The sequence below is a fragment of the Ambystoma mexicanum genome, chromosome 3p (assembly GCF_040938575.1).
Source record: "Ambystoma mexicanum isolate Mex_15411 chromosome 3p, UKY_AmexF1_1, whole genome shotgun sequence".
NCBI classification, from domain to species: Eukaryota; Metazoa; Chordata; class Amphibia; order Caudata; family Ambystomatidae; genus Ambystoma; species Ambystoma mexicanum.
Window position 1 is genome coordinate 585,979,594 of NC_090925.1, and position 144,179 is coordinate 586,123,772.

The 144,179-nt window shown below is 45.5% G+C and overlaps 1 protein-coding gene across 2 annotated transcripts; it reads left to right on the forward strand.

Annotated features, from left to right (window-relative positions):
* Positions 1-1,518: 1,518 nt before the first annotated feature.
* Positions 1,519-73,730, forward strand: R3HDML (R3H domain containing like). 2 transcript variants are annotated; one of them, XM_069651321.1, is made up of 6 exons: positions 1,519-1,647; positions 2,841-3,151; positions 33,640-33,758; positions 36,805-36,937; positions 57,694-57,809; positions 73,463-73,730. In XM_069651321.1, exons 2-6 carry the CDS (start codon positions 2,891-2,893, stop codon positions 73,593-73,595), a joined length of 762 nt encoding a protein of 253 aa, XP_069507422.1. In that variant the 5' UTR covers positions 1,519-1,647; positions 2,841-2,890; the 3' UTR covers positions 73,596-73,730. The 2 variants fall into 2 exon arrangements, with proteins under 2 accessions (XP_069507422.1, XP_069507423.1); XM_069651322.1 differs by lacking the exon at positions 1,519-1,647 and adding an exon at positions 1,705-1,723.
* The last annotated feature ends 70,449 nt before the right edge of the window (positions 73,731-144,179 follow it).

Consider the following 144,179-nt stretch of genomic DNA (forward strand, 5'->3'; position numbering starts at 1 on the left):
TCTCATTGCACCGCTCACTGTTTTCCCTCTCCTAAATAGGTTCTCTCTCTCTGCAACTTCTTACATGTTTCTCTTCCGAACCTCTTTTGCCCTGTTCCTCTCTCTCCTGTGTACACCTTTCCATTAGCTGCTCTGAGCTTGCTCCCTCCTTAACCTTTCTTTCTCCTTGACCTATCTCTCTTTTGTGCTCACTTCTCCGGTGCCCCCCACTTTTGTCTTCAGCTAGCTCTTTGCAGCCCCTTTTCCCTTGTATGCTTCTCCTCTGCACTCCTTTTTCCCCAGGCCCCCTTGCTCTGTGCGCTCCCTTATTCACTGCACTCATCTCAGGGACTCCCTTGTTGGCACATTTCTTCCTTTCACCTCTCTCTCCTATGCACTTTCACACTTGCCTGTACCCCTCAAAGCCTATAGAAATACCTTCTACGCTTGTTGTACTGTACCCCTTTGCCCATACTCACATTTCCCCATAACCTCTCTTGGGTTCGCTCCTCCCATGCACCTTTTCTCTTGCACCTCTCCCTACTGTGCACTAGCCTGCCTGCACCCTATCTCCTGCAGAACCCTCATTCCTCTATACTCCTGTGTGCCTGCACCCTATTTTCTCAAAGTCTTCTCTCTAATCTATGAGGCACCCTCCTCTGCCACACTTTTGCCCCTCCCCTTTGTCGCCTTCCCTTATGGACAGCCCTGTATCCCGTCCTGTGCACTTTCTCCTATGTAACCCTGCCCTAAGGCTCTGTTCTTTCACTTGCACCTTTTCCTCCTCTGTGCATCATTTATTCTCCCATGATGCACTGTAAACCTCCCTCCCTTCTGCTTTCTGTGACATATGTGTTGCTCACCCCAACCTCCCACAAGACTCCAAGAACTCTTGCTCTCAGCTGAAAAAGTGGTGTGCATGCAAGACCAAAGCATTGTAAGGGGCCATTGTAGAGGGGAAACAAACAATGCACACAATTTTTGCCCTGGTGCTTGTACCATGCCAAACTGTGTGTCATTGATCATTGGTTTTCTAATATGTCCCAGTGTTTTTACAAATAGGGCAAGCTTTGCCCTAGTGCTAATACCGTGCAAACTTGCGCACCAGCGCAAAGTTTCTGAAATCTGGCGCCAGAAATAATCACAAGTAATTATGCATTTTGTGAAGCTGCTTGGCTTTTTTCATTATTCCTGTTTCTTTCGACCTTTCCCAAAAGCCTCAGGCTATATTTGGGTCAATAAGAACCCATTATAAGATGATCATTGCAAAATAATGCCTTCCCTAACTACTCCAACACATGCCTTCGCATTTCATATTAGTGAATTTCTGTTTGAGGTGCTGAAGTCTCCGGAACACACTAAACACTGCTCGCAACAAGCAGAGAACTCGGCGGTCCTGTGGTGTGTCAACACACAGCCGACAGTAAATCACCTATCAGGCGCCCCTCCAGCTGCAGCTCCTTCCCTTGTGTAGGAGACGGGAACGGGAGGGCGGGGGCGGAGTCGAGATGCACGTTGTGCGTCAGATGCTCAGAAAGGCTCTGAAAGGCTGACTGGGGCTGGCTTGGGTAAACGCCTCTGCCACATGTGGCTGGTCAGGTTGTATGCTAAGGTCAGTCTCCCACTCCGCAAGCAGCACAACCCTGCTGTTCTTGGCTCGCTCACAAGGTACGTGCAGTCGCGGGAATATGCTCTCAGGGAACTTTTCACTGCTGCATTGACCGTTTTCCTGCAGAATATTTAAGTAAGCTGCTGAAAGCGAGCAGGGTTTCTGTAGCAGGACTTTATTTCAAGGGTATTCGTTAATTAATGATTTCAATTATTTTATTGTCCATACGTGTAGATCAAAAAAATGATTTCAATTATTTTATTGTCCATACGTGTAGATCAAAAATGTTAGCTATTACTTCAGCATGCCTTTTGACTAATATATGTGTTTATGTATGCAGTGCTCCAGATAAGATTTTGAACTGCTAGTATTTTATTACTTATTTTTTTTTTATTGGGATTAAAATGACTTTTTAGGGAGTAAAAATGTAAGTCTCATTCACAATGGTAGTATTTTATAAGTGAGTAAAAATAGGATCTAACTGTAAAATAGAAATGTTTTGTAATGAATATTTCTTTGCACAAAGTTATTCCTGCACACTAAGAAGGCACAGTTTTACCTCTTCAGATCGGGCAGTTCTAACATTAGAGTTGCTTCCTGGGGCACTGCATGTTCTACTGGCCCAAACAGTTTCATGGAGCTGTGTGTATGAAAGCAGGGACCAGGCTCCCACGTGGCCTTTCCTATTTTTTTGGGGAGTATTTGTACTCCCTGTTTTTATTTGTTTGTATATGCCTTTTTTTTTGGGGAGTAAAAGTGGCCGATACACCCCTTATCTATAGGGCTTTATGGGATTTTTAAAGTGTGAACCTAGCTGCCAATTAACAGAGTACATATGGGACACACCTGGGAGTTAGAAGTTGGATGCAGGGCAGCAGCGAAGTTAGTATGTGCAGGTCGAGCCGGATGATCCTTCAGAGGGGAGGGGGGCATGGAGTTGAGAGAAGGGATCAGAAATTGGTGAGATGCTCTTTGGAGAGCAGTGTCTTTAGCTTCTTCCTGAATAGGATCTAGGGGACCAGTCTTGATATATTATATGCGATACCAGATTTTCTACTCAGCTAACATTCTAAAAAAATGTACTCGGACCAAATACCTTGTAAAAATTGTTGAAAAGTTTAAACATTTAAAAAAAGTATTTTCCCAGTATTGGATTCAGACTTGAAGGGGTTAATATATGTTGCAGTTGCCTCAAGGCACTTCAGAAGTACTGACAGAAATGTAATATGTCTTTGTTCTTGATCCATTGCAGGGAAAAGCAGAGCAAAACTCCATCACAGAGGCGACAAAAATATATAAAAAATGGCTTTACTGCACATCCATCTTTACTTGGGTGGTTTAGGGTTCTGGCTCACACAGAAGTCCAGTGCATTGGTACTGCCCAGTGCCAGTGAACTGCTTTATCCACCCAACAGCACTGAGACTGACCTCGCGTATCGCAGCGGGCTTTCAAGAATTAGAAGAAAGCGTTACATTTCTCCGCGAGACATGAGGGCATTATTGGACTACCATAACCAAGTGAGATCCCAAGTCTTTCCACCGGCGGCGAACATGGAGTACATGGTGAGTGCAAAGAAAAATATGTACTAATGATAACTAGTTATAGAGCACACAGCAGCAAATGAATTGCCACTAGGCGCTTGAATTATATTGGCGATTACTCCTCGGGGGCAGGTATATTCTCGACCCTGGATCGATGAATTTGCTTGGTGCATTTCATTTTTCAGACCTTTAGAGCTCCAGGGATGTTACTCAGCACAGAGTAATTTTTCTAGCGTAAATTATAGCCTGAGCATGTGCAAATGGGTACCCTGAGCTGATCAGTCGATTATTATACTTGCTCAAATAGTAACTTGCTGGTAGTAACTCTGACTTAATAATGCCTTACTCCTCTAGAGGAATTAGTTTATTCTCAAAGATGCTACTATGAGTAACTCTGCTTTATTCCTGACAAACGCCGTACAAAAGAATTAAGCCAGGAGTAAATCGGAGATACTATCAGTAACTTCTTGTGATCTGTATAGTCTCTCTCCAGGAGTAACCAAGTATTACCCCTGGAAACTTCTTTGTGAATTTGTTCATCAATATTTTTGGGGTGCTTCCCACCACAGGCAAGTTCCCTAACAAACCTGCCATCTGTAATTCAATCCAAAAGTTTCAAATGGCCGCATAGTCAACTGTGCTGCTGCCTTTGGAATGCTTCCTGATGACTCTGAGTCGCAGGTCTGCAGTATCGTTGCGCAACTTGCTAACATTCACAGCCAGCTACATGGGTGAGGATGTGATTGGTTGGGTGCTACGAGTTGGGGGGGGGGGGGCAGTTGAACATGCTTCATATGGATGTTGCAGGGTGTGTGCTTGTGTCTGTGTTTGTGTGTTTTTCTTGGTGCAGGTGTGGTTATGGAATGAGCTGTGTCCTGCTGCAGGTCCTGCAAACAAACAGCCAGCTACATGGGTGAGGATGTGATTGGTTGGGTGCTACGAGTTAGGGGGGGGGGGGCAGTTGAACATGCTTCATATGGTTGCAGGGTGTGTGCTTGTGTCTGTGTTTGTGTATGTTTCTTGGTGCAGGTGTGGTTATGGAATGAGCTGTGTGCTGCTGCAGGTCCTGCAAACAAACAGCCAGCTACATGGGTGAGGATGTGATTGGTTGGGTGCTACGAGTTGGGGGGGTGGGGGAGTTGAACATGCTTCATATGGATGTTGCAGAGTGTGTGCTTGTGTCTGTGTATGTGTTTCTTGGTGCAGGTGTGGTTATGGAATGAGCTGTGTCCTGCTGCAGGTCCTGCAAACAAACAGCCAATCAGAGCAGCATTCGTCCTCCACGGCTGTAGTTTGCTTTGATATAATGGATTGAAACAGACAGCGCATGCAACAGATCTCGTCTCTGGTTTGTGCATAACTTGGGACAGCTAGGAAATGACACTTTCTGTCCATGTATTGTGTCAGTTTCCTAAAGAAGCACGTTTTATTTACATAAAACCAATGGACTCTCAAAATATTTTGTGCAACGAAATATCCTCCTAGGAGAACCCCTAAAAGCACAGTCCCCACGACGTGTTGTGTGGAATCCCTTATGTAGGAACACAGTAACAGTAACCCACTAACCCCATGTGTACGGAACTGCATGCATTTTATTGTATATAGTGCAAACTTACTGTGGAAGCAACAGAACACTGTACATGAAGGTTGATTGAACAGCGTGGGTACAATAACTATTCAGGGTGGAAGGACAAAGAGATGGGACACAGATGATTGCAAGCCGGTTAGGCAGGGATAGGCGGTCGTGGAAGCTATGCAGATGCCTCCCAATAGGATGTATATTTTTGTAAGTCAACTATCTGACCGTCTAACATTTACTGTTAAGAGCCTTGGGGCCTGATTTACAAAGTCTTTTCGAATCGGGGTTTCATATTCAAAAGTTTTGTAAATCGGGACCAGCTCAACTGCACCAAAGTCCCCCGAAATCCGTTAGACTATCAGTCTTCAAGCTCTGAGATGCAGTTATTGCAATCATTGTATTCATTTATTCGTGATCAATAATGCACCAGACACAGTGAGATTGGATTCTCACTGACAAATAACGTCTAAATGTCCTTACCCAGTTACTCACTCAATTGTCTATCGATGGAATGAAGTCCAGCTTCAGGGCACAGGAATGCAACATTTCAGTCAGAAGCAATCCCTTTCAATTAATATAAGGCACGTTTCTTCTGCTAACGCCTCGAAGCCCTTAACGTTTAACTTGTGTATTGAGTACCATTTGTGTGAATAGAAATATGTGTAACCAAGTAACAATAACATCATTGTTCTACTGTTCTTTATGCAGATTATATACAGAATATATTACCTACACAATGAAATCTGGGGATATTTAAAATTGCATGATTGTACTACAAAAGGCAGGAGTTTCAACCTGCCACTCTCTATATGGTTTCGGTAGGAGTCCCATGATCCATCACCATTGATTCTGCTGGATAGGGCTGATGGGAATTGTAGTTCAAAACATCTGGGAAGCCAAAGGTTGCAGACGCCTGGCATAGAGGGATTAGTCTGAAGGCTGCAAGGTGACTCCATTACAAGGTGCATTTTCTGGTGTTGGATGGCTGCTGCCAAAGAGGCTTGAAAGCAAAAGGAAAATGACCCAGGGAGAGAATACACCAGCGCCATGTCATGGGCAAAAAGTGACGTCGCAATCAAGTAAACGTTCGGGTGCAGTTTTGTTGATGGAGGCCACACATGGGTGAGCGGAGGCAGGGATGGCAAAGGCAGCAAGTGAGTGTTAAGTGGCCATGGTGCACAGAATGGGAGGGTATCAATGGGAACCCCTGAAAAAAGCACAAAGGGAAACATTGCAGTGACCAACAAACCTTCCTACGGATGGACCTGGGAAGAGGGTCGAAGATAATAGAGCGGCTTAAATGCACCAACATTTCCACACCAGCGAACATTCTGCAATGCCAGAAGTACATGGCGATGTTTCCACTGGTTTAAGTACTTTTATGTCATACTTTCTCTGATGGCAAACATGGAGAATGTATTGTTGCAATACATATGATGAGCGGTGGCCTGGGAATCAAGAGGCCCTGGAAATAATTTTCAAAGGCTCGGGAGGATAGCTGAGCGGCAACGTGCTTGCCTTGGAAGAAAGACGATGCGAATAAACAGGTTCGATCCCCAGGTCCGCGCTTAGAAACCTCTGGGTATCGCATCATAAAGTGGCCCCATATTACACATTTTCAGCAAGCCCAGCGCTTTTCCTATAAGAACATTTGGAAATGGAATAGGTTAACGCACAAAATTCGCCTAAGGTGCAGAGGAGTTCCCTATAGGTCAGTCCACCCCTGCGTGTGATCAATATGCATCCTGAACTTCGTCTCAATAATGTGGTCGGAACGCGATCTAGGTTAGTTTCACAACTGGATATGTGATTCAAAATGTAAGGTTTTCCTTGCTCTGAGATTCAGCAAATCAACAAAACAAAGGCAGAACCAATTAAGTGTTTGCTTAGCAGCTTGGACAGTGAAATGTCAAAGACATGTCACATGAATGGAATTTCCCCCCCCCCCTCCACAAAAAAGTCCTCCCTTTCAATGGATGATTGAGTGGCAGGTGCCGTTGTTCTCATGGAGGTGCTATCAGCACTCTCTCCTTCTGGCCAACGTGATTAAGGGCATGGGCTCAGTATTTATAATGCATTGCAGGCCCCATCTGATGTCAGCTGGTATTAGGAGATAGTGGCCATGTACTATAGTCACTCTTCAACAGTTTCATGTGTGTGCCATCGAACAATCCATGGTAGGAGAATAGTAGAAGGGAGAGGAGGGTCATGTTATCTGGTCGCGGGTTTTACTCTGCCACTCATTCCTCGACTGGAGATTAGAATGCACGCAGAGAACAGAATCACAAAGACACAAGGGGTAGCAATCTTCTCATGTCATGCGTGTTAATAAAACAATTATTTTGATTTATAACGAATTGCCAAAATGGTCTAGTAAACCTAGACACCATGGGACTGCTGTGAATAATTACAGTAAAACCTTATTTAAGAAGAGATAATGTCTTCTCAGGAAATGCTTAAAGGAGAGTTCCGGGACTTTTTTTTTATTGTCCCTACGGGTCGGCCATGTGTTTGTAAGCATAAATCGGTAGATCGTAGGAAACTTTCCTATGGACCTTACCCGACTTTTCGCCCCTTATCGCACTCGAAATCAGCCTCCATTTTGTGATAATCCTATCATTCCGCCGCATCGACCTGGCTCACCTGCCTTTGCGGCACTAAATCAAATCCCCCGCCCCTGAAACAGACTTTATCAAAACATTCATATTCCCCGCCTCTATCCGTGACGTGACTGTGCTGCGTAGGCAAACGCGCCCAGGCGTCTTCTACGCGACTCCACACAGACCCCGGAAATCAACACAGATCAGCTCACAATACAGCGCACCACAATTCGGAATATGAAACTGTACTTTGAAATCAAACCGCAAGATTGTAAATGTGGTAAAGTACATTTATTTGACATCAAATGTTTAGAGAATATTCAGCGATTTGCATTTTTATTTGCTCATGTTCCAAAAAGTTCGTATTGAGGAACGCGATGGTCCTTTGCTGTACACAGGGTCTTAGAGCATCTCACAATACAGCACCACAATTCGGAATGTGAAACCGTGGTTTAAAAGCAAACGGCAAGATTGTACATTTGGCAAAGTACGTTTATTGGACATCAAATGTTTAGAGAATATTCAGCGATTTGCATTTTTCTTTGCTCTCGATCCAAATTAGTTCGTCTTGAGGGAAGCGATGTTCGTGTGCAGTACACAGGGTGTTGGTTTACGATAAAAATAAGCTCTTCTGTCGCACTGATAATCGCATGGCTGTTCCAACAACGAGGCACTAGGCCACCACAATGGTAGGTATGTTGCATCTAACCGTTAGTACCGCGTAAGGGCATACTTGTACTTGGCGATCGTCCCATAAAATGGTCAGGGTGGTAACGTTGTTCACGCGGAGAAGCAACTGGCGGCTGTAGAAGCCGTCCGCCGGTGTCTGGTACTCGTGACACAGACAGTAGTGAATGATGTACCTAAAAACATAAAAAATGAAATTAGTCTCACCATCAGATCCTTATTAAAATTATTCATTTCATAGCGAGGACAGCGCTACTGGGTGTACACAAGTGTTTAAAGGCGTGGCGAGGCATGGAGGGGGGGGGGAGTGCAGGTGGAGAGTGGAAGGGCCCAGGACTGAGGTCGCAGACAGTGGACCAGTTGTAGCAGGGGAGAGGGAGAGAGAAAGCAGAAGCAAAGAGGAAGGTTTTGAGGTGCTTCAGTAAAAGCAGATGTTTCTCCTCAAGATAGTGCGCGGTAGAAAACAATATGCCACATAGAACGAACAAGTACAACTGAACCCGTCTTTAAAGCCACTGTATAGTAATGAAATTGCGGTATAAACTCATCAAAAGTTACTTACATTATATTTGCATTTTCCATTGTGTCTCTGTGTAGGGCAGACCCGAAACACCACTCCTTCTTTGCCGACGTTACTTCTTCTAATGAACGTGGCTCATCGTTTCGTTTCTGAAATTTTATTCATTATCTTTTCTTAGTCTTTCAGGATGGTCCCGGCCTGTCAAGGTCAAATCACAATAGAACCTTATATTGGGTCGTGGGCCGTTCCGCCACCCGAGCAAAACATCAAAGCAGCTGACCTTCACTTTGAGCGAGCACACATTTCTAGTTAGCTGCAGTTAGTTTTAGGGACATCTTGTCTGCGTGCCTTTTTTTTTATTGTCCCTATGGGTCGGCCATGTTTTTGCAATACGGAAACATTCTATAATTTTTGTAAAAATGATTTATATTACTGTTTGGTTTAATTGCAATGGGCCTGCAACATGAGGAGACTCGAGAGAACAGACAATCAAATTACAATCATTTAAACCGTGATGTGTATTTCTCAATGAGCTCTGCTTTAGGTGGACATGGAACAGAGGCAATGTTGGGTGGCAATGCAGTTGTCCCCTGCATAGGTTCGTTCACCACTCCATGTATGTGCCTATCGAGGACATCTACGATAAGTCTCTCAATAAACTCATATTGCATATCCTCAAACACTGGTTTGATCACCCATTGTTTACTTCTTTTAGTGAAGGCCTTATTGTAGCGAAGCGTCCCTAAAGTTCCGGTCGTCCTACTTTGTTGACGGCCAACATTATGGTTATGTGCCAAGACCGCTAAAAGAGTCCGATTTATCATGCCTTCCATGCCAAAATGCAATCTTTTGGGCCTGTACTTGAGGCACATATTGTGGAACACCTCCAAATCTCCTGTGTGGCAGAATTCCGTGAGTCCCCTCAAAGCTTTTGTTATAGTTTTATCAAATACAATCTTTTCAATGGCTTTGTGAGTGGGTGATGAAGGAATCAACCACTTCTTCTTCCGTGCCTCCTCTGTGGACAAATGGCCATGTTCACATTTGTGGAAATGCTCATTTGTCGACCATCGATGTACGTTGCTACAGTGCAACATTACTGACCGCCATTTTTCCAGTAGAATTTCCAACGACCCTTCACATGTTTTTGAGCTCCACCAAAGATGGTTGCTGATTGACTTGGACCACTGTGAAATACCTTGCAATTCTTTTTTTTTACCTGCAGCAGACAATTTTTTATTGATTGATTTTGCAAGATGCCAAACGTCAAATTGGTGATTTATATTTTTGTACTGTTCTCTCATTGTCTTGGCAATTGAAACGTGTCTGTCCGTGGCTATCAGGTCGATCACCATTCCCCGCGATTGTAGTTCTTGCAATGATGCTACAAAGCCAACTTTCTCCATGGCCACTGAGGATGTACTTTGTGACACCTGCACGACCACCGAACTCACAATTTTCTTACTTTCCATGTCCTGAAAGTGGTAGGTGCAGTACTTGGCTGAAAATCCTGGGCTGTCGCACTGTCCATCACCGGCTAGCCTGAAGCGTTTGCCCGCGAATGTACTTTCCATTGACATTTTTTCCATTCTCCAAGCTTCGCTGATGGCTGGAAATAGATAATCGGTTTGGTATTTGTAGAACTGACTTTTCGCAATGAAATGGATTCCCACAAACTGAAAGAAATACTGTAACTTTTTAAAACTTGAACCACTAAAAAGTGCGGCCGCTGCACAAAGTAGATTGCCTGCTGGCAGTTGCCCCAGCATGGGTTGTGCAGACCATGCGAACGGATGATATTGTGTACAGGTGGCATGTATTTTAAGGTTAGTGCCTCGAATTGCACGAGTCACATTAATCAATGGCTCCCCACATACTTCCCCACCAACCGAATGCCCACATTTCATCATCATAATAATATCCATCAAACAGCTATCGAATACAATGAATTTGGCCTCTTTCCTTATACTTTCACTCTGCATCCCAGCTGGTTCGGCCTGTAACGTTGAGGACATGTCACTCGCATGAAAGGTACAATCTCTGATATCGTCTTCCGCTATGCTGAGTGATATTGATGGTGTTTCATTGTCGTCCACGTCATTCTCTTCCATTGCAACATCTGTTCCTTGTCCGGAGATGGGAGAAAAAAACAATGTCTTCAACTTTCGCGCGCTCTTATTTTTTGCGGGTGTGGATTCTGTGAATTGATCTCCGACTGCATCCAAACTACCAGGAGGACATTCACTATCAATGGCTGGTGGTGGTATAGCTCCGTTGTCAATCACTTCATATTCTTCCCATTGGCACGATGCATCTCCAGTCTCAAGTCCCTGCCAAAAGGTTTGACAAGCAACATCTCTCGTTCGCTTCACTGTCTGTGTAGATTTAGTTCTTACACCCACTCGCAACTAGAGGACAGATTAGAAAAGGGATGTTCAGTTTAAACACAACTTACAGTATTGAACTATTGACAGTGAAAGACAACATAATATAGTGAACAGGACACTAACCTTCTTTTGCTTTCTTTTCTTTGAAACTTTCTTGCCTCGAACTTCAACATCTGGACGCTGTTGCTCCGACTCGTGTGTGCATGTCTCCACTTCCTCTCGCGCTGCAACGACTATATTTTCATGATAAGCACATCCATCACTCACTGAGGCTCCATCGACTCCCTGAAACATAGAACTTTCATTAGTATGTATAATAATATTGAAAACACAAAATGTACTTGGGGACCAATACCCATACGTACATCTCAATAGCAAAACACGAATGAACGCATTGTGTAGAACATTCAAACGACAATAGTTCACGCATTGTTGATCTAGTTAGATTGAACTGTCAAGATCCATACCTCGGGCTCCGCATAGACTTCCATTGATGATATTATTGAAGATGACGCTTCAGCAACTCCCTGAAACACAGTAATTGCATTAGTATGCTTTTCTATTTTGTTAAAAAGAACATAAACTTTGAGCAGGCGTCAACGGCTCATCTAAATAGACCTGCACAAATGATCAGTTGTCTAAAATAAATAATGGATATGTAAATATGATTCGATTTGCTCGATCGTTGGAAGTGTCACCACCCAGAGATCTGCATCAACTACTAGGGGTGATGTTCTTGTAGAAGAAGCTCCGTCATCTCCCTGAAACATAGTACTTGCGTTAATAAAGAAGGAAGTATAGCGGATGTAATCACGTCATATGATTTCGCTTGATCGAACTGTCAGTATCCATACCTCGAAATGCATAAGAACATCAAGGGACGATGTAACTGCGGTGCACACTTCTGCAAGCTGTTGCGCCGACCCGTAACTGCATGCTCCCCCTTCTACTTGGACTAATGCTCCATCGACTCCCTGAAACATAGGACTTTCATTAGTAATGAACACAATATTGAAAAAAGAAGACAAATAGGAGGGCGACGACAGAAGGACATATCAATGGCTAAAAACGAAAGAAACATTGTGTGTAACAATCACGCTACAAGAATGCAAGATCTGATGATCTCCATCGATGGAACTGTCCGGAAACGTACCTCGAGCATCTGAGTGACATCTACGGTTGTCGTCAATGCGTTGGACTCCTCAGCATCTCCCTGAAAGACAGTACTTGCATTATTTTGGATAACAATAATTATAACTGAAAACAAAGACTAGAGGACGAGTACAAGGGTGTACCATTAGGTAAAATAATTACACGATCAATTAAAACTATTGATTTACATGCCTAAAACAAGTCAGTGGCAGAATAGCTAAGTAAGATTACCCGATAGGCGCTTGAAGTGGCTGATGACTGCAATAACGACACGGATGGAGAATCTTCAGCCTTCATATTGAGTGGATACATAAATGGGGAAATTATTGTTAGCTAATGCTACACACTACCGCAAGGCCGAGAGATAAATACGTAAACTTGACTCACCAGTGGAGGGATGTGGACGAATAGAGTGGGAATAGCGGTTGAGAGCAATTTTCGCCTCGCTCGCGGTGTTTTCTTCTTTATTAGCAATGATGTGGAGTACATGTCTGGGCTAAAGTGCCTGCTGCAGATGCGGTATCGATCACCCCTCTTGTCCGCAAAGACTTCTAGGACTCTACTTTCTAGCTCAGAGGCTGGATATCCGCAATATCGGACCCATTCTCTTATCTGATCTATTGTCTTAGGGAAAACATGCATTATAGTACCTTCAGATTTGTTATGGGTCTTCGAAGGGCAACCGCCAATGGAACAGGCAGGCATTATGGAAAGTTCTGAAAAGTAAAGATCAACAATTCTCTATGAATACCAATGTGTTAAAACAGTAAATGACACATAAAAGGTTCAATGCAAGGTCCGTTTTGGTTCTTGGAACTATACACGTTATTCACATGCGGATAAGTATTTCAATAACTTTCAAAAAATAGAAAAAGTAATTTGACTAAACTCAGAACATGTGACTAGTTCCTTGCATGTACTGTCGTGAACGAAAAGAAAACATGGATGCAATTTGATGACTACTAGCAAATAGATATAAATTAAAAAATTGGACGCAAAATGATTATGGTACATGGACTTACCTTGACGAACAAACAGTTAGATGCAGGGATCAGAGTAGTTTCTTGTCGTAGAACAGGGAGCAGTTCACAGGTTGCAAACCGACGAGTTTGCTCAAAGTGGTCACGGAAGTTCACAGAGACGAAGAGCAGATAACCAGCACCTTCACGGGTTGACTAGCAAAGCGCAAAGAAGTTCTCATTAGAAATATGAGGTGGGTTATAAAGAATTCGAACCAGGGGTGTGTTTGTGAATGAATGACGTGTATATGTCGTGGCATTATGTGGATTGCAGGGGGCCGTCCAGCGTGAGGGGGATGCTTGGCAGGAGACACGGGGTCTGGAGGTAGACATGGGAACAACAAACCCATGCTCTATAGACCACTTTGAAGTGTACATGGTCTTTGGCACCTCTTGGCCTTTATCGCTCCCTGACAGCTCCACTTGCCAGCAGCTCAAGTACCCCGGTGCGAACTGCCTTTGATAGGGCGGGGGGTGGATCGGGGCGGTGGTCGTGCAGACAAGACACAGGAAGACTCGTGAATGGAGACACACTTATGTGGATTGCAGGGGGCCGTCCAGCGTGAGGGGGATGCTTGGCAGGAGACACGGGGTCTGGAGGTAGACATGGGAACAACAAACCCATGCTCTATAGACCACTTTGAAGTGTACATGGTCTTTGGCACCTCTTGGCCTTTATCGCTCCCTGACAGCTCCACTTGCCAGCAGCTCAAGTACCCCGGTGCGAACTGCCTTTGATAGGGCGGGGGGTGGATCGGGGCGGTGGTCGTGCAGACAAGACACAGGAAGACTCGTGAATGGAGACACACTTATGTGGATTGCAGGGGGCCGTCCAGCGTGAGGGGGATGCTTGGCAGGAGACACGGGGTCTGGAGGTAGACATGGGAACAACAAACCCATGCTCTATAGACCACTTTGAAGTGTACATGGTCTTTGGCACCTCTTGGCCTTTATCGCTCCCTGACAGCTCCACTTGCCAGCAGCTCAAGTACCCCGGTGCGAACTGCCTTTGATAGGGCGGGGGGTGGATCGGGGCGGTGGTCGTGCAGACAAGACACAGGAAGACTCGTGAATGGAGACACACTTATGTGGATTGCAGGGGGCCGTCCAGCGTGAGGGGGATGCTTGGCAGGAGACACGGGGTCTGGAGGTAGACATGGGAACAACAAACCCATGCTCTATAGACCACTTTGAAGTGTACATGGTCTTTGGCACCTCTTGGCCTTTATCGCTCCCTGACAGCTCCACTTGCCAGCAGCTCAAGTACCCCGGTGCGAACTGCCTTTGATAAGGCGGGGGGTGGATCGGGGCGGTGGTCGTGCAGACAAGACCCGTTTGCCGCAGGGCCTCACCAAGGAGAGGCCATCTAACTGAATGTAAGAGGATGGCTGCAGGATCTACTACATGGAAGGCAGGGGGGTGAGTTTATAAATACCTCACCCTCCCAGGAGAATATACACTAGATTCATTTAAAAAATCAAAACAACCATTGTTAAAATATATGTTGGGCTTTATTTTAGATTTTAATTAAACATAAATAATAAACATTACACATTGTAAAGTTGAGGTTGCAGCACATCGAGGGAAAATCCGCGGTATTGTCCACTGTCACTGGGGAAATGTTGTCTAATGGCAAGTACCGCACAGGCAGGTATTACTCTCCGAACGCGGTGTCCGAGCCTCCCGTGAAGCCACCAAGTGAAGCAACGATAGGCCACCAGCCTGTACCACCTGTGAAAAAAAAAGATGCAAACTGTATTAAACTGACCAAACTTTCTTATCAATGTCGATTCAGGTAACACATGTCATTTTTCTTAGAAAAAAATTATATCTAGAAAATGCACTATATGGAACCAATTTACATGCGTTCCAATGATATGTAAATGTAATTTTATATGTGGGAGACGACCATGAAATAGTGGTGGCATCACTGACATCACAAACAGAGTATACTTACTCGTTACTCGGATTACGCGGACGAACAGTGCCACGAAGTTCGTGCATAAGCACCATCATCATCCTCAACACTGTCCGTGAGAGGCAGGCTTCCCTGAACTCTGGCAGCTCGGTGATGCATTGCGGACTTTGCTCGCCTTCCTGCTGACTTTGCTCGCTTTCCGAAATGTAGGCCAAGCACCCGGAATTTTCACGGCAGCAGCAGTTCTCCTCCTCAGTTGGCATTAGCTCGCACCGATTGCACGTGCACCAGGTGGAGACGCCGTCCATGCGACATGGTCCAGGCTCTTCATCCGTTGACTGGTCCTCCCAACTGCCGTCCGAATCCCCATCGTTTTCGCGTGCTTGCCTTTCCAGTAGTTCTTCCTCGGTGTACTCGGGCTCGTACATATACGGCATTATTGTGGCCATTGTGCGGTAAAGATAGTAAAATAATTTACAGAGATGGTACAGGTGTTCACAAGGCCTAGAAGCGGCGAAGGTAGCTGACCAGAGCACTGAAACGAGTCACAGAATACTCAAAGTAACACAGAGAGAGGAATGGAATCGAAAATCTGCTGCTGTATGTTGTGAAACGGTCTGTTTATACTTATTGGGGAAAGAGGCGTCCTGCCATTTCCATGGCAACACGTCAATAGCTGAGGCGCAGCGATTGTTGACACGAGACGTGCTTGAAATGGGCAGTACGCGTCTGCTGATGTCAGGCTCAGGGGCGGGGGATTTGATTTAGTGCCGCAAAGGCAGGTGAGCCAGGTCGATGCGGCGGAATGATAGGATTATCACAAAATGGAGGCTGATTTCGAGTGCGATAAGGGGCGAAAAGTCGGGTAAGGTCCATAGGAAAGTTTCCTACGATCTACCGATTTATGCTTACAAACACATGGCCGACCCGTAGGGACAATAAAAAAAAAGTCCCGGAACTCTCCTTTAAGCAGCATGCCCGACTTTAGGTCTCGGTCAGAGCTCACGTGTCAAGTTCCCAGGTGCAGAGAATGTAGACCCATTACTTTGCTTTTTTGTACTTCATCTCGCCCCATTATGCACCCAATGCGGCGTCTACCAGAATGCACTGGCACGTCAATAGCTCTGACGGATGCTTGGGCATGGTTTAGGCATTTCTTAGCCTTTGGCATTACTTGTAATCATCGTTCTTAGTGGATATTCGTAAACCCGAGGATGTTTCCCGGGCTCCAACAGGTGGCAGGATCTTAACTCGCCTATTTCAATCATCACAATTTTATTGCAGAGTAAATCATACCTTCTTTAAATCTTATAATGACTCTTACCTTCTAAATCATACATTTTCCAAACGAAAGACGAATGCACACTCTGGGAGGTGTTAAGGAAACTGCCTTCAACCGGTTGGCCAGTGCCCTGCTGCAGCCATATTCCAGTTAAACCCAACCTGAAATAATAAACCTCAGGACGAGTGGGAGAAGGGATGGGCCAGTCATGAGCATGGCACAGATAGCCAAGATAGACCAGTAGCGGAACATAACCTTTCCTCATCTGTTGCCACCAATTATAACTGTTGGTCTTTAATAGCTTTCAGTAAAATGAGACGAAACTAAAAGCATGCCAAGCGACATGAAACATCTTTTGCCGTTCTGTCATTTGCAAGTTCCAGGTGGGTGATTGGACTCGGAGGTCTTGCACTTTAAGTTCCTCCATTGGAATCAATTGATGGCTTTGTAACCGTAGACAATAGACAACATTGAAACAGAGAAACCATTTCCCATGGATCATTGAGACGTGGGAAGGGAATGGAACCCATGCTTACCACTAGCGCGCCCACATATCAGTAGCCATGTTGGGTGTACTGAAAGCAAGCTGCCAATCCCACAGGTGGTGGATACAACATTGCCAATGCCATTGGTCAGCTGGTTACAAGTTAGTGTTGTGTCCTACCTTTTTAAAGACCTGTATTTGTAGTTTTGCACAATTCTAGTAGAAACGAGAACCATTCTTAAACGACAATCTCAAGGTAAAATAGTAGTTTGTTTGATTTAGGTATTTCGGCTGAAATGAGATGTCAACAGAAACATGTTGATGACCGGATGTGAGACTCTGCTAACGTCAACAGAAGTGTTGGAGATTTCTAAGAATGAGCCTGTATTCCAAAAAGAGTTAATTAATCTAAAGTGACTTGGGGCCTAGTCGGAAACTCCCATTGGAAAGCGCTTTGTAAATCAGGCCCTTCACCTTTCTGGAGGGGGAGAGGTGGGGCAAAGGGCCAGCCCTGCTTTCCAAACAGAGCCCTTCTCTGGTCCTTCTCCTTCTTTCTAACTAGCATTGGTCTTGATAGCAGGGCTGGCCAGACATGGGATTGTCTTATGCAAATGGGACTGGTCAGGGAAGGAGCAAAGTGCTGGTATGGCCCTGGGAAGTTGAAACCAGACCGGATTTCATGTTATTATAGACAGAGAGCTGGGAGAGAAGAAGTTAGGGGTGCTAAGGGCATGATGGGAACGGAACGGGTGGCCTTTCATGTGTAGAACTGTGCAGCGGCTGAAAGACGGAACCATGGGTGCTACTGATATGAATATGGAAGGAGTGCACCAGTCGGGTGAGCAGGGAAGCTGCCCCGCTCTCCTAATGGTACCAGTGAGAGGTGGGCATTGCTGTCCATGCTCGTCCCCTGCCTCACTAATCGGCAGTGCCTGCTGTAGCGTTGATCTAGGAAGTGCGCAGGCCAATGCTACAACATCCAACACTGATAGGATGAACGCACAACATGAAGGACACACCATGACAAACTCTGGCCTCCTTAAACGGGTGCATAAAGCTTGTCGGTATCTGGATTTTGCCACCTCTCAACAAAAACTAAAAACCGGACTGGACAAACTACTCACACCTGACATGGGAGAGCCTGAGAGCTCTGCTATACTAGGTAAATCAATATGGACTGACAGTTTAAGATCACCTCAGACACTGACACCTATTGGTCCGCAGGTCCAGTCCTCATGAGCTAAGTCTACTCCATGTTTTCTGGATAACTAGAAAAATGCATTTCAATGGGAGTTATTTACAAAGTCTGGTTAAGTTGGGACTTGAGTGCCCTGGGTTACATGGACCCCAGTGCAGGGGGATATTGATCTTACACACTCAATAACCCTTAAAAGTGAGAGCCGGTTATGAAATGACAAAAGTGCTATTCACTTCAACAACTGTTTGGACGCCCGTGTACCATCGTTTACTGTCATTGGAAAGTCTCCTCCTTCTTCTGGCCATCTCTCCTCTTGTTTATAGCTTCCAAGTACGTTGTGTCTTCTTGATTCTTTACAATTTGAGGCCCAGTAGTAAGCTTGCAGGATTTCACTAGAATTGCACATTTTACTTGGCAATTTGCCAACGTCAAGATGGAAACCCAAGTCTTCGGGTTGGTAAGTCTGCCGCTAAACCACTGTGCTCCTCCCCTCCCGCCTCCCTGAAATGTACCAGTTCTTTAGTTCCGGGTTAAATCGTGCTGCTCTTTTGTCAGGGACTCAGTACATGGGGTTGTTTTTAAGACACTTTAAATTCATATTTATCCCCCAAGATATGCAGTCTCAGTTGGAACATGTGGTAAGGGTTTTGGGGAAGTATTACTGTAGGAATGCTCGCTCTGCGCTGAGCAAACACGCCCTGTCCCGGGGTCTCCACCCCGATGCCTTCGTTCCTTGGTAATGTTGCGTGGTTACGTGCGAAGTCTCTGTCCCAGTGCTATTTAAACAGCACTGAACAGCTGCTTCCCCCTCCAGCTTTTTCTCATAAACTGTTCTCTTCTCCCCGGGCATTTTAAGAGGACAGTCGAGTGAGTGCTTTATAGGGAGATAAACTGTCGAAGAAATGCATGCTCCGTTTAGCAGTTACTGGCTTGTCAGATGCCTTAAAAACATATGAGCTTGCATCTACCTGTGAAACAAAACATTATGAAAACGTTTTGTGGTACAATGATAGAGCTGGCCCCATAGACAAACTACCCATGCACTCCATCCTCAAAACTAATATGTTTTCTTAACACCATTTAGAGATGGGAATTACAAAGATGCGCAAATCGGCTTTCTTTCAGGTCTGTTGCAGAGTCTAGTCGTGTCCTAGGGCAAGGCTCTCTGGATGTCTTGACTGCAAACCCCATCACCCCTGTCCAGCCCAGTCCATGGTAAGGAATATTGGGAGTAATAGCCATAGGAGGCAGACCTGTGTCTTGGAGTATCCCTTGATAAGTGGCCTAGAAGTGATGCCAAGCGCTGTATAACACAGCAGAATAGTTCTCCAAGTGGCCGGGCCAATGCCAACAGTCCACCCGGATCAGTTCACGGTTAGCTTGCCACCTTGGCATTTGCTGGATTCAGACTGGCTTCTGGGCCTGTATCCTTATCACATGATTCTGTTCTGTCTCTCAGCCGCTGGAAGGCTTGACTACACTCATTACCATGTTGCCAGTCTATTCTGCATTCAGGAAGGCCAGGCCTTTGCCTGGAAAATATGACTTTACAAACGTTCAAGAAGGGAATCCCAGTAAAGACAAGAACATAAAGAAAACCTAAAATGGAATACAAATGGGGCAAGAGGAGTCGGTAGGGGTTAGCTAGCACCACGAACAGTCAGTAAGGGAAGCTAGCACTGCGAAACAGGTCATAAGTGCTCCTTAACCAATGAAGATCCCAGGCATGCTGGCAGTATTTGCCATGCTCTCTCACCTGTGATCTACATCCTGGGAACTGTGGGAAGTAGAAGCATTGGGATGTTGAAGATGCATTGTCTCGGAAGGATAGCTCTAGGGCAACCTGCTCGGCATCGACACGGAGTAACACAGGTTCGATCCCTGGGTCCGCGCTTAGAAACCTGAGTATTAAGCTCGTTATAAATAACCTATCATATCATACATGAGTCTAGAACTTCAAAGGCTCTTGTGCGAGATGTCTTAAGGTGGGCATGTCCTGTCCACCTTTGTCAATAGAGTAGTCTATACCATACATACAATAGGACAACTGCACACCAAAGCTAGAAATGCCAATACTAAATGTCAGTGTTGTGGGTAAAAGTAGAAATAGACAGTGTGAGCTTGCGTTAACATGAGTTACTGGAAGGCAATGGCGTTATAAATAATCCCATAGAGGAAAGCAGCACGCTTGGACAGGTATGTCCATGGTAAGGCACAGGTAGGCATAGGCTGGTACAGATGACCACAGGTTGACTTTTGGACACAGTTGAGACCAGCATATTAGAAATATAAATCATGCCCATATACACTGCAACTGGGAGAAATGACCCTCTGGCAATGGTGTATAAGGCCTGGTTTTTATGCTTTTTTAAATGTTTCAGGTGATTACATCTCTGAAAGGGTGGTCTGCTAATCAAATCCTCCTTTCAGAAAAGCTCCATGCCAAAACATAGTGACAAATGTGCCCTGCTTCATCACTCTCCAGATCTGCAGCTCCTGCTCCTAAGTGGCACATACCGGGTTAAGAGGTCACAGATGCCCTGTTGTGACAGCAGCACCACTGCAGACACAGGTTGTATTTACATCTGCACCTCTGACCCAAAACCATAAAAAACATGATAAACTATCACCTGGTGGCAGGGTAATCCTGAAATATAAGCTGTGCCTAGAATTTGGTATGGTGGTTGGAAGTTCACATAAAGCCACATGTGTTGTAGCAAACACATTTCAACACTGTGAGCCTAGGTTACCCAGGAAAGGATTGTATGTATTCTAGTCAGACTGCCTGACTTTGCTCAGCCAGCAGAACAATGGACAGGAACAATGTGCCTCTCTTTGATCCTATGTGAGATCCAGTGACACTCTCCATCATGGCATCTCCTAGTACCACCCCCCCCCCCCATAAAACAAGCTTCATGGGGCACACCCTAAACTAAAGGGGCAGCCTAACACCAGGGTGTTGCATACCGGTGGACCTTTGAAGTGCAGGGATTGGATCACTTAAAGTGGGCTTGTTTTTGTTTAATCCTGAGTGACTTTTTGCCTTTGTAAGAAACGGGTCTCTCACTCATCTTGGATTCACATTTAGACTTCAGCAGAATTTGTCTGGACGCTGATGGGAGAGCAGTCCTCTCCAAAGCTCACTGCCAGAGGTGAAGACATGTGCTCCAAGGCAGCGCCCTCCCAGGGCACATTGTAGGTGAACTGTTGTTGTACCTTACCTGCCTCACCAGCCAGCTGCACTGGCACCCAGGCCCCTCGCTGGAGGTGAAGGACTCCTGCAGGTGCTAGCTCGCCTCTCCTGGGTTGGGAGTAAAGAGGACAAGGACCAGTCTTGTCCCTGCCCCCCTGGACTGGGACTTAAAGCACAAGAAGATGAAAAGCAGCTGACTACAGCTTTGAACCATGATTCAACTGCGTTTGAATACCTTTGAACCATCAGGACCCACGTTGCGGCCTTTGGCACGCCTTCAAACCGCTTTTAACCGCTTTTGCTGCATTAATTGAACTAGTTAATCCACTGCATGCGTACCCACAGACCAGGTCACCTGCCTGGCTTGAACACCAGCGACTGAACTGCCACATCTTTGAACCTCGCATCAGACCTGCCACATCTTTGAACCTCGCATCAGACCATCAACATCACAGCTTCGAACTTCCCAGGCATCGACCGAAACCTCTGGAAGCATTCTGTCACTTGTCGACCGGATCTGGCGGTTACCAACATCAAACCAGCTCATCCCTATAACTCGCCTTGATAAGCCATCCAAAATGTTTCATTTAATGCCTCCTTCAAACCACATGGAGCTCTGCTTTGTACCGACTCAACACCCGTCTCGCCATCGTGACTTGCTGCATTTAAACTTCTCTTGAACCACATCTACAGCATCCAGAAGCCTGATTTGAGAAAGGTCCTGTTGAGCTACCACATCCCCTATGGTCCACGTTTTGGACATTAGGCCACCCATTTGAACCTTTACAACCAGACCTATCCATTTTGGTAACATTGTTGTTGATGTATTGCTTTTCACCACTGGACATTACCCGGAGTGTTTGCATTCTACATATTGTGTGTTCTTTCCACAGGGAGGGTGTTTTGTCAGTGTTATAGTGCAGTTATTGCATTTGGTGTTTTTAATTAAGTATATATATTTTTATAGAACCTTGATTGCACATTCCTTTATTTTGGACTGTGGTATTATTGCTGTTTGGGTTGCTGCTGTATTCACGTTCGCACCCCTCTTAAGGGTACAGCCTGCCTTCAGCCCATGCTACCACAAAAGGTGAAGGAGGTTTACCAATTGACTGTCTGTTTCAACTCTATGATTAGGGTCTGTAGTAGTGTGAGGGCTGAGTGTGCGTTTTAGCCTCTACTCATCCTTGTACTCCTACAGGGCAGTTTTCCTTTCATCACAGCAATTAATTGAGTAGTCATGCCAATAAAGTCCTCAAGCGGGCAGCTGCACAAATCTCTGCCAGTGTTAGATTGGATTGTTCCTCCACCAAGATACACAGTTTATGTGGTGCTCCTGGGAAATTGTGTGGTGCTCCTGAGGCATTGTTACATGTCGTATCAGCAGTCTCGGCAGAGATCAGGGCAGCAAATCTGGGACTTTTCTTTTTCACTCAATTATGATCCCTACAGGGTACTTTCATGCGCCCATTGTTTGTTGGGTGGCAGTCTAACTACCACAGTGCACAGGGGATATATAGGAGTTCTGCAACAAAGTGCTCACTGATGTAGGAGGGGACTGAGATACATATCGGAACAAACACGCACATTTGTATGGGTGAAATGTCCATGCACAGGCTACTTGAATGTGCCCTCATTCTTTTAGGGGATCAAGGGTTTTGAGAAGTAGAAGTACATTTGCTACTAAAGCCTACTTAATTCATCTTTTCAGTTATAAACAATCTGGCCAAAGCTCAAGTATTATGTTTAGTTATTATATTTAGATGAATTTCTTACAAGTAAACTAAGACATGTCTACTAAATTATCTGTTGGTTGTCTCCATGACCACCAGGCTGGCTTCAGAGCAGCCAGAAGCACAGAAACTGCTCTCCTGAACACCCGTGATGACTTGCTCTCCAATCTTGATTCTAACCTCCCTTTTGTCCTCATTCTCCTTGATCTATCCTCTGCTTTCGACAGTCAACCACACCATCCTGTTCAATCGTCTCTGTGACAACCTGGGTATCTCTGGTCAGGCCCTTGCCTGGCTGACCTCCTTTCTCAACGATCCACCCTCCCAACTCCAACTTGGGTCTTTTTTCTCTCTCTCTCTCTCTCTCTCTCTCTCTCTCTCTCTCTCCTTATGGTGTTCCCCAGGGATCTTACCTCTATCCCTGGATCTGTAACCACTACCTGGCACCTCTGGCCCACCACATCTCTACCTTCTTCTCTAACTTTCAGTGTTATGCGGATGACACCTTACTGTCCTTGAGGCTCCCCTCAGCCTCTACTGCTCCTTCCCTCATACTAGACTGTCTATCCGCAATTCAGGAATGATGTACCTCCAACGATCTCTGCCTTAATGCCATTCAGACTGAGATCCTCCTCATTGGGACACATGCTCCCACCTTCCCCTTCTCACTCTGGCCGCCCACACTGGGCCCTCTACCTGCTCCTTCCTGTGAGGCTAAGAACCTTGGTGTCATCTTCGACTCCACCCTCTACTTCTCTCCTTGCATCTGACATCTCTAAGAAGTCACCATCAGCTGCACCTCCTCATAGGTTTTCTTCCTTTTCTCACTTTCCCGCAGAAACTCACTGTCTCCAGAACCCCGGCCCCCTCTAGGCTGGACTAATGCAACGGCCTTTTTCTAAATCTGCCTGCATCTACTCTTTGCCCTTCACAACTAATCCAGAACAGGACTTGTCCTTGGCCTCAAGCCCAGGGATCGTATCTCTCCAGCCCTCAAATATCTCCACTGGATCCCTGTGGCTATGAGGATCAAGTTCAAGACCCTCTGTGTCGTCCACAAGGCTTTCTGGGGCCAAGGACCACACTAAATCCAACATTATCTTCCTAAGCATCTTCCTTGTCGATTCCTTCACTCATCCACTTGCAACTCTGAGGGTCAAACGCTTATCCAGGCAGTGAGTGGGGGGTAGATCTCTGTCCTCGGCTGGGGCCTCCCTCTGGAACAGCCTTCCCGTCTCTCTGAAACTTGAGCAGGACCATCTAAGGTTCCGGAAGCAACTCAAGACCTTCCTTTTCACTTCCGCTTTCTCTCTCCCTTGCTGATGTCCTTGTCTGCTGCACATACTGGTTACCTGGCCGCCCACTGAATTTACAGGACCAGGCTCCTGCATGACCAGTTGCCCTTCCACTGCCTCCAGGCCTCCCAACCACTTAAGGGACAGTATCTGCAACCCTACAGTCCCTTGAATCCCTGCAATTATGAGCCACCTGCCGGCAGCACCTACGAGTTACTTTGCACTCTTCTCCTCCCCTGGCACTTCTCCCCTCTCTCCCCCCCCCCCGCACTTGCGCAATCCGAATGACACAAGACCTAGTAAGATCGTTGTTTTGTCCTCCTGTCCTCCCTCCCTTGTCTTGTCGTGCTTAAACACTTGTGTACAGGTGCGTTATAAATGACTTATCATATCATATATCCTATCTCTCTCACTTGTGGGATATATGCCTTTCACCAGCAAACTAATCTCTCACATTGAGTATGTTTATTATTAATGAACCTTAAACGAAAGGAGACAGAGAGCTAATGTCAATTGTCAATTACTTATTGTTGCAGGTCACTTATATCAGACAGCAGTGTAAAGAATACAATTCCCTCAATCATTATAAATCTCAATAAAAATTATTTAATTTTAAATCACAAATATACTAATACAAATAATAAACTTAAGAATACATTGTGCAATACCGAAACTTAGGCACAGCTAATTGAGTATTTTAAAGTGTCACCGTACTCTAGACAAAAATGCATTTTCCACAATTATATTTATTCTAAGTCAAATACACCACTTCACCTAAAGGACAAAATATCTGCATATAAAAAGATAGAACAAAGAATATGAAACCTAAGTTGTGTCCTTACTTCACAAATCATTCAAAAAACTTAGTACAATGCATACATTACCTCATTACAACTCATTCAGCATTCACTCTCACAAAACCCAACATGTTTCTTTCCTATAGGTTATTTAATTCTGGGGAAATTCATTCATCAGGGGTATACTGGTGATCTTGTGGATGGAGAAATTGTTTCATCAAGGTCCACTTCCTGGGTAGGACTTGGTCAGTGAAGAATTGAACACTTTTGTTAAAGGTAGTGTTCTGCATCACAAAAAGACACACAATGACATAAAACAGCTCTTATTAATGCTGTCACTAGTCAAACATCTTGATTAATCAATGTCAAGTATATGTGATCATAGTGATCTAGTTGTCATATACGTGTACCTCAGACCATGTTAATTGAATGTCTGATGGCAGTATAGAAGGGGAACCTTCTTTAAAAAAAGTGTCTTGTAGAGATACAAAAAGGCCATAAACTTGTCCGCACTCCATACAATAGGTTGTATATTCGGTGGTAGAAAAACAATATAAGTCAAATGTGTTGACTCTAAGGCACGATTTACACACTGTTGTAATAAGTGGAAATGCATTGTTCACATAATAAGACCGGTATAGTCTGCATAATGCGCTGCAAAATTTGTCTGATGGTACTGAAATAGTAGTCGTTCAAGTCACACTATAGAAGCTGTATCATTCAGCTACAGTGGGAACAAAAGAAGTGACCCAACATATATTATACATTGTTAGTCTTTATGGATCTGTAAAACTTCAGATCAGAATAATTGAAATTCAACTAGATATTGACATCATCGGTTAGTTTACAAGCAAGTTATATCGACACATGGTTTGGCACTCCCGTGTATCCTGCAACATATCTAATATAATGACTCGAGGGCTAGTTAATCTACCAACAGTTGATAGACTCTGCTATCGAAACACACTGTTTTTCACTAACATTAGATGCACCTTTGATGTACTATAATTGCACAATGGCTTACTGTTATTCATTTATCAGGCATTCCAGGTGTCTCACGTGACTATGTTTACACTATCTAAGCGTATCATGCATATTCAAGTCCTCTATGGCTTAGGGACTGTATTATCTTAAAACTCAATGGTAGTAGTAGAATGGAAAATCGGCCATCTTGAACAAGTAAATCATGCTCAGGGACATGAAATAGGTGCATTAGATACTAATGAAAGTATCTTAGATCTCAATCTTGATGTCATAAATTAGACTATAGGTGTGTACCGATACCGTGGTATTATTAATGAAACCATAACATTTGAATAGAACATATTTCCAAACATCTAAATTGAACTTAACTTGTTTGATACTGTTTTCGTCTCATTAATTTATTTATAGAACAGGCTTGCAGAAGTAAATTGTGCTAAATTCTCATGAGAGATTGTTTTCTCAATACTCCAGATGGCTAGTTTACATTATATCCACAGTAGTCAGTCTATCCAACTGCATTTACTGATAGGATTCTAGCACTTTGAGTTTCACCAGTTAGGAAAGTATTACTGCAAATGTAGATAAGTGGATGCAGAGCTGTAGACGACTTTCTAGCTAGTATATTGAATAATGTTTGAACTGGGTTGCCGCTAATAGTGTGGGGCAGCCTTTGACTCTATGGTTCCTGCAAATAGACAGAGATGAGTCTAATTGAAGTATGTGTCTCAATGGAGGCTGATGAGAGTAAGGCTGGAAACAGATACTCACTAGACACTTATATATTAATGCTTAGTTACTAGTCCTGAAGAAGTAGCAACAAGCATGAAACCTGCAACAATAAGTGATTTGAGAAGCTAATTATATCATTCTTGCATTACAACTCAGTTTGCATCTTATGATAAAAACACCACTGAATAAAGAAATTGACAAAACCAAACAAAGGGAGCAATGCAGGAGTAGAAAGATGGTGGCTAACTGAGCTGCCATATTTAGGCTGCCTGTCTCGCTGTGCACCAAAAGGACAGATATTGAAGTGCTGCACAGTCGCATGTGCAACTATTCATTAAAATGGCTTGAAATGCCTGCATCTGAGGGCCAACATAGATACCGGGAGCATTGTGCAGTAAAGATAGCACTACCCAAACTCCAGTAATTGTCAGCATCCTTGCTGCAACAACCCTGGCACTTTCCCCTCCCCCCTCCCCTGCACTTGCAGAATCTCAATGTCACTTGGCCTTGTTGTCTCCGTTCCCCTTTCCTTGCCTCATCGCACCTTGAAGCACTTGTGTACAGGCGTGTTACAAATGCCATATCATAAAATTTCATAGCAAAGAAGCTACGGAGGGGTGTAGATTGATGGGCTATGGTCTGATACCTTTACAAGCGTATCTGTATTAGTGCATCTCATAATAGTAATTCGCAATGAAAAAAGGGGGAGATCGGAGAGGAATTAATAAGGGAGGAACTGGGAGAGACCATTGGGTGCTGGGAACTGCAGGGGAGGCTGTGATGTTCTAGTATTATTTTGACGAACGCACCCAGAGGTGGAATAGGATGAATGGGTGAAGTGAAACAAACAGTTCGAGGTGGCACCTGGAGATTTTATTGAACGGTGTGGTAAAGCAATTTTATATTTGCTATTGTAGCCTCATAGGTACTGAACTGGTCAAAGACCAGAGCATACCCAAGTATAAACCTCCAATTACGTATGTTCTGGTAATCCAAAGAACATAATCAAGCAGTTGTCACAAAACATACAATACAGACCACATTACTGGAGAGAAAAGGGGGTTGGTTGGAGTTGGCTACACCCTCGAATCTGTTCTATCATAAAGACCTCATCGGCTGTCTCCTGTGATAAGGTATCACTTTAGAGATCTTTAATCCACCTTGTCCCATCTTGTTGCTTAAGTGTGAAAGTAACTTGTTCGGTGTGCCTATTGTGAGAAACCTGAAGGTGTCTCACATACTAGTCCCTGGGGATCTGCCATCCAGGTGGCCAGGACACGGCCATCGCTATTGGATCCAGTTCCTGGGGGTAGATCAGTGGGGGAGGATCACCTGGATGAGGGGGTCTTCGGGGCAGTTAAAGTGGGGACACCAATGGGCGAGGCCCGCTACCCCATTCCCTGTAACACCTTTTCCACATCCTACCCTGTAGGATATTTAGAAGATCTATCCCCCCTTTTTCGACACAAACACTTTCTTACACAGAGAAAGACAACGGACTAAGACCATAGCCGTTTACCTGATATGTCCCGATACAAGGGTGAGTCAGGGTCAACCAATTGACAGTTACCACGCACACCTGACGGCCCTTTACCTTCCCCACCGAGCTAAAAGGCAGAGCACACTACGAGCAAGGTCGAACGCACAAGGAAACGGCTATACCAGACCGGCAGTTCAAGCGGAGGAGAAAGGCGGCAAGACGTGAAAGGACGACAAGAAGGGGATTGCCCTTGCCCTTTTCAACTCAGACCCGCAAAGCTTCTGAAAGAGAAATAAAGACCGGGAGTTACAGCTGGCATGTGGAAGAACAAATGTACACGGTGCAGGGGGGGCCTCTCGCATTGATAGCACAGTTGGTGAGGCTTTCTGGCTCCTGTGGTACCATCCTTGACTCCAGAAGCAAGACAATCCAACAGGTTCAACACAGACGGTGAGTCGGAGGAAGCAGATAGCAGACCGAACTGTGTTGAGCCGAAGGTTACAGGTGGCGACCTTGTTGACCACAAGGAACCTGCGAAAAAAGAATGTGTGTGTGTTTGAACTTTTGGGAAAGCCCAGACAAGGGCCAGCTGCAGAGAGTCAGGCACCGCAGGAGTGCTAATTCAAAGGACTCTCGCTGGCCGCTTTTGGTTTTGTGCCGAAACTTCAAGTACCAGAAGGCCCTAGGAAAGGGCAGCATGCGGTGTCAGTGGTCTTACAAGCATCACATCAAATGCCTTCTACATTCGAAAGTCTCTGACCCATTGCGGAAAGAAAGCTAGGGGAGGGGAACCCCGCTTTCTGATAAGATTATGAACAATGGAATAAGGCAAGTGTGAACCCGATAGTGATGCCAAAAGAAAGCTAGGAGAAGGGAACCCAAGCTTTCTTGTGAAAATGAGAAAATCATGAACTGTATTAGAAACGTATGAACTGAGTTAAAGATAGCTATATGAACCCCAATGGAGGGATGCCAAGGGGAAATCTACTGGGAGTGAATCCTGCATTGAGATAAAGTGAACTGTATATTTGGCAAACGTGAACCCGGCAGAGGGATGCCTGAAAGTTGGGCTGAAGAGTAATATACTTGTGAACATTGTGTCGACAAGAGTGAACCCGGCTTAGGGTTGTCCACCGTAATGATTGCTTAAAGACATTAAAGCTCATGAATGTTACAAGCTGTATTTCAAAGGCCATTGTGAACCCGACGGAGGGAGGCCCACTTTGCAAGGAGGATACAAGCCCGGAGGAGGGATATCTTGGGGGTGAAGAGCAATCGCCCATGGTACAAGACCACTGAAGGATCCAGCAGGTCTTCTAAGGCAAGAGAGTCTGTAGAAAAGAGTCTTGGCCCCTGAAGGTTCTGGTATCATTGAATGGATTCGCGAATGTCGTGCTGAAAGAGGCCCAGGAGTGTGCTGTGCTCAGGAGTTCCGCCTTGTCCCGTGCATTAAACGTGGGGAAAGAAGACCCCAGCCATACCACCCTGACTTAAAATTTTGAGAACTTCTTTCTTTTCTGGTAAACATTATCCAACACTCTTTTGTAACTTAGTGGTAAGGATTGACAATAGTTTCTTTTTGGTATAGGTCCTACTAGGACTGCATTATTATTTGATGGTCGTAGCTTGCTCCCATCTTAGCTATAGGCTTAGATTAGGCATTTTTCTCACCCATGCATACAGTTTAATATACACCCTTGAACTGCGATCACTTGTGTCTGTCTTTACTGTGGACAGCATGGGCCTCATTATGAGGTGGGTGGTAAGGGATTACCAGCACTGGTAAGGGCACCGGTGCCGGTAATCCCTTACCGCCCTACTAAGAGTTCCCTTTGCGGGTCCTCCCTTAACGCCTAGTTTTACCAGGCGTTAAGGACGGAACCTGCAAAGGGACTTTGGAGCTAATAACGGTACAGCAATTTGCGGTACCGTTATTAGCGCCTTCCCCATTCTGAAATGGGAATGGGGAAGGGCCCTGCTGAATGGGGAATTACCGCCCCCGCCAACCTTGGAATGGGGAGGTAATAGCTCTATTCACCAGGGCGGAGTCGGTAGCCATGGAGGCAGCCATGGTGCTAATAGCGCCATGGTTACCTCCAGACTCGTAATGAGGCCACATGAGTTCCTTACACTAACCTCTAACACATACTGCACAGTACATGTCAAGTCCTGGCTCCTAAACATTTTTCTTCTGAAGGCAGAAACACTCTCAATGATATCAACCGACTCGAGCACTGCCTGTCCCTCCTCCCAGCCTGGAAGTCCACTTTCTACCTGAAGCGCAACTTGGCAACAACCAAGTTAATTCTCCTAGGAAACGCCACTAAGCATGTCAAGGTCCCGAATGAAAGAAATGAAGCGGGACAGATTCACGCCTTAACTCGGTGCAAAACTTGGCTTTACCATTAAAGGTGACCTTTCTTTCAAAGCACACATTTGCCAAGAAGACCCAAACAGCATGGTATTAGCTTTTGTTCTGCTGAAAAGTCAAGACCCTTATCCCTGGCCCACGTTTCAGAACAGTTGTTCAAGCGCTGGTCATCTTCCGCCTGGATGGTGGCAATGCCTTCATGTCAGGATGTCACCTTGGCCTTTCTTGAAGCCATCCAGCTGGCTGCAGCACGCCTCATGACTGGACTAGGAGCATTTAACCACACCACCCACATCCTCTAGGCGCTGCACTGGTTACCTCTTCAGGCAGACATCATTTTCAAGTTTCAAGATGGGCTGCACCAAAACAATCAACTACTAAAACACCTCACTAGCTTGATGAGAAACTCGCCATCTCTTGAGGTCAATGCATCACCACAAACCAGGATATCCTTAGACTGGAGACAAAGAACTGCAAGGTGGTACACACTAGGAAACGGACCTTTTCCAGCAATGTCTGGGTGTCTGGAACAAGGTGCTAATGCAAATCACGCTGGCCCATCCAATTCTACACTTCAAGTACCTGAAGGACCTCCTCTTTAAAGAGCATCTCACCAATCACCAGTCCTTTCACTGAACCCTATTCTCCTCCTCCAAAGCTACCCCCTCCCCTCGCTCACCTTCCCTATTTCAGGGAACTTAGCTGCTCCCACACCCTACGTGCAACCCTGCATGCATCTCCTTTGTGCTGCAGTTGCTTCCCAGCTAGGCATGTGCTTTATCAATCCCATATAGACATGCATATCTATGTAGAAATGTTTCTACAATCGAAGACTTCATTTAATCTTACACAAGAACACAAACCCCCAAAACCTAAGGAATTGATTACCCTTTTATTGTCATGTTGTGGTGATTTCACTTACTGCTAACAACTAATGGCTTAGTAAATCCCATTAAATAACCCACTTCTAAACCCAATTTAAAATCACACAAGATGCTGGTTTTGATACCTTTTATTGGAGTCACTGGAAATGCTCTGCAGAGATGGAGCAACGCATTAGCTTGCAGTCCTACAGTCTTCTTCATCGGATGGTGCAGAGTGAAATGATTGATAAAGAAAATCACACGGGGCAGTTCGTTCTCAAAGCAAAAACAAGCAGAGCATTGAAAGCCCAATTTGAGATATTGTCATAGGGCCTCATTACACGGTAGGCGGAGTTGCCGCCGGTACCATACCGGTACCACCATGGAGGAAAGGGGAATTACCACCCCATCCCAAGGTTGGCGGGGCGGTAATTCCCCCTTCCTCCATGACCGTTCCCCATTCCCATTTTTGCCCCATAGGGCATAATGGGAATGGTGAAGGAGCTAATTACGGTACCGCAAAGTACCGTAATTAGCACCAAGGTCCCTTTGCGGGTCCCAACTTTAACGGCTGTTCTACACCAGCCATTCAGGTCGGTTCCCGCAAAGGGACCTCGTAGTAAGGCGGTACGGGTTAATGGTCACCGGTACCCTTACCGGCCACCGTTAACCCTTACCGCCTTCCGTGTAATGAGGCCCAAAGTCTTGAAATGTTGCTCTGTTTCTCTATTTTGCATTGCGCTTGTAGTACGTTGTGCCTATTGCAGTATAAGCTTCAAGCTCAGCAGTACTATTAAGCGTGTGGCAGGGTCACGTATGGAGCCTTTGCCTCACCTGTCCGTTACTTGAAGTGATTGTCTTTTACTTTAATTTGTATCGCACGGCCGTGGACCCTGAGGCATAAGGGCGCCTCGCATCTGGTGTTGTGGTTTGGTTGCAGTAGGCCGCCATCTTTGCTTTCTCTTCCTCTTCTACAGTCCAATGACTCTCCTCGCCCTGATCCCTTAGAGCTGCTTTGATATGAAGTGCTTTAAATGCAAATATCTAGAGATGCAGGGCCCGGGAGCGGAGGCGAGATGCATCAATGGGGAGTTGCACAGAGCCAGCTTCTGGCCCCCTGAGATTGGATTTACTCACAAGTGCAGGGCCTGCAGAAGAAGGTTGCCATCCTGAAGGAACATCAGGCCTCATGATCCTGTAGCATCAATACAATAAAAACACTACATGTGTATTTCTAGAGCTCGCTCGCGGGAGCTACTTTAATGCTATGGACAGATAACAGATGCATTTTGTTACCAAAATCCGACTCTGGAGGATAAAAGCCTGAGTGGACCTGCAAGGATTCTAACTTGTGACCATGAGTTCAATCGCAGATGTTTGCAATAGGTGCATTACCCAACGAGTCACAAATCTTCTTTGCAGCTTGCCAAAATATAGAAGAAAAAAAAGAACATGTGTGCTATTAGCATGGGAATTGGATGTGTAGGACAACAAATAGCCATCAACATCCCAATACTAAAGCCGGGTTCTTTCTGCTTGAAAAGGCATTTTCTTGTCGGGTGATTTAAATTGACATCACATTTTGTATTAGTCGCATGCAAAAGTGGGTGATCTAGATAAGCAGGTTAAGAACATACTTTACGCACTTTTGCATGCGAATAATCTAGATCAGCAGATTAAGCACTTGCTTTAATCGCATGCGTGGGGAATCTAGATCAGCAGGTCAGGCACTTGCTTTATTCGCATGCAAAAGTGGGTGATCTAGATCAGCAGGTTAAGAACATACTTTATTCACATGCAAAATTGGGTAATCTAGATCAGCAGGTTAAGCACTTGCTTTATTCGCATGCAAAGGTGGGGAATCTAGATCAGCAGGTCAGGCACTTGCTTTATTCGTCTGCAAAAGTGGGTGGTCTAGATCAGCAGGTTAAGAACATACTTTATTCGAATGCAAAAGTGCGGAATCTAGATCAGCAGATTAAGCACTTGTATTGGCCTGCAAAAGTGGGTAATCTAGATCAGCAGGTTAAGCACTTGCTTTAGAGATTCGTGTGCAACCATTTTGGTTCAAACCCTGACAGCGATAACTCGGCCCTTCATCCATCTAAATAGAACGAAATAATGAATATAGCGAGTAGTTAAAAAAAAAATATATTGTTGTTTGAGGAAATTAATGTGTGATTTTACAATGAAATGTTTTGTCTTATACCTTTTTTGTTTCCTTTTCTTTTTTCTGAGGTGTGGGATGAAAGACTTGCTCGGTCAGCAGAATCCTGGGCATCACAGTGCATATGGGACCATGGGCCTTCCCACCAAATGAGGTACCTTGGGCAGAATCTGTCCATTCAATCTGGAAGGTAATAATACCTGTCTGTTATCATTGACCTTGCATGCACATTTCTAGAGTGGCTAAGCGCGCGAGTCTGTCATGCTCCTCATATAGCTCCCATGTGCCATCTATGTCGCCAGTCTTATGTGTAACTTTCTTTTCATTTTCTTCTTACTTCAAAAAAGGCCCCCGGGCTGCTAATGGTAATAATACCCACATTAAAGACACTCGCTTTTCCCCGGCCTATTATCTTGGGCGGAGGTCAATAACTACCTATCACAGACCACCAGGGAAGGCAATTTTAAGTATTCCTTATCAAACAGATTATGGCCATGGCCCTCAGTTCAGGATAAGCCATCATCGCCTACTGTATGTGAGGTTAAAGGTCGAAACTTTTATCTGTATAATTTAGTTAAATGTCGAAGAATTATTGTGTACACTTCGCCCAATACGTTAACTGAGATTTAAAAGGGATTGCGTATAAACATTTTCTGTATTTTTTTTTTAGTAGCATAGCAACAATAAGGACATTATTGCATTATTGTGTAAAACTATTGAAAATGAATACTTTTCCAGCAGCAGTACACCTCCTCCCCCATGCACCACTGATGCATTTTACCTCCCAAAAGTCCAAGGAGCCCCGACCTGTATCGCCAATGGTGTGGGAGGATGGAAATTGAAGTCTACAACAACGGAGACCAGGGTCGACCAAGCAGAAAGATAGTCTGGTGCACAGGGGCGTTGCTAAGGGGGCTATAGCCCCTGATCTTTTGGTTGTAGCCCCGGATAGAATCTCAGGAGCTACAGCCAAAAGACTAGCTAGCCCCCAGTCTCAACCTTTCCGACATCAGCTTAGACCCGGGTCTTTTCCAGACCTAGCAACTCCCCTGCTGGTGCAGCCAGAGCCCCACTCCCTGCTACATGCCTCCTCCCACTCCCACAGATGCTATAGCCAGACGGTGCCCACGCCCAATGCCTGTAATATGCTGTGTCTGGTCACATTCCCAAAGCAGGGCGGCTGCTTCGCAGGATGTCGGCGGCTGTGGGCAGAGGGGTGCTTGCACTTGCAAAGCAAGCAGTGCTATCACGTGGCCCACTGCCAGCTGCGCGAGTAACCGCGAACGGTCCAGCCCATCAGTGCGCATTATCACTTCACAGCGTAGGCAGGGGAAGGCACATCTATGGAAGTGTCGCTGCCGGTCTGCGTGAGGTTGCGCTGTAGTGGTATAGCAGTAGGGGACCTGGAAATTCCTTGTACAGTCTACTGTTAGGATATCCGCGAGGACATGGGAACAGAGAGGGGGGCTATCCAGAACATTGAGCTACTGAACATTTGCACAGGTGCACCTTATCATCCCAAGTAGTAAGGTTAAATGATCCCAAATCGGCATGTAGCTGAACAAAAACGAGGGTACAGCGCTCACCACAGCAGAAGACTGTGTGCGAGTGATGTTCCAGAGCATGAGACAACATGTAAAGTAAACCATAAGGCCACGGGGCTTTATTTTGTATTTGCATTGGCGCGCGGAGCTGTGTGATCAAGTGGTCTTGGCAAAGATTAGTGTTCCTTTGTGTAAAATGGAAAATTAGACTTTGTACTGGTTATGTTATTATTAATAGTGTGTTTTAAATGTGGGCCAGCTTAGAAAATTGAAACAGACATTTAAAGGAGAGATTCAAACTCCGCTGTCAGGCTGCTCCCTTTTCCAAGTTGGGTTCCAGAATTACCTAACTACTAAAGCTGTGTTCAGGAAGCTCATAAAAGCATAGACAAGCTTAAGCACAGCACAGCATGTCATCATGATTGCACAGATAAGTTTAAGCATGGCACAGTATGTCCTCATACATCACCATGCATTGCATACATTAATGTATGCATGGCACGGTATGTCAGCATAAATGCGCTTAAGCACAGCATGGTGTGTCACCATACATCACCATGCATTGTACAGATAACCCTAAGAACATCACAGTATGTCGCCATGCATTGCATAGATACCTTAAGCATGGCACAGTATGTCCTCATACATCGCCATGCATTAAATACATGAGCTTATGCACAGCATGGTATGTCACCATAAATCACCATTTATTGTACAGATAACCCTAAGAACATCACAGTATGTCACCATAAATCACCATGCATTGCATAGATAAGCTTAGGCATGGCATGTCATCTCACCTTGCATTGTTAAGCTTAATCACGTCACGGTACGTCACCATAACTCACCATGCATTGCATGGATAAGCTTAAGCACGGCACCCTATGTCACCACGCATTGCCTAGATGAGCAGAAGCACTGCACGGTCTGTCACCATAAATCACCATGCATTGCATAGATAAGCTTCAGCACGCACGGTATGTCACCATAAATCACAATGCTTTGTCATCAATCTTGAGGATGGCATTCAGTGCTTGCTCTGCAGGACAGTGGATACTGCCAAAACCATGATCATGGATTGTTTCTTGTGCTACACCATGGAGAAAATCAGTTTGCTTCTATTTCGGACGATCAGCAAAGGGCAAACAAGAAATAAATGCGTAGCATTGTAGAAAGGGGTACTTTGTTTGTCAAACTACACATTTCAATAGCAAGTACTGTACTGTAATTCTATTGCTGCCTGTAGATATGCATGTGAAGTGTACCTCCTGGCCAAAACACGTATGCTTTCTTGATACTATAAGCACATAGCACCCCTAGTGGGGAGAAATGGGCTTTACACAAACCCGCTTTCTCAACAGTTGGAGGAACTTCTGTCTGAAACCTCTTCCTGTAGGATCACCAGAGTTTCTGTTCATTATGTCAAAGGTCATAGCCTCGAGACTGCAATAAGCACTTGCCTCTCATTGCCACATTACCTAATTACTGGTGTGTAGTTGGCGATTAGTGAACATACGTAATATTACTTCAGAACACCAATGGCAACGGAAGCTGCCCTTTGGGATGGGTAAATGAAGGGAAAATGAACAGCAAATGTCATGACTTGATAGAATTTGCTTTGTGTTTAGTTTTTCATTGTGGTTCCGTGATTAAAATAATAATCTGATTTCCTCATTTCTCTCTCATATTCAGGTATCGATCGATTGTCGATCTAGTTAAATCTTGGTATGAAGAGAAGCAGCATTACTCCTTTCCTTACCCGCGGGAGTGCAATCCCACCTGCCCGAGCAAATGCAGCGGTTCAGTTTGTACTCACTACACCCAGGTATTGCCACTACACAAGCTTTCTATTTCTCTTACGCACAACCTGCGCAAAGCTTAGCAGAACCAACTCAAATGTTTTGGCCTTTATCAACACAGTGATATGCTCAATTATTTCCTTGTGACCCTGGAGAGCTGAGGTGTCCTGATTAGGAATTCAACTTTTCAGATTATATCTTCACTGTACAAAATGATATTGATACAGAGGTTACCTGATGGTAACATTGTATCCAGTCAGCTCTTTCTAGGATTTCACATGCCTGTGCATGTGTGGATGAAGGAAGCTGACAGTCCTGGAGTACCGCTATGCTTGTTTACACTCCCAGAGACCCATTGGCCAATTGTGCTATGTCCTTTTCGCTTTACCAAGTGAGATTCACTGAAGGGGGCAGGGCATGCAGGCTTCAGGGAAGATACGCTGCCTTTGTAAGGACAGGACATTAGCTCTGTGTATCTCATTCCTGAGAGTAGAGTAAGACTGCCTTAAGTCCGGCCTCTCTGTGTTCTAGGGAATCCAGTCATTACAACTCCCAAAAAAGCATTGTTGGGACCAACTAACAATATTTTCTTTTCTCCTTCAATCCAGCACTTTCTCCACATATTCTAGACCTTGAGTTTATATAATGATACCAGTGCTCTACTATGCTGATATTGCTGTTTCATAGGAGGAAAAAAGTATAATTGGCCCAGCAATGTTGTTTTCGGGTGATGTGTTTTGTGCATGTCGTAGGGGCTTCTGGACAGTTTGCATTTTTGTCTTGCCTAGCCTGAGGGACTAGTAGTGACAATTTGATTAAGTTTTACAGCTGTTTTACTAATTAGTATCTGCAGAGGGGTGGTTTCGGCCTCCCTGCCAATGAGGAGGGTCAGAACTGGGGCCTTACCACGTGGTAAAGCTCCGACTCAAAGCTGGAGGCTGTCATCTTTCCCTGCGGGATAATCGGGTAAGTACCCCCCCTGCGTCCCCACTACCCCATTCCCAAGGACCCTTCTCCACATATTTAGCCACCCCAGTTACCCCTGCCCTACTGCTGTCCCTTGCCGGCATGTCCCGACTTGCAAATAGCCGCCATGGAAAGGGAGAAAATACTATGAGTAGTTCATTTCTCCCCAATCCAGGGCGCCCATCTTACTTTGTATTTGGAAGCCTTGCCATCTGTCCCCTTGTTTCATAATGTCATGAACAGTGAAAACACTACAAGAATTTCTGGATAGAAATCGAAACTGTGGACGTATCCGGTGTTGTGTTACTGTAGGGGGGAGCTCTTGGATGATTCAGAGACGCACATCATCCTCTGCTCCTATTCAGTGCTTAATTTGTAAAAAACAAATAAGTGCCAATGCCTAACAAAATATTGGCCCTCAGCGCGAGCGCGCCAGCCGTGCCATTTCAGTGCTAGACCTACCTAGATCGGCCCACCACCAGCCCATCACACTGCTGCTGCTCCATGTCACATGTTTGGCGCTGCAGCAACTGTTGGCACAGGCTAGTAGTAAATACGCAACTAAGACATGCTCCACGGAAGGCCACATGTTAAGGAGAGGACCCGCTGAGGGACTTCAGTGCAAATAGGGGCTAAAAACCAGTGCAAATAACGGTACCGCAAATTGCGGTACCGTTATTTGCTCCTTCCCCATTCCCATTGAGCCCTATGGGGGCTCAAATGGGAATGGGGAATGGTTCCCGGAATGGGGACTTACCGGTCCCGCAAAGGTCGAGTAGGCCGGTAAGTCCCTATTCCGGGAACCCGGCCTCCGACGGCGGTAAGGGGTAGCCATGGCGCTAGTAGCGCCATGGCTACCGCCTTCCGTGAAATGAGGCACCAAGTATTGTTAATCGGTTACCTCCAGGAAGAGCACCCTCCCCTCAGCCCGTTCTTCAGTCACCTCAGCCGGGTGTTTTTTGGAATCCATTTACTCTCAAGCTCTTATCAGTCATCGCATCTCATAAATGCATCCCCCTTCACCCTTTCTTCAAGCATGAGCATGGTGTTGTATAACATGGAAAATGTCATTTCTGCAAGACATTGTTGTGAAATCAACGGCCTGTGCTACTTCTGCTTTAGGGCCTCTTTCCACCTTAACACATATTAAAAAAAACTAAATATGTTTTGTCACCCAATATTCAGGAGCCAGAGGAGAATGCATATTCGGATATCTCCTTCCCACTGACATGTTCTTGACCTACTTCACTAAACTGCGGGGTGTAACAGACACCCACCTCCTTATCTGAGGATTCCTATCTGAGGGTTGCATGTGCTCTCATTCGGAGCACATGCTCAGAGTGTATTGTACCCAGGTTAAGGGGCCACATTTGGTGTATAAACCACACATCAGGATAGAAAACATGCGCTGGAATTATGTAAAAAAAATAAGACGGGTGAGAATTATACACGAATACTCAACTAGTGCTTTTATTTATGACAACAGATTAGTGGGCACGTGCACCTTGTTTATCCCCGTCTAGTTTCCATGTGTGTATCTTTAAGCCTGAAATGGCATTTTCAGAAGTTCATTTTTGCATGGGCTTTTCTCGCGAAGTGCAGCCGGCTCGGTTTCGGCCCAATACGTGCACTGTTCCGGGTCCCCTCGCTGAAGCCCGTTTGTGAACCAATGAGGCCGATAACATTAAAAGGAAGAATGGAAACACCCAGGCAAAAATTCACAGTTCATGTATCGCTTAGATGAATGCTATCCAGGGTTGGAATGGGGCATACAATTGTCTCCAGTCGGGCTCGGCACCAATGGAAAAAGTGGCCAAAGTTGAAAACGACAATTCATTCCTTTTGTGACACACTAGTGGGACCACGCTGCTGACCGTGCTCCGCCCGGTCCTGGGCTTTGCCCTGCCTTGCCTCAATCATTTAGGCTACCTTTCGTGGGACCACCACCGCCACGCTGAGCCTGATGATGACAAAAATAGGTGCGCGTCGCAGCGGCCCCACAGAAGGTAAGATTTTAAAAGAAAAAACGTATATTTGGGTGGCTGGGGCCCATCACTTTCGAAAGTGATGGGTCACACAGCTGCCACTCAAAATAAGTTATTTCTTTTAAAACCTACCTTCCGTGGGGCGGGGCCCCAGCTACCGGCCCCACGGAAGATCAGGTTTTCAAAGAAAAGTGTAAACAACACATTTTTGGGAACCATCCACGGGCCGGACCGCCTGCGACAGTCATCCAACTCCGTCTGCGGCAGCCGGCAGCCCCTGGTCACAGAAATTGGCCTGGGCCTGGCACTGACTGCAGTCAGCAGCACACTGCACACAAGTCACACAGACGGAAGCCTGGGCGTGGATGGGCCCCTACTGGGGTCCTGACTCCTGGGCAGTCAGGACACCATGAGGGGACTGTGCCGCCGCCTGGGCCCCGACCTGGGCCCCGACCTGGGCCTTCCTTGTCTGATCACTTGACTGTGAAAGGCTCAGGCTGCACCGCACGCAACAACAAGTGACTTACCTGCTTTGCCGGCTGGGACTTGGTCTCCTGTCATGGCCTCAGGGTGGGCGGGGCCGGGTGCGCACACTGGCACCCGCACAAATGAAAAAGCAGGCAGAGGGGTCCCCAGGAAGCAAGTAGGCCGCAGTGCAGCAGGGCAGGCTCTCTCTCTCTCACAAGTCGGAACCGAAGACGCCACGCCTCGATACCTTCACTTCACAGTAACTTGTGAAATGAAGGTGGCGCCGCGCTGCCTCCTGTGTCAACAACACGTCGCCATGTAATTTCACTGGCTCAGAAGAACAGCCAATGAAAACTGCACATTGTGTTACTATACAGAATATATCAAATACTGCATAGTAACAACAGAATGGTAGTTTTCATTGGCTTTTGTTTGTAACAGTTTGTTGTTCATTGCTATTGCTGCCCCCCCACCCCCCACCCCCCCAGGCCCAGCCAGCCATGGCCTGCAACCTGCAAGCACGAGAGAGATCGAGATCAGAATGCAAATCCCAATGATTTATAATAGAAGCAAAACGAAGTGGAAGAACAAACAAAGCAACTGCACGTGCGCTGGCCCCGCATGATTTCCGGTGCCCAAAAAAGAGTGCCGGTGTTGGGCACCAGCAACCACCCCCACAAATTAAGCACTGCTCTTATTGCATTACTATTGTCAGTTTTGGTGGCATTAAAGAGCCACACAGAAGCCAAAACTAAAAAGAATGGCGACACCTGCAATGAGATAAATGCATCATTGGAGGGTATATGGTAATGAGGACCTGCATGAGAAAAGACATATGACCATATATAGACATATCCAAAAGGGCCAGCCTCCCTCTCGGTCCCGCCCGTTTCCTTAAGACCCTCTGTAACATCACGTGTGCTCATTATCTGGGGGCAGGAAGGGACCGGCAAGGCCATCCTAAAAACCACCCTGGACTGTATTGATGAATGTCCTGCCGAGGAAAGGGACAGTGGGAGCGTTAGAATCCGCTCCGTGGTGGCGTGGCTGTCACTCTTATGTCTGATGCGTGACTTGTCTCTCTCAAGATACACCTACAATCCACCCACATATCTACTGTCTCTTCTGCAATTATTATTTCACTTATGTTACGGTTAAGAGGTGCACTAGATTGAGTGGCTTGAATGAATGAAACAATTAAGTCAATCTGTAAAGAGTTACAAATACTATAAATATACACAACACATATAATAATACTACTACTACTAATAATGAGCAACACTATTAGGGTCTTTAATATTTGTTGTTGTTATTGTTCTCATTTCTGCCATTGTCCTCGCATGTGGGAATGGAGCAAGAGGCACATGGCATTGCCTTTGAGGAGTTGCACAGTAGGAAAAGCTCGTGTGCAGACTGGTGGAGCAGTGCATTGTCAATGCACTGAACAGAAAAGCTCTCCTGAATCCCAGCATAAGCTGTTCCTGGCCGGGAGGAAATAATATTGGAACCATCTGCTCCATGTAAGCGTCTCCGAATGTTCCCAGCGGAATGCAATATTTACTACTCCGGAAGAGAAACGCACGTGCGCACTCGGTCAGGAGTACATATGCGGTCCCAATAAGGTTGAATATTATTGGGACCACCTTTACCACATGCACAGATCAAGCTTAGATTCCCGATTCCTGGCACTTTGTCGGCGGAAGCAGGAGCGGACTGGCTGCGGGGAGCTCTGGAGATGTCCCGGTAGGCTCTGCATCATGGGCTTTTTCTTTTTTTGTGTGTGTGTGTGTGTGTGTATACTGAATGCTTTTGTGATCTTACACTGCCATCGAATTGCCAGTGCTTATCCTGCCTTTGTCTGCTAATTGGACAAATTCGATGTTTTCCTCTGAATGAGCAATCAGCTTGATAATATTGCCACCGCAAATCGGAGCAAACATCTAACCGATCCTGTAAAATCTGAAGGTCTGCCATCTTAAGTAAACCAGTCAAAGGTGAAAAAAAACACTCGCGCTCCGTGCTTGGCCAATAAAGTTCACAATAAATGTCCAGATACAAAGTGTCCCAAAGTCTTCAACTGCTTGGTATTCCAGTTTGTCTGGTATTTAAGTTAGCAGAACCAGCAACACGTGTTTCGACTAAAGTCTTTTTCAAGGCAAATGTTATCCAGGCTATATGCAGCTGGGATGGGCAGACAAGATGGAGCCTGTCTAAGCCTACATTGGTGCTGCAGCACACGCACAAGCATTGCGAGTTGAGGGAAACGGCTTCACCAGGAAGCAAGATACGTGAAAGAGAAGGCCAGTGTTGAGTGCATGTGGACAGGTGAGTGAATTGTGTGTTTGTGTGTGAGGTATAATGTCCTTTCATCGTAGGATGTCTTTTCGCGTTTTTTTTAAAGCTAATCGAATATTTTAGGGGGTTTGGAGGGTTTGGAATAATATATATTTGTGGTGTGGGTGTTCGGGCTCATATAAAGTGGATGGGGGGTTTGTGGGCAGGGAACCCCCTCCCCAAAAATAAAAAATGTGAGTTTTTTCATTGAAAAATCCATGGTGAAAAACCCAGCGAAAAAACATCTTGCGTTGAGATGACATAGAACCGTGGGGGCAGGGCGGGTAGAATCCATGTCTGTGAGAGAAGTGGGATGGTGGTCTTGATGTGCCTATACTGGTTAGAGTGCCCTCCATGTAGGTGCAGCTGATCTGAGACCACTGCCTCGCATATGGTACGACTGGCTGTGTATTCAAAATGCAAAGTGAGCGTTTTCACAACTGCATGAAAAATTACAATTTTTTTTATTTTTGAAATAGTTTTTCAGTTTTACACCTCCCCATGGCCCCTTTTTTGTCCCTGCTCCTTCTCCCATTGTCTATTCCATTTCATCTCTATTTCCTTTTTTCACTCCTTTAATGTCCGTATCGACCATATACACCAATATGGTGGGTATGGAAATCCGTGAGACTGGGGTTGAAAGTTACGGTTCTCTTTCTTTTAACAAAAACCGATCCTGACTGCAATGATACTGCCATGCAAGTGCAACCCTGGGCATATGATAGAAATGCATGCTATGTAAGTGCCTGGCCTTCAGATGGAAAGACGAGACATTTTCTTGAAGGCGATCCTGGACATACGATATCCTAAGGATATCCTAAGACCCTACACAGAAAAGCAACCTGCCATAGACATTCTGCTGTCTTGTCAGGTTTCAGTGACGTTTGGCTTTGTTCTCTATGGTGCAGTGAGCAAGGGGCTCAGACCTGGGCGTACCCTCTGTTACTTTTTGAGACTATTTGCAATGTAAAAATGTGCTAGGTGGTTGGTTTTGTAGTCCTTGTAGCTACTGACAACCTTAATCAGTGTTCAGCACCAATCGAGAAGGGGGGCTAGCAATATGCAGATCAGTCTTGCTATTGCCCCAAATGGGAGCAGCCGAACTGCTAGGCCACGTCCCATTTCCTGGCAGACCTGGTCTCTAAAGAATTAAACATATATCTTGTTGCCCCTTATTAACTAGTTTTGAAACCTTTGGCTTTTTCGCTTTAAAATGTACAATTTTTAGCCCCAATTTTGAAAACCGCTCCTGTGGCGAGGGACTTCTCTAAAATCCACCTGATGTGGCAGACTTCCTGTGCTCTGGTTGTTCACAACAATTCGGACATGTGTTTGTTCTCCACCGGTTTCAAGCGTCATCAGCAGACTGCGCTGGGAGAGGTCCACGCCTGGCAAGTATGGATGGATGGATGGATGGATGGATGGATGGATGTCCTGCAGGCCAGAACCATCAGCTGGAGAAATGATGGCTGCATTAGTGCAGCACTGAGAAAACTAAGACCTCATTGTAGCAGGGACAGGGTTTAAGAAACTGGTTTTGGTCTTGGTACTGGATTGGAAATTAATCCCAGCATATTCTAATTAACAGTGCCATTCAATCTATAAGAAACGGAGAGAAGCTATTAATAGGACATTAAAATGGTGATTGTACACAATGTGTAGTTTACAACGAACTTCTGTTAAGGGATGTGTATGATGTAGGTATCATCATCATACATGGTTTATTTCGGAAAAAATACAAATGATTCCATAAACTACTGGAGTCTGCCCACAACAAAAGTGATGGCGCAGGGCGGTATTGTCTTAAGCCCACCTCGCTTAAAATTGGGTGTTGACGTAAAATTCCTAATACTGCTCTAGGCCGGACATAATGGCAGCACGATTTGTCAATTCCCTTGTTCGTCCATATAGATTGAATGGCTCATAGGGGCAAGCAATTCAGTCTGGCCCTGGTGACCGGAACACGCTGACTTGGATTGCTGGCCCGTAGCAAATTCTTTTGCCGAGCAACTGTAGAAATGACTATATAACTGCGGTTGAACGATTTTAAAAGCTCAGTCGCTTCTCTTCTGCCCTGGCGATGCGCATTCATGCTTCTAGGTAAGTGCTCTGCCACAGTGCACGATAAAGTGCCTGGTGCATAGAAGTGATTTAGTGCGTTGGTTTCTGGAAACCGGTTTTTAAAATCTCTAAACTACGGGGGTCGCCATTAATTGTTCCTTACCCAGGAGAGTTTTTAATAAAAAAATTGGGCAAGTGTTGCTTTTTCATTGAGCCACAAATGATTGCAATAACGAGGCGGTAAGAAGGCTTAGTCGTCTTCTATATGTGGAAGTCCAAGTTCCAAGTGAACCCCATAATTCGCTGACAACCGCGACAAACCAAGAATTTTCTTAAGCAACTCACTTTCACATATTTCGAACTCTCCTGCCCATTCCAAAGCCCCAAGGTTTAATAGCCATGGCCTTACTCAGCTATACTTTGATGATTCAATCTATAGGTTTAACATTAGACATACTCATAAATTGACAACCCCCCACCCCACATTGCCGGCTTCTTAAAGCGACTGCATTTTTTACTAATGTGAGGGGTAACCTAAAAGTTTTATAGGTATCTAATTTAAGTCATTTCAGCCACTCTATGCATAACTTAACTGAATAATGAGTTATAAATGAATTGTGAATTTTAAGAATACATGTATGTTTATGTGTTTTTTAATAAAGTGTAAATAAAAGGTATAAACTGAAACAAACTGTAAAAATGTAACCGTGACAAAGAAGGAATAATTTGCCAGTTTGGAGGCATTCCAACCCTAGGGAGCGGGCTATAGCCGGGATTATCAGCCCACACCCAAGTTAATGGCCCGAGACGACGCTGATGGCCCTTAACAAAGGCAAGGGATCATAATTAAACTGTATAGACCTAGCCCGAGGGCCATACCGGTAGTTGGAGGCATGGAAGACTGAGTTAATGACCTGAGCACAGTGAGGAGATTTAACAGAGGGCTGGTCTATAATGCTATTATGACCCTTTGGAGTGAAGAGGGGGGGGGGGTAAAAAAAACATTAAAAAGCAATGAACCTGTAGTTCCCAGCGACCATTTACAGCGTAATAAGGAGGGAGGGGCAGACTTGGATTCCAGTTGGGCAGTTGCTGGGTGCTCCCTGGCAAGGTGAGTTTGTAGCGGTTGGGCAGTGATGTACCTAATAAGGATTAGGGGATTTACCGTGCCTCGGCTGCATCTGTAAGGTGTGGCCAGGGTAGACTTCATGGTGTGAGTGGAAGGAGGGGTTCTCACCATGGCGCTCCCGTGATGAGGGGGTGCGCCGTGTTGGGAGACCTGCTGGTGGCTGTGACCGCGGGAGTCATGCGTTTCCTCCTCATTGGCCAATTTCTGGGACCATTATGAGATTTAGGAGTCATAGCTGCTAGCAGGGCCCAGACATTGGCGGCCAATGTGGGAGTGCCATGTCACTCACCCGGGTTATAATACATGTTACATCACTCGCCCCAGGGATGTAATGCCATTAAAATATGGCTGAAGCAGTAAAACAGAAAACGGTTGCAAGTGCTTGGAACCTTCCAGTGAGCATTGTCCTGGTAGAATGTTGGTTTACAGAGACACTGAGCAATCAAGCAGCAGGTTGGGAGAGTTAACATCACACTTTCTAAGAGTGGTTGAGCCCTCTGGATAGCCACAGTTTGCAATAACAAGACCACGTCCAATACTACAATTAAGATTTATAGAACCCGATCTCGAAAGGTACTGTGAGTCATGGGTCCCGAAGACTGAGTTAAGGGCCTGAGTGAGAGCGCATAACTTGCGTTATTGCCTGTTGGCAGGGTTGATAGATCTGTTATGTATTGCAATCTGCATACTTTATAAAGAGTTAAAACACTAGTTTATAGTTGTGCAAGAATTCTTACCGTATAAAGGAACACGCATATCGTGGAAGAGGTGCAAAGAACAAGACTAAACAAAGACATTAAAGCGGATTTTCGGACTTCTAGATTGCAGCTATGCAGAATACAGGCTCCTGAGAGGCATAATATCTGCCAAACCTGACTGTAGGCCTGATGAATGTGGGCAAAGTGCAGCCTGGCTTGCAATGGAACTTTGTGCCCGAGCAAATCACCCGGCTGTCACTGTATACAATACCCTTGCATTGAAAAGAAGGGGAGTCCCTGAACTTGCGGCTGTCAGGACTGTGGAGTTGGGCGAGGAAGTTGGTCCAGAATTTTGGCAGAGATGTTGCAACAACGTCCGGTTCTCGAGCATGGACTGGGGACTTGGAGCTACGCAAACAAAACTGCTCTTAAGAACATAGTGGTTGCCCTATAGAATGTTTAGAAGAGTGACGACAGATGCTGGAAGTGCAACCAATCAGTGGGTACTCTAAGCCACTTATTGTGATTTTGTGTGAAGACTGAAGCTTTCTGAGATGAGATATGTGTGCGGATGGGCTTGGTGCTCCAATGTTTGATCCCAGGAAGCGTCACGCTTCTGATTCTGGGTGACGTCACTCCCTTGGGTGACCTATCATTTCCAAAGAAGATATGGGTGTTAAGAGGCTGTACGCTTGCAAAAAGAACGATCTTGCATGCTAGGAAGTCCCCCAACAGCTTTAATATTGACAAGCGGGTTGAAAAATGACTAACTGTATCAACGTATGAAAAAGCTATTCTGAAGCGTAGAGAGGGACCAGATCTATTGAATTACCATTTGGGCCTGTTTCCAGACATCTACGGTTAACTGTCTCTTTAATTACGTGCGGTGTAAACTATATCCTGTTCATGTGAAGCACTATTGTATTAACAGTATTATTGTGTTGCATTGTTGTTTCACATATGTACCTCATTTGCAAGTCATTGGATGCGACATTGTTATATTACGGTTAATTTTTCTTTTTTTTTTTTCTCCCCTTTTCATGTTTTTTGCTTCTGATGGAACATTCTGTTAAGACTGCTGTACATGATGTCAATGTTACATTAAGTTTGCAGAATTCCATGGCAGATCTGTTTTGACTACTGTTTTTGTATGGAAATGAAAATATTGACTCCAAACAGACATTATAGAGTAGGTACAAAGAAACAGACTTTTTTGTGGTTAAATTGAACATTTAGATAAAAAATGTGATTGCAGTGCTAGAACTGGCCTGGGAAAAAGAGGATGGTGGGGCTGGGGTATTTCTGGTTGAGGAGTCCCAGATGGTTTCTCATTTCTGTTGCTGTGTTGTGGAGTAGTTTGGACCACTCATTATGGGGTGCCCAGTAGATTCTGGTGGATGATTGGCTGGTTGGTTACTGTCATTATTTCATTGATTTCCAATCCTGCTTTGGCCAAGGTTTGGGCAGCAGTCGCGTGGAGGGCGCGGTTGTTGTACATTTCAGAAATGTTGCCTTTTTTGCTAGTTATGCTCATCATACCACCAACAGTGGATGGTTGGGGTACCATACTAGCTTACATTTTGCTTCCTCAGCTGTTATTTTCTTGAACAGTAAACAAAACTAGGATGTGCTTTGCTGATAAATAGCTTAAGTAGTTTTACAGGTCGCAGTTCATCGCCAGACTGTGTACATGGCTCCACGTAGTGTGTTGTGGTTTCATTCGGTAATTTGTAGCCACATTGAATGCATGTGCGACCTCATTCGATGTAAAGGTAGCGTGATAGAGGCCATTTTCGTCTGTGTGGATTGAAAATGCATTTGCTAGAAGCAGTGGTCGAAGTACACGAAAAGAAGTAGTGGAACTATCTTCCCCGCTAACTCGCACCCCCACAAACCTCCATCACCATGCCCCCTCCCACACACGATACAAACCCCATTCTTGGGTCTTGCCTTTCCTTTATCCCACCCCCATCACTATGTAAACTAAGACACAGTGAAAGAAAATTCAAAATGCATTTTAAGTAACACCCATTAACCATTATCCCCACAGCATGCACCTTTATGCACCCCTCCTTTCTAATCACCCACCATTCGCAGGAGCATGCTAACGATAAAAGATCGACCCCCCCTCCCCCCGACCTACCCTCGACGCAGTGCACTGAAGTGAGTTCCAACTTCTTCCTACACTTTTATTTCCAAACAAAACCATTCCGTTTCTTTTTTAAAATAAAAGTATAGGAATGGTGAAACGTAATTTTGAAAAAGTAGAGGAGCACTGCTGCTAACCACTCCTGCCCACTTCGACCACTGGCTGGAAGTGTCTGTTCCCCCTATCGGCTTCATCATGCAATATGAAGATGGATATCGTAGCACACTGTAGAGGAAGGGGGGTCATTGGGATTAAAAATGGCGGATGTTTTCAGTTTGTGCAGGTCGCTTAGTGCTATTTGTATATGTTGTTAGAACTTTCCCTTCCTGTCTGTCTTTTCATTACAGAAGCAAACACTTTATTGGCACTTTTGAACTGTTTGCAATGCATGCAGTTGATATTTCGAGAGTAGGAAGTGGTGTTAATGTGGAAGGCAGTGCATATAGATGGCAGGCTTGCAGTGTGATTTTTATTATTATTTTATTTATTTATTTATCCCCCTCCAGAAGAGGCACAGCATACAATCTGCCGGAGTGGCTATTCATATGTATGGCTTGCAGATACTCAAAGGTTATTGGTATTTGTCTTATTGTGGCGATTTAGCATGCAGCCACCACTAGAGAGTGCTCTATTTTAATTTCTGGTGCAGTTTCTTCTTCAATGATCATCCAGTCCTCTTGACTACTTCCTCCAAAGAGGTTAAATGTTATATTGCTCATTTTGAGCCAGAGCATGCTTCGCACACACTGGCATCCGCCTAGGCTTAGTGCTTTTTTTGTGTCAATTGGGCCCATTTAGCACATTGCAAAGAGTACTTTTGCAGTGCAAAGTCACTTTGCTCTGCTCGCGAATTAGGCCCGGTGTAAGGTGTATTTTTTGCAGGGCAGCATCCCTTTGCTACATGCTAAACTTTCTGTGAATTAGGTGTGAGTGTGCTTTGCATGCTCAGAAGGAATGAATGTGTGAATTACGAGTACATACATGTTTAATACATTGGTAGCAGTCGTATGTTCTCAAAATAAACTTTGTCTTTATGGAAAGCAGCCATCATCCTATATTCAGGGCATGCATATCATTCAAAACTTAGCTCCACCTCCTAGTCTCAGTGATACCACCAGTCGGATTGACCCATTGGCCAATCAGCTCGTGGCCGGGCCCAAATCATGTCGAGGCCCTGGGGGCTGGTTCGTGAAGTCACGCCTGGGCTTCACTTCAGCAGGTACCGGCCACCAGGGCCTCGCGGACAAAAGTTGCAAAGGATCTGTAACTTACAGATCCTTTGCAATTGCAGTGACACCATGGCACCAGCAGCAGTCAATGTTACAAAACACTGGGAGGGAGCACCAGGGCTGGGCAGGGCTGCTTCAGCCCGGCCTGCTCGCCCCCCCCCCAGTGTTTTGTATTACAGACTCTGCTCTCCGTGACCACCACCAGTGCCCGCCACACAATGCATCAGTGAGCTGCGTGGTGGGCCAGGATCCAAGGCTTCCCAGCTGGGCCCGATGATGCCTAATCTAGCCTGAGCCTTCAGCCTAGGGACCCTGGACCCAGGAGCCCAGGGTCTGGACTCCGTCCTTCCCATGTGCAGAGAGTCGGCCTTTAGCTGATGCCTGCCTGCCTGGGCTGGGCTGGGCTGGGCTGGGCTGGGCTGGGCTGGGCTGGGCTGGGCTGGGCTGGGCTGGGCTGGGCTGGGCTGGGCTGGGCTGGGCTGGGCTGGGCTGGGCTGGGCTGGGCTGGGCTGGGCTGGGCTGGGCTGGGCTGGGCTGGGCTGGGCTGGGCTGGGCTACGGGCCTCAGCTGCTGTTCCTGAGCCTGCTTTTTGTTTCTGGACTCTTCCTGTAGACCCCATCACATGTGTTTGCCACAGAATCGTCTTAGTGTATCGCTTTTGCGTGTTATGATGTGTTTTAAAAATAAAGGAGTAGACTCGGTGTCCTCAGTCGCTTGATATAATCCTTGTGCCTAAAAGCTTGTTTAGAGTGTAAAGTACCATCACAGGTTGGGTGATATTGTATGCATATTTTTCTATAAAAAAGAGCTTATGCGTAAGTGCTATACAATAACATATTATCATTTGGCCTTGGACGTCTGCTTGCATTCACAGTAATTTGACAATATGGATCTATACACACAGATATTAATGATACATATGGTGGTCCATTCTTGTATGAAATGTATATTACATTAGTGAAATCATAACCATATTTTTCGTAATGTACTTAGGAACAATGCTATTTGATGCCACATCCTGTTTTGTCAAGGGGTGAAAGGTCGTGTTCATGCCACTCCTGCACCTCGGGGCTGAGGACCCTGTCACAGAACTGTATGCAAAGTTATGTTATTTTATGAGTTGTTTTGTACTGTAACAGACACCTGAACACTAGATAAGTAGAATTTTTTTGTAAAGTCGGAATGGATCCGATGGTTTGAGGGCCACTTGTTTTGAGGCGCGGTGTGGGCCCATTTTTGAGGCAAGGGCTGGGCCACTTTTTTGGGTGTCCGGGCCCATTTCTTGTCCTACTCCAACCCTGGACACCACTGCCAATCTGCATCCCCATCCCCCGCGAAAGATTCCACCAGTACATTTTGTCCATTTCCAGCATTGAGTTAGAGCGAACGAGCCGACCGGCCCTGAAACACTGGGCCGAGTCTTTGGGAAATGTTAACTTCTCCAGATGTGTCCGTCGTAGCGATGTTAATCTGTGCTGGGATTGAAGATTTCATTCCCATGTACCCATGCACTGTACACGCCTGGGGCATTTCTTTCTTTCTTTCTGTTCAATGGAATGAAAGACAAACTGCGAGTTGTCTTTACAGAGCTAAAGCAACATTTAAAGAAGCGGGAAGAGGGTTTCCTTCATGGGAATGTCTGGCTTCTGTTCGGAAGAGCTGGGCACGCATGCACGCTTTGCATCCGTGCTAGTCGTGCATTGGACTTGCTGGTAGTGCACAGCTTCCGTATTATTCGCCATATGATGGGAAATCGGGCTGCCACCTCCTCTCGCAGGCAAGTGAAAATAGGATAAAAAATATACATATGTCTTCCGTAGGACTGGCATTTTCTTTGGGGTTTAGTATTCGGAAAGTACAGTCTGGGGAACAGATGGACATGTTTAGATTGGCCCTCGCTGTTTCCCTCTGCACTGCTGACAACAATTCATCTGTGAGAAGAGGTGCAGACCTGCCCTTTCTTGCGCACCTACACGTTGTTGGATGGTGAAAATGTTGTCTTTGAGCGCCCCATCTGCTAACACAAGGAGCGTGAACCACAATGAATCCATTCTCTCTAAAATCCAGAAGGAGTTTTATGATTTGGGCATCTCTGTTATGCTTCTAGGTCCACCTTTGGGAAACATTCCCTTTATGGTTCTTACTACCTCAACGCACAAAGACCTGCATTGACAGAGCAGATAGCTGTGGCTTTTATACACACACACACGCGCACACACTGGCACCCTGATACACACACACTGGCACCCTGAGACACACACTGACTGTCAGACACACACATACTGAGACGCAACTGACACAGTGAGACACAGACCGACCCACAAAGAGACATACAATGGACACCCCGAGGAGGCACACAATGACACACCCCCCCCACACACACACACAGATCGACACACATACTCTATGAAACACCCAACACGGACACCTGAAACGCACAGTGACACACATACCGACACACACACAGACAGCCACATACACACAACTGAACACCTGAAACACACACACACATGTACTGGCAGAAAAACCCCACAAGAACACACAGACCCCCAAACACATAATGACACACAGACAGACACCCAACTGACACAGTGAAGCACACGCATACAGGCAGACACACAACCACACATTCTCCAAGCAGGTGAACGTTATGGCAAGTTTCTTGGCCTAGTAAGATTATTGTCTGTCTTCCATCTGTTGCCCCTCCCTTGCGGCGCCTTGAAACACTTGTGTATAGGCGCATTATAAATGTCATATCATCTCAAGCAGGGAGAGATCCGAGTGCAAGAGAAACTGACATTGGCACTTAACCACAGCTTAGATGAAAAGGTATTGTCGAGGAATAGCGGAGGGGAAAGAAGTGAGAGTAGGATGGAGAAAAGAGCGACTGCATCCCTGAGCAGAGAGGCAGATGCTGCACCCAAAAGGATCCATCAGTAACTGCGCTGAGTGCACATAACACGTGTAGTTAAAGAGCACTCTCAAACCCCAGATGGGTACCGCAGCACTCATTTTAGACCCAACTTGGTGGTACTCATTTCATTGACCTCTGAAGGATGAACGTCGGAGTGGACCTGTCCTGATTCGAAACTGTGTCCATGAGGACAAAGATTCCTTTATGGGATGCCACGGTCCAGACCTATCACCTCCATGTCTGACGTACCACCCCCACCATGACTCTCCCCAAGGATCCTTCGATCCCAGCCCCAAGCATCCATCATTCACTACCTTCTCCATAAACCTTCAACATGAATCGCCACCCTTCAGACTCCACCCACTTAACGGTCTGCATTAGCAAGAATCCTACTGTCGCTGCCCACAGTTTCTGTCATCCCTGTTTATATCGATCGCTTCCCTGTCCAAGGATCCCACACTCTCCAGTGTAAGTGTTTAAGCTCCATTACTTGGTAGAGTGCCGTGTCTCAGTCTCAGGAGGATGGCTCAGGGGCAATGTGCTTGCCTTGGAAACAAGATGACACGGAGCAACACTGGTTCGATCTCCGGGTTTGCGCTTAGAAACCTCTGGGTATTATGCGCGTTATAAATAGCATATCATATCATATTAGTGGCATTACACGAGGAAATCAGGGAGCACTTTAAAGGACCTTGCTACAGGGGAAGCAATTTAGCCTCAAAAGTGGACACTTTGAGTGCCCTTAGGCTGTATCTTTGTCAGTAAAGAATTAATTTCATTTTGCTCCTAGCACCTGCACATGAATCAGAAAGTGAGGGGAAGTGAGCCCCATGCCCCTAAATGGTGCCCTGGAGCTTTTCTTTTTAAAGGTTTTGCCCAAAAACCAAAGGAGGTATGAGGAGTGGATACTGAAAAAGGTCTGTTTTCAACCTAAAGACACTTTAATTGAAACCTCAGCCTATCGGATCAATCTTTAGCCTGTCACTAGGCTAAGACGGGCCCGCCTCTCCCGATCTGCCTCGTGCACAGATTGTGGACTCCGACCATTGTTCAAGTCTTTTTTTCCATCTGGCCCTACTACAGGATTGTGTGAAAGTTGATCATGCAGGGACATCTCACTGAATACCTTTCTCTCCTCTGTTTTGTCTTTTTGTGTAGATTGTTGATCTAGGATCTTAACCTGGACGATGTATGCACACCCTGCATTGACCTTAGAAGCATTTGCAAGATGGCATTACGCATCTTGCAAAAAAACAGATGTAATTGCAGACTGCATAGGCGAAGGTCTTCTTGTAGTCTGATGTGGCAGACATTTTGGGTACATCTTTGCAACCAAATAGCAGTTAATTCAATTTGTGTGAATAAGAATATTTTGCTTTTTTTTAAGCATACCGTTAACCATTCCCAAAATAAAACAAGTGTATACATTCTGGGATATATGTGACTATTGTGGCACACAAAAATAAGAAACCATAAAATCCAGTTCCCCCAACTCTTTAAGAGCTCCAACATTGTGAAGGTGGCCTATAGACGATTCATTGTTCATCTTTATCACTTTAAAGACGAGACTTCGAGAGGCTTCGAACTAACATTTTACGCGTACATGAATGCAAAATAATTCTGTAGACGCATGAAGTAATATAAAAACACTCTGACACCAGGCCCTGGCCGGTCGACAAGTTTGAAGATATTCAAAAGGAGCAGCTGTTTTCGATAGGCGTTTGCAGGCCTGGGAGAAATGCTTTGCAGATGTGAGATTGCCTTCATAGTGGACAGAAATTCGAAATGTGAAGGCGCAGGTGTTGCACATTTCATAGCTTGTAAATTTGTGGGCGAGTGATGTTGACTGTGGCTTCATTTCTGCACCGCTTACGTGAATATCTGGAATTTACTTTGATATCAAATGCAGACTCATCTGGGGAGGGAGAAGACGGAGTGCAGTGCTGAGAAGTCCTGAATTTTGGAGAAGTGTTTATATTCAGCGTTGCCGCTGTCCTCCCATTATCTAGGGCCAGCTTGGGCAACAAGGGAGACTATTTACACCTGATGGAGACTTATGCTGAATGATGTGGAATTGCTAGGCTCCCAAAGGGTTCTTAAGTCTACAAAGGAAAATGTTAGTTGTTCATATTCGAGCCCAAACCTTGTTGCAACCTATAACTTACTTGCTTTCGGGTGTCAAGGGCAAGCACAGCAATAACCACAGGGTAAATGGCTCACTGACCTGACCCGGCACCACATTCCCATAAATTAATTTAACAAACACTTATTTGGCCAGGAATTTGCTGTGCCCACTCATTCACAAAAACCCTCCATCTGATCCATGGCACACTATGTCCCCCCCTGTGGTAGCCGCCATGATTATGAGCAAGTTAGATTACTGCAATTCCCTCTATCTGGCCCAGCCAAAGGGGCTGGTAGGCTGGTTGAAACGCCTTCAAAACATGGCGGTTTGGGTGGCAACCGGGTCCCCTTATGGGGCCCATATTACCCCTGTACTGCGCTCTCTGCACTGGCTCCCGGTGGCCCAGCACGTCCAGTTCAGGTCACTGTGCATCGTGCACCATGCTCTCTTTGACCAGGGAGCAGAATATTTGCGCACTAAGTTTGTGCGCTATGCTTTCAATCGCCCCTTGCGGTCAGCATCCTCTGGCATGCTTTCTGTGCCAACCTTTCGGCTCACTAGGGTGGGGGTTTGGGCTTTTTCTGTTGCTGCTGCTCAGCTCTGGAATGCTCTCACTCCCTCCCTCACTCAAGCTCTTACCCAACCACCTGTCTTTTCGAAAGGCTCTAAAAACTTTTCTGTTCTGATTTCTGGTCTGCCTCCTGCTTTTTTTCTCTGCCAGGTCCTTGGGCTCCCTTCTCTATAGCGCCATGATGCCTTCGATGACCGCGCGCTTTACAGAACCACATAACATAACATTCAACCTGGGCCCCATTGAAAAATACTTGTGCGTGCTCCTTCATCAGGACTGCTTGCTGATGTAACCCACTCAATTATTCGCGGGCCGTTAAAATAAATATTTGTGGTCAGACGTAGGATATCTGCCTACATTAATATCAATTTACCTTGACTCTGACTCCACAGTCTTAGCAACATGTTCTATCTTTGTGGCTCTGTGCCTCCGAGCTCAGGCAGATGGAAGTGGGTGTGGAGGGTCATAGTTGCTGAGCGGCAGTCTCAGCAACATGGAAATGTATTAGAGAAAAGAAATCGAGGTTGTCACCTGTGTAGCTCACACATGGGTGGCCACTCTACACAAAAAAGGGCATAGAGTTCTGAAGGAAATGCATGCCCCATGGTCCAGTAAATTCATAAATTGGAAGGCCACAAGGAGCCGGGAGCGTTAGGAAAACAGGTTTTGCAGGACATTCGAGACAGAAATGGGAGCAGAAGAGGATCTGAGGTCAGTGAACCTGGTCCAGCAGATGGCAATAGAGACAGAGAATATGAGGGGTGTGCGCGGAAAGAAAAAGCCCAACTTGAGATAGAAAGAACCATAGAAAGATGTCTCGCAGTAGTTTGACCCCGGCCCCTAATCGCTTGACTGCCTAAATTTAAACTTGTTTTGTAGAATTCATTGTATGCCCACTCACACACCCACCAACTCCCTTAAGTTATCGAACAAACCTTCCACTGATATTAAACAGTATGATGATGTGTTTAATCTGTACATTACAGTGGAATCAAAACTGCTTCCTGATTTTCCGGCCTCCAAATAATTCCATTGCGATTTCATCTAAAGAATGCTAGCTGAGAGAAATCGTGATCTGTGTAAAGCACGGTGCATGTCATTCAATAAGCAAATAGCCAGGCCATTCTTATAAGCTATTCATGGTATGGGTGCTATGTCATAAAGCCCTATTGTACATATATTGCGAGGTAAAGTGAACCCCATTGGTGCTCATAATGGAAAAATACAAGACCCCCACTGCAGGCAAGGCAGCAAGATGATTGGACAGCTGGACGCTACCTTGGAGACAAAGAGCTCGCAGTGCTGCAAACACAGAGCTACTTATGTATATGTTCTACTTCCACTCTGAATATAGAAAGCCCTCCCTGGTTTCACTTTCAAATGCAGCAGCTTAACAATGTACATATTTGTCAACTTGATCTAATGAGTTTGGCCTGCCATCTGTCACATGTACATATGCATTGCTTCTATGAAACTATAGGACCCAACTCACAAGCAATCCGTTTTTGGTTGATGTTAATATAGATGTGAGTTACTCCTAAATGTAATAACTTACACCTGAAAACGGTATTCACAAGGTAGGCATGCGTACATTGCGTATTTAGGGAAATGGCTATTTCCCCTTGAATAATAAGGAACGGGACTATCCCACACTGGTGCTGTGACATGGAATAACGTGAACATAGTTTCCACTGCATACCCCATCTTACTCCACACATGTACATGCACTATATTCTCTTGCACACAAAACTATACCTACAATCTGCCTTTGAGGGTGTTCACAAAGTATTCTAAGGCAACTGTGAGGTTTTAAGAAGACCCGTCAAGTTGCACTTCAGTGGCTGTGTAACTCTTCCCATACAGGTACCTACCGCAACGCACCCACAACTCCCTAACACACCCCTGGTAACACCCACTTTTGCTGGTCACGGGGTAAACCTATATAAAAATGAAACTTCATTTTATGAATCACTTGTGAGTCCTTTTGTGAATTTGGAGTCATTTACTTATGAGCAAGTTACTTTTTCTCGGAAAGCTTACTCCTGGAAAGAACTTTGTGAATCAATCCCCATGGTGTTCAACTGAAGCCACAATTAATGTGTAGTACATTTTAGATGACATTTGCTAGACTTAAACTATTTTATTTTCATCAGATGGTTTGGGCCTCAACGAACCGAATGGGCTGTGCTGTTCATACCTGCACTAACATGAATGTCTGGGGGAGCACCTGGAGGCGAGCTGTGTATTTAGTGTGCAACTATGCCATCAAGTAAGTCATCCATCCTATTATACAAGTGGCATTGCGTTGTAAAAGTTGCCTTTTTCCCCGATCTAAGTTTATCTATGTTAACCAGAAAGGTATCCCTCTATTCAAGTCTGTGTTCCCTTGATTCGTGAAGTTAATGTGTGACCACAACAAAAGGCAGTGACTTCATGATGATGTTAAAGCAAGCTTGAGATAGTTTGGGGAGTCTTGAAGCATGCATCTGCTCCTCATTTCCTTTGCAAGCTAGCAAAGCTTTGCAGAGATCACGGCATGACCAAACCAATACCTGGCACGGTACTGCAATATTCTGAAATGCTCACAATCCTGTCCCAGCATCCCTGCATGTATTGCTTTTTCTGTAACCATGCTACATGGACTTGTTTTGTTAAACAGCGCAGCTGAAATCAATCAGTCCCTTCATTGACAAAGGTATATGATGTGGAAACATGCTATGGACAAAATAAATGCACAGGTGGCTTACTTTGGTATTTCATACACTGTGTATGAGCTTGGCCATATCTATCTACCCAGAACATCTTGCCCTGTCTACCATACAAGCCACCCATCTCCATAAACGGGCAGTATGTAAACGGGATGGACATAGTTATAAAAACAACCTAAGACCATAGTCCTAGCGGTGACTGAACAATCAATTAGACAGAAGCCCAATACAAGCAGAGATCACATTCCCATTTTACTAAAACCATATTGGAGATGTGAGAAATATTATAGGAGCTGACTATCGATAGCAATGAATGGGGGAGGGGTGGGGGGAAGAGGTAAACAACTGCAAGGTTATGTTGTAACATTGGTCACTGTACATGTAAGCCTTACTGCCACGTCCCTCTTTTCCATCCTAGTCCATGCCATGGGAAGGCGATCCCCCTTTCTATCAGGAATATTTATCCCATTGGTTCTGTCTGTTTTGTTGTCACTGCTCACTCCGCCCACCCCCACTCAACTCATCCAGGGTATACGACCTGGAGTGTTCCTAGGATCTTCCTTCCAGAAAGTGATCCAGGGGATCCTGCTGGGCTGGTTCCACATTCTCTCTTTCAAATGTATTTCTCATATGTGACATTCGCACTACCAGACTCTGGTGACTAACATTCACTGGTTCTCCTGCAGGCTCTGCCTGGCTTGATCAACAGTAAAGACTGCATTAGGTACCTGGAAAGCATATGCCCCCCCCCCCACTCATCGTGCCATGCCAGCTCCTTCCACATGGGAATACCTGGCCCTCTCTTGCCTCAAGGTAGACTCACTGCCATCCAATCTGGCAGGATGTTCACCCATGGTACCTGAAGAAGAGGCACTAAGTAATCAAGTTGATAAAAAGGTGATGCAGCTGTCAAAAGGAACTACCTGGGTGTTCAGTTATCCCTGAGACTATCCAGTGATGCCTCCTACATTGTCCAGTGCCTTCTCATGTATTTTGAAGACCTATGCATTAAGACACAAGAAGGAATGGAATATATCAGTCATGAAATCCATGCCCCGAGATATTGGGATTTTTTCAGACTTTCAATGGGCTTCGCTCCATGGCCTTGAATGTCAGTGGCAGCCCAATGACAGATCCACATCTGGAACTAGGTGACTTATGCTTCACAGAAATGGGCCCAAACAATTTGGGGAACAGGTTGAGGACCAAGTCTATACGGACTTTAAAAAGGACTAGCACCTGGACACCCTTCTTAGAAAATCCAGACTACAGATTAATTAGTCTAGGTCATCACCCTAAAGATTAGGACACCTCCATTATCCACTAATGGACAGTATTGGTACCGGAGCAAACACTGTCTCTGACGTACCCACATCCAGGTCACCAGTTAAGCAACATCGGCCGTAACTGGGATGAACCATGCCAAGGAGGCCAGTTGGGGGGAAGACGTAGATGTTTCTCCAAACAATGGCAAGCCTTCACCTTGGTCCCATGGGTACTGTACATATAAAGGAGGGTTATTACATCCAGTTAAATTCTCTTTCTCTATGCAAGAGAACATGCATGACTCCATGGCAAAGGGATTCAACAACAAATCAACTTTATGCAGTGGCATAAAGGAACTGAGAAGGAAGGGTGCCATCTCCTGCGTGTCTCAAACAGCAGGGGAAAAGCCTTTAACTGATCATTACTTTGATGACTCAATTGTTGCTGAGTTCAACCAGATGTTGGACCAGAAGAACATGAATACATTTGCTTCCAAAATCAAATTCAAGAGTCGGACCATGGAAAGAATAATTCTGCGATCTCACAGCAGGACTGGCTTTTGTTGCTCAATCTCCTACATGGTAACATGCACATTCCAGGCCATATATTGCAGATAACCGTTTCTCCCCTGGTGCCCAACAAAAGCACACGATCACCCTCTCTTTTGCAACAGTGGGGTTTCTTGGATATGCAATTTATTAATAAAGTTTTTTTCTGAGATTGAAAACAAATCCACCTGATGTGGTTAGTTCACCTGCTGTTGGATAGAAGCGGTCACCTTTTGGAGGTGTTTACACAGCATATCAGTAGCCTAGGCTCACCAGTGACCGAATCTAAGCTCTAATGTGTGCAACATATGTTTTCATTCTACTGGCCAGACTCGATCTATGGCCCCTGACCTCATCTGCACAGGTGCTGCTGTCCCAGACATTTTAAACATTCAAGACTCGTATACTAATGTCCTCAAATATCTCTTGAAGTGATTCCCTCTCGACCTCACAGCCCCTACCATCTTCACAAGGAACTTCTGCCTGAGTAGGGGAGCTAGTCTGCAGGGTGATACAATGCAGGTTCTTTGGACTGCCCAGGATAGCCATATGTCAAACTGGAGGGACGTGGAGGCCATCTCTACAGCCCTAACATTTCTTTCCCCAAGACCATCTTGAACTGACTGATCCTGATCAGAATGCCAATATGAAAGCTTTAGTATATATTAATCCCCAAGGGCTCCTTCTCTGTTTTGGATCCAAAGCTATGGAACGCTCTTTCTTCTCACCTGTGCGAGCTGTCTGACCATATCTCCTTACGTAAAGCCTTAAAGACATTCCTCTTTGTTCAGGCACTGTGTTGGGGATTCCTTTTCCTCTACTAGTGGTCTTGTCTGTAGCAGCGCCCAAATGCCTTACGGCCTTAGTTTCACGCTTCAGAAATCGTTATACTGTGCAATACAAGGGTGCACCATAACAAGATCCCTGGAAATATTTGCCTTTGAGAGAGAGCACATTTGGGGAATAAATTCTGTTGCGGCAGATTGCCTCAGCCAATACTTTTCTTCCTCCAAGGACACAGCGATCCTTCCAGAGATGTTCAGGTACTAAACACACACCTTGGTTCTCCAGAAATGGACCGCTGTGCCTCAGAGAACAACCTTAATCTTCTCTGCTGCACATCTCTCCCAACCCAGGGGTTTTGTGCCATTTCCTGACCCATAGGTATTGTGTTCCTGTATGTCTTTTCCCTGGTCCAGCTCCTCCCCAAAGTTCTGAGGAAGATCAGGGACAGTCCTATGCAGGTCGTCATGCTCACCCTTTTTTTTGAGCAAAAGAGAACTTGGTTCTGCTCCTTGTATTTATGGAATTTAGTGAGGCACCAAAGACCTGAATGTATAAAAGCACAAGACTCAAACATAAGAAAATAATAATCATATTAGTGGACAGAGGAAAAGGCAAAAAACTGATCAGAATATATCCAGAACAAAGAGTAAACAATCGAGTTAATAGCAATTTTTAAGATAGGCTTCCTTCAAGTTTATCAATCCCATTTTTAAGGTTGGATATTGATAAGAGGGTCGGAAAAGGCCAAATTGCCCTCTAACCGGAATTTGTCGAAAAAGAGACAACACGGAGTGTGGTATGCTGAACCAGTTTATTGCAATATACTGGGGAAAAAATCAGGTTTTAAAAGCCAAGTTCTCACTCCAGCATTCTCCAACATTTGAACAGAAAATAGGATTTGATATAGCATGAATGAGTTATTTTGATGTCAGTTATAGAAACCTATCACTCCCAATCATTGGCTCCCTCTACTAAGCTACATATGTAACCTATATGTGCACAACTAGGGATTGGAAAATTGTTATCTAAAATCCCACCCATGGACCTTCCCCTAATAAGTGCTACCTCATCACATCTGGAAATTAATTGGTAGGCCCTAAATTACTTCTGCAGTGAAAAGACTTGTACTAACCGGGTACAATGCGGTTACACTATCCATGAACTGGCTGCATGACACATTTGTGTAGGTGAGGGAGCGAGAGAGACCAGCTCATCACCTTTATTAAATCAAATAGCTGATGTTTACCTCCCATGACATAAGTCGAGGCTTAAGTCCTTGTTTGCAATCTGTAATCGCCATCCTGCTCTTGAAGATTTATGAATAAATATTTTGAGAGGCATCCTGCTAAGATTTCATTGCAGTTTTTCTTGCGTCTTCCCTTCACGCCTACCCGGGTGCACAATGCATCAATCTGTCAACTCCTTCTGATTTCCTGGGATGCCAAGTTACGTTCCACAAACTTGCCGTGTCCTTGCAACTTGATTTATCTGACAACTGACCAAACGCAATGATATGTTATTCCGCCATGTACACTTCCTGCAAAGGCTCAGCCTAGACATTGGGGAGCCACCATCCAGTCGGCTATAGCATTTTCCCTGATTTTGTTCAAGCATGCTCAACCGAGCTTTTCTTAAAGCAGCAAGCTGAATTCTCTGCTGATGCAATTTTAACATGGCACGTTTGTTTCTTCTGCAGGACATATTTGCTCTGTATTTATTTTCTGCCTACCGAGAACCTGGTGCATGCCTGGCACATAGGTACGCTGAAACCTCATCCCTACCTATAGAAATACTGCCCTACTAGTGTTGAGTCCCTATCTTGGTACACTCTTTCCTGCCACCTAGTCTATTCTATTTTATTTAAAAGGACACACTAATTGTGCAAGATAATGCCTCCTCTGTCCCTACTTGTGTAATGAAACAAACTATTCTTTGTGCCAGCTGCATTTCCAGGAGGATTTCAAGTACAGTTTCAAATGTGTTCTTTCTGATTTGGTAATTCTGTTTTTTCTGGGGAAGGCAGGAGGGCACCTGCTTTCTAGCCAACAATTGCCCCGCTACAATATTCTCTATCAATCGGTTGTCCTCTGTAGGGATTCAGGAAAATGAGTACCCCCACAGCCCACAAGAATACGGCAGGTATGCATGTCCCTTTCTGGGATGTGGAACCTTTGCAGATTGATCAAGTTTCCCTGCCAATCCATAGACACCTCAACTTTCTTATTTAACCACTGTAATGTCTGGTTTCATATAGAGACCTGGGGTTCATGGCTGGAATGTTTAGGAACATTATTTATAATGATGACTCGCTCATTTTTAATATTAACTTTACTGGCATACTGTACTTTGGAAATATCCATTTTGAGTCTCAAAATGTTTGTGTCCCATCATGGAAGGCAGAGTAGTACCACAACCAATTATTTTTCTTCATATTTATAAGGCACATATACAGAAAGGCAGTGTTTCAAAGCACCATAAGGCAAAAATGGAAAGGAACAAAGGAGCAATAAACATTGAAAAATTGAGAATTAATAAATAGACACAAAAACAAGTGGTCCTACTAGGCCATGTGATGTTCAGAGCAGGCAAGTGCACTGAAAAGACAAAGGGGTTAGGGATAAGTGCGATTAGGGTCCCCCAGGGTTGGGGGTGGGAGGGAAGTGCCAGGGGTGCCTGTTGGGGAGGCAACAGGTAAGTGCATGGGCAAAGATGTTCGAGAAAGTTAAACCCTGACATCACTAATATCTGGACGTGATAAAAAATGGCTGTGGCACTATGCTAGAGCAAGAATTTAAAGAAAGTACCTGACTGGCAGAAGTACTATGTCAGAGAATGTATCAGCTCACTCTTTGTAGTGAATTATGAGCTAGTGGCTGTTATAACAGCAGAGGAATCAACACGTTTGCTTTGCCTCTCAGGTAGTCTCTGATTGGGGAACCTTAGTTAACATTTTCGTTTGGTGCTCCCCTTATAATATCCACTTTCTGCACACCTACAAGTAACAATCGCTCGGAGTATGTTGGACATCTATGGGGATAGATACATTCATGAACATAGAAGCTTTGACTTCCTGAGATGCAGTCTAGTATATTCTTGGAGAGGAAGAGTACCCTCTACTTGCCGTGTAGTATTAATTGAAGAGGTTCAAGCAGGGCAATCACATTTTTAAGCTTAGGACTACTGTCCAGATGTTCATAATGTGGTGAGCCCAAGAAACAGTTTAGCTCTGGAGCGAACAGCCCACTCTCTCATAGCGCTTTTATCGTCTCTATTCATTGGAGCTTTAGCTATCGGGGGCTGGACTCTTTGGCCACTGCTTAACCTGATTGTGATCGGGAAGTCTGATGTTGCATTGGAAATGGACTCCTTGGTTTTCCCATCTGGGAAACTATGGCTTGACTCACCGCCTATCTCCCCATTTTCCTTGTGTCTTCGCTTTGGAGTCAGTCCTGCTTGAGGAGCTCCTTCATTAGCCGCTGAGGTGACATGGGTGGTATTTAAAGGCCCTTCAACTTCACTGCAGTGCCGGGAGGCAGTTGCATCTAGAGGAGTGGTGCTGACATTCAGCATAAGAATTCAATCCTAAATCCCCAGTTGTACTTAGTGGCTGAGGAATGTTACATATTTGTGTTGCCACGAATCATTTGTATCATTAGATGATTTTGATGTGCACCATCAGTAGAGGCCTGAGCATTCGGCACATTGAGTGGAGTGGCCCTTTGTGGTGGGTCCAAGCCTGATTTGAATATGGTCTGACTGACCCCTTTCTGTAATTGCTTGGCAGAGGAAGAACAGTGGTCTGGAGTGTTGCCCAGAGCAATGCCGGAGGTTCGGATTAATACAAAACCTTCCAGCCTTCGCCTCATTTTTGTTTTGCTTTAGTCAAACTAGCAGTCGCATCACCCCACTTTCTTCACTGAGGTCCTACTACAACTAAAGGAGGAGGTCCTGACCCCTTGGCGCCAAACAACAAAGAGCAATGGACAGGCTGGCTCTTGAGTGGGAGAGACTACAGAGGCAGGGCTTTTAAGATCCTGTGATCTGGGCCATTTCAGGTTTCCGGAAGACCTCCTTTGGGTACCTCTGTTGCCCGGGTACCTCTGTTGCCTGTGTCAACAGGAACAATGTCCTTCCCTTGAAATAGGAAATTCCCTCTCACCCATTTCTTAAATGAGGGCTTGCAACTGAGTCAAGGCCACTCCTCTGACGGTGTAATGTGCAGTCATTAGTGCTTTCTGAGGGCCTTGTGTGGGAGAAGACATGGACAATCCTATTACCTTCAGGCTCCTGAAGAGTTCTCAATTTCTGCTGCCCAGTTAGATCCCTTATTCCCCCAGAACCTAATACTGTTTCTCTGAGATCAGCAAGTGCTACCGTTCAGACCCATCTTCTCCTCCCCAATAATCTTTCCATAAAACCCTTTTTCCGGTCACCGTATGATCGACTAGGAAAATTATGAAAACTAGGGTCCCTGCTTTGCTCTCCCATATCTTTCCGGTCATTCACCCTCCCACTATCGCTCTATGCTGTGATCTCTCATTTAGAGCCATGGTATTTTCTTGCTTCCAAATGTCACAAGATATCATTGTCCCTTGTGCACCCTTCAGATCCTAGTGGTGGCTGGTGTTTCCATGGTCCCATTAGAAATCGGGAGACCCCTTATGGTTTACATTGTGCGTGCATCCTTCTTCCCCATCACCGAGCGTCCAGTTTTTACATCCATGCATCTGAAAAAGGTCATAAAGATTCTTCCTTGATACTCATCAGATTTGTGAAAGATACTGTTGTCCCAGCCTACATTTTGACAGAAGTCCCTCTTCCTCCTTGAATGCATGTGTGCTCAACTGGAGCTATGGCTGCCTCATGGGCAGAGACAAGGAAAGTGTCTCTCCAGGTTATTTGCAGGGCTGTGGGGTGGGGTGGGGGTGTGTGGGGGGGGGGGTTATACGTCTGATTCATTGTTTAAGTGACACACTAGGTGGTAAGGACTGGTAGGAGAAAGAAGGACGTGGCTAATGGCTGGCTAATCTTCAGGATACTGGTAATTTGTGTTACTCCTAGTCCTGCTGTTCCTCTTGGCATCACCTGCACCCTCCTCTGCCTAATGGAGATGATCAGCCATTAAAGGATCATCTCAACCTCTTGGCTACGAACAGAAGGATACAACTTATTCTTCGGGCCTAATATCTAAGATGAGAGGATGGGAGAAGTGTTAAGCTTTTGGGTAAATCATTCCAGGTGGGTCGAAATGGCTGTCACATGGTCAGCACTTGTCCAAGGGAGAGTAGGATTGGCAGTAATTAACATTACTTTCAAGTAAGGTGGGCATGTCCTTGCCATGCTAGGAATCTGCGTATGATTGCTAAAGAATGTACATCAGGCTTTTCCTGCATTATTGTAAAGAAAGATCTGTGGATAGTTGCTGTTGATTAGTGAGCATGGCACGGTCAGGTAGGATGCACCGTCTTCTGTTGACAAATGCGGTTCACAGTGAGAACAAGTAGTTATACATTGTCCTTCCACAATAGCGCCTTGAATAGGTTTTGAGATGTAAATCAAGTTAAGTTCCCAGTTGGCCACATATTTTATTTTCCCTTCACTTTCTTAGAGTGGAATGCACGGTGCACTGAAAAACGAACTGCACACACTTGAAGAGCACTGATAATTAAGAAGCAGTAAAGATATAAAAGTTACTGAAACTAGCAAAACTCAAAAAAAGGCATCAGAAATAACATGACCATTAGGTGATGTAAATCAACAAATGCATAAAAACAAAAACACTTTTTTTTTTAAATCATGGTTTATTATAGGTGGGCAGGAAAGACTGGGGTGGGAAAGCTTCTGGAGTCTTATGAAAAGAAAGTGCTGATCTGATTGGAAGGTTGGGGGCGAGGTGATTTCCCCCCTTGCTAAGAAAATAACTAAGAAAACGCACTTTTTAAAAAATTCCACACAGAATTAACTTTTTCCGGAAAAATCAAGTAAAATAGTTATTTTGACTTTTTTCATTTAAACTGTTTCCATTTTTATCCTTTATCTTACATTCAATTTAAAATGAGTTTTTACTTTTTTCATTTTTACTCCCAAAAGCTCAGGCTGGGTTATTTTTCCTAAGGTAATAAAACTTAAACCCGAATTCACTTAATCTATGAAGACTTTACTACTCTCGTTCTCAAAATTGTGTGCTTGATTAACAGATATCAACATCGGCCTAATCTCCTTCTTCGAAATATGGATGCCTGCAGGAAGGAAATCGGTTTACAAGGTTGTGGAAAACAATTTTTCTTGCCTCATGATTTCTTTGAAATGTGAAAAACACATGTTGCAATCTAGCGCCTTTGATTGCATTGGATAATGGTGTCTTCCAGATGACTTGGAAAACAATTGTTTAATTAGGTATTTTTGTAATTCATCTATGGTACTTGCAGGCTCCAATCTTGTATGCCTAGATGCTTGCAGTATACCTGCATTGAGTCATTTGGTGTTGTTTAAGTTAAGGTTAGTTGTTCCATAGTCACCCACTCTGTGCTACATGCTATCCAGTCATATTTTTGCTGGGAAAAACAGAGCAAAAACTATTGTTTTAAAATTTTATTCTGAAAAAACGTTGTCTTGTTGGGTTTCACAATGACAATATTTCTGGATACCTTTCTAAAGTTGGGTGGGTGGGGATTGGGAGGAGGAAGGGCCAGTAAGTGGAGTTCGGGAGGATAGACCCCCATAAATGAAAAAATAATATGAATACATCAGAAATATTTGATAATGTATGGCAAATAAGATACTACATATTGTTTAACTGTTTTGTTATGCCAAGTCCACTAGATGGCATAGCATGGCAGAGAAAAATGATGTTATTAACAATACAAATGTTTAAGTGTTATTTCTATAAACGAAATGATGTGTTATTTATTTTAAAAAAGGGTTTTTTTCCCCAATGAGTTAAAGGGGGGGGGAGAGGTCCTGCTACCACTACAAATGGGAAAAGAATGGTGTCTATGCCCCAGTATTTTAGATGGCTCCACAATTTATCACAGCAGTGTTGCCATTCATTATGGCACAGGCTTGCATTGCACAGGCTTGCATTGTACAGGCGAGACCTATAACTCTGAATATGCAGAGTTTATGAGCACTCTGCCCCCCCCCCCCCCCTGCATAGTCACACTCGGGAGAAGTGCCCAAACATGCACTGCTGCTTTGTAGAAATGGATGCAAAGACAAAGATGGCGACGGCTTAAACACACATTCAAGTGTGCAATGCTGATGTTTCCGCCCGCTGCAACCCTCTTATCAGACTAACTTGCTTAAAGGTGCAACTCTCTCCCATCAGAATAAGCAGTGGAAGTAAATTGCTGTAGGCATCACTTCGAAACTTTGACTGAATGTTGAAATCTGAAGCTATGGCGGTAGGGCTCATTGAATACTCTATGCACCCTTAGATTTAAAACATTGCCAAGGAAGTTATTCTCTGTGGCGTTTGACATTTTAAAAAAAAAAAGCAGCCACATCGTTAGAAAGGGTTTCCTTGCGTCATTGTAGTCGAATGACAGCGGTCTAGACTCACCAAGCTTGTTTTGGCAAATTCTGTTGGGCCACCCCGTCGAGCTAATGGGGAAGAAAACATTTACTGAAGTAATTTTTAGTTCTGACCAAACCTTGGATCCTCTTGGACCTTATTCTACCAAATGCAAACAGAAAGTGACATTGGGTACTGCAACAAAACGTAGAGGGAGATTGTCGCGAGCCATTGAGATGCATAACACACAAGGCGGAGACGTCCATGAGTTGCTTTGACTCTAGCTGAGGATGTGGTCATTTTGAGCAGCTAGTGTGAAAGGTGGTGCTCCTCGGGTAGTACTGCTTTACTTGGGCCTTCCTTATGTGCACCCTTGGTGTGATCTCCTCATAGCCACTGGGCCAGATCTGTAGACTTATGCAGGTGATCTGCTATACGTGAGGTACTGAGGAAAAGCTTTGTCCTCTCCTCCTTTACTCTATGGCCTCTTTTTTTATTGTAACTGAGATTTCATGTTTTGGTTGTAACACTTGCATTGGCCCAAACATCAATATAATAAAAGGCCAGATGTATGTTTGTCCCTGTAGGTGTGCCCGATGCAGTAGCTTTGCCTGCTGTTACCGCTAGAGGGAGCTGTTGCCTTAGGATATAGAGAGACAATGCCAATTTGCATAGCTTCTCCTGCTGTCACTGGGAGCTGTTGGCTTAGGATATATAGTGGTTCTACTGTGTCAATTAAAACCTGCTCTTTGACCTGTGTACATGGGTCTGTACACTGGGCTTGAGATAAGCAAGAAAGACATTGCATCTCTCCCAAAGTGACGCGTCTGGGTCAGATACTGTATTATGCACTCAGTTGGAGGCTCTCTTCAGGATTTCTAATACTGGGATACCAATGAAGAATCCACTGCTTCCTCTGTAGTTACATCCGCAGCAAAAACAGCATTCTTACCAATCATTCCGGTTTATCATAATGCACCAATGAAGAGCATCACAGGTGCACGATAACCGACAGTACAATCTTTGCAAAATCTGTCTGTGCCATTAAAATTAAACCCTATCTACTGTGATGCCATGCCTGGGGATCATGGAGGCGGGGGCTTTGGGGGCTGAGCTTTGTCACTCAGGCGCACATGGGATTCCCAATAAAGCTGTTGCCCTTTTCAAATGCCTGCCACTTTAAAAAAAAGTCCATTAATGCCAGAAATATGTGCCCACGAGATTGACCCTCATGGCGGCTTACTGCCGGTGACTGGTTAAGTGCAGGCCCTACCACTGTCGGGAAGTAGGGAGCAGCATGTGGGCAGGCTACTCGATGGTGGAATGAATGCATATGTGAAATTGAAAGTTGCGGGTGAGCCTAGAGCAGGTTTGGTCCACGTTGCCATGCAGCGCACTGTTGGGAGATTATACACGGGTGAATTGGGTCCCTGGTCCAGGTACACAAATCTGGATGCCACACTCGTATCACTCGCTGGCGCAAACCCTCCAAAAGAGGCCATGGCCCAATAAAAGAGACAGCAATTATGGAAGCGGGTTGCGGGGTGTGTGCATTTGGCAAGCTGGTTCTTGAGCTGGTTGGAGATGGAGCGAATCGGAGGAAGGAACAGGGTTAACATCGATGTGGGAAAGGAGACTGAAGGAGCAACTAGCGGAGTGGAGGTGGGAGGAGTAAGGGGAGTTGGCAAGAGGAACAACAAAAGGAAGAGCCTGGATGTTTTAAAAAAAGACGAGGTGGTGAAAGACAAAGCAGAGAGAGAAGTCCTCCAGGAAGAGGTCAAAGAGAGAGATAAAGCAAAGCGAAGAGGAGATCTCAGGGAAGAGGTTGGAGTGTTATAGAGCAGTAAGGAGGATGTATTAAGTATGAGCTTGGAGGAGAGGGATCAGTGAAAGTTTGTGGAGGTATTGAGGAGAAGTGGGAGAAAACCCAAAGGAGTGAAGGAGATCTAAGGAGGTGTTGGGAGATGCCAGGACATATAGAGTAGTTTGGAGCCGGGAGAATGCAAACACACAAAAACAGGCAAGAATAAGCCTTGGATTGGAGGGGGGGTATGAGCCTGTGTTGGAATGTCAGGGAGGGAGCAGGTAGAGAAAGCAAGGGGCAGGATGTGAAGTGTAAGAAAAGTACTCTTAGGCAAGATCATTGTGTGATCCGCCTAGTTGGATTGAAGGCCGGGCCCTTGGAGGACAAAGCCAGGACCCTAAACCAGGGAGGTGGCAGGGTAGAGATTGGGACAGTGAGCAAACTTAGGTTTCCAGCCACCTGGTGATTGCTCTGTGATTTTGCTGGACTCTGTTCAGCGCTGACCATCATCCTCTGGAAGGGATAGCATGCACGAGACCCAAGCACCAGTGACTCTCTATGAGCTGAGGATGAGACAATTGGGACCAGAGACTAGCAAGTAAGGGAATGGGGGAAAAATGGAGGAATTTGTTCTTATTAATGTTATACCCAGAGACTACTTGAAAGTATTGGAGCTCTGCTGGGATGGCTGGCACTGTCCTATCCGTGTCTGTGAGCATGAACAGCACGTTGTCTGCAAACAGGGTGATTTTAGGATTATCTGTCAGCTTCATAACCTAGATGTCAGCATTTGTTCTGACTGCTTGAGTAAAAGGCCCAATGACTAAGCAAACATTAATGGACAAAGGGGAACCCTTGTCTCGTAGAGATGCTTTTTAAAACCAGCCATTGAGTGCTATCGCCCTGATGAAATGTTGAAGGAGATGTGGGCACAGAAAGGTTACTTGGTCTCCTGGAAAATGACTCCTGCTGGGTTAGTAATTCCATTGTGGCCACAATCGCAAGCATGTGACCAGTGTCTAGACAGAGGTTGCTGAGATGCTAGATCTGTTATTGAGCAAACGGCACCACTCGACACAATTGGAAAAAGCAATAGTTTGTAATCTTTGTATGATCAAGGTCGGGTAGTTGAATTGTGTACAACCATGGCTGCAACGAATGGTACCCTAAGAGTTTGCAGCATCTCCCATCATAGGACATACTGATTACAAGGGCCAAGTGTTCTGCTTCATTGCATAGGGTGATGTTTAGAAGGAGGCTTGCAGGTTGCAAGTATGATAGGATCTGAGGCAAGTTCCAGGACCTTTGTGCATGACTGAGCTATGACTAGTTTGCAAGTGTGTTGGGATTTCTTTTCTGCTCCCCACTGCAGCTTTCGTGTACACTCAGATTGGGTACATTTGAAAAAGTTATATCAATATCACCGATCACTCTTAACCTTACCTAGCTATCCTTGTACTAACCAAACATTAAATAATTATAAATCAATTTAAATGTGTTGATGTCTCTGCCTGTCTGAACCAGTGGATTCAGTCGAGAGCAGGACCACGCATGGTCTGCTCATCGAAGTAAATGGAATATTGTGTTTTAGAGTATATGTGCAGTTAAGGGAGTATTATGTTCAGAACTCGTATGTCTTATGTTGATATTTTAGTGGTTATGAGAGAAATGTTCATTACTTGTAGTTTCGACAGATATGTCATATTGTCCACCCGTGCCCTTTTCAAGGACAAAAGGGTTTTTTCTAGATATCACCTTGGTTGTTTACTCTTTGGTATCAAGAGTAGTCATCAACACAAAATGCTACTACACAAAGAAGCATCACCACCCCTCTGGAGTAGATATAGCAACACAAACCCTCCACCACCACACAGGCACGGCATGCACCTCTAAATCTGCACTGATCAACACAATATTCTCACTAACTCCGTCCCAATCTTCCCTATTATAGAATCTAGTGCCAAGAAGCCACCATAATTGGCAGACATTGAGCAGACACAAGGCTGTGCTTGTGCCACTTGGATTACATTACAAGTAGCGCAAACGTGAATGGAATGAATTCTCAATGCAAAATGGGATTGGACTTTCTTAAGGTCAGAAAGTGATACTAGTTAACACGGTGTATACAATAGAGATTACAATAGTTCCAAAGTGATAATGTTGGTAAGGAGGGGGGGACATGCAAACCCAGAGTTTATGGGGATTACTATGTTAAACTGGATTTAAGGACTCCCCAATAATAGGCGGTGCTGCTGGGTGTTTTGCAGAACCTGTCGTCTATGCTTATTGATGTCCGGAAAGGCTGCATCAGCATGGAGGGATGTAGTCCATGTGCATGTGTCTCTGCCCACTGGTTCCATAGTTTGAATTGGTACCACGGGACCGAAGGGGTGGACATCACTGGGCCTGAAAGAAGATGGACACTAGGCTCCATTTCCTTCCTACCCATGCTGGTATCCCCCTTTACTTCGCCACATACACTTACTTTGTCATACATTCACTTTGACAGACATTACTTTGCCATTTCTTCACTTTGTCTGCATCTTCACATCGTGTAGATGGTAACGGATGTGGACAGGGATAGTGTAAAGTTAGTGTTGGGGTGAACAGGTGTGGGGGGGGGGGGGTGGGAATGACTATGAGGTAGAAACAAAGGGGGGTATAGGAGGTCTTCCACTGCAATGACAAAGTAAATTCCTGATAAAGTGAATACTGGCACAGTAAAGAAATAAACTGTAATATTGGTGGATACTGTTTTTGCATTGCCAGGCACTAAATGTAGCAAAGTATGTGACCAAAAGTCTACATAAGAGCATCCTCCTGATTCCTTTGGCAAAGGCCCCTGGCCACCTTGAGGTGAATGAAGTCTCTGACTCTACATATTCCAGCGACGGGAGTCCCTGGAGAGTCAATGGTGCCATTCTAGCCTAGCTGTGAATCCCTAGCGGATTCTTAATTTTAGACCACCCGAGGGTTGGTCAGACATTTGTGGTCCCCCAAAAAGGTTTGCCTGCCACTGAATCACAGATTGTAATATCAAATTTGCCTATGGGGCGATCCTCATTTGACTTGCGACAGTGGAATTGAGGAGTACTCCATGAAGAGATGTTCCATTGTATGAAGGCACATTTGTTTTGAGGAAGGAGCCAAAAGGCTCTATTTATATAACTAACTTGCCCTTGCAGGTGGTACGTACTGTATAATTGGAATCAATGTGTTCATTAATCATTTTCAAGCAATACTTACAAAGAGAGTCCTAAAGGTCAAGTAACATTTTTCCCATTTCTTTGTTTTCAGAGGTAATTGGATAGGAGAAGCTCCCTACAAGATGGGGAGACCCTGCTCGGCCTGCCCTCCAAGTTACGGCGGTGTCTGCAGCAACAACATGTGTTTCCCAGGAGTCAACTCCAACAAAATCAACTGGGTTTAACGTTTAGGTATCATCATTTTCAGACTTTGGTAGAAATAACATTCATGTAAATGGAGCACCGGCTTTCATGGACTATCAGATGACATTGTAGCTGGCGTATAATCAAAAACGGAAAGCCATATATATTTTTCTGTTGGCACTGTTGATCCCAAAGGCCTATCCATGCCAGTTTTTCATCATGTTTTGGGATTTACCCATGTATTGGCTGTGCTGCCTTTGGATCTGATTCCTCTTTGGGAGGATGTCAATGTTGTCCAGTTTATGGATATCAGTTTTATGTTGATTCTGAAAAATGTGTCAACAAGTAATTATAATGTTTATTGTGTATAATATTTGTAAACTAGGAAAATATTTATATAAATGAAACTATTCATTTATTTTTAATTTGTTTGTTCAAATGTGTACGTTGTAGAAATTGAAGTCCCTTCATAGAAGGTCTCCAAAGTAGAGTGTATATTTGTTGCAAAACAGTATTATGCAAGAGTTGCCTTAAAATGGCACTCATATGAAAGGGTATTATTTTTGTATTCAGTTTATGTTATTGATATGGAGAAAGGATCCAATCCAGGAATGTGAAAAGGGAGCAAATGTTAAGTGTGATAGTAAGACCTTGCGTCATGTCAAGTAAACTTGTTATCCATCCTAACTTGCAAGCGTCCGTATTTTCTGTTGCTCACTTCTATTAATGAAACGGCCACTAGTAACCATAGAGTGTCATCAAAAATGGCCATCTGTTACGTCCACATTTGGGCCAATTCAAAAAGCATTGTTGTGGCCGCAAATGCATTTGCAGCCTTGAAAATTTACAAATGGCAGCTTCTGCAAAGTGTGGCAGGTTCATAAAACTGAAATTGTTGTTGCGTCTTTAGACACACCCGCTTTGCATATGCATTGGGGGTGTGTATAGAGGAATGGTCAATGTCTGGCAATTCTAATGAGAAAAGTCTCTCTCTCTCTCTCTCTCTCTCTCTCTCTCTCTCTCTCTCTCTCTCTCTCTCTCTCTCTCTCTCTCTCTCTCTCTCTCTCTCTCTCTCTCTCTCTCTCTCTCTCTCTCTCTCTCTCTCTCTCTCTCTCTCTCTCTCTCTCTCTCTCTCTCTCTCTCTCTCTCTGAACTGAACCTGAAAAATCAAAATTGAAAAAAAATTAAAACTATTTGCTTAACTTTTGGGGAAACGCTGTTTTTTTGGACATTTTCATCATGCTGCCATTTTTTTGATCTTTCGAATACCTGAAGCTCCCTTGCTATTTAGAAGGCACAAGTTTTCCCACTATTGCCTACTTATTTGACTGATTTTTGGCCCTTCCAAGATGACCGCCATGGTTTTCTTTGTTGTGTAGGCAGGCTGGCTGAACTATATCTCCCTGTGCAGCACTCCCATTCGTTGCTGAGTGTTTTCTTCCATCCAACCAGGGACCGGCAGACTTTAGCCGGTCCTCTCAGCTAAGGCCCACTTCTAAGACCCCTGTCTGCTGCCTGTCCACTTTTGAAACGCTAATTGGGGTCCTCCCTACTCCTTAACCACAATGATGCTGCCACTTCACTCCTCTAAGAAATCTGGACTGCCTTGACATTGTCACCTCCATAACTAAGGATTAGTTCCCTACTTCTGGACTCACTCCTACCACCTTTGACTACTTGATACTCCCATGTTGTCATCCTGATGCGCAGTGCTTCTTAAAACCTTTGCTAACATCTGAATCCCTGATTGGAAAGTCAAATCTTGCTGTTTTTGCTTTTTGCTGGATAGTCAAATCTTGCTGTTTTTGCTAAACTCTCAGTATTTTGCTTGTGTACTGTTGCTTCTCTGTAACTTGCCAGTCCAGTGACCTCACTACTCTTTTATCCCACACCTACCTGCCTTACCCCCCCCCCCCCACCTAGTTTCCCCATCCTCTCCTCGCTTCCACCTCCATGGCGCTTTGTTTCTCCCATCTTTTCCAACTGCTTCTACGTTGAATATCGTTCCTTCTCACTAAGTCTGGTAGGAAGAAGTTCAAAAAGGATATCTTGGCCTCTAACCCTGGTCTTCCTATCGCCAACACCTTCTCCAATATTTCCTCCAGACAGACCCTCACCAACATCCTTTGTCGTTCCTTCGCCAGATCTATGGACTCTTCATATGTTCTCTGTGCTCTGTCCTATATCCTCCTCTCCCATTAATGGTGGCACTCGCTGGGAAGTTCTCATGGCTTCCTTCAACAATTCTAAAGTCATCATTAATGTCTACCTTAATGGCACTGTCATGGTTCAAGGCCCTCAGGCCAATCGCCTCCTCTTTGATAGGTGCTTTCCTCTCATCTCCTGCTGTCCCCTCTCCCCCTGTTGGCTACCCTGCCCCCTCTCTCTCTCTCTCTCTCTCTCCTCCTCCTCTGCACCTCCTAGGGCTCTTTCTCCTCTGCAGGGTGTACCTCTGATCTGTACCCCTCCACGGAAGGTCTTTAAGGCTGGCAACCTTCTTCATATTGCCACACTCAACTCTCGCTCTGCTGTCAAATACTCCTCTGACATCTGCCTTCTCTTTGAAGAACTAGACCTTGATGTCCTTGGTCTTACTGAGACATGGTTCACAGAAAGCTCTGTCACAAGCTTTGACACACTCTTCCCTGATGGCTACAAGATCCTCTTGCCCCCAGATCCTCCCGGTCTGGTGGGGGGGGTTAGCCCTGATCTTTCCTGAATGGATTCCTTTCTCTATCATTCTCACTCAGACCTAGTCCTCTTTTGAATGCCTTGTCTGTAGGCTCTCTCTCCTACCCATTCTCTTACTGTGGCTACCATCTACCGGCCTCCTGGTCAAATCACCTAATTTCTCTCTGAGTGTGTGGTCCTCTCCTCCTCCCTCCTGGCCTCTACCACTCAACTCCTCCTCCTCAGTGACCTCAATATACATTTAGACTCTCCTTGTTCCTCTTCTGTACTCTTCTGTGACCTCTGCGACTCCCTCTCCCTATCCATCCTCCTCTCTGGCCAGACTCACTCTGCAGGGCACACACTCGATGTCTTGATCTCATCTGACCTCCCCCTCTCCATCCCTCTGACCACTCCTCTCTCCTGGAGCGATCACTCCCTCCTCTCCTTTCTCGCCCCAAGCAAAGCCTACCCCAACACTGCCACCTACCTTCACGGACATCCGGCCCATGAAGCGTGTGTCAGTTGAGGCTTTCGCTGCCACCTTCTCTCCCCCCCTCCACCTCTGACTGACTCACATCCTGACACAGCCCTGTCTCTGCTCTACTCTTCAATTTCTGATACTCTTGATGCCCTTGCCCCTGTCATGAGGATCCGTTTGAAGTCCCAAGCCAAGTGCAATTCCTGGTATGACTCCGACTACACTTAAACGTACGTGTAGGATGGCTGAGAGTAAATTGAGGGTTTCTTGTTCATCCTCTGACAAACTGGCCTGAGGCCTACTCCAAAGGCAATTCGACTCTCTGTCCTCACCAAGAAGAGTCCACATTCAAGCTCTTGTCTCTGCGGCATCTAACAACTCAGCCGAACTCTTTAAAATCTGCAAGCAGCTGGCTAACTATGCTGCATTCTCTACCCCTCCTGTTGCCTCCCAGGCTCTTTACAATGCCCTTGCCTCTCACTTTATCTCAAAAGCCCAGGACATCCTGGCCACCCTCTCCACCTCTCCCCCTCCTCTCCCCTCTTGGTCTGTGCTTGCTGACCCTCCTTCAGCCACCTCCACCCTCCTTCTCGTCCTTTCCTCTTTTCTCCCCAGATAAGGTTACTAGACAAGTCTGATCTATGAAAGCCTCATCAAAACTTGTTCATCCCTGTTCCTCTAAAACCATCAAGGACCACATTGACAACCTTGCTCCGGACCTTGATGATTTTTGAAACCACTCTTTTGCCTCAGGATCCTTCCCCTCCCCTCTGAAGCACTCCCTTGTGCATCCTCTTCTCCAGAAACCCACAGCTGATCCTTCTTGTCTGGCTAACTATCACCCAATTTCCATTACTCCCTTTCTGGGGAAACTCATGGAAAAGTTGTCATCTCTCAGCTTAACCTTCATTCCAATTCTGTTGGCTGTCTCCATGACCACCAGTCTGGCTTCAGAGCTGCCAGAAGCACGGAAACTACTCTCCTGAACATCCGTGAAGATCTGCTCTCCAACCTTGACTCTAACATTCCCTCTGTCCTCATCCTCCTTGATCTCTCTTCTGCCTTTGGCACGGTCAAGCATACCATCCTGCTCAACCGTCTCCGTGATGACCTGGGTATCAGTGATCAGTCTCTGGCCTGGCTGACCTCATTCCTCTCTGACCCTCTCAAGTCCAACTTGGGTCCTTCCTATCATCTATCTTCCTCTGCCTGTGTGTTCCCCCAGGGGTCTACCCTATCGCCCTGGCTTTTCAACCAATACCTGGCAACTCTCGCCCACTGCATTGCCATTTTCTGCTCAATTTTCCAGTGCTACACTGATGACACTCCACTCATTATCAGGCTGCCCTCAGCCACATCGTCTCTCATCTGATTGCCTAACTGCCATTCAAGATTGGTGTGACGCCAATAATCTTTGTCTGAACACCAGCAAGATGGAGATCCTCCTCATCGGCACACCTCCACCATCCTTTCCCCTCGCTCTCTGGCCGGCCTCCCTTGTCCCTCCTCCTACCCCCACCTGCGATGCTAAGAACCCTGTGGTCATCTTTGTCCTTGGCCTCAAACCCTGGGATCATATCTCCCCAGCTCTGTAATCTCTTCATTGGCTCCCAGTGGATGCAAGGATTAAATTCAAAACCCTCTGCATTGTCCACAAGGCTTTCTGGCGCCTGGGTCCAAAATACCTTCAGCTATCCCTCCGCAAATACCTCCCCTCTCGAGCTCTTCGCTCCTCTACCTCATACTCCCTCAGGGTCAGTTGTTTTTCAAAGAAACAAGCTGGGAGTAGCTATGTCTTCGGCTGGGGCCTCCCTCTGGGACAGGCTCCCTGCCACTCTAAAACTTGAGGAGAACCATCTCCGGTTCCGGAAGCACCTCAAGACCTTCCTTTGCTTCTGTCTTCACTCCTTCTCTCCCCTGCTGATCTGTTCTCTCTTGGCACCGTGCACCTGGCCACCCTGTGTCCTCTGGGCCCAGGTACCTGCTCACCCTGCCACCCTCCCACACTGTCTCCGGGCCACCCTTTGCACTGGGGTCTGTATCTGTACCCATACAGCCCCCCCTTTTTTCTTCGTACACTTATCAGACCTACCCTGTCTGCTGCCTTAAACCCAGCACTTGCCAATTGCTGGCTGCACTACCACTGTTTGTTACCTTTATTATTTATTATTGATCTGTTTCTCCTTTCTCCCGCACTCTCCACTTCTCCCCCCTTCAATGCACTTTTCCCCTCCCCCTCTCCCATGCATATGCGCGGCCTCAATGTCACTGGGCCTAGTAAGATCGTTGTTTTGTTCTCCCTTTCTCCCCTCCCTTGCCTTATTGCGCTCTGAAACACGTGTACGAGCGTGATAGAAATAAAATATCAATATCACCAAAAAATGGCTCCTGTTGCAACTTGCCCTGTTCCAAACTGGGGTAAGTCCGGTTTAGGACATGGACAACACCACTGAGTAAACTTTACACAGAGGCAACATTTTGCTTAAGAGTGGTTCAGGGTGCCCAAAGTTTGACACCACTTTCAGATAAAAGATATTCGAGAAAATTTACCTTTTCACTTCTAGTGGCCTACACCTGTTTTTTTTTTTTTTTTGTGTGAATCAGATTTTTCATGTCTACAGTTAGGAAGGCGCACATTGCATGGGCCGCATCCATGACTCTTTCTGGATCATCACGCGCACGCAACATGCAGGTGTATTTTGTTCTTATTGCTCTGTAGATCTGTGTGGTTCATGTGTTGGATTAAAAGTATAACATATTTCTGTGGGTCACACATACTCACACATCATCCACATTGTTTCTACAATTATCAGACTTTATGCAGTTGGTTTGGTGGATTTCAAAATGTACATTTCAAGTCTGCTGTGCTTAACCATATGTTCAGAATATCACAAACATATTCTTAGGGAAAATGCTGTACGCCAACACAATCATAGCTTTAACTGAATCACCCATCACCCATCACACTATGCATTAGTATGCAGCACACCAAATAATGTGGCTCAAAATACGGCAATAGTGAGTACAGTGTTGTGGGACAGTCCGTAGAAAGCTGAGCAGCTTGGTGCACCTGAGCACCTCTCGATAGATTTACATGTACATATGCTCTGGAAACGGCACATCTTCCGTCGCCTCCATCTCTGTGGCTTTCTCCCCTGTCAGCACTGGCTTTGGCATTGAACTAGAGAGGGGACTTTTCCTTTTTAGAACGAGATCTCTTTTATTTCTATGGTGACCAGTTCAATAGGCTATGAAAACAAATAAATGTGTTTCCATCTGAGAAATCCTAGATCCCAGTGGTTTGCCAGTCGGCTAAAAGGCTGCATAGCTGTATAAGCCACTTTTGTTGGATATCCCTCATGTTGAAGCCCTGAGCTCTACTTAACAACCTTCCACTTTCCTAGGGCTTTTCACTTAGCCTTCTGGGCTCTAAAATCTACCGTAGCTCACAACTGCCTTAAAGCTATATTATAACACGGGAATGTTGACAGCCCCATTGTAGGCAATTGGTATGAAACAGGCCTTAATCCATGTTAGAAGGCCTGATGCTGCTTCCTTCACAAGTATCCACTTGTATGCTCAGTGCCCTCTTCATCCACCAGTCCACCTTTAAAATCCTCACTCCAAGGCTCAAACCCAGTTCTGCAACTGGCTTTATTCCGAAGATGACTGTCAGCCCAGACATACCTGTCTAATCTGTAAAAACATAAGCGATCATAGCCATATTATAGAGGCATTACAACCCACAGCAGTCTGTGAGGGGTATTATCAGCCCTTAGCCTTGGAGTAAGGGCTGATAATACCCATTACAGCCCGCCTCGTCTTTGCTTCAGGCCCATACCTCAAGCGCAACCTGATAATGTGCTATGCTGGTGTTAAACACATGACTCCCCTGGTTGTGATATGTCATTATTGGGACACAGAGACTATCAACGGCCTAATTTGGCTACACCCATTGGAAGGTAGAGGAGAAATGGTGGTATCGGGTAAAACCCTTACATTTGAATGTTCCTTATTGTATGTAACCTACCACACCGGAGCTTGTGATCTACTTTGTGTTCCATTTTGAATATAAATGAGGGGAATGCGGTCCATAGCCAATTGATTGTCCACCTTTTGCATTTCCCATGCCACCTTCCAGCGGCCTTCCATCCAGCAATAATACTAAAATCCATGTGAAAAAGCCACTGGTACCTATAAATGTATTTGTCTTGAAAATGATATATGTTTGGATACCAAATAAATTAGAATGAATACATGAATTGCATGAAGTAGGTCTGGTTCAACAGAAAGCATAATCCATCACATGAGTGACAAACCAGCAAATGAGTCATATAGACCTTTGAAGAGAAGGTCCCTAGAATGCCCCTCCTCGCCCCATGGACATAACAGCCCGAAGAGTCAACATACTGTCAAAAGCTTTTATTATTTTTCTGATTAGCTAAGTGCAGAAACGCTGAATGCAAGGCAAAGAAGAGATGCAGAACACACTTGCAGTTTATGGCAACTAACACCATGGAACTACAGGATCACATAAGGAAACTGGCAGGACCAAATAGGACTAACATATAGGAAACCTAGCACGATACAGGTGTGCAGAAATAATAGTATAAGTATAACGAGGATCACATATGGCCACAAGCCACAGGACGTGAGACGAGGGAAAGCAGAACAATTCTGCACAGAGCAAGAAGGCCAGGGCTCACAGCCAAGGTCAGAGGCAATCGGCACATTCCAAGCCTAAAACGACTGCTGAAAAAAACGGAATAAATCCTCAAATTGCAGACCAGAAGAACTTGATTTTGTGGTCCTCAACCATGTGATGTGGCTGAGCTAGACAATGGTCATTGACCCGCGGTGGGAAGACAAACAGGTTCTCAACAACACGGACAAGAAGTGAAACATAAACAAGTTAACAACATTGGAACGTCGAGGGCACTCTCACAGGCAAAAGTGGTACGGCTAACGGGTACACTGGGTACACATAGTCATTCTCATCACCTTGAAGAGGTGGACAGAGCTGGGTCTCAAGCTGATGGTAAACCAGTTCCAGACAATCAGGGGACAGAAATCCATGGGTGGATGGCATTGGATCCATGGGGCAGGGTCCAATGGTAATCCTGAGACCATGCAACAATGTAATAGTTACTTGGGTGGGGGCAGGCCAGCCACCTGACATGAGGGCCAATGTATTAGGATCTATATGGGCAATCCATACTGTATACCACTCCAAGCACTCAACCAGAAAATGGGATAAGTTTTTCAGGGAAGGGCCCATGTTGTGATGACACTCTGCAACAAAAAGGGTTGACACAGGGTTTGGAAGCTGTGACTCTGGAGATTTATTAATGTGCTGTATGATTCCTGTCAGTAACAGTCTAGCTTGCCCTTGGCCGAGTCCTCCGTTTGTTCTGGCGGAAGGGTTGTTGGGTTCTTTGGAGCTGAAAGGGTGAGCTCGTAGTAACACCCAGACCTCTGGCATACCAGACCTCACCAACACCTTCCTCTTACTTTTATGAAAAAGGAAGAGAACTATCACACTATCAAGTTATGTAGAAAATACATTTAAGGCTTACGTTTGTTTTTCACTTACATAAAGGGATCTTTTTGATGTTTTCTTTTTCTCCAGAATGCATAACGTAAAACTAGGGATGTCCCGCATGTGCCAAATGTTTGCTGCCGGATGGTTAAGGAATTTAAATTTGAACATGCAGTGAAGTATGACATGCTGCTAAAAAATGAGGCAAATGTGGAGTTTTTGCCTGCAGTAGTGATGTAGATATATTTTCCTTCATACTATTGTGATGTAGATGCAATCTACTACAAAAGCATTCTATGGTTTTCACATGCAGTGGTCGAACTGGCTCAAATTTGACTTAAACCTATCGACACAATGGCGGTTCACATTGCGTTGAAGAATTCAAACCATTTTGACATGGAGCTTGAAATGATTCAAGAAATGTGGACCCTGATTCAATCTGCTCACATAACTGTTTGTTAGCTCAAACCGAGTTAAAAGATGTCTCGAGTCCATTTACAATTCTGCATGGCGTTATCTGAATTCTGGAATACTACAAAGTGAACAGGAAATGGGAAGTATATTATCCTGTGACTTTAAGTGCTTAAAGCAGCTAGTAATTTGACTGGATGTGTTACTTCTACCCCACTTACTTTCAATATTCTACCTGACTTCAACCATTGAGGAGTAAATTTGGCCACTTTGGGCTTGTTTCGAATTCGTATGAAAATCAACACTATTTAAGTGCCAGTCTATTATGCAAGTCTATACAAAAAGGATGAGCATACTCATCCTTGGCACTTAAGGGGTTAAAGCTCTTGCACCCCTTCTTGTGCAACATTTGAAAATGTATAAGAGGGTAGAGCAGTGGCGAGTTAAACTGGTTGTGCATTGTTTTCACATTTGACCTAGATACTGTCCTGGGTGGTGTTAAGGATTTCAATCAGGCACACACCCGGGTCCCGCCTAGCATGTAGTGCGCAATAAAATACTTATTTTTTTGTGTCTATAGGTTCAATATTCTGAATGATATACCACTCCTATCACAGCCATCTCAAAATAACCCCAGGTCACAGTGGACCAGGAATCAGGCTAGTTTGTAAATATGTAATCACACAAGTTTTAATATACAATTACATAGCCACAGTAGTGGCTGTGTAGTTATGGTTAAGTTGCTATTCCAATAGGAAGAGCACTTTTTGGGTGGCTTATAACTTCACTCCCCCTGGACGAATCCACACGCAAAAAAAGTATATGGCCCCCTCAGAATTCTTTTGCAAAGTTTGGTGAGGTTTAGTCCAGGGGGGGGCAAAGTTATAGGGGGGGTCCCGAATGTCTTTTATTCCTATAGACCGAATGGGGAAAAAACTTTGCTCACGCCTACAGCCCAAACCGCTGGACGGATTTTCACCAAATTTGTGGCAGGAGCAGTGTCTTGGTCCCAAAAGCGTGCTTTTGGAAATTTGGTGAAAATCCGTCCAGTAGTTTTTTTTTAAAAATGACCAAAAATAGGTCACAAAAAAATGGTGATATCTATGTCCGCTCCGTGGACACACTTCCCTGTTCGCTCCGCGGACAGTGTCCTGATTGGCTAATCAGCTTGCGTCATGTCCGTGGACATGCAACGTGTTCACTGATTGGATGATGAAGAGCGTGGAGTGCGTCAGATTGTTTCGATGCACCCGCCATCTTGGATCTGCGGACATCCGCGGACACCGCGGTGACAAATGGTGGAGAAAGACAATTTTGGCAAGTATAATGGCGTGTAAGACTGTTTGGGGAGTAAGAGATGGGTCAAATATTGTATATTTATTTAGGTGGCAAGCACCCCTGTTGTGTTTGTTGTGTCCACAGACAGCCGCGCTGTCTTTGATGTCCGAAGGCTGTAGGCCATGCACCCAAGACTCTAGGCCCTGGCCACAATCACCGCAGCATATCACACCCATAGATCACACCCATAGAATCAAATATGTATGAAATATTTGCAAATGTACAGTTTATGCAGTGATTGATTTGTATAGTTTGTATGTGAAGTTTTGGCTACATCATGCCATTATGATTGTAGAGTTTGGTAACAAGCACTGCAGTATAACATATCCATGGAAGTAAACATTTTGCATATCTGTCCATGTTGTGCGCAGGCAAGTTGGAACTGTTCTAAGAACACGTGCAGTGTCTGGGATGTCTGTAATGAAACAAAAATGGGGGTGTCCTAAGGACACAATACCTGTCCGTACTGTCAGCAGGTAAGTTGAAACTGTTCTAAGAACACTCGCGGTGTCTGCGGACATAACAAATGCCCATATGGCATTGTTAAAATGTTTGCTTCTATGGGTGTGATATGCTGTGGGGGTTGTGGCCAGGGCCTAGAGTCTTGGGTGCATGCGGTGGTTGTGGTCAGGGCCTAGAGTCTTGGGTGCATGTGGTGGTTGTGGTCAGGGCCTAGAGTTTTGGGTGCATGCGGTGGTTGTGGTCAGGGCCTAGAGTCTTGGGTGCATGTGGTGGTTGTGGTCAGGGCCTAGAGTTTTGGGTGCATGGCCGAAAGACAAAAGTTATAAGTACCGAAGTTATAAGCCACCATGGGTGTGATATGCTGCGGTGGTTGGGGCTAGGGCTTAGAGTCTTGGGTGCATGACCAAAGTTATATGCACTGTTTGCTTCAATGGTTGTGTTATGGAGCAGTATTTATGAGTTGTACTTATTGTAATATACTTACTGTTTGGTTTGGTAAGTGGAGTACATATATTCTTTGTCAATTTCTGTGATAAAAGAAAAGATCATGTTAGTATTGGTAGTTTGTAAGGACTTATAACATTTCGACCTTCATATTTAGTAGATTACAAACCAGTATACTGTGCAATTTGCTCATTTCCTGTGTTTGTTTTTCAAATCATTGGGTCTGTGGCAAAAAAAAATCCATGTCGGATTAACAAACCCTTTTTTTATTATGTTAGTCTATTTGTTTGTTATAATTTAGTGGTATTGATTTATCTGTTTTGTTGTTGCAAAATCTTGGGGCAGTTAGATACCTTTTGGCGTATTCTAACAGTTTATAGTTTTTTAATTGAAGTTTTAATGTTTAAGTACAGATTAGTTATTACATTTTGGTTTTAAGAAGATTAAATAAGCGTTTGTAAGATTTGCTGGTAATCAGCAATCATCACATTCGAACCATCCACATTTCTTTTAAATATATGCAGTTTAGTGACCTGCATTGGTTGTGGCTCCTGCGTGGTAGATTATACCTATTGTTGTGAAGGTTTTCTTACCAAGTGATACTTGACCATGTGTGAATCCAGTCAGCTTGCAGTTGTTTTTGGTACCATCTGCATTGTAATGTAGAAGCATTAGTATTACCTATTTGCTATGTGTTTGTATTAGTAAGGTGCAGCGATTATCTGAATTGCAGATTTGCATTTTGTACAAGTTGCTGAAATGTAACGGATTCACAATTAGGTATGGATACATACACGAAGCGCTCATTAGGGATTTGTTCCTGTGCCACATTGTTGCAGACAGTGCATGTATATTTCCACATGTATGAAATCTGGAAGATTTCATTTATAGGTATGGTTTTGTTTTCCAGTACTTGTAGTAAGAACATTAGAAATTCTCGTGGATCTTCTTGTGAGTTTACAGTGAATTTCTCCATTCCAGCACGGTAGTCTGATTCTTGTCTTATTCCATGAACAGTATACGTGTTGTCAGAATTGTTTGTTGAGTTTCTATGAAGTACTAACATTTTCAAACACAATTGGTGTGTACTGTGTAAGTAACAATTGGTGGTAATTGAAATAGAATATTCATTGCTACATTTGCGTAGCAACTTGCACCAGTTATATTTGAAAATTTGAGTGGACCAGATAGGTCTGTGTCAAAGTCATTTTTTCGGAGTGTGTGTGGCTTCTTTGAAGAAGTACCTGAGTTACTTTGAGGAATAGGTTCTTCTTCGGTTGTGGTAATTGATGAAGTATTAGCTTATTTTCCTCTCTTTGGAGGATTTGCAGTGAGATACTGTTGCATTTCTGTTTGAATTAGTCTTCTTTTAAAATGTTTTCCTTTTTGTGGAACAGGATATGTTTTTAGATGGGGGTGCATAGTGAATGTAGTCTATTGTATTCTAAAATGCAAGGAATATCTGCATTTACTTGCATCAAAGTTGATCAGAAATAGACCGTCAAGTGTACGTAAGCGTGATAGTGCTACCTAGCTCATGCCTTCTTTAAAGACTGTGTTTCCAATATCTATCAATGCTTTGTCCAGGGTAAGACCTTGTGATTTATGAATGGTGACTGCGTATGCTAGAGTTCGAGAAATTTGTTCTCTGCGTACGTACATGTCTTTGAAGAGAAGGAATCGAGCTGTTGAGCGCCCTATCCTTTTTACTTCTGAAAGTTTGTCAAAGAGAATATTGACAAACTGAATGTTTTTGTCACGTGGATATGTTTAAAAGCCAACAACTGTACCCAGTGCTCCATTAACTAGTCCTTGCTCTAGGTCAAGGTTACGTTTAAGCATTACTCTACAGTTTAAGGATAATTTTTATATTTTCTCCAAACCAGCTGTGTTGGAGATAGACAGGGTCATTCATAGAATTTCGCACAAAAGTGGCGAACGAGGCTGGCGCACAGTGTGCACGTGCGAATGTCTGCGCCAGCCGCGTGCGCTAAAATAGATTTCCGCGCACAGCGTATTCATGGATTTTAGCCTCCAAAACCAGCCATGGCGCAGAGTGGCACAGCGTCCCTGCAGCAGCGCCAGTTACGCCCCCAAGAATGCCCTTGCGCAAGGAAAAGCCATCAAAATTCCCAATTCAGCGCAAAGGGCTGCGCTAACCCTGGACCAGTTTACAGGGCTGCCAAACCGCAAACGCCAAGCGGGGAATGTGTATTACTGGGGTGCGCGTGAAGTTTCACACGCGAAAGGGTCTGTGTGAGTGGGGTACGTGTATTACTTGGGTTCGCGGGAAGTTTCACACATGATTTCAGCAGGGTACGTGTATTACGGGGTTCGCTGGAACTTTCACACGTGAAAGGGCCTGTGCAAGTGGGGTATGTGTATTTCAGGGGTGCGCGGGAAGTTTCACACGCGATTGGGCTGGGTACGTGTATTTCAGGGGTGCGCGGGAAGTTTCACACGCGATTGGGCTGGGTATGTGTATTTCAGGGGTGCGCAGGAAGTTTCACACGCGATTGGCCTGGGTATGTGTATTTCAGGGGTGCGCAGGAAGTTTCACACGCGATTGGGCTGGGTACGTGTATTTCAGGGGTGCGCGGGAAGTTTCACACGCGATTGGGCTGGGTACGTGTATTTTAGGGGTGCGTGGGAAGTTTCACACGCGATTGGCCTGGGTATGTGTATTTCAGGGGTGCGCGGGAAGTTTCACACGTGATTGGGCTGGGTACATGTATTACAGGGGTGTGCGGGAAGTTTCACACACGATTGGCCTGGGTATGTGTATTTCAGGGGTGCGTGGGAAGTTTCACACGCGATTGGGCTGGGTATGTGTATTTCAGGGGTGCGCGGGAAGTTTCACACGTGATTGGGCTGGGTATGTGTATTTCAGGGGTGCGTGGGAAGTTTCACACGCAATTGGCCTAGATACGTGTATTTCAGGGGTGTGCGGGAAGTTTCACATGCGATTGGGCTGGGTATGTGTATTTCAGGGGTGCGTGGGAAGTTTCACACGCGATTGACCTGGGTACGTGTATTTCGGGGGTGCGTGGGAAGTTTCACATGCGATTGGAGTAGTGTATGTGTATTATTGAGCTGCGCATGAAGTTTCACACGTGATTTTGCTGTCAGAGCGGGGAACGCGTATTTCGGGGGTGTGCGGGGAGTCCTACATGTGAATTGGCAGTGTGGGTCCTCCCAGGTGTCCCCTCTACCCCCTCCAAGGCCCCTGCAGGCAGCCCACACCACAGGGGACTACCCTGCACCCCTGGTCATGTCCCGCAGGCAGCCCATCCACGATGGGCATGCCCCCCAGCCAAGCCACATGTTGCGTTGCAATATGATCACCAACTCATGTCTCCCAGCACCCCCATCCCCCAGCAGTCAGGGGCACCTGCCAGCAGGCCCCCACACATGTCCACCAGCACCCCCACCCCCCAGCAGTCAGGTGCACATGCCAGCAGGCCCCCACTCATGTTCCACACATGTCCCCCAGCACCCCCACCCCCTCCACCCCCAGCAGTCAGGGGCACCTGCCAGCAGGCCCCCACCCATGTCCCACACATGTCCCTCAGCACCCCCATCCCCCAGCAGTCAGGGGCACCTGCCAGCAGGCCCCCACACATGTCCCCCAGCACCCCCACCCCCCCAGCAGTGCAGGGCACCTGCCAGCAGGCCCCCACACATGTCCCCCAGAACCCCCACCCCCCAGCAGTGAGGGGCACCTGCCAGCAGGTCCCCACTCATGTCCCACACATGTCCCCCAGCCCGCCCACCCCCAGCAGTCAGGGGTACCTGCCAGCTGGCCCCCACACATGTCCCCCTGCACCCCCCCAGCAGTCAGGGGCACCTGCCAGCAGGCCCCCACACATGTCCCCCTGCACCCCCACTTCCCCAGCAGTCAGGGGCACCTGCCAGCAGGCCCCCACACATGTCCCCCAGCCAACACGTCATCACAATCCAGATCCCTGGCTCTTATGGCCACCCACATCCCACCCCACGCCACCCCAGTCCAAACGCCCAACCAAGCTTTACATCCACTCCAATTTGAAATCCCCATTACATGATGGATCACAAATAAGCAGTATGCGCATGAGTACAAGTCTGTCAGACCCACACAATGGCAACACATGACTGAGAAAACCCACATTGTGACATGCATGAAACGAATGAGAGAACACCAGACATTGAGACATTGGGAATGAAATCAAAACACAAATAATGCCAATAATAATCAAAATGCAGCATGTCCCAAAAAATGAGAAATAAATAAAATGAGAATCCAAATGAAAATGTGTCCAAAGTCAACGTCCAACAAAGCAAAACCAAAGGGAAAGAAAAGCGTAGTATCCATTGCTCCATGGTGAAAAAAAAAAAAGATGAAGGAGAAAAGTCCACTGTAAAACTATGCACAAATAGCAAATCCAGGGTCCATGAGCCCAACGACATAAACAAAACCTACAATGAAACCTACCTAATTACTAACTATATACAAAAATGTGGGGCATAGTCCATGCGCCCCAAATGAAAGAAAAAAGAAATGAAACTTAACACTAATGAACTATATACAATAGCGGCGGACAAGTCCAACGGCTCACTTGTTGATGTCATGGGCCAGGGCATCATCGAACTCCTGTTCAATGTCTTGGAGGCGGGCCTGTTCTCTGGCCCCGAGGTCTCGCAGGGACAACGCCATGTCCACCTCCAACTCCCTGCAAATTCCCTCGAGGCTCTCAGCCCGCCTCAGTGCCCTGCGCATGGAGTTCTCCACCATGACCATTGTGAGCCGTGCCTCCTCCGCCCGCCGCCGCTCCGCACCTATCTGCTGGCCCAACTGCTGCCACACAGAAGACACTCCCATTCCAGGGTCCTCCTGCCGATGCCTGCCCCTCTGATGTAGATGGCCCCGAGCCATGATGCCTCCCACGTTGGGCCTGCCGCTGCCTCCGACGCAACTGCCTCTGCCAGCACGACAGCATCCAGGCTGATGGAATCCACCGCCGTTGTGCACGTGCCCTGCCCGATGATGCCGGCACATCCTCCATCTGCTGGGGTCCAGTTGCTGGGGTGTCCACCCCTGCTGGACCTCCGACTCCCGACTGTGGCAGGGATGGGATCCTCACCGAGCTGGATGCGTTGGTCAGGGCAGGTCCACAGGGGGCCCTGGTGGCATCTGGGCCGGAAGACTGCATGGAGAACGACTGGCACATAGTCTCCACAGAGGAGGAGAGGGCCGCCAGAGTGGCCGACACATGTACAAAACCCCCGACCATGGACACTCCCAACTGGGCCACGTTGGCACGCTGCTCTTTGTGATGACGTGCGTGCTCCCCCCGGGAAGCACGCACGTCATCACGAAAGTCACGCATGCGCAACGCAACACTAATCAGGAACTTCTCCATACGGCCTGGGGTCCCCGCGTCCGCAGGTAGAGGAGTGTCAGATGACATGGACATCCCCCCCTACCTGCGAACGGGCCTGGGATGGGGCATCCCTGCGGGTGCATGGTGGTGCAGTCACAGTGCCAGGGACAGTGACATGCACAGGCCCCTCCACGGCAACCTGTGCTGCCTCCTGCCCCTGGACCGCACCACTTGCACCAGTGGTATCACCCCCACCAGGCCCCATGTGTGGCTCAGTAGCGGCCTCCTCCTCCTCTGTGGAAACCACCAACCTGGATGGCTCCACACCATCTTCCGCCGTTGCAAGCCCCTGTGGGGGCTCACCCACCCTTTCCACTGCAGCCGTAATGGCAGACGCAGCACCAGTCCCCTCACTCACAGACGATGGTAATTTCTGGGAGGGTGACTGGGCCTTGCGTCGCCGGCCGGTGGGGGCATCCCCGCCGCTTTGCTCCACAGCGCCGTCTCCGCCCTCTTAATCACTTGCCGCTGTATAGAGGGAGACATAGAACACAAGCATCAGGGTACTGTACAATGGTCCCCTAGACAGGAAGCAATAGCAGATGAGTGGCACTGTCAAACATCATTCCATCATGTCCCTCCACAACACATGGGTCAGTGCAGGCAAAACACATGCAGTAACAGGCATGGCGCATGCTATGAACATTACCATACATGTCCAAGGGACTCTTGAAACATACAATGCTGGTTTGAAACTCACATGCATCATGGGTCATGCCTATCACATGCACACACTTCACCGTAGTTTCATCCATCTGGCCTCATACACCCCAGACACAGTGGATACAAGGATGAGTAGGCTGCATCAGTGAATCTGAACATTGTCACAGACATGTGTCATGCATCCATGGCATTTACAAGTCACAGACACGCAAGTCAGACACACAGACATGGGCACCAGACATGTCCATGACAGCAGCACCCATCTCTCACACCCCATCCATGTCCAATAACAGAGACAGGCATGCATTAATGTGTGCATTCCGCATGCTGCTCCACATGTTGCATTGTAACACATGCACCAACCATGTGGTTCACACATTACTGGTCTCACATGCATGACCATGATGTCCCTGCACACACACATACGTACTTAGCCTATGTCACACATACAGGCAAGTATCAGACAACCAGCACCCTGCAACATGCCCTGTCTCAGACGGCAATTCTTGGCCACTTACCGCTCAACTCCAGACGGGTCTGCCTCTGAAGGATCTGGGCGTGGAGTGCTGGGCCTATGTGTTCCAGGACCCTCATCTGGATGGTACTCGTGCTGCCCCGGCCCCCCTCCACTAGGCGCTGTGCCTTTGAGGGTCCTGAACCTCAAGTCCTCCCAGCGCTTCTTGACTTGCTTGATGTTGCGGGTTGCCACCCCCTCCGCGTTGATGGCAACCACAAAGTCATCCCAGATCCTATCCCGTCCTTCCTTGTTGGCGCGTGATGTTCCGAAGAGGGCCTCATAATGCCCCAGGACATGCTCCACCGGGACACCAACTTCCTTCTGACTGAAGCTGGTGGCCCTCTGCCCCTCTGGCTGGGGGTCGCCAGTGGTCTCAGATGGTGTTTGCCCCGACATGGCGACCCCCCGAGGCAGGCGTGGGTGGGCAACTGTGTCCTGGGGCTGGGCTGTGGAGCGATGGTATCCCAGTCGGGAGTCTTCTGTTCCAGCAGTAGTGGACACAGCAACTGGACCCCTGCAGATGGCTGATGTGCAGGCACCAAATAGCAGGGCACGTGGGCAGCAGGCAGGCAGCAGCAGGTGGGAGCGTGCTCTGGGCTCTTGGGGGTAGGAAAATGGCCTTCAGGGCAGGAGTGTGGTCTTCTGTGTGTTTTCACGTGGCCAGCTTGATAAAATTGCACGTCAGCATGTAAATCGAGGAAAGGGCCTTAGCGCGTAAGTGCGTCGGCACACGCACGCAATTCCATTGGACCAAAGGCCCTTAGCTCGTAAGCGCGTAAGTTACATTACGCGCGTGCGCGTGTTTCCCCTCATAGCACGTGATGACAGAGCACACGTGGAAAAACTGCACGTCCGAGTGGCATCGCGTGTAATTGGATGAAAGGGCACGTACATGCGTAAGTGAAGTATACGTGTGGGCTGGTTTAAAAGGTACGTGTAGGACACCATTTTCTTGTATGTGCTTTTCGTGGCGAGCGAGTGGGTGAAATCTGTACTTCTTGTCGGTTCACACGCAATAGGCCTTGGGCGAGCGGGGTACGTGTATTTCTGGGGTGCGCGGGAAGTTTTACACGCGATTGGGCCCGGGCAAGCGGGCTACCACTCACCGTCTGCCTTGCGTGTAGAAGAACGCGTTGCCAACACCCACCCGCTGTGAAGTAATAGCTTGTGAACCCCAACGCCTGGAAAAACACATGCACCGCACCCCACGAAAAGCACGTACAGAGCAATGGAAATCCACGTGGGATCTTCAAGCCCTGCCAGGGCAACGCCCGTGCGCGATACATCAGACGCGCTTACGCGCTAAGGGCCTTTGGTCCAATGGAATCGCGTGCGTGTGCTGACGCGCTCATGTGCTAAGGGCCTTTCCTCGAATTACACGCTGATGTGCAATTTTTTCACGTGCCAAATCACTCCGTATCAAGCTGGCCACGCGAAAACACACGGAAGACCACGCTCCTGCTCTGAAGGCCATTTTCCTGCCCCCAAGAGCCCCGAGCACGCTCCCACCTGCCACCTGCCATCTGCTGCTGCCTGCCTGCCTGCTGCCCACGTGCCCTGCTAATTGCTACCTGCACATCAGCCAGGGGTGCAGTTGCTGTGACCACCCCTGCTGGAACTGAAGACTCCCGACTGGGATACCATCGCTCCACAGCCCAGCCCCAGGACCCACTTGCCCACCCACACCTGCCTCTGTGGGGGCCTGCTGGCTGGTGCGCTGCACTGCTGGGGGGTGGGGGTGCTGGGGGACATGTGTGGGGGGGCCTGCTGGCAGGGGCCCCTGACGGGTGGGGGTGCTGGGGGACATGTGTGTGGGCCTGCGGGCAGGTGCCCCTGACTGCTGGGGGGTGGGGGTGCAGGGGGACATGTGTGGGGGCCTGCTGGCAGGTGCTCCTGACTGCTGGGGGGTGGGGGTGCAGGGGGACATGTGTGGGACATGAGTGGGGGCCTGCTGGCAGGTGCCCCTGACTGCTGGGGGTGCAGGGGGACATGTGTGGGGGGCCTGCTGGCAGGTGCCCCTGACTGCTGGGGGGTGGGGGTGCTGGGGGACATGTGTGGTGGGCCTGCTGGCAGGTGCCCCTGACTGGTGGGGGTGCTGGGGGACATGTGTGGGGGGCCTGCTGGCAGGTGCCCTTGACTGCTGGGGGGTGGGGGTGCAGGGGGACATGTGTGGGGGCCTGCTGGCAGGTGCCCCTTACTGCTGGGGGTGGGGGCGCTGGGGGACATGTGTGGGGGGGCCTGCTGGCAGGGGCCCCTGACTGCTGGGGGTGGGGGTGCTGGGGGACATGTGTGTGGGCCTGCGGGCAGGTGCCCCTGACTGCTGGGGGGTGGGGGTGCAGGGGGACATGTGTGGGGGCCTGCTGGCAGGTGCCCCTGACTGCTGGGGGGTGGGGGTGCAGGGGGACATGTGTGGGACATGAGTGGGGGCCTGCTGGCAGGTGCCCCTGACTGCTGGGGGTGGGGGTGCAGGGGGACATGTGTGGGGGGCCTGCTGGCAGGTGCCCCTGACTGCTGGGGGGTGGGGGTGCTGGGGGACATGTGTGGTGGGCCTGCTGGCACGTGCCCCTGACTGGTGGGGGTGCTGGGGGACATGTGTGGGGGGCCTGCTGGCAGGTGCCCTTGACTGCTGGGGGGTGGGGGCGCAGGGGGACATGTGTGGGACATGAGTGGGGGCCTGCTGGCAGGTGCCCCTTACTGCTGGGGGTGGGGGTGCTGGGGGACATGTGTGGGGGGCCTGCTGGCAGGTGCCCCTGACGGCTGGGAGGTGGGGGTGCAGGGGGGGTCATGTGTTGGTGATCAGTAGTGCAAGGTGACATGTGGCTTGGCTGGGGGGCATGCCCATGGTGGATGGGCTGCATGCGGGACATGACCAGGGGTGCAGGGTAGTCCCCTGTGGTGTGGGCTGCCTGCAGGGGCTGTGGAGGGTGCAGAGGGAACACCTGGGAGGACCCACACTGCCAATTCACGTGTAGGACTCCCCGGCACCCCCGAAATACACATACCCTCCTGAAATCGCATGTGAGACTTCCCACGAACCCCAGGAACACACGTACCCCACTCGCACAGGGCCAATCGCATATGAAACTCCACGCAAACCCAGTTATACACGTACCCCACTCGCACAGGGCCTATCGCGTGTGAAACTCCACGCGTACCCTAGAAATACACATACCCCACTCGCCCAAGGCTTATCGCGTGTGAAACTTCACGCGAACCCCAGAAATGCATGTTCCCCACTGGCACAGGGCTAATCGCGTGTGAAACTTCATGCGAACCCCAGAAATACGCGTACCTGGATCCAATCGCGTGTGAGACTTCATGCGAACCCCAGTTATACAAGTACCCCGCTCGCCCAAGGCCTATCGCGTGTGAAACTTCACGCGAACCCCAGAAATGCATGTTCCCCACTGGCACAGGGCCAATCGCGTGTGAAACTTCACGCGAACCCCAGAAATACGCGTACCTGGATCCAATCGCGTGTAAGACTTCACGCGAACCCCAGTTATACAAGTAACCTGCTCGCCCAAGGCCTATCGCGTGTGAAACTTCACGCGAACCCCAGAAATACATGTTCCCCACTCGCACAGGGCCAATCGCGTGTGAAACTTCACGCGAACCCCAGAAATACACGTACCAAATCGTGTGTGAGACTTCACGCGAACCCCAGTTATACAAGTAACCCGCTCGTCCAAGGCCTATCGCGTGTGAAACTTTCCGCGCACCCCGGAAATACACGCACATGCATTTTTCACACAGCGGGTGTCCGTGTTTGTCGCGTCCCCCTTTGCACATCATTTGTCCTAGAGGGACACAGTATGGGACATTCATCATAGCTCTATGTACGTGCTTTTTGTTAGCGCACATTTTTCTCATGTGCAAGGACGCTACCGCCTGCCTTCATGTGGCGGGCGTGTTTAGGCCTGTGCGCGTCTTTGCCTGTGCACTGGTTTGCGCTATTCGATTCCATGAATACGTGTTGTAGGCGAGCGTGTGGGCGTTCCGCGCACTTGCCTCCTGTACTTCCCCCGCGACGCCCACATTTTAACACGTTGTTCCCCATTCCGCGTGTCACGCCCCGTGTTACGCCTACTTTTGTTGTGTGCGCCGCGCTATGTGCCCTTTCAGCGCACATCCATGGATTTACACGCGCACAGACTTCCATGAATCGCTGTGCGCGGGTTTCGCTGCGATTTTCAGCGCACATTAATTCCATGAATTGGCCTGAGAATTTTCTACGGTATTTAGTCTTGTTGTGGCTTGTTGACAGATGGATAGTGTCATACCATCTACGTCCAGTTTGTCTGTGGAGCAAATTTCAATTATTGGTTGCATTTCTTTTTTTCAACATTGTTTCATTGAATTTGGAACAGCTTGCAAGAGTTGGCATTAAGGACATACAATTGACATTTTTATGCGCTAATTGTTCCATAAGATCAGTAGCACATGAGTTATGGCCATAAAGTGCATGGATGTGCCGGATTTTTAATATTGCTTGTGCTTCTTGAGATAGTACACCAACTCTAATACTTTATAAAATGTTGGAGTCGGTGAAGTCTGCAGACTGTCGCATGTTTTCTGTTAATTCTCTGTATTCGAAATGGTGCCAAAGGTTGACATTTCCTATGCTGCCAACAGTTTTACGGCAGAGTGTGTCTCCTAAGGTTTTAAAAATAGGTTCACCTTTCACTGGTGTCAATTGAAGATCTCCGAAAACAGTGTTTTCCTCCGAAGAGCTCTTCGTAGTTTGTTTTGAGTACTTCTTGTAATCTGAGGTGAATCAAAGCCAACATTAGGTTGGAGACCATGCTCACTTCATCTATTAGTAGCATTTTCATCTGTTTTAACACTGCGTAGTTCCATTGCAGCTTCTGTGGAAAGTTTGTAATAATCTAATTTGTTTTGGTGTTCTACTGGCAGGAGTAGTAATCTGTGTAAAGTGACACCGCCTCTTTTGTAGGCAGCTAAACCTGTGGGGGCAGTTACAATAGCTGACAGTTTGTTGTTTGTCAATTGTTGAAGGAACTTGCTGATGATTTTGATTAAGAATGTTTTGCCTGAACCAGCTTCACCACTGACGTATAGTAGTATAGGTTTGTAATTTTGTCAGGTACATTCTTTATTTTCATGTTGTACACCATGTGCAATTTCTTTTGTTACTTCTTGAAAAATGCTACGCTGCTCATTGTTTAGTTTTGATTGTAGTATAGTCGAGTCTTCTGTATCTTCATACTGACACATGGTGTTTTCTACTCTGTCATAGTTAATTCTGCCTCATTTGCTATTAGTGGCTGTACCAGTGGTTCTTGGCTTTCTGTTACAGAAGGTTGACTACTGTCAGGAGTGTCCTTATCTAGTTGGGCCTGGTGTTCTTCTTCGTGTTGCTGTTCATTGTGCAACATTGTTGTGTACTGTGTAAAGTTTACATCAGTGATCGTGCTTTCATTTGCTTTCCATGGTTTAAAGAGTTGTAGCAGGGACACGTAATATAGTTCTTTATGTTGAGGAGTTTTTAATGACAATTTGATATGATTAATTAAATTTGGTTTGGTAGGTTTTACTAAGCTGCCTTCATAATTTGTCACTCTGTAGCTACCTTTTTTTTCATCAGGTTTTATATTATTTTTGTATGTGAAGTTTTGGGGTATGTGGTATAGACACATGGTTTCCAAAGTGGTACCTCTGTTTGGGTAGTATGTGTCTACTTGTTTTTCAAAATGTCTTGGCTGTTGGGATCATTTTTGTCTATTGTTTCTATGTCGTCGTATGATTTCAGAACTCTTTTTTTTAGATTTAGCAGGACCAAGACTTAGCCATACTATATATGTATACTCAGATTTTCTATACAAAGCAGTACCGGTTAAACGATCTGCAGCTTCATAGCAGCCACATTCTCTATGGGAGAGCATTTTTATGCCCAAGCTGCACAATTTCTGAGACAGTGTTTTGTCTGATGATGGGTCATTCCAGAGGTCTTGAAGCTCTGTTTTTTCTGCTTTGGTTAAGTAGGCTGTAACACATCATGCAACTGCAGTGGAAATGTCTGCAATGTACTGCACATCTATGTTTGCATTCCACAATAGGGCAATGATTGCATTGTAATCATTGCTATATTTTGCTTCTTCTGTTCTTTTTATGTAATATGTATTTTTAGGTGATTTACATTTAACACTATGTCTAACTGAACTCAAGAAGTTGTTCACTTCACCTGTTTCTGTAACTGGACTAGGGAAACCAAAACGGCATTTGGTGTAGTATTTCCCTTTTGTTTTTGTATTTGCAACGACAATATTTGCCACATTTGTGTCTTTGAAATTGTAAAATATGTGCATGAACATCACTATTTGTTGTTTCTGATGGAATTTCACAAGTGACATATTTTACGATAAACTGTAACACAGTGGCATCACTCTCTTGACCAAATTTAGGCGCATCTTTAATCCATAAAAGCATGTGGATATGTGGTGCTCCTCTGGTTGGTATTCTTTTCTCCAAAAGAAGTGTTGCGTGTCTCTGAGGGGAGGAACAGTTTTATACAAATAAAGTGTAGCATAGCAATGAAGTGATGATGGAAATATCTTGAAACATTAACAGGATCTAGAGAGCAAGGTTCTCCAGGTATTGGTATATCTATGTTTGTTTTGTTTTTGTTTGATATGCGTAGGAAATCATGTAGATCTTCCCATGCATATTCTGCACAACTTAATGTGTAACAAACCAAGTGGGTGGGCCAAGGTTTCTTATCATACAACATACATCTCCGTGACATCGGAACCAGTACTCTTTCGTACCACGCATGTTTGCTAACAGATTTGTAATGTTTGATTGTAAAACCTCATCTTTTTCTTGCACTTTTTGTAGTAATTGCGTAGCTGACATATTTTGAAATTGGGTTCCTGATTTTAATGTGTGTGCAACTCCGTAAAATAGAGTTGCTAGTTCACTTTCAAAGAGTAGGTGGAATATGTATTCCACATTTTGTCTAAATCTGGGGTCTTCAGAATACATCCGTAACGAGAGGTATTCTGATGCTGTTATTTGAATAGGTCTATTATCGTACCTTCCTCCTTTGCCAGTCGGAAAGAGTAGAGGAAAAGCACGTCCTTCTATACTTTTTTCCCCATATGATGATTGGTGATCCTTTTGTTTGTCACATTTGGTACGTTTCTAGTGCATCTTCTATGGTGTCATTAGAGTGTAATGGATGAATTGTATAATGGTCTAAAATATTGGATACTGTAGCAGGATTTAGAAGTTCAAATTGACCAGTTTCTGATGACTCTTGAATTAGTTCAGTTGTTTCCCTTAAGTTTTCTTCAATATTTATTTCTTTGTAGTATTCATTATTGTCTTTTAGATATTGTAAGTCTTGTCTAACTTTATGTAAGTCTACCAGTAGTTGCCAAATTATTTTGTCTTTTGTAGGTACACCATTTACTAAGACAATCAAAGATTGCCCTATTGGACGTTGCACTCCCAGAGTGTGCACATTTTCTTTTAGATCTAATGATAAATATACTACTTTGCCACAAATGCCTTTCACCAATTCAGAGGGAGGTAATTTTGCTGTTTTTGGTTGAAGGCGTATTATTGCTTGAAATGGGTGCACTGTTTGAATTATGATGCTCTCATATAAATTGAGTTGTTAAAGGGGTTTTTGGTAGTGGGAATAATTCCAAATTATTTGTGATAGCATGTGAAGGAGTTTGATTGTTGTCAAGTTTTGTAGTGCAGTAACTGCAAAGTGTTAAGGGGTCAATTATTTCGTATTTGTTTTCTGCTATAAGGTAGAGAGCTAATTGAAACCATTTGGAATCTTCATTGTCTTCTATTTTGTATGTTATGTCTATAGTTTTTGTGTTCCTTTTATAAAAAGTTCTGCGGCAACACACACACATGGTTTGGTACTTCAGTGGATGTACTTTTGAATTTTAGTATTTCCTTTTTGTATGTGTGTAGTAGAAGGTTGCCATGTGCAGAATTGTTGCTAGTCTGTTGTAAAGCTATTGCATTTTGTAAGTGGTTTTCACTTCCAAAATATTTCCTCTGGATATGGTTGATTTCTTCGAGTAGGTCTTTGGCTGTACCATGTAGAAGATTGTTATTTAAATTGGCTAGTGCTAAAGCAGGACTTTTAGCATAGTACAGTTTATAGACTAGATTTCTTATAGTTGAATGATGTGTTTATATCATTTTGATATGATGGATGCTGCTTTTGCAAATAGGTCCTGAAATGCAGGCCAATGAATGTCTTTGCAGTCCTGTGTATTTGCGCACTGGACAGGTATCCATATTTTGCAGAAGTTTTATTTTGATTTTGTCTTTGCCTTTCACATATTGATTGAGGAACTAGCGTAAAGATTTGAAAGATTTTTTGGCAATGTTACATATTGACGTGCATGGCCATTTGTATACTGGACGTTCTGGTTCAGTGGAATGGAGAATTGATACTGAGTTTTCTGGCGATATTTTTGTAAGCAGTATTTCTTGTTCCATTATGGTATTAAGTTTTTCATAACCTCGTCCACTGCTACGGATGGCAATTGTGTTTGTTTGATTTTGTTTGTATGCTTCTCCAGCATTGGATCTTTCATGGATTCACATGCTTAGAATATTCCCCGTCGTCATACTGGGACCCCTCGGTACACATATATAGCCTTTTCCTATAGGAAAACTTCCGACACTTTTGTGTCCTATCTACGTCCTTTTAGGACCCGCCTACGCATGCTCCTTAGGCCGTCCCAGTATAAGAGGCCCGCCCCCGCGGCTCCCCTTCAGATTTCAACCGTCTCCAAAGTAGTGGGATCTCCTCGTGTCGTCTTACTATTTTGTACAAGGTTGTGTACCTGGAGTTGGAGTTCGAGGACATTTTTCCTTCATGTCAGGAAAAGCGCTGTTCCGTCCGTGCGCGACGTGCAGCTTGAAAAAAGTTTACGAGGGGGACGGACATATGGATTGTATATACTGTCTCCACCCTCATCATTCGGCTGATAACTGCGACATATGCAAAGGGTTTTCTCAAAAGACCCTCAAAGACCGAAATCGACGGCTGGTGGCATGGCTGAATGATGGAGCGGGGGCATACCCCCTTCAGAGGTAGGCTCCACACAATCGGCGAAAACATCACACCGCGCTGCCTCGTCGGAACCACCGGCGAAGAAATCTCGACCGACGGAAAGAGTCATCTCGGAGTCATTCATCTAGAGAATCCTCGTCGAAAAAATCGTCATCTTCATCAAAAAAGCATGACCAGGAAAGGCCGAAATCCTCCTCGGGCGATCACCATAGATCGACCACGAGTCGAGAGTCGAGTAAAGGCAGGCCAAGTGTGGAAAAGGCGGGACCGCCTAAACCACCTGCTAAGTCACCGTCGTCGACGCCGGTCCAGTCATCGGCCTCCTCCCTGCCACTGACGCATGTGGTATCCACCGTCCCACCGACAACGACTGCGACGGTGGCCTCGTCAACGGGAGTTCTACAGGAAGCCTGAAGTTTTTGATCCGATTCCCCTCGGATACTTTACCGCAAAAACAGGCTGTGTCGCTGTCCTCGGGGGAGGACGAGAGCGGGAGAATAGCTGGCCCGGCAGACCTCGGGCTACGAGTGGTTGACAAGTCGTCGACGAGGGGATCCGGTATTCCGGTACCTGCCCCTCTTCTCAATCCTCAATCTGTTTTGTTGTTGGAGATTTTGTCCACACTTCATTCTTTGGTACAGTCGTTGGACCAGAGACTACCTCAGGTAAACCTGCCACAGTCAACCGTCGATGAGCCGGGCCCGTCCCGTCCACCGACGCACTTACGCACGCCAATCTCAGCACCACTGGCACCCCAAGAGGAAGGTGAGCTGCCAGAATCGGAGTCTGACAGGGGAGCCATGTCGGATATCTCATCATCCCCCTCTAGGGATCCAACCTGGGAGTCAGAGGTGGAGTTAGAAACCCCAAGAAGCCCAGCTCACCCGTCCCCTCCGGACGACATTGCATCATTTCATTCTATGATGGAGAAGGCGTGTAAGGAATTCGGTTTGTCCCAGGAAGAACATAAAAAGGCCTGTTTTTTGTTCGACCACATGGGTAAGAGCAGGAGGTCTGTGTTCTCAATACCAATACTAGACCACGTGTGGAAGGAGGGGTTGCAGACAATGCGTCACCCCTTTTCGGAGCCGGCAGTGAAAGGACGCCTTAAGAAAAAGTTTAAGGCTCCAGAGTCTACCCCCAAGTGTTTATCCTCCCAACCAACGCCAGAATCGGTGGTGTCGGCGGCAGCGGCGAGGAAGGCGAAGGCCCAGCACAAGTGCACGACTCCGTCTGAAAACGAAGCAAGACGCCAGGATGCCTTTGGCAAAAAAGTGCTATCCGTGGAAGCAACCACAGTAAAGGCCGCAAACTCTCTGGCTATTGTAGCCAGATACGACAGAGAAATGTGGCACAAGCTAGCGCCGTTGCTGGACCATCTTCCGGAAGAGCATAGGAAGGTAGCAATGTTACTTGTCCGAGAGGGTGAGGAAGCCTCCAATCACGCAATAAACATTGCGGTTGACCTCGCTGAGTCAGGCTTCAAGCAAGTCAATAATGGGGTCCTATTACGACGACAGTCATGGCTTAAGTGTACCTACTTCAGACCAGAGGTACAATACAAAGTATTAGATATGCCCTTTGAGGGAGACCTTCTATTCGGAGAGAAGGTAGACGAGGCCCTAAAGGGAATGAAAGAGGACTCGGACACGGCACGTTCATTGGGTGCCCTCCAGAGTGGCCGAAGCTACAAGTCTTTTCGTCCCTTTAGAGGGGCTTCAGGTAATTCCAGATTCTCTGCGTCTGGAGACAGATCCTTTGGTAGGTCGGCTTACCCCTCCCAGGGATACAGGCGTGCTTCCCAAACTGCAAACCGACGCCGGAACTTCCAGACATCCAGGAAGAGACGATCCTATCCGTTGTCGTCGAGAGACAAGCAAAATAAAGATCAGCAATGACGGACAACACACCGTTCTGGGGGGGAAGAGTATCAGCATATGTCGATGAATGGGAACGAATAACGACGGATCAATGGGTGCTGGACACTATAAGGAACGGGCACTCTCTACAATTCAAGCACAGCCCTCCGCACATTCCACCTGCGTTCACCGCTCATTCCCATCTGAGGATACTGCAACAAGAGGTAACGCTCATGTTAGCAAAGGGCGTGATAGAATTAGTTCCAACATCACAGAAAGGTCAAGGAGTCTACTCAAGATACTTCGACGTAAAAAAGCCGAACGGCAAATGGCGTCCCATTTTAGACTTACGCGATCTCAACAAGTCTTTAAAGAGCCTGAAATTCAAAATGCTCACGCTGCAAGAAGTGATCCGCGCCGTTCAAGAAGGGGATTTTCTAGCGTCCCTGGATTTACAGGACGCGTACTTCCAAATTCCAATGCGTCGGAAACACAGGAAATTCCTGAGATTTGTAATGGGGCGGACTCACTACCAGTTCACGGTTCTTCCCTTTGGGCTCAAGACCTCCCCCAGAACGTTCACGAAATGCCTGGCCCCAGAAGCGGCCTGGCTAAGGAAGCAAGGCCACCACGTATACCCATACCTCAACGACTGGCTGGTAAGGGGATCCTCCCCAGCGTCGACCAACACAAGTTTGCAAGCCACCATGCAGCTTCTACAACAGCTGGGATTTGCCATAAACTTCGAAAAATCCTCTCTGCGGCCATCGAGAATGTTGGTGTTGCTGGGGGCACAGTTCGAGATCCAGTTGGGGCTAGTGAGGCCTTGTCTCGACAGAACCTCAAAACTCAATCAGCTGGCGAGCCGACTACGACAAACCACCAGGCTCTCAGTGAGGAAATACGTTTCGGTCCTAGGAGCCATGGCATCCTGCATCCATCTGGTCGCAAACTGTCACCTATTCATGAGGCCAGTCCAGGAATTCCTCGCGGACCGATGGACACAGGCCCAAGGATCATGGTCAGACAAGATGACCATCGACGACGACAAGCTGCTTCAGACCCTTCAGTGGTGGCAGAGTTTCCACAATCTGAACAACGGTGTACCCCTACAGGAACCGGAGTTTCAGCGAACCATAGTCACGGATGCGTCCCTAACCGGATGGGGAGCTCACATGGGTACTCTTCAAACGCAAGGTCGCTGGTCTCCAACGGAGTCACTCCTACACATAAACGTGTTAGAGCTCAGAGCAGTACGATGGGCCTTGAAGGCATTCCTCCCACACATCAAGGTATCGCGAGTACGAGTACTGACCGACAATACGACGGCCATGTTTTATTTGAGAAAACAAGGAGGGACGCGATCAAGAACTCTTTCCATAGAGGCCCAGAAAACATGGCATTGGGCATTAAAGCACGAGATTTCCATCGTGTCTCACCATCTCCCGGGAGTGAGGAATTCGCAAGCAGATTCCCTCAGCAGAAGGATGGCCCAGATACACGAATGGGAAATGGACACAGTTCAGCTGATGAAAGTGTTCGAGAAATGGGGTCACCCCCCTCTGGACGCTTTCGCAACCAAGGACAACAAGAAATGTGAGCAATTCGCAAGCAGATGGCCTCAGGAGGGTTCCAGGGGGGAGGCATTCTCCTTCCCATGGACGGACATGTTCCTTTATGCTTTTCCTCCGTTCCCCCTCATACGGAGGAGAGTACAGTGGATACGCAGATACAGTTGCCGGGTAATTCTAGTGGCACCGTACTGGCCGCGGCAACCGTGGTTCTCCGACCTGCTTCACCTGTCACTGGAACATCCAATAGCGTTTCCGAGAGTCCCGAACCTACTATCCCGGGACAAAGGCACGGTTTGGCATCACGACCCGGACAGTCTCAACCTTGCAGCCTGGCTCCTGACTTTTCGGAGTTCGGTGCTTTAGACGTTTCGGAGGATTGTCAAAAAATTCTGCAGGCGGCTTGAGCCCCTTCTACCAACAAATCTTACACCTATAAGTGGCGGAGTTTCTGCGAATGGTGTCGAGGACAGCAAGGCCTACAACAGTTGACGGTGACGCCGGAACAAGTTCTACCTTACCTGCTTCTCTGGGCGGAGAGGGGTCTATCCTTCACATCGATAAAGGTGCTCCTGGCGGCCATCTCGAGGTTCACGAGGAAGAGACAGTCGTCTCCTCTATTCAGCGACAGACTTGTGAAACACTTCATGAGGAATTTATTTCAAACATTTCCCCCGGTAAAACGTTTCCCTCCAACTTGGAGTCTCAACACAGTGTTGGCAGGCTTAATGAAACCGCCCTTTGAGCCTATGGCCACGTTGGACATGAAATTCATATCGTGGAAGTTGGCATTCTTAATTGCTATCACATCAGCTAGGAGAATCTCGGAACTGCAAGTGCTGGTCGTAGACCCGCCATACTTAAGATTCTTTAAGGACAAGGTGGTCCTGGCAACTAATCCTACGTTCATCCCAAAAGTTCCGACAGTGTATCACAAACACTCGTCCATTGTTCTCCCTACTTTCTTCGCAACCCCAACATCGGCAGCAGAAAAAGCTCTTCATACCTTGGACGTTAAGAGGGCTCTGAAATTTTACCTACATCGTACACAGGAACTCAGGTCTACTTGACAACTGTTCATCGCATATGGTCCGTCGACGAGGGGAAAAGCAATCTCTAAACAAGGATTGGCTCGATGGGTCTCATCGACGATTGCGTTTTGCCACTCCAAGGCCGGAAGGCCGCTGCAAGGGCACTCTAGAGCCCATTCTACAAGATCAACGTCCTCCTCAGCAGCATTATGGGCAGGAATTCCGCTAACAGACATATGCCAGGCTGCGGCATGGTCCGTGCCCCACACGTTTACCCGCCACTACTGCCTTGCCAGGCAGCATGCGGACGAGGTGCAGATGGGAAGAGCAGTCCTGCGCCATCTGTTTCAGTAAGGTAAGCTCCACACTATGGAGAGTCTGTTTTTCTACCTTTTGATGACAGTATACTTTATGTGGGTAAGGTTATATGAGTAAACTTATTCCTGGTGTACATATTCATTGTGTATTATGGTGAGTGTATATTACATTACATTCTCACCGCTGTTTTCAGGTGTTACTGCTATACAATCTATTCTAAGCATGTGAATCCATGAAAGATCCAATGCTGGAGAAGGGAATAGTTTCTTACCTGTAACTCCATTTCTCCAGCATTGGTATCTTTCATGGATTCACATGCGCCCGCCAGCCTCCCCAGAATGCAATGTATTTGCTTGATAAGTTTAACCCTTCCTACTTTGGAGGGGCCAAAATCTGAAGGGGAGCCGCGGTGGCGTGCCTCTTATACTGGGACGGCCTACGGAGCATGTGTAGGCGGGTCCTAAAAGGACGTAGATAGGACACAAAAGTGTTGGAAGTTTTCCTTTAGGAAAAGGCTATATATGTGTACCGAGGGGTCCCAGTCTGACGACGGGGAATATTCTAAGCATGTGAATCCATGAAAGATACCAATGCTGGAGAAATGGAGTTACAGGTAAGAAACTATTCCCTTCTTCATTGAAATATGGTTCTGTGCTTGTGGTGGGACTCCATTCACCTCCACAGATATTTAAAGAAGTTATTTTTGTTGACATTCCCTTTATTGATAAGCCTTTTTTGTAATTTAGTACTTAGTTTTGTTAGTGGTTTCATTCTGTTTAACACTAGAATAAACAACTTTCTTTTGAGAAGGATTGCACTGTCTACCAAAGCTTCTAAGATTAACTTTCTACAGTAGTTTTTAAGGGTTGTGCATGATTTCTGGTATGGTTACTTTCTACTATATCAAGATTTATAGTAGCAGTTTTAGCAGTAGTGGTAGCTGCATTTCTGTTAATCATCTGTTTTCTTTTACATTTTGATAGAGGAGGCAAAGTTTCTGTACTGGAGGATTGTTTTGTTTTGCTAAATGACTGTATTAGCTGTTTTGTTTGAACTTTTTGTACAAACTCTGGTAGAGATGGATGCTTATTTTGGATGTTTTTATTTTCATTTGCTCTATTTCTGCGTTGCTTTCTACGGACTTGCTTTCTGGTAGGCATTCTGTGGGGTCTGTTGAAACAAAAAATAGAAGGTATGGGTTGGGCTGTTGTCCAATATATGTGAGCTGTATGCATGAGTGTCTGAGTATGATGGTAAAGATGTATCTGGTGGTGTGATTGTGCATTGGGCAGCTACAATTAGTTGGGAAGGCTATTCTTCTATTTGTGTGTTACTATACTGTGGTTCAGATGACAGTAGAAAGTGAGCTAGTGGTGAGGATAAGCACTAATAGTAAATCAAATGGTATAAAATTAAAACAATTCTTTGTTTTGTAATACTAATAGTCTAGGGGCTGAGTTATGTTATTTGTGCTCTGAAAAACAGGGATTTATGTGCATTCTGCGTGCTAATACCCGTTTAGAAATGGTGATTTGTGGGCAGAATGGTGCATAAATCTTTGTTATTTTGGTGCACAAATTATATGAATCACCCGTACAGTGTGTTTAAGTAACACATTTTAACAACAAGAGGATACATATAACAATTAAAATTATAACAGTGGAAGCAATTTAAAATTGAGAATCAGACCAAGAAAACAGTAAGTAGAGCAATTAAACTGAAGGGGAGAAGGAGAGTAGTGCAGTGGAAGTGAGAGAGAGGGAGGGGTGGGGAAAAGCAGGAGGAGGGAAACGGATGGGGTTAAGGGTGAGAATGGGGGTGAGGAGTAAGGGGAGGGAGATGATTAAGGAGATAAGGCAAGGGGTGAGGGGGAAAGAAGATGGGAGGGTTTCATGGTGGGAATGGAGAAAGAGAGATTTGAGGTAAGTGCAGAATGAGGAAAAGGTAGAAATAGAGCGGAGTGAGAGAGGTAAGGAGTTCCAGTGCAGGGGGGCTAGGAGATGTAAGGAGCGGAAACGGGATGTGGCACAATTGGAAGGAGGAACATGAGAAGAAAGTGGTTAGAGTAAAGGGAGTGGGAGGGAGTGTAGAAAGAGAGGAAAGAGGAGAGATAAGGGGGAGCAAGATTGTGGAGAGATTTGAAGACTAGGCAGAGAAACTAAGGTAGTACTTATTCTTTTTTGTGGAATGAGCAGGTTTCTTTGTTGTTCAGATGTTGCTGTTATCCAGGAGAGTGGTCTTCACTGCAATTGTAAAAGAAAGAAGTTGGTAATTTTGTGTGTTTATAGCAGTGATGTTAATTGAGAGATTCATTTTTTATTTCTTTGTAGTAGTATTCTTGTTTGATTTCTGAACATAGTGTTTGCATGCCGTTTCATTTGACTATGTGCAGCCTTTATATTTTATTTATATTATGTTAGTTCAACATGCTTTGTAAATGAGTAGAATATTGAGTGTATGAAATTCACTTGGGTTTTTAAAGCTGTGTTATAGAATGTTAGGAGAAAGAAGAAATAATGTTATATTTATTTTGCAATTTGCATTAGGTAAATGGCAAACTGTATAGAAAAGCATGGAATAAATGTATATATGAAGCTGTGGGTAATAAAGTAGAAGGATGTGATTTACAGGTAGTGGTGTTATTGCAGCTGGGAGCATTTCAATGAAAGTGTCTGTGTGTGTGTGTTTGAAGATGCATGAAATTTTACTGGGTGTGTGTAATTTTATGGTACACTACTAAGTGTTTTTCCACAATTATATTGTTCTTTTTTTCCATCTTCTAATATTATAATGTTTTACATAGGTGTGTGTCTGTGTGTTAAAAAAAATAAAAAATAATAACTAAAATAAATAAATATATAATTAGATAGCAGACAGGTTTGGAAGTGAGAGTTGATTATAGCAGATGGAAAACATGACAATACGTTAATTTTATAGGCTATACAGGTTAAGTGGCAGTTACTCTGTTTATATGCATTCATAAGAGTTGAACATGTAATGTGCAGAAAATATGCATACCTGTAGTTTGTATTCATGCATGTGGATATGCATGCAGGTGCAAGTGGAAAACTTGAAGACTTGTAGAGTAGTTTTTGTAGTAGGTGCTTTCCAATGGTATGAGACTTGTACTTGGAGTGATAAACAGTACATTTGAAGTGATGAACTCTGATGATGGAGTTAGATGTAGAGGTCTTGGATGTGATTGGTGGATGGTTGTGTGACTGGTTAGCTGTATCCAATGTGAAAATGGTAGAAGGGCTGTCCAAGTTATGATATGTCCGCGGACATGGCGATTTTCCGTGGACATCGCGTATTACATACAGGGATTTTGGGGTGGAGAGGCATGCAAATGAGAATGAGCAGAGCAACTGATTGGTCAGTAAAGTTTAATGGGTGTGTTGCATAAGGAGAGAGTTTGTCAGAAAGTCTTTTTCCTGAGAGAAGAACAGTTAGCTATGGCTGTGTGTTTCAGAAAACAGATTGTCTGGATTTTGGGAGACTCATGGATACATTGGTTGGGGGTGCATGCAGAATGCTGTGGAGTAGCTGCAGATCTTGGATTCCCTCATGTGAAAGTGTACTGGCATGGAGTGCATGGAATGAAGTGGCTGGACTTGGTACCTATCTGTGCTAGTTTGGAGACAAAGCTTCATCCAGACATAATTATAATCCATTGTGGAGGGAACAGTTTAGGACATGTGTCAGGAATTTCTTTGCAATTTGCGATCAAAGAAGGACTTGGGAAGGTCATGGACATGTTTCCAAATTCCCAAGTAATATTTTCTCATATTGCGCAGAGACAAATGTGGCTGCGTTCTTCATTTGGTCCACAAATGGAGAAAGCAAGGCGGAATGTTAATAAGGCTGTTTGTGCCTTTCTAAGACATGTTGGCATGTCCTCTTTCCACAATGAAAATATTATGTTTCGTAGCACATATATATTTTTTTCGCAGAGATGGAGTTCATCTTACTTATGCTGGTAATCAGATTTTTCTGAGGAATGTACAAAATGCATTGCAACCTTTTGTGGAATTACAGCCATCCATTTTGCAGTAGGTGTTGACTAGTTCAAATTTTTGAAACACAAAAAAACCACCATCAAAAGGCTCTTTTCAGAGCCACCACTTCCTCCCAGAGAAAAGTGCAATGGTTTTGATAGGGCAGCACCCCAAAATTTTAGACGTCCGCGGACTTCTAAAAAATGCACAGGGCCCTGCTCCATTTATTTACCACTTCTATTTTTAGACTGTGAAAGGCGGCTCTGAAAAGAGCCTTTTTTGGGGGTGATTTTTGTTGTTTTATAATTTTTCTTTTTTTTTTAAACACGATACATTAGGGGAGGAGGGGAAAGGAGGGTAAGGGGGGGACACCATCCACAGGGATAAGAAAGGGCAGGTGGAGAGAGGAAGATGTAGGGTGGGCCTTATTTAGGTAGTGGGCAGGTCTTCTCGTGCTCCGAGACTGTAGTCTCAAAAGCCCTTCGAAGTCTCTCCCCCCTGCAGAGTACTGCGTCGCAGTACATACACAAAACTGTGACCCTCTAAAGGTAAGGGACATCAGCATTGTGAATGGCCTGTGAGGCAGCTGGAGGGATGCGCTCTCCCACCGGCGTGTCTCCTATGGTGAGAGGAGCGGAAACGGAGGATGTAGTAGACAAACTCAACCTATTACATTCCTCACAAGGTACAACCTTGCAAACGGCCCCACCGTGGAATGACCTTGGGTGTCGCTTCATAGTTGTCGTGTCAAAGCTGTATGAACCAGGCCTCCCACGACTCAGCACCATATTGCACTGGTTGCAGGTGACGTTCGCACGCGCCTTGGGTACGTTACATGAATGGTAAATAACCGCCACACCCAAGACTCACGGCGAGTGCTGGTAGCAGGGACTTCCACTACCTCATCCTCGTCATCCTCTTCATCATCCTCCTCCTCCTCCTCTACATCCTCACACCTGTTCCCCTCTTCAGGCCCTTGGGGAGGTGGTGGTGGAGGGGCCGGGGGTGGTGCTGAGACAGATGTAGCACCAGCTGGAGCAGCAAGCATTGATGCCATCAGGTCTGATGGAAAGCAGCAGCAAGAGCAGCAAAATAACAGCCAAAGTAGACAATGCTTTGTCAAATAGCCAAAAGCACAATGAGGATGAGCTCTGGGGTGTGGCCTTTTATAGGGGGGTGTGTGTGTGTGTGTGCGCGCGCGTGCGCTTCGTGGACACCCACGCTGTCCACGGACAGATCGAACACCCAAAAAAGGCTCCAAAATTTCCAAGTAGGTATTAAGTCAGGGTCATTGTCTGGGACATGTGCTATGGTGAATTTTTACTATAAAATACTGTGGATTGCCTGAAAAGGTACTTTTAAAATGTTCGGGGACCCGGACAGTGTCCGCAATTCAGGACACATGCTCAGCGTGGGTGCGGTCACATGATGGCATTGCGAACATGTCCGCAGGACACCAAATGCATGGGAACAGTCATGCGCATGCGCGCGGGTGTCTACAAACAGTGTTGGGGTCCTGAAACTAATTAAAAGTGCAACACAAGTGAGACGAACAGTTACAGACAGGTGCGATGTTCGTAGAACTTATGGGTGTTGTGCGCATGTGCATAGATGTTCTTCAGGCAGTACGGACAGGTATAGTGCCCTCAGGACAGCCCCATTTTCTTTAATTACAGACATCCCGGACACCGCATGTATTCTTAGAACAGTTTCAACTTGACTGCGGACATTATGGACAGGCAGGGTGTCCTTACGACACCCCCATTTTGTTTATTTATTGACATCCCGGACACCCGTGCTGACCGCGGACACCCCAACTGCCTTTTTATAAAAAAAAAAAAACACTGAATTTAAACACACATAATATTTTTTAAATTATATATAGATGTAGAATTTATGAAAGAGAAGCGGAAGCAGAAACTGACAAACAGGGGATTTGGGGGTTTCAATAGGTTGGATAGGAGGAGATGAAGGGATGGAAGTCTCATCAAAACGTGTTTCTTTGTGGAGAGGGTTTAGGGATAATTGACTGGGATATGGAGAGTGGGGACAAGTACATGTGGGACAATGGTATTTCATTTTTTCTTTAATGTGTTCCTCCACAAACATTTTCAAATGGTTGAAATTTGCCATGAGCATGTCCATTTTGTCTTCCATGCGCTGGTGAGTCTTTTCCAATGTATCTTTTGGTGTACTATTTTCAATGTTTGTATGGTCTGATATATATATATATATATATATATATATATATATGTGCATGTAAAGTAATGCTTATTAATTTGGTTATATAGAGAAGTGTCTACCATTAGTATCACTATCTTCAGACATTTCCTCACGTGGGAAATTCTCCTCAAGCCACTCTAAAGTACTGGACATTTCTGTGAAAAAAAAGAAATATATATTACTTTTATATCTTATACAGACATTTTAGAAATATATAAGAAAAATGAAGTTTACTTACTAACTCCTGGTAAATTGTGTTCTTACTGGTCTGTAGATAGTTTCTGTGAGGCAATTATGTCAGAAGCATATCTTTGTTGTTTTGGTATATTCCATTTTAGTGCATATGGTATTTAAATGGATGGTTGATGTGTTAGATATATAGGTTCCACTTCTTATTTATTACTACATATAATGTGTTTGTGTGCTGGTTTTTGAACTTTTGCAGTGTTCATGTGGCATGATATAACAATTTACCCCCTGAGTTTTTGGGTACTGTTGCTGTTGTCCGCGTACATACGCACAGTCCGCGGACATCAAAATCACTAGCTGGGGTTCAGTATGTTCTATGTTACATGTGTATATAAAGCCAGGGACATTATGGTTAAGTTGCGCTACCAAAAACCTATGAAATTCAGTAAAAAAACTTTGTTAAAGGGACGTTATGGTTCCAAGTAAACCTGAAAAACCCTGAAATTCGCTAGTTATGGTAAGCTAAGCAACCATAACTCGCACCACCACCGTGCACTGCTAAGACTAACAACCAGGACATCAAAGATGACATCAAATGTGCATTTACCTTTCATGAAAAGTGTGTATAAGGGATTGTTATTATAATGTTGACAAAAAAGTGTCAAGGGTCATTTGAATAAATATCATGAGCTACTTAGTACATTAAGCAATGCATTTATACAAACAGCATTCTATTGTGAAGTTATATCCAGTATACTAAGCTACTCATGTAGAAACATAGGCATTGTGTGCAGCATACATGCTGGAGGTGCAATATTCAAAATCTTGCCATGTTGAACAGTGAAATGATAACCACTTTCTTATTAGTTTTGCGTACTGTGAAACATGTAATAAGTAGCTAATTAAATACACACTACATAATTGCATTATTACAGACAAAACACAGAGACAACAACACATACAAATATAAGTGTGTGTGTATATATATATATATATATATATATATATATATATATTTTATTTGAAATAAACTACAGTTTATACACGAGGCACAAACTTTTGTTTAAAAAAAAAAAAAGAGTTCATCACACTTTACCAAGAATCAAAGAAAATTACGACCAAAGTAATTTTCTAAACATTCACACCCTCATTTCTTTGCACTAAGAAGAACTCAACTCATAAGTTCATTCATTCCAGGCTCACAATGCCAATCGAGAGAAAAGATACCATTTGACAGTGATGCGCTACATTAGACATCTACTGCCAAAATCGTGTCCAAGTAATTCACAATTGCACAGACAAGTTTTATGTTGTTCCCAGAGATGCTCCTAGACCACCACTCATCCATATTATTGTCAAGTGGGGCAAACTTTCCTAGATATAATGCGCGTTGGATTGCTGTCTGGGTGCATTTAGTGAGCAAATGTTTCGAAGATTCGACGCACAGACCACAGAAGCGGCAAAGATGATCTTTTATTGTTTTTTCTTTACTTAGCCAGAGTATTTCTTTAGTTTTTAGGATGTTTATCCGAAACCTAAGAAATTGTTTGCGATGATGGCGAGATGGACAATGCAGTAGATATCGTGGTTGATCATTTAATTTTTTGGGGTCGCATCTCATGGATTTTTGTTTGCCGATTTTCTTGATTTACAATCCAGGCCCAATTGTCAAATTTCTTTTTTGCGCTTTGTGGGCGATTTAAAATCTCTTATGTCGGCAGCTACCAGAAATGACAATAGCTTGCGAAACCACAAGTTAAGTAAATTTTGGTTATTAGGAGCATAGTTGTTAGCAAAAATTTGGTAGGCTGGTGCCAGAGTCTTCAGAGCCATCTTGGGCATTGTCATGATTGAGTTCCAGACCACACTGCCATGAAGACAGTTTAAGGATAATTCATGTCTCAATATCATCGTAGATGTCGATTGTGGCAGCCTTAACACATGTCGCCAAAAGTGCCCTTCTAGCATTTGCCAAGTTTCTTCGTATATATATGCCACCCTGCCTCGGCACCGAAAGTTATGACTGGAACAGCTTTTTGGAGATAGAACCTTAGGACAGGTTCCAGTGAAAACTTTCCATAGTTCCTATTGATTTTCGCAGCTTGCAGCGCAAGCATCCACATTTTTGATTTTCTTTCTTTGACCCAGGGAAGCTCGCAGATGGAGTTGTTGAATTCAATACCTAGGTATCTTATGGAGTCCAAAGAGGCAAAGTGGGCTTTTTCGACTTTCCATCTGAAGGCTATATCTTTCTTAGTTTTTAAGTTTCGAACTGATATGATTTTTGTTTTGATGTGTTTATTGTCGATTCATTCACAATCATATACTCCTGCAGACTTGTAAGAAGGCGCTGAAGACCTATTTGTGTTCTGTCTATCAGCACCAAGTCATCCGCGTATATGATGCGTTTGATCGGTATGTGATTGATCATTGGCAAGAAGCAAGGAACCTGCTCAAGATGAGTTGGCAGATCAGCCAAGAATAGTTTAAAGAGCTCCACAGCAAGTGGACAGCCTTGTTTGACACCTTTATGGGTCCAGATGGTATTGGATAGCAGGCCGCTGTTGTTTAATCGCACTCTATGAAGGGCAATTATTGGTTCAAGAATGGAGTTTGGACATCGCCATTTTGCTAGTTTTGCCCAGAGCAGGCCACGATTCATGCTGTCGAAGGTCTGTTTCATATCTATAAAGGCTAAATGGATTTTCCCATTTGCCTTTAGCGATTCCAGTTTCAGAATGGTCAAAATTAACAGATTTACGTCTATTCCGACACCTTTCGTGAACCCAGTTTGGCGTGTGTCCGCAATCAATGAGGCCTTAGCCCAATTTGCAAGTTTTAGCCTTAGATTTGACCCAAATACTTTGCCAATCGTGTCCAGCAAAGCAATTGGGCGATAGTTGTTCGGATCGTCCCAATTGCCTCTTGTGAATTGGTACCATTATAGCAGTGGTCCACGAGTCAGGCAGAATTTTTAGCATTGCAATTTTGGTGAATAAGTTCCCAATAAAGTGTGCCCATTCACTTGGATGTTTTTTGAGGGCCACATTGGAAATCAAATCAGGTCCTGCTGCACGCAAGTTTTTTTTAGTGCTTTTATGGCTCCAACAATATCATTGTGCAACATCTCTACATCCCACCGAGTATCATCAGCAGTAGTCAGAGGACCTGTCGCAATATTGGACTTTTGGAATACCAAAGAAATGTGCGTGTCCAGAGCCTCTCCTGGGATTGAATTTGTCAAAATTGGAGTGCATTTTGAGAGGTCGATGTTTAAGATCCACCAAATTTTGCGTGTGTTTCTAGTCAAAAGTAGATGCAACATTGGCTCAGCTCGTTCCTGATCGATGACAATATCATGTCATTTTGCCCAGTTTCTGTAGAGCGCACGTCTTGATTTCAGCGCATCTTGTACTTCTGATCTTGGAAGGCCTTTTCTTATTACTCTTAGATCTTTACGGAGTACCTTTTTTGCTTCGTATAACACTTTGCTGTAAAGATGTCGATGCGACTGTCCACAGTACGTAGACAATTTTATGGCAGAGGTGAAGTCTGTTAGCAGTGGAATATAATTGATACCTTGAATAGCTGGGAGATTCTTCAGCCTCATCCCAAGCCCTTGAATCTGCTGTCCATTCAGTCTGCGACGATTTCCTTTGCAATTTGTTTCCAGAGCATTCTGATATAAAGCAACCTGAGGAGTCGTGGCCAACATGCAGCTAAGTTGCAAAAGGCTGTGGTCACTATATTTCATTTTCAAGACTTGAAGGTCTAGGATCTTTGCTTCCATGTTTCTAGATACCCAGATGTAATCGAGTATGCTGTGCATTTTTTCTCAGTGCTACGTTGGTTTTGGCGGGACATCACCTTTTGCATGGCCGTTAAGCATGGACAAGTCACTCAACATCATTTCATTTTGCCATCTCTGCCCTCTGCCCACAACGGCGACATCAGGTAGTTACTTATAGTTCTGTAGCGATTCATCAAACTGGAAGCAAGTGCAATTTAGGTCTCCACAACAGATTATTGACAGGTTATTGTAGGCTAACATAGCCTCATCTATTAGCTCTAAAATGGCATTTATGAAGTCTTTGGTACTGATTTTTGCTGGATTCCGATATACATTTATAATCAATAAGTACTTCCTTAGTTGAGTGCTTTTAGCAATATAAGTATATAAAGGAAAAGTGAAGTAAGCAAAAAAACAGCAGTAGTAGCAGAAAGTGTTCATAACCTAACTGATTATCTTAATGCAGAGAAATGATTGCTCTGTTTCAAAGCTGCTACTTCCCCCTATGTATATGTATCACATGATGTGATACGACCCTAAGGAAAGTAGTGTGAGTACAATGTATACAAATATGAGCATATACAGGGAAAGTGCAGTAATAAAAAAAAAAAGAACTATCAGAACGTGCTGATAACCCTACTGATATCTTCATGCACAGAAAGGATTGCTGTCTTTCAAGCTTGTGTCTTTCCCTATGTATAAGTTTTATATGATGTGACTGGACCCTAAGGGAATTACTGTAAGAACATACTTGAAGGATAAGTCTACAAATATAGTACCTTTTAAATTTTTAGTTCCTGACTGTTACTGAAGAAAACCACGTGGCCTAGATATGTCAGTAAAGGAAAAAAGGGGCAGCCAGACATGGGATGTCATCAATGACATTTGTGATGTCATCTTTGATGTCCTGGGTGTTAGTCTTAGCAGTGCACGGTGGTGGCGTGAGTTATGGTTGCTTAGCTTACCATAACTAGCTTACCATAACTAGCGAATTTCAGGGGTTTTTTGGTTTTACTTGGAACCATAACGTCCCTTTAACAATGTTTTTTACTGAATTTCATAGGTTTTTAGTAGCTCAACTTAACCATAACGTCGCTTTAACAAAGTGTTTTTACTGAATATACACTATTTCACGATGCGGTTTTTGGTTGTGGATGTAGCTAAGGATTTTAGGTATCAGTGAGAGTTAAAATTAGGTTTCTATCTATAAAATTGAAGAAGTTATGCAAGGTTTAGTGAGAGGTGTTTTTGAAAAATAGAACAGAGAAAAGCAGAAATTCGGTTTTAACATGACAGATTGGTTTTATTGCACTATATTAATGACTATGAAAAAAGAGAATGCCACCCGTGAATCTCCAGTTACATATGGCCGCTCGTAACTCTTCACGTGTGATACTCTAGTTTCCGTTTTGTATGGGAATTACTTTATTTAATCCAAATCACTAATGGGTTATGGTTTAATTAAACAGATGAGAAAACATCAGTGCAAGAATGGTTCTAACAATACTAGGGTTCTGAAGTTAATAAGACAAGGCAATATACTATGGGTTACTATTCTTCCTATTGATAGACTTAAAGTCCCTTGTTATTAAGATTGGACCATCAGAGTTCTGGTCAACAGATCGGGTCTACCGGCAGCAGTGCACTTCTGGAGGGATCAGACTGCTGGGCGGTTCTGGTCAATTTGGACGGCCCCTCAACTGGATTTGGATTGCATTGGCCCTTCCGGTCACTGGACACGGCAGATTATCGTGATGGCGAGTTTCCGCAGGTAAGTGTGTATGGTAGCAAGCCAGACTGGATCAGAATAAAATTCCCTTAAGTTTGCGATGGTTGATTTTGGGCCTAGCTAACACGGCTTCAGCAATGCTGAGGCTTGGATGCTGCAAAGAAGTCTGGAATCAGCTGCAAGATGAAGAGTTCTGGAACAAAGTACTGAATGGAAATCAGGATATGCTCAGGAAGCAGTGTGTCTGTGTGGTGAAGTTCCTATATTTATCCTACCAAGTGACATCACAACGTTTATGGTGTGGGCAGAATTTCAAAACACACCCCCATGACTTTGAGTGGCCAAAGGCACTTGCCTTGTTCTGGTTGACAGTCAGAAAGAGCTGTCATATTTTATGATGCGATTTAGGAACTCCCACATTGATTTTGACCGAAACCTAACTTTTGCACAAATGTACATTTCTAAAATTATTTCCCCTAATAAAATCGGACACATACATTACATATTTGATGGGTTATTTTCACATTCAATCCCCATCTCTGTGAGAGCTGTCGTCATTCTATAGAATTTTATCAATTTTTATCATAACATTTTGGACTAATAATTTCTAATTCAGTACATATCTGGGTGATTATCACCAGTGCATGAATATATAATCTTAGACTTGCAGCATTACTAGTTTTGCTACAATTAGGGTTTTCCTGTAACTTTGGTCCCTTAGGTGGTACAGGGTTCGTTAATGTCTTCAAAGCAAGGGCCTAAAATTAGGTTAACATCTACCAATTTTTAGATTTATCCTCCTTCAGGTTGCACAGTTGAAGAGTTTCAAACTTAATCCCACAAGGATTCAAACACCAAAAGTTCAGGTCAGTTTTTTTTTCTTTGTAACTTTCCTTTCAATAGGCAACAGCTGTCACATTCCTTTGATCAGGGAGGTGTGCCCTCTTCCTTGAGAGGGAAGCTCCCCTGTAGAGATCAGTAGGCAGCCTGCCATTGTCCTAGGCTCGGCCAGAGATGAAAGTCTGTTGAGCTCTTTGTCAATATGCGGGAACCTCCAGCATCCATTAAGGCTTCCTGTAGCAAGGGAGTGTCAACTGAAGTGTCATCTTTCCCAAGCTGGGCACTGTCGGGTCAGAATTAAGTATTTACTTACTCCAAACTGGGTTACTTTAAAATTCACTTTAAGGTCTTTCATTTAAACATATAAACATAAGCTCAGTGTATAAGGGATTTGGACATTTAAAAGAATTAAGCCCTTCACAAACATGCTGTTAAATAGGCGAATTTTGCAATTTCTTCAGGGAAAAGAAACACATTTAAACTGGGTTTTTACATCTCATTTTCTTATGCAGCCCACACGCATTCAACTCAACATTATTCTGTCTTTGAGTGCTGGAAATTGACTGCAATCTGGAAGTAAGTATTCAGCTTCTGCTTGGAGTTTCCTCTGCACAGCTGAAATTTATATGTTGACATTTTATCTGCATTTTTCCCGTGTAATTGAAAACAAATTGTTGCTGGACTGGTGTTTCATAAATACATTTTTTAGCTGTTGTCACTCAGTGAGGCCCAGTTTCTTCTGACTGCACTGGATGATCTGTGATTTCAGCACAAATTTCATTTCAATAGTTCACTTGGAACATGAGTGAAGTTAGCACCAAAACAGCACTTTGAAGGTTGCAATTGATTGGGAAAACTGCATTTTAGAGGCATTTTCGGATTTTAGCCCACTTCGGTGGCCTTGCTTCATGTGACAGGTAACAGCACCCACTGACCTTTCTCCTGCAGGGAGTTCTGTTTTGACACCAACTTTGACTGTGTGTGACAGGGGTGTGCAGCCTTTTTGTGATTTATGACCCATGCACAGTTTTGCAGATTTGGCATGCACAGGGGTTAGCACATCCATTTCTGGCTGTTTCTTTCCCCATTGGCAAAGGGGTGTAGTGGGGCACATTGGTATGGGTAAAAATACCCCACAGTGGTGGAAACCTCATTCTAGAACTACTCTTGCAGTCACTGAAAACCATTCTGAGTATTCTTAAAATACATCTGCCTTAGATCATGAAGAGGAGAGAAGAGTACACGTTGTCACTTACTGCTTCTCTAATGTGACCTTATATAGCTTACATTGCGCACAATGCACAGAGATAACACATGTCCCTGCTCCCATTCTGCTGTTATCATCCCCTTTTCCCAGCTCACAGTTACACGAATTCAAGATTGATATTGAGGCAAGAAGCATCTGTAAGTGATTAAAATCAGAGCCAATGATTAGTCCCTCGTTTACTTAATCACATAGATGGTAAAAGATACAGGGCATCCTTGTGTTGGGCACAGCACCCTGAATGAAAGACAAAGGGTACTCCCAAAGAGGGGGTCTTTCTGTAGCACATGGATGTTGCTTGATAAAGATTTTTTGTGTGTGTATTCTGTTGAACAAAGGTCCATGTAGGTATAGAGTAAAATATATGTTAAAATGGGGCTTCAGGGGTATGCTTTTTAACGTTTTTCCTGGGTACGCAGGTCCACAGACTCTGACTTGGTTACAGCCATAGCAACGATGTTTTCTTCAGCAAGACCATATCCTAAACCAACACTGATTTTCTGACTGATTATAAAACAAATTTACATTGGGTGACGTCTGGTTCTTTCACTATATATATTGCATAATCACATGCAACTGAAAAGTAAGGAAAACTCAACCACTTATGCATATAATATTCAGTAACAGTTCTTCTTGAATATAAGTAGCTGATTACTATATGTGACGATATTTAACACATGAATGGGCGCTGGCAGTAGGCATGAAAGTGAATTTAATTTGTGGTCCACATCATAAACAGTGAGTGCCCTCTATACGGAACAAAAGAAGCTGTAACAGACCCATTGTAGCGTTAGATTGTAGATATCTCTAGTCCAGAGGTGTACCATTGTCTATATATAAAATACAATTCATGTAAACTATTAATTTTCACTTTAATTTATTCAATGAGTATGGACAAAACAATTGCGTGTGCATTTCTTTTCCTTGAGGCATGATTTCTCCTTCATTAACACGTGGTTAATTGAAGATACACAGGTGACATACACATCATATCTATTTCTAACCATGTTTGCATCCGAAACTTACCGGGATGTGATGTCGTACTTCAGTTTCTTTATAGTTTTGTTCAGTATTGCAAAGCAAATTTGGGTGAATTGTATCCGAAATGACTGAGGAAGAAATGACTGAATGTTATTTGTTCAAAAATATCATTCAGTATTTCCTCCTGTAGCCATTTTGGATAACCTGACCCCACCCTCCCCCTTACTTACCCATCTGCGGCACACCCGGCTGTGTGCGTCCGAATCACCATGTCCCTGCAACACCTGTTCCCATTCACTACCTTGATCGTGAACCGGTGCTGCAAGGTCCTTTTCTTTTTTCAAGTCTCTTTTTTTTAACTTTATGAGAATGGGTGTGGGAGACACCCCTGCTGACATTATAGTGAACAAGGGTGCAGGGGACACCCCTGCAGCCCCCGCTCCCCTTGCTCAGTATAATGGCACTGAACTGGCCATTTGGACACATTTCTCAGCCGTTTGAAATTTTCGTTTGGCTGAAATTCGACCAAATGTCTCATTCAGTCTTTTATATTCAGTCTTTTTGGGTCTTTTCTTGCAAAACATTCAATTTTCTAATCGTGCCTCCTTGAGGTGAGGCAGCTTGATTGATCATGAAGAGAACAAGTAAATGGTCAGCTCTTAAAATGGTGTTGTGAACTAGATTGATCCTGTTTGGGTTTCCTTTGCACAAATCCATACCTTTCACTAAAGAACAATAGATGTGTAGCTCCATTCTCTCGGTCACCCTTTCCAGTCAACATGTCTGGATGACCCGTTTCTGCTTGAACATTTTAACCTGCGTTCAGGCAACAGTACCCTTTCCATCAAACAGCACTGATAGAAAGGTATAGCAGAAACTAGAGCAGCAATTAGGTTCAAGGGTGAGCAGCAAACCCCAGAATGCCTAACGGGATCACATACTCTGCTTCTAGAAAATGATTGGCTTGTGCTTTTACTTCCATTGTACAAGGAGCAGACTGTCAATTAAACCAATAAACAATCTGGAAAGGTAACTTCTAGATGTTGGTATCCAAATCAGAACAGAAGTGATTTTGTATTATTTTCAATTAATGAATTTCACATGCAATGATTAATACATAAAGTATCCTAAATCCTCCCCACATACGTACATCTGCAGTTCCTAAAGTAAAGAACATTTTGGGTTTACGCACCAATGGCATAAAAAACAGTGAAAGATACAAATTAAAGAATGGTGTTTATAGCTAACACGTAAGTGGTATACTGTCTATCAGTTTCTATTAGTTGTTGTCAGGGCTGGGCAAATTGGCATCACGTCATGTAAGAAACTAGTGTCCCACAGTCACCAAAGCCTTGTGAACCCTTTCTGTAAACCTTATATACTGTACATAAGAAGGATGTTTCATCCCTATTGTAGGCAAAGTATGCAGGGACTGAGAAACACCAGGAAACCACAAATCCCAGCAGGCCGTGTGCTTCACAAGCCAGCTGGGAGGAAAATATCTGCACGCGGGCAACGCCCAACGAACAGCGCATGCGCGAACCGCGCCCACGCTTCCCCGCTTGCTATTCCGGCTTCAGTGGAGGACGGACGTGTTTCCCAGCGCTCTGCTCAGGGCCAGCCTTCGCGGGGCACTTCGCCCACCTGAACTCACAGGCCCCGCGCCAACTTGAGTTAAGTGCTTGGCTACTTATTATATAATCTGCGTGCAGGGAGAAAGACTAACGAAGCGGCAGAGGTCGCAGTGCATGCAGACTTAGACTTAGGATTCAGGCGGTTTGGACCGCAACGTATGGCTGAACAATAACCCGCATGCAGAGTGCTTATGTGGGGGTGACTGAGGAAAACGTTCGGGTGAGGCAACCCGACTCGTACAGTTTCAAGTCTCCTACGGAGGCACGTGCACGGAACCACGGGTGGAGACAACCCGATCCGAGCATACTCTGAGGGTAACGTTCCGGGTGAGGCAACCCGACACGTACAGTTTCGAGTCTCCTACGGGGCAGGGCAGGAGGCACGGGTGCGGAAACACGGGTGAAGGCAACCCGATTCGAGCACACCACAGGGTCACGTAGTGCTTTGGGAGCACAAGTCAGTGCTAGAAGGCGTAGTCTGATCTTGCACGAGCTCATTGTATTTTTGGTATTTTCCAGCGGAGCTTGCTACGAACTTTGGGGAACTTCCCATGCCACGTCAAGGAGAACAAGCTCACGACCCGCAGCTAAGTACATTTCTGGTTCCTTACTAAAGTATTGTCTACTCTGCCAAGTACCCTGTATTACAAGTAATATCGTGTAACTGCGCATGTTAGCACGGGCTTTTTGGGTAACTGCAGAGAGAAGGCAGTGAGGAATATAAAGCTCATGCTAACATTGTTTTGGTGCAACGTTGTGGTTAGAGCTCCAAGCAAAAGCTCCTGCAGTGGTTCCAAGCTCCACTACAAAGGCTCCTAATAACTGGTTATGGTATGACTGGATTGAATGAGTGGGCGGAGAACTCACCACGAGAACGACCAGTGGATGGGGCGGCAGGAGCTGAGGAGCATTTTTCCCTGTAATTCCCATTCCCACCCACAACCTCTCCCTAAACCTTTTTCCGGTGAACCTACAATCCCTTACCCATCCATCCAACGGACCCTAACCCTCTTTCCCCGGCGGGTTGCGGTAGCCTGAGTTTCCTATCAGGTCCAGGTGCCAAGACCCTACGGGGAGGCAGGAGTTCGTGCTGCCTCTGCGCCGGGCAAGTTTGAAGACGCCTTGACAGTTGTTTTGTCAGAAGATGTCTGACCTGTATGCAGTGTTAATATAGATCATTAAGGTGCTAAATGATTATATCTTTATTATTTAATTCTGATGTTCAATGGGATAGGCTTAGTGATGTTCTCGGCTAAATGTAAAAGTGATTTTCAGCATCAGAATGTCAGATATCTGTGCATTGAACGTCGAGGAAACCCATCCGGGAGCAATGTATCAGTGACGACATCTACTGAATTCAATGGTTGACATGTGAATACTGTCATTGTTAAGACTGACCAGGAGTTACCCATTTAACTGTGACTGAAGAAAGACTTTGAGCGATTCCATCAACTTATGAGTGCTAAACACCTACACTTCAGGGCCTCGAGAGTCCCTTGCCCACCAGAATATATTGCTCGAAGCACGGCAGGTGGCAACCCCTCATGTGTAGGCCTGCCAGCTTGAGATTGTTTCTCTTTTGAAGTTTGATGGGGGGGAGGGAGGGAATTTGCTCTGCCAAATCCTCATTCCACTAACTAAAGGATTCTGCGATTTTGGTTTTGGGGTGTAAACCAAACTGTGACCCTGAAACAAATCAAATTAGGTTATGATATAGTAGTAAGAAAGTGGTATGACGGAGGATGCACATGACACATACGAGCCATGAATGTCAAGTTCATCAACATTTTTAACTTTACCTGGGTGGCTGGAATTAACGTTGATAGGGTCTTCAGGAATGTTACCATGAATAAGGAGGGTCATTGTGACAACTATGTGAAGATGGGAGCACTCAAAGTGTTCTAAGGACCTACCCTTGGGACTACTGGCCTTCCCCTGGATTTCACAATCTAGTATTCAGTCTCAGGGTACAGGACCCGTAATACTTACTGCGCACCTCTCCAGCAGCCCCATTTGGGAACACGGCAGCTTAGTAGTGAAGTGTGTCATATCTACACTACAATCCAGCTTTGGAGAGTGTGCTGCACTGGTCAAATGGATATACTGAAGACAGTAATAACAGATGTATTACTCAAACCGTTGTCCATAAGAGGGAATGTATGTCCATTGCCCATCATGGAATAGGAAGGCTGTACAGAGGTTTGGGACAGGGGCTTATTTTCCCACCCTGAAAACTCTTTATGCTGGAGTCTGTGGTCAACATTTACTCTTGGGGGCCTGTGAAAGGAGGAGGGTCTCTGCAAAATTCGCATTTTTCATCTTCCAAGTAGCATATCAGTGAATGGGCAGGCATCATTGGTGACCAGAGCACCCCTAAAGGCCCCCTGGCCAATGAATTTGCTTTTTATCTGCATTCCAAAAGACAGGTTGTGGAACAAGAATGCGGAAACAGAGTGAATTTGACATTATTTTGAGACACCAAAACATCCATGTTCCATTTATCCAGAAAGAAAAGTTGAGGAAAGCTTTGCGGATAGGGAATGCCCCCAGCACTGGCATGGGGCCATTTACCCAGGGCTTGGTCTTTGAGAAAAGTGCTACCTCTTCATAAGCCACTTACATTTATTGGGATAATCCAAGGAACTTCAGGGATGAGAACAATTCCTCTCTTCAAGTTCTTGGGAAGGAACATCCACTGGAGTTGACACTTGCTATCCTCTGCAACTGGGAATAGTGATAGTGTGCCTCTGAAGAAGCATCCCCATGCTCAATAAGATGCTTCCTGAGGTTGTAAAATAACCTGATCTTTGATTACCAGAAACCGAGAAGAGGTCAGGTTCTGAAGTCTGGGACTCAATTTCTAAGCTCTTACATCCAGAAGGAACAATGCTCTCTTGCTTGTCTGAAGATGAGCATCCAGGTAAGGGTGCTCATGGGATTTAGGAAGGTTCACCAGGAAACCCAGAAGGTGACGAAAACTGCAGACCTTCCTGGTACACTTCTGAAGCTGCTGTAACTATGGAGCATGCATCAACCAAACATCAGAATAGTGTGTAGCACTCCCATCACTGAAGACACCCTGTGGTGAAGGTCATGGCTGCTGTTTTGTGTATAAAGGACCATACCTTGCATTGGGAATGCTGCTGAAGAGTGATGAACCAGTTAAACCTCGGTGGATCTGAGAAGATATTGCTGCATGTCTAGTGATGGCATGAAATCACTGTGACTGATCTGTGAAGTTATTTGCTTCAAAATGTCCTTGTTGAAGTATATCATTGGATTCCATCTGTTGAGGTGCTTCAAATCATTGCCAGGCAATTCCCTCCTTAGGTCTTACTCCGCAGGAAACACAAATAAGTAGAACTCCTAGCCCTGTTTCCTGGATGGGAACTGTGGAAAGGGCTTGTTTCTAAAGCAACCTGGAAATTCTCGGCAGCAAAATCCCTAAAGTTTGTTTGTGGGCTTTTGAGTAAAGATAGGTCCTGATTATGGGGGGAGGGATGGAAACTTGATTATGTATCCCTCCTCTGTCCTGCGACAAACCCAACTGTCTGGAACCATCTTCCAAAATATCTGACAAAAAACAAAGGTCACATCCACCAGGAGGCAATGCAAAACTAATATCATGTAATATGACAGAAATGCTCTGGCCGAGGACACACCTGGAAAGGACGAGGCTTGGCCCAGCCAACGATAGGGGATGCACTCAGAACTCAGGAGTACCCCCGGGTCTTCTCACTGTTTAACTGATGCTGGCCCTGGAGCAGGGACATCATTTCACCAAAATGCCTGGGGTAGCGGAAGTGACACCACAGTGCCACGCCCCCAAGAGTGACATCGGAGGAAGTGATGTCATTTGACCATGCCCCCACCATGACATCACAGGAAGTGGCCTCATAAAGCATTATCCCTCAGTGCACTAAGAAAAAAATTGTTATCAGTGTATTGTGACATTTCATACAAGAATGGATCATCATATGTAGCAGTGTCAACGTCCATGTTGCCACGTGAAGTGTATGAACCCCAATCCCCTCTTTATGAGGATCTGCCCTGTTATTTCAACAGGACTACTGAGCAAAATCACATTCTGGGGGACAGGGACGAATAGGCGGGCAGGAGGGTAGGGGAAAGCGAGGATAAAAGGGGAGAGGGAGAATATTTCACCAGAAAACATGTATGGCATCCTCAGTTTTTAATGATTTTTCTTCTTTGTTATTTTGGCTGCCAAAAGATGAGTTCAAAATGTGTTCAAGGCATACAGTGCATTACTGAGTGATACAAACTTCAGTACCAAAAGCCTCATCAGTCCTGTCCCCATATTTTATGGGGGGAAAATCCTGGCTGCATTTTGCATTACTCCCACACTCAACAACACTCTTTATATGCCTAGGTTTCTGTTCCTACATGTACATGTTCATTGTCCTCCACACCCTGCACCTCTCCACAATGGTACACATTCCAATAATTAGTACTATTATATAGATTTTGGGATAATGCCCAACAGTTGCTCTTCCTTCACTATGATCATAAGACTTAAAATGTAGTTTCTTACCAGATTGTGCAGAACAGTGGCTTGACAGACGTGCCGGTGCTGTTGTTTTAATGGCATGTGAGGTGAAGATTCTGACTCGAAGGCGGGCTGTTGCTTAGGTGACCAGAAACCAGAGGCGAGGTCTCTGAGTGTTGAATGGCAACAGATCAAGAAGACACAGAACTCTGGTAGTGGAGCTGCAGGTGTTTGGCAGAGAAGAGGCTGCAAGTATGGCAGGTGCTGTTTTGAGGTCACAGAATACTGGCTGTGATGTGGATGGTGCCGGGCTGGTTTTAACAGAGGACACTGACTGGGTGTGTCTCATCATTGCTTGGTTGACTACAAATCAAGGATACAGTGCTGGCATTGTGAAGACAGAACTGTAGCTGTGGGGCAGCTGGTGACTGCTTAGATGGCTCATCATTGCTTCATTGACTGGAAATGAAGAAGAGCCAGGCGGGAAACGGATAGCAAATGTTTTCATGACACAAAACTCCAGCTGTGCTGCAGCTTCTGGCTGACTTGTCAAGAAGATGCTGATGGAGGCTACTCAAATTCTAAGAGACTGGCGGTTGACAGATGCTTGTGGCTATGCTACGAGTAGTGCCTGTCTGGCTTCACAGGAAAATGCTAATTGAATGTCTTGCTGTTGCTTAGACTGAAAATCTGTAGGATGCCGGCAGTGTGGCAGATGCTGCCATTTTATAGACACACATAATGTTTCTGACGTAATGGTCCATTGTTGCTTAGCTCACTGGTAAAAAATAGGATGTTGACAAAACTCAACAGCATACCATGAGGTGTTTTGAAGGTAAGACACACTGGTTGTAGTGCAAGAGCGATGTATCATGGCTGACTTCATGAGTAGAAGAGGCTGGTAGTGTAGGAGAGTAGCAGATGGTTTTGAAGACTGTATGTGGTGCTGATTAGGTCTGTGTGACTTGAAAAGAAAGACCTAACTGGAAAATTGAGCTATAATCTAACAGTGTCAAAGAATATAATGGTTCCTCTTTTCAGAGGATACCTCCTGTGTCACATGTCAGCAAATCGGTCAATGACATCACTCAAATTTGCCTCTTCAACCTCCATAGGTTCACATGCCATTACCAACAAATCACTAAGTCTGTTGTCTCCACATCTATTTTGCAAATAGTTTTTAACTCTTTCAAACAGGAGAAGAACCTCTCATTTGTTGCAGTTGTAATCGGCAATGCAAGAACCAGATCCAACAGGTTTATGACCTCAGAAAAGCCTCTTGGAGATTCATTGAGACAGTGAGAGTGAATACCTGCTAAAGTCTTGTCAGATTAAAAGCTCCTTGCAATGTCAAGGCCTGAATGCAATCCAGCATAATTTACGTTTGGAGGAGAAGCTAATGCAGGAAAACTTGACTGGCAACAGAGCGTCTGCCTTGTCACTAATTCTTAAACATTGTTCCAGGAGTCCCGGGCTCAAAAGGCAGCAGCAGCAGGGCCATCATGCCTTACAATGGAGAGCCACAACCATGGCTTTCCTCCTCCCCCCATCAAGGGGAAGATTTGTGCTATGGAGGGATTTGTTTCCAGTCACCTGCAAGAAAAATTAAGTGCGAAAAATTCAAGTACCAGAATCCTTAGTCAATTAACTTGCCACACCTGAAAAAGAAATGAAGACACGCCTGAAAAAGCAAAGAAACACAGCCTCCCTGAAGATTGATGGAGTCATGAAAATGTGCGTTTGGAGGAGAAGCTAATGCAGGAATACTTGACTAGCAACAGAGCGCCTGCCTTGTCACCAATTATTAAACATTGTTCCAGGAGTCCCAGGATCAAAAGGCAGCAGCAGCACGGCCATCGTGCCTTACAATGGAGAGCCACAACCATGGCTTTCCCCCTCCCCCCGTAAAGGGGAGGATTTGTGCTATGGAGGGAGTTGTTTCCAGCCACCTGCAAGAAAAATAAAGTGTGAAAAATACAAGTACCAGAATCCTTAGAGTCAATTAACCTGCCACACCTGAACAGGAAATGAAGACATGCCTGAAAAAGCAAAGAAACACAGCCTCCCTGAAGATGGATGGAGTCATGAAAACGTGCGTTTGGAGGGGAAGCTAATGCAGGAAAACTTGACTAGCAACAGAGCGCCTGCCTTGTCACCAATTCTTAAACATTGTTCCAGGAGTCCCGGGCTCAAAAGGCAGCAGCAGCAGGGCCATCATGTCTTACAATAGAGAGCCACAACCATGGCTTTCCCCCTCCCCCCATCAAGGGAAGGATTTGTACTATGGAGGGAGTTGTTTCCAGCCAGCTGCAAGAAAAATAAAGTGTGAAAAATACAAATACCAGAATCCTTAGAGTCAATTAACTTTCCACACGTGAAAAGGAAATGAAACACGCCTGAAAAAGCAAAGAAACACAGCCTCCCTAAAGATTGATGGAGTCATGAAAACGTGCGTTTGGAGGAGAAGCCAATGCAGGAAAACTTGACTGGCAACAGAGCGCCTGCCTTGTCACCAATTCTTAAACATTGTTCCAGGAGTCCGAGGCTCAAAAGGCAGCAGCAGCAGGGCCATCATGCCTTACAATGGAGAGCCACAACCATGGCTTTCCCCCTCCTCCCATGAAGGGGAGGATTTGTGCTATGGAGGGAGTTGTTTCCAGCCACCTGCAAGAAAAATAAAGTGTGAAAAATACAAGTACCAGAATCCTTAGAGTCAATTAAATTGCCACACCTGAACAGGAAATTAAGACATGCCTGAAAAAGCAAAGAAACACAGCCTCCCTGAAGATGGATGGAGTCATGAAAATGTGCGTTTGGAGGAGAAGCTAATGCAGGAAAACTTGACTAGCAACAGAGCGCCTGCCTTGTCACCAATTCTTAAACATTGTTCCAGGAGTCCCTGGCTCAAAAGGCAGCAGCAGCAGGGCCATCATGCCTTACAATGGAGAGCCACAACAATGGCTTTCCCCCTCCCCCCGTGAAGGGGAGGATTTGTGCTATGGAGGGAGTTGTTTCCAGCCACCTGCAAGAAAAATTAAGTGCGAAAAATACAAGTACCAGAATCCTTAGTCAATTAACTTGCCACACCTGAAAAAGAAATGAAGACACGCCTGAAAAAGCAAAGAAACACAGCCTCCCTGAAGATTGATGGAGTCATGAAAATGTGCGTTTGGAGGAGAAGCTAATGCAGGAATACTTGACTAGCAACAGAGCGCCTGCCTTGTCACCAATTATTAAACATTGTTCCAGGAGTCCCAGGATCAAAAGGCAGCAGCAGCACGGCCATCGTGCCTTACAATGGAGAGCCACAACCATGGCTTTCCCCCTCCCCCCGTAAGGGGGAGGATTTGTGCTATGGAGGGAGTTGTTTCCAGCCACCTGCAAGAAAAATAAAGTGTGAAAAATACAAGTACCAGAATCCTTAGAGTCAATTAACCTGCCACACCTGAACAGGAAATGAAGACATGCCTGAAAAAGCAAAGAAACACAGCCTCCCTGAAGATGGATGGAGTCATGAAAACGTGCGTTTGGAGGGGAAGCTAATGCAGGAAAACTTGACTAGCAACAGAGCGCCTGCCTTGTCACCAATTCTTAAACATTGTTCCAGGAGTCCCGGGCTCAAAAGGCAGCAGCAGCAGGGCCATCATGTCTTACAATAGAGAGCCACAACCATGGCTTTCCCCCTCCCCCATCAAGGGAAGGATTTGTGCTATGGAGGGAGTTGTTTCCAGCCACCTGCAAGAAAAATAAAGTGTGAAAAATACAAGTACCAGAATCCTTAGAGTCAATTAAGTTGCCACACCTGAACAGGAAATGAAGACATGCCTGAAAAAGCAAAGAAACACAGCCTCCCTGAAGATGGATGGTGTCATGAAAATGTGCGTTTGGAGGAGAAGCTAATGCAGGAAAACTTGACTAGCAACAGAGCGCCTGCCTTGTCACCAATTCTTAAACATTGTTCCAGGAGTCCCGGGCTCAAAAGGCAGCAGCAGCAGGGCCATCATGTCTTACAATTGAGAGCCACAACCATGGCTTTCCCCCTGACCGCATCAAGGGGAAGATTTGTGCTATGGAGGGAGTTGTTTCCAGCTACCTGCAAGAAAAATTAAGTGCGAGAAATACAAGTACCAGAATCCTTAGTGTCAATTAACTTGCCACACCTGGAAAGGAAATGAAAACATGCCTGAAAAAGCAAAGAAACACAGCCTCCCTGAAGATTGATATAGTCATGAAAATGTGCGTTTGGAGGAGAAGCTAATGCAGGAAAACTTGACTGGCAAAAGAGTGCCTGCCTTGTCACCAATTTTTAAACAAGGTATTCTTTTAGTTTGCTGCTCAGTTGTTGCTGCCTTTCTGGTAAAGCTCTGCGGTCGTGGTCTTCAACTGTTTCAATGCCACATTTTTCTGCCAATTCCGTTGCATCATTGACAATTTTCACCCAATGGCATTCTTGTCGAAGGTTGACGAGGGCAGTTCTTGTCACTTGAATTAGGTTACTTGCATCTGGCAAATCAAGATTCTTTCTCTGAAGTTCATCAGATAACAAACTAATCTTTTTCAGAATTGCTTCCATACTTAACCAAGTTAGCAAAAACTCAAAGCACTGCATATTTTGGAGAGGTCCTCTGGCTTCTGAACAAGCATGCTTGTCACGTTGTTGCGATGATTCTATTACACTGAGAACAACTATAATGGTTTCAAATTGAGCCCGTATTTTGTTTAACACAAGCGTACCAATAAAACCATCTAGTGCCACAAAGTCTTTCTAATTCGTGTACTGCCAGACCGCTTTCTGTTTGAGCTTTTACAAAGAGTTTGTGTCGTGGAGAACTTTGTGAAAGGAACACATACACAGCCTGCAAAGTTGAGAAAAAATCTTTCACTGTTTGTATGTTAGTGATAGTTTGAACTAACGCAAGGTTTAGACGATGTGCATGACAGTGAATGTAAACTGCCTGTGGAACAATTTCTTTTATTTTCACTTGCACTCCATTGAAACAGCCACTCATAACTGATGCCCCATCATAGCATTGTGCCACACAGTCCTTCTGTCAAGGCCAGCATTGCGTACTGTAAGAGGATTCAATTCAACACTACAGCTAAGTCAATGCCTAGTCTGGGATACTGAATGGAAACCCTTATTGATATATCTTTATGTCCAGTTCATGCGTTCTGGATGACTACCCCTATATAACACCCCTCTCTTGGAATCCTCCTGACCCCACTGAGCCAAGAAGTAGTTCTGTTTTGCAAGTTTAAAAGGTTTATTTGATAATTTAAACAATAGATATATATATCACACTTTATAATAAATTAATAATTGGATATCACACTTAATCTGATATGATAAAGATTAACAACGGAGAATCTGGCACTAGCACACTTGTGAATAGGAACAGAAGAAGAAGGTGGTAGAGAATGCTTTATATAAGTTCAGATGGATGTAATGTTGAATGAAAATGCAATACAGAAAATACTCAATATGATTTCAACAAAACAATGTAATCACTTTTCTCTGGCAATCCCCTCCCCCCTTTATGCAATGCAAGGAAATGGAAGGAAAGCACACAGTTCTCAGAAATGCAATCAAATGTAATTCAGTTCACCCCAGCAAGCTTAGACTACAGAAGTTGGAAACACAGGCCCAAAATGCTTTTATATGTGCTGGCAATGAAGTGAAAAATATGCTAAAATGCTTTTAATTCCCTCTAGAGGTTCAGGGTGAGTGGTGTCAAGTTAATATTGGTCCAGGCTCACTCTAGCAATGATTCAGGGATGGTTTTTAAGAGGCAAACGAATCTTTAGCAAGGAAAGCAAAAAAAACTGCTGTTTTCACACGTGGAGAAATTTGCAAATCGCGGCAAATTCGCGAGTGCGTTTTTCGCGATTGCGGCAAAACTATAGGGAACCGGAATGCGGTTCTAGGTTCGTTGAAAAGCCAAGATTCTAAGCTTTCAGAGGAAAGTTGAACCAAGTTCCTAGGACAAACGGTGGTCACGGAGATATGAGCGATTAAATAAAGGTCGTTTTTCAGATTTGAAATTTTAAAGTTCAAAAAGACAAGTGACAGCTAGCAACTAGAAAATGACAGGTGACAGTTAGGAGGCAGTTCTACTTAGATTAAAATAGATTGAATTATATTATTTTAACTAAGAGATTGGTTCTACACAGTTCTGCTAGGTACTCACAATATATTTTTGAAATAAATGGGCCTCGCCACGGATCTGGTCAGGTTTTAGACTGGACTCTGGTCTTGTCTCGGCACTTCACAGTGATCTGGGTCAGCTCTCTGGTTCTGCTAACAGTGGTCTGGTCTGGGTCTCTGGTTCTGGATATTGATAGATTTGAAGTCTGGATCTTTCTGCACAGCTTTCTCTAGAGATTGATGGAGGTAAAGTATGGATTTTCCCGGCAGAGCGTCCCGCAGCAAATGGATTTGACGGTCCCTATCTGTCCTGACTGTCTGCTTTTATGTGTTTTGAAAATGGGTGTGTGTGCAGCATCACTAGGCTCTACCCCTCTCCACTTTGTCATTGGCCACTTCATCCTCTTCCCCTTGATTGGGGGAATGAAATGAAGTGTCATCATGATGAGGTCTGTTTATGATACAGAGAACCCACCCCTGTCAAATTACACACAATCTATATTTTGACCCAAAAGACATATTTGCACAGGTACACATTTGTTTAAAATTACATGCACCCATCATGCATTACAGGAGGTATACCCTGTCCAAATCTGCTCTTCCTGGGAGCTTGCATTCAGAAATGGCGACATTTGCACTTTTTAACTGGTTTCGCAATATCGGACATTACCCCAAATTTACACACATGTGCGCAAGGAGTATGGACATTAATTGATGAAGTGTCAGATTTTTAACATGCATACATTTTAAGTAATACCCTCTTAACTGCTAGCTTGCCCCCAGATCATGCCACCGGTTCTAAAAACCTCTTAAAATGTGGGCAGAAAAATCACAAGAATTATGGTATCATTTAAATAATTATGACAAGTCCGTACTATGAGTTATTCATCTTTTTCTAAAACCATATTCTGGCTACAGGGGTGTGGTTTCCCCCCAGCACAAGGTTGAATTTCTGGTTTTTCCAGTTCTGCCAAGCCAGCTTGCTCTCACAGGCAGTGCTCCTCCCCTTTCCTTCAGGAGGAAGCCACTTTTTACGGCCCCCGTAATAAAACATTTGCCTGAGTCAGGACAGGGCTTTGTTCAATTTCCTGCAGAGCCCAGGTAATTCAATCAGAGAAGTGTCATATCCCTTTGGGTGGGAGCAGCAAAAGGGCAGCTAGGCCTGGGAACACGGCTGTTGTGCAAGTCTCAACTCCTGTCGGGGGTAGCTGGTGGGCAGAATTCAGTTCCTTAAGCCAGGTTTCAGATAAAATGTCACTTTTTGTTACCCAGTTTTCTGCATTCAAATAAACTAACCGTTTTTTACATATGCAGCTAAAATGCTGATTCTAAGTTTAAAACTATGACATTAAAACAATTGCAAACTATGTGACACTCAAAAGTAGGTCACTCATTTCTTTTAAACATTTAGATTTTTAGTGTCTTTCAGACCAAATTTACTTAAACTGCTGAAATCCACAGCTCAGCCAGTCTTGTTATAAACCTTCAAGTCACTTCAGAATATAACTTTAGATTGTATCCACCTCTCAGTAAGTCTTTCTTTGGCATGCTTTGGGTTCATCTATTCAGTTTTACACCAAAAAGTCTGGTGTTGTTTTAAAACGCCGGCTTTCTGATAGTGGTGAGTACTGGTAATGCAACCATTTTTGGGATTTAAGAAAATTAATTCCCCACAATTCTAGGTTGCTTTTGGCAATCAGCATTGCCATTCCCAATGGTTTCAGACTACTGTGTGGGTAGTCCAATGGTGGTTTTAGGCAGTGTCCTTCTGTGCCCATAACATCGGCAAAAATGAGTGGCAGCCTATTCTTCATGCATTTCCCTGTGCATTTTCTGGGAAGCTCTGGCCATCATGATGTTTTCCATGTCAGTACTGTACAGTTTTTGAGGTAGGGCTTGGATGCATGGGTAAAAACATCCCACAAGCCCCCCTCTTGCGATGGCCATTCTGTTTCACTGATGGGACTCGCAAGACCTGGGATGTTTATAGTCAAAACATATGAACATGCTCATTTCTTTTTGCATTCAAAAACAAAAACACCCACATTGAGAAACTCAGAATTTGATAGGCGATATGTAGGATATTTTAAGTTAGAACTGAATTAATCTGAGACAGTACCCTCTAGGATTCCAGAGGATTCCTCCAGTTGTTGCAGAGTGTGCCTGGGATGGTGACACTTCAACTGGTTAATGTGGACCCACTTGTCTTCCCCCTCTGCCAAACCGCCTTTGGGGATGCGGATCTTGTAGGCCACAGGGGAGATTTTGTCTATAATCTCAAAGGGTCCCTTCCACGTAGGCAAAAATTTTCGCTGTTTGGCCTGGTTCCTTTGGAAATTGTATAGATAGACCCGGTCTCCCACCTGATATTCCTTCCTGGAAGTCTTCAGGTCATAGTGGGTCTTCATGCTATCAGCTGATCTTTCTAGATTCCGCTGAGCATAAGCAAAAGCATGTTCAAGGTGTTTCCTTAAATTCTCCACATACTCATGAGTTGTGGAGGCATTTATCAGTGTCTGCTCTTGGGTCCTGTAGAGCAAATGCTGAGGAAGCACCATCTTGCGTCCAGTCATCAACTCGAATGGTGACATTTTGGTTGCAGATGAAGGGGTAGATCTGATGGCCATTAGGACCAGAGGTAATCGGATATCCCAACTTGGCCCAGAATCTGCCACAAACTTCTTTAATATGCTCACAATGGTTCGGTTATATCTCTCTACTGCCCCAGAAGAAGCTGGCCTGTAAGCAATATGCAACTTCCTTTTGACCCCCAGTATCTCCCACATCTTTGTCATTACTTCACTGGTGAAGTGGCTACCCCTGTCTGACTCAATCCTTTGAGGTAGACCAAAATGGGAAAAGATGTGGTTAATCATCAAGGCAGCTGCCGTTTCTGCCTTGCAGTTTGGGGCTGGGAGACATTCCACCCACTTGGTAAACAAGCACGTCACAGTCAACATGTACTTATTCCCCCTAGCAGAGCGAATCACGGGGCCTACAAAGTCGATTTGTAAATCTGACCATGGCAGTGTCATCCCCCTCTTTTGGAGAGGTGCACGGTGCGTGAGGGATGATGGCTGAAATTGTGCACACACAAGACACCCCTTCAAGTATTGGTCGAGGTCCTGCCCCATGTGTGGCCAGTATGCAACCTCTCTTAAGATTTCCAATGTTGTGTGAAACCCCCTATGACCGGCGGTGGCCGCATCATGGGCGTGACTTAACATCAGGCTTCGGAATGAGGTAGGAACCACCCACTGATCGTGGCCAGCTTTGGATTTCCTTACCAACAACCCGTCTTGGATCCGGAACATTTTTGGACATTTCATCAACACTCTTAGGTCCTCTTTCCCAGTGTAATCGGTATCCGTCAGGGGAAAGTTCTCAGGGTCCTCAAGGTGCTGGTAAAATTTACCAATTATTGGATCCCCCTTCTGAACGGTAATCAAATCAGCATCAGGGGTCTCCTTACTCCATTGTGCAATTGAAAGGTCGTTGTGAGCATTTGTCTGGGACCTAGTGATAGCAGTGACCTGGATTTCCCCCAGCAGGGACTCAATCTCAATTAGATCCCCTTGGATGGCCCCGGTTTTGGCCAGCTGATCAGCTAAGTCATTTCCAGTTTTGTCTGGTCCCTCTACTTTGGAATGACCCTTGATCTTTTTCCAATAGATGGTCATCTCATTCGAGGTGACCAGATCATCAATGTTTTGGATCAACTTCCCATGTTTCAAGGGTTTGTTATTAGCACATAACATGCCTCTGGTTTTCCAATTAACCAGGTGCTCCACGAACCCGTTCCGTACATAATCCGAATCTGTGATTATGACCAGTTCGTGGAGTTGATGCTGGACAGCAGTGAGGATGGCCTGATGCACGGCCATCCACTCTGCCACCTGACTACTTCGGGGACCAATTTTGTACCCAGCGGAGGGTTCTGGGAAGTCCTTCACCCATGCATTCCCTACGCCGGCCACCAGTTCTTTTTCCCCGTTGTTGTCAACATGGTAAGAGCATCCATCCACATAGACAGTGGGCATTCCCTCACACTTGTCCTCTTCAAAGACTTTGTGTGGGGAATTAAGGTATGCCTCCCTGTTGTCCTTGATTTTTAGACTTTCGTCCTCGAGACAGTTTTCTCTGGCACAATCATGCAAGTCAGCCAGGCCTTCCGCGAGGGGACTCTTCTTGTTTTGGCCATATCTGACCTCCACAGGAAAGCCTTGCATTGACAGAATCCAGGAAGTAATTCGGGAATTACTCACATTCCCGGCTCGGATTCTGTCACTTTGCAGATATTGCAGAGGCTGGTGTGGAGTCTCCACTATGATGTGTTCCCCCTGGATAAACGGGCGGTAATTCTTCAATGCCCACACCGTTGCCAGGAGTGCCTTCTCACAATCGTTGAATTTTTCCTCCACAGAGGATAAAGTTTTGCTCGCATAGAAGATTACTTTATTGACCTTGTCATGCTTTTGGTATAATACTGCTGTCAAGCACGTATTAGAGAACCCCGTCTCCAGGAAGAACTCCTTGTTTCTGACAGGGTAAGCTAGGCAGGGCGCTTGTGAGAGGCTTCTTTTGAGTTGTTTTACTGCCTCGGCTTGTTCTGGACCCCATTCCCACTTGACCCCCCCCTTCAAGAGGTGAATCAGGGGTCTGGTGATCTCTGCGTCGCCCTCAATGAACTTTCTGCTGTAATTAGTCAGTCCAAGGAGGCTCCTTAGTTCCCACAGAGTTGTGGGGTCTTTCAATTTTTGGAGGGCTTCCACTTTCTTTTCCTGGGGACAGAGACCCTGAGGAGTAATCTCATGCCCCAAGAAAATAACACGGGTTCTACACCACTGTGCTTTCTGAAAGGAAAGTTTTGCTCCGGCGGCCCTCAACTGTGTCAGAACATAACGGATCTCCGCTATGTGTTCATCCACAGATGAACTTTTGATGAGGACATCATCTACATAAGCCAGGTTACCCCTCGCACCCAGGTCGGGCATGGCCTTATGTAGGAAAAGGTTGAATTCATTGCCGGAGTTGAGGTATCCGAAGGGAGTCCGGGTCCATGTATACTGCTGGCCCCCAAAGGTAAAAGCCAGCTTGTATTGGTCCTCCCTACTGACCGGCACGGTCCAGTATCCATTGGTCAGGTCTATTGCAGTGAATACCTGTGACCCCTGAATCTGGGCCAGCCCTTGGTCAATGTAGGGAAGAGGCCATCGGGAAGTATGGACCCGTTTGTTGAGCTCCCTAAGGTCAGCGCAGAGTCTCCACTGGCCGTTTGGCTTTAATATTCCCAGCACCGGATTATTGAAGGTGCTGTGGACTGGACGGATTATTCCCCGGGACTCAAGGTTCTTATTTCAGTAAGGGACTCCATTGATGCGAGAGGCAAGCGATATTGCTTCACAAACACAGAAGTCATGCCAGGGTCCGTGGGGATTGTTGTTGTGTGGATGTCAGTGCGACCACAGTCATATGAGTCTACCGCAAAGAGATCTTGGAAATCCAAGAAAACTTGTTTCAACTTTTGCTTTTGTTCCAGAGACACACAGGCATCAGCTAGGTTGACTCTCTCTCCCACCATCTGCCTGAAGCCTGGAAAGACTTCTGGTTTGGCTATCTCAGCGGCCTCCTCCAGCTGGGTGGAGAAGTCCCTGGTCAGAGTGCTGATTTGGACTGGAGGCTTCAGGTGGGAAAGGCAGCCCTCATGGACCTGGAAAATCACCTCATCCCTCCTGAAGTCACAAGTCACATCTTCCTTACCATAAGGGCAAGAAGTGTACACCAGGAAGTTCCCCCCATGCCGGGTAAAAATCCTGTCTGGTGTTGTATTGTCATCACTGTCACTGTCAAAGCAGTCCTTGGGGATTGGCCCTAACAGTTCATTACCTAAATCTATGGAAAAATGTCGGTCATCAACCGCCATTCCAATAATGGTGCCTGCGGCTAGAGTAATGCTCTTTAAGTCGCTGTTATCCACCTCTATTGGAATGGTGTCATGTTCTATGTTGACTAATGGAGTTGGGTTTACCCCCAACCCTTGCTGTTGGAGAGAAGCGTTTAGATGTATGTAAGCATCAGGGTTTTTCAAATGTTGTCCTCTTTTAACTTTCACTTCCAGGGAGAATTGTCGGGTCCTTTCTGGGATGGTGACTTCCTCTTTAATCTGAATTTCAACTGCATAAGGTAGCAATTGAGCTGACCTAAATGCTTTTTCCAGATCATCAAAGCCCATGGGATTATCCGCTAATCGGGACCAAGCTTTGAAGTTTATTAGGTCCAAACTAATGGCAAAGCGATTGAGAATGTCACTGCCTAAGTAAAAGGCGGCAGTGACGTCTCGCAGGACCCAACAATTATGGACTATGCTCTTGTTGCCAATGGAGATTTTGAGCATACACCTGCTTGGCAGGAGATGTTTGGAATTAGGTGCTTCCAGGTCCATTTCCCATTTGTCTATCAGTTTGAATGTGGGATTGGCTGGATCTTTTGGGAGTTGGCGGAACATGGCTTCGCTGATGAAGCTCTTACCGTTGTTCACACACACTCGAGCGGGAACAGAGTCCTTCCCATCATTTAATTGGACAGGGATGAACAACCGCTCTCCAATTTGCTGAATATCAGCCAGGCTCTGAGCTGATTTCACATCTTTCTGGACTATAGGAGTGGGAGTTTCTGATTGTGGATTAGTATAGAATCTCAGAGTGTTTCCTTCCAGCGTGGAGTACCACTTTAGACTGGAAGGAAGGTTGATTTTCAGAAATAGGGAGGACCCTCCATCACCAGTCTGTTGTCCTACTGCTATTACTGTCACGTCTGGAATTTGGCTATTCTGGAAGTGAAATTCTACTTGGTCAGATTTTTGCTCTACCATGTGGCAGGTGCCGTTTAAACTAACATGGTTGACACTCTGTTTTAATTTTATTGGTCGGCTAGTCTGGGTCCAGAGGACCTTGTTTACGCAATCTATTAAGGGTGACAACCTCCTCAGGAGGTCATTCCCCAGTAAACAAGGGGTGCCCTCTGGAGTCACAACTATGACCGGGTGTTTCACCTTGTGTCGCCCGATCTTAATGTCCAAGTCTGCCGTCTCCTCGACGGGAATTTTCTTCCCGTCAAAGTTCTGGAGTTGTCCAGGAAGTGAGGTGAGAGGAATTTGGTAATTCTCTCCCCTTCCTGCATTCAGTTCGTCAAAGGCCCTTCTGGACAGAAGGGTAGCTTGAGATCCAGTGTCCACTAGTGCCATAATTGTACCCTGCCCCTGTACTTGTAATGGGGCATAGTATCTTCCCTCCTTCTCCTCAAGGGGGCACAGATAATGCACATTTTTGGACAACTGGTGGGCTAACTTTCTGGTTTTGGACATCGCTAGCGAAGAGATTTGGGCAGAATTCTGTGGAGAGCCTTGGGAATCTGAAAGAAAAAGTTGGCAACTGGAGATCAGAGCCATTGTGGGTTCCCCTGGCTCCGGTTCTGGGCCGCCCCCCCCTTTTTGGAGGCAGTCATCAGGATGGGTTTGAACCAGGGGATTTTGGTATTGTGGGTTCTGGGATGAGATGATGGGCGGCGGTAGCTCAGTCTCCCCATCTTCCCAGTCTGGATTTGCATCCCTAGGGACCCATTTTTCTTTGGGAGGAGTTCCCCCCTCTCTGAAGGAGAAGGTCCTTTTCCCAGGATCCTCTGAGGATCCCTCTCCCTCAAATTGGAAGATCTGTACCTCCTCCTCAAACTGAGTCTGTTTGGGTCTTTTGTTTCTCCTACCCCCCCTCTGCTCCTTAGGAGGCAGACTTTCAGAGGCAAGAGATTTTGTTTCCGGTTCCTGGGTTTCCAGGGGCTGTTTACAAGTGAGGAAGGAAGCTTCCTCCAAGGCTTTACACCCCCCATCCCCTTGTGCCTCCTCCCTGGGAACCGGTGAGTTATCGGGGTGCTGCCCCCGTCATTGTTCTGGAGCACCAGGTCCAGAGTTGGGTGCGTTCTGCGCCGGCATGCCGATCTGAGGGTTCTGCTGAGCCCTCAGTATGTGACCCAGATCCCGCGCCATGTTTTGAACCTGGCGCTCTAACTGGGAAACCCGCTCAGGCTGATACGGGGCCCTGTTTTCTCCCCTGGGCTGATCCCGGGAAGGGTAGCTATCCCTTCTTTGGTAGTACCCCTGGTTGGGAAGATTTGGATACCCCTCCGCCCTTGGCCTCCCCTCTCCCGGATTCGGTTGTCTGGGCTCAGGGAATTGGGGAAAGAAGGGTGGCGGATTTTGGGGCTGGAAATTGGGTGGATACCTGGGGAAAGAGTTCTGCCCAGGATTTGGAGAATTTCTGCCCTCCTGTGGGAAGTTGGGAGGGAAGTTCCCTGGGTTAGGTGCTTGGCTGGATTCCCCCCCCCTTGGGCTGGAGGAGTCCGCACATAACCCAGGATGGGTCGATTTCCCTTGTAACGGGGACTTACATAGTCAGGAGAGCGAGGGACCCCATTTGTGGGGCTGCCTCCCTGGCTCCCTGTCTGTGACTGGCCCGAGGACCTTCTGGGCCTAGCATTATTAGGTGCAGGTAGGTTTTTAGGCCCCCCTATCTCCAAATCCAAAACGGGGGTGACCTTTACCTCTGCCACCTTGGCAGCAGCAGGGGTGCTGTTGGTTTTGGGATTTTTCTGGGTATTGCTTTTATTTTCTATGGGCTTCTGCACCTCATAGATCCGGGTAGCCTGTTCAATGACCCAGTCTAAAGATCTTTTCTCATGAAAATCTCTCACGAGCTGGGTCATTATATATTTGGGCAAGGCATGGAAAAATGTATTGACGAATCCTCTGCTGTCTGTGCGCACCCTTCTGGTGGTCTGCGCAAAGGCACGTTTCAGTTCTTGCACAAACTCTTGTGGGGCCTGATCCTCCCCACACTGCAAATTGTAGGCTGCCTTGCGAGCCTCTTGGGGATTTCTGTGAACAGAAAAATGTTTTAATATGGCCGCCCTATAGGTGGACCACCTGGGATGATTTTGGTCCTCCAGCCCTGCAAAGAAACTGGAGTACTCTGGGGAGAATGTCCACTTTACATATTGGATACAGCTTTGGCTGTCCTTCAAATGGAAAGTCTCCATCATTTGCTCAAACAACTCTAAGTGCTCCCAAACAGAATACTTGGCATTCTTATGATACGGCGTGATGACGCTCCTGATTGCCTTAATCTGCTTTAAGGTGTCCTTAAGCAAGGCCCTTTTTGTCTTATTGGCCCTTTTGGTCCGGGTAACCCTGGTCCATTCATCTTCTGACTCAGAGGCACTGCTCCCAGAGGTTCCCGTCTGTTCTTCCAGGTTTTCCCGGATTCTGCGAGCCTGGGAATGGCTGGCAGAATGTGGGGACCTGGTCTCCTGTGTCCTGTACCGCTCAGAGGAGTCTTCAGATCCCTCCTTGCTGCCAGGATTTGATGGGTACCCCTCCCACTGACCTAACTGGGCAGAAGTTTTCAGGATGCCCTTAATGGGCCTATTCTCCTGGGGTTCCCCACTAAATTGCACTGTGCTTGGGTGCCCATACCCGGATGCCCGCCCCTCCATTCCTGGGTGGTACTGGCCTATGAGCCCCATGCTTCTGGCTGGATAGTAATCTGCCATCCCTGTGGCCCTGTGCTCATGTGCGCCAGGGGACATGGGGGTGGCAGAGTCCAGGGACTGAGAGAAATAAAGGCCTCTGGTACTAGGGCTCCTGGGGTTATGCTCAGGAGTTTCTCTTTCCCAGCGAACCTCATCTCTATCCGCCCCTGCTCCCTGTTGCAATGCAAGAACCTGCGCCTTCAGTTCCTCAGTTAAGGCCTAACTAGACTCTATCAGTCTCTCCTGCATCGCTACCTGTTGTTGGAGCCTATCATTGTGCTGGCAGAGAGCCTCATTCTCTCTCTGCGTTTCCTGATTGGTCCTGGAGCACTGGGCCAGTCTTTGCTGCAGGAGGGTTACCTCCTGAGCTGTGTCCCTATTGGCCTGCTCCTTTCTTGCCAGAGCATCCTCCACCTTCCTGGTGTGCTCTAACAAGTCATGGTGTTCCTTTTGGAGGTCACCCAGTCCCTGGAGGGCCAGGTGATTTTCTTCCATTTTCCTTTTTAAGTGGCAGACTTCCTGGCCTAAGGTATCCCTTTCCTGACTAAGAGCCTGCATCTGTGCCGCCAAGTCGTCCCTTTGCCTTTGGAAGGCACCAGCTTTCTGGCGCTCCTGATCAAACTCTGCCTGGGTATCCAGGTCTTTCAGAATCAGTTTATTGCTCTCTGCCTTCTCCCTATCTAGGTGGCTTTGCAGGGTGACTACCTGCTCAGCACATACCCTATTGAAGTCTAACTGTTGCTCCAGCTTTTTCTGGCTCTGCAGTAGGGAGTCCAAACCTTCTTGGTACTCCTTCTGCAAGGCCAGAAATCTGGTATCCTGGTCAGCCTTTTCCTGTTGCAGGATGTCCATATCCTTCTTTATTTTAATGATGTGCTGTCTACTCTCATTTTCTGACTCCTGGCTCCCCTGCAGCCTCTGCTCAGAAGAGACCAGGTCAGATTGGACCTTCTCTAACGCCATCTGTCGCTTATTCGCCAGATCTTGGCTTTCAGTACATTTATCCTGCATGTCTCCCATATATAGGGACAGGTATGCCGCTATCCTAACCATCTTGTCTTGTTCATCCTTAGTTTTAGGAGCCATGTATAGTTCACTCAGGGCCACATGTAAGGGACCCTGATCTCTCCATATATCTGACCCTGTTTCCATGACCTGTTGCGTGATGGCCTGCAACCAGACCATGCGGTCCTGGTGAGTCCACTCACCTCTCACAAATAACTTATGTAAGAAGTGCTCTCTGGCTATTTTCACATCTACCAAGGTCGTCATTCTGGAATTTGAGTTCCTTCCTGACTTACAGAAGTTTGTATTTTATTTTTGCAAAACAGACCTTTTCCTTAGAGCGTTCCTTTGAGGAGTGCTGTACAGCGTAACACAGCGTGGTGATCCGACCGGATATGTGTATCTGGTCAGCTGGCACACTGTATTAATCTGCACAAATGGTAGATCTAACCCAAACGTCCGGCACGAGCCCCCAATTTGTAAGAGGATTCAATTCAACACTACAGCTAAATCAATGCCTAGTCTGGGATACTGAATGGAAACCCTTATTGATATATCTTTATGTCCAGTTCATGCGTTCTGGATGACTACCCCTATATAACACCCCTCTCTTGGAATCCTCCTGACCCCACTGAGCCAAGAAGTAGTTCTGTTTTGCAAGTTTAAAAGGTTTATTTGATAATTTAAACAATAGATATATATATCACACTTTATAATAAATTAATAATTGGATATCACACTTAATCTGATATGATAAAGATTAACAACGGAGAATCTGGCACTAGCACACTTGTGAATAGGAACAGAAGAAGAAGGTGGTAGAGAATGCTTTATATAAGTTCAGATGGATGTAATGTTGAATGAAAATGCAATACAGAAAATACTCAATATGATTTCAACAAAACAATGTAATCACTTTTCTCTGGCAATCCCCTCCCCCTTCA

Excerpts from the sequence above, each read along its gene's own strand:
- R3HDML (XM_069651321.1), top strand. The coding sequence starts at position 2,891 with ATGGCTTTACTGCACATCCATCTTTACTTGGGTGGTTTAGGGTTCTGG. Across the intron at positions 36,938-57,693 it reads TTTGTACTCACTACACCCAG|ATGGTTTGGGCCTCAACGAA; the intron begins GTATTGCCACTA and ends TATTTTCATCAG. Across the intron at positions 57,810-73,462 it reads GTGTGCAACTATGCCATCAA|AGGTAATTGGATAGGAGAAG; the intron begins GTAAGTCATCCA and ends CTTTGTTTTCAG.